This window comes from Neofelis nebulosa, chromosome 6 (genome assembly GCF_028018385.1).
Source record: "Neofelis nebulosa isolate mNeoNeb1 chromosome 6, mNeoNeb1.pri, whole genome shotgun sequence".
Taxonomy (NCBI): Eukaryota; Metazoa; Chordata; class Mammalia; order Carnivora; family Felidae; genus Neofelis; species Neofelis nebulosa.
Window position 1 is genome coordinate 18,448,038 of NC_080787.1, and position 113,686 is coordinate 18,561,723.

General features: G+C 42.7%; 1 protein-coding gene and 1 pseudogene across 3 annotated transcripts; one reads left to right on the forward strand and one right to left on the reverse strand.

Annotated features, from left to right (window-relative positions):
- Positions 1-19,455: 19,455 nt before the first annotated feature.
- RNF182 (ring finger protein 182) lies at positions 19,456-82,672 on the reverse strand. Of its 3 annotated transcripts, XM_058732947.1 has the most exons (3): positions 82,587-82,672; positions 55,205-55,356; positions 19,456-22,671 (listed from the first exon to the last, which is right to left on the reverse strand). In XM_058732947.1, exon 3 carries the CDS (start codon positions 22,457-22,459, stop codon positions 21,716-21,718), a length of 744 nt encoding a protein of 247 aa, XP_058588930.1. In that variant the 5' UTR covers positions 22,460-22,671; positions 55,205-55,356; positions 82,587-82,672; the 3' UTR covers positions 19,456-21,715. The 3 variants fall into 3 exon arrangements, with proteins under 3 accessions (XP_058588930.1, XP_058588931.1, XP_058588932.1); XM_058732948.1 differs by lacking the exon at positions 55,205-55,356 and having other exon boundaries at positions 82,587-82,649; XM_058732949.1 differs by lacking the exon at positions 82,587-82,672 and having other exon boundaries at positions 19,456-22,530.
- On the forward strand, positions 35,905-39,809 carry LOC131515248 (rRNA-processing protein FCF1 homolog; annotated as a pseudogene).
- Positions 82,673-113,686: the final 31,014 nt, after the last annotated feature.

The window sequence follows — 113,686 nt, forward strand, 5'->3', positions numbered from 1 at the left end:
CTAGACGTGTTGGAAGTAAAGCAGTGCATAACACATAGCCTGTATTCACAAGACACTTGTAAGATATTTTTGAATATAGGCTTAAAAAGATAACTCATAATACCAGACACTGTAGCAATTGAACAATTAACAATTTAAAGTTAACCACCTGGAAAGACGATACATGTGAGAATTCTGTGGAAAAAGATATGAAGCTGCATGGGTTAGTGAGGAGATCATTTGGGGCAGGGAAGAGTGCCTGATCTGGACATTGAAGGATGGATGGTCTGGCAGCCCAGAGGTTTGCCTCCAAAGTCATTCTCCCCTTCCTCATTGCCTCTAGATCCCTGATTCTGTTTGGACAGCAACGTGCCCATTCTGAAAGAGAAGTCATGTCTTACAGGAATCCTGCTGTCTTTGCAGCTGGTGGATCTAGGGATGGGTTGAGGGTACAGTTTTGCTCAAATTCTGGGAAATATTGTCTTGCTATTTGCCCCACTCCCTTTCTTGCTTGCTTGGATTGCTGTTCTATGAAGATATGATTCTGGAAGCTGAATCAGCCCTCTAAGGAACATTATGAGGAAAGTAGTAGAATACAGGGATGAACGAGTCTGAGTCACTGGTGATACTGCAGAGTCATTCTGTCAACTCTAGGACCCCTCACCTCCAAATTTTGTTATGTGAAGTAACTATGCCTTTACTATTGAAAATACTTTAGTTGGCCATTCCATTACCGACACAGGTGGCTCGGGCATTCCAACGGGAACAGCAAGAGCTATTAGCACGTTTGGGGGATGATGAACAGACAAATTTGACCAGGTAAACTAGAAGGCTTGATAAAAGCAATAACAACTGAAATCTAGCGAGAAAAAGCATGAGATTCAGAACCAGATAGACCTGGGATCCAATCCTGGCTTAGGCATTTATTATCTATGTGACCATAGCAATTTCTTCTACTTTTCTACAGCTAGAGTTCACATCTGTAAAACGGACATACATATATATACCTTGCAGTGAGTGTTTCTGTGTTAAACACTTATAAATAGCAGGTACTCTATACATAATAACATCATTATTATTAGAAGAAAAAGTGAAAAATTTAGGTTGAAGACAAAACATGGAAGCCTTTGCCTGCCAGGCTAAAGGAAGCCCTTTACTGATAATAGGAAATCTTTGCGGGTTGGCATTTTGCAGCTTTTATACAGAAATTTATAAACTCCATATTTATTTCAACTCTTAATGTTAGCCAAGTTAACATATCCTCACAGCAAAGGTCTATCTCCTTCAGCTCCTAGTACACAATACAAAATGTCCAGCTTTCAACAAAACTGCCAAAAGTTACATGCAGAGAAATAGATATTTGAATGACTATATATATTAAAGAAATCTAATCAATAATGAATAACCTTCCAAAAAAAAAGCAAGCACCAGGCTCATAGGGTTTTCTGGTTATTCTACCAAACATTTTAAAAAGAAATTATAGTGGGGCACCTGGATGGCTCAGTCAGTTTAAGTGTCCGACTCTTGATTTCAGCTCAGGTCATGATCTCACAGTTTGTGAGACTGAGCCTCACGTTGGGCTCTATTCTGGCAGTGTGGAGTCTGCTTGGGATTCCCTCTCTCTCTCTTCCTCTCTGCCCTTCCCCCAACTCATGCTCCCTCCCCCCCAAAAAATAAATAAATAAATAAATATTCAAAAAAGAAATTATACCAAATTTCCACAGTCCCTTCCAGAAAATAGAAGCAGAAAGCATACTTCTTCACTCATTCTATGAGGCCAGGATTGGTCTAATATTAAAACCAAATAAAAGATATGACAAAAAAGAAAAACTACACACCAATATCTCTCATGGCATAGATGCAAAAACACTCAAGAAAATATTAGTAAATCAAATCCAATGATGTATAAAAATTATATACCACAAGTAAATGGGATTTATTTTAAGCATGCAAGGTTGGTTCAACATTTGAAAAACCAATCAATGTAATCCACCATGACAATGAACTAAAAGAAAAAACGTACGATCATATCAATTGATTCTGAAAATGCATTTGACAAAATCCAACACTCATTCATGGTGAAAGCTCAGCAAAGTAAGGATAGAGGAAAATTACCTCAAGTTCAAGGAGAGCATCTACAAAACCCTAGATAGCAGCAGCATATCTAATGTTGAAAGACAGAATACCTTCTCCCAGAGATGAAGAACCACAAATATAGTCATCCCATCTTTGACAAAGGAGCAAAGGCATTTCAGTGGAGAACGTCTTCAATAAGTGGCTCTGGAGTAATTAAATGTCCACCTCAAAAACAAAAACAAAAACAAACAAACCTACCTAGAAACCTTAAATCTTTCACAAAAATTAACTTAAAAATGGATCATAGGCCTCAATGTAAACCACAAAAACTATAAAATTTCTTGAAGATGGGGCACCTGGGTGGCTCAGTCAGTTAAGCATCTGACTTCGGCTCAGGTCATGATCTCATTGTTCGTGAGTTTGAGCCCCACATCAGAGCCTGCTTCAGATTCTGTGTCTCCCTCTCCCTCTGCCCCTCTCCCACTCATGCTCTGTCTTTTTCTCAAAAATAAATATTTTTAAAGTTTTAATAAAAAATAAATAAAATAACATTTCTTGAAGAAAACAAAGAAGAAAATCTAGGTGGTCTTGGATTGGGTGGTAAATTTTTAGATCCAACACCAAAACCACAATCCATGGAAGAAACCACTGATAAATTTTAACTTTATTAAAATTAAAAACTTCTGCTCTGGAAAAGACATTGTCAAGGCAGTAAAGAGACAAGCCACAATCTGGAAGAAAATATTTGCAAAACACAGATCTGATAAAAGGCATGTGTCAAAAATATACAAGGCAGTTCAAGCCTGTGCAGCTCAAATCTATGTTGTTCAAGGGTCAACTGTGATATTATTGTATTATAAATATCTGAAACAGCCTCCCTGAAGAAAGTGGCAGGAAAGATGGTGGCATAAGTCACTTCGGAAACAGAGTCAGTAACAATAAAGTAAAAGGAACTGTGCAAACTCATGGTACATGGTAAACTGATAAAGTTGTACCCCATGGGGGTATGGCTAACAATTCTGATACTGAAACACGAATACTGGAACTGAACAATGATGTACAATGATGAACAATGACGGTGGGTGATGGCGGCCAGATTTCTAACCTTTGGGGTGGGATTTTACAGTTAAGCAAAGGGAGAAGGTTAGAATGACCCATACAGTAATGGGTTGGCATTGGAGAAAGTATTATGAATTTTTAACTTAATTTACAGATGGTTACACATAGATTATTTACAGATTTGTGTATGTACAAAGGTTAGTATACTCACATATATTTCCTTGCTGTGTCAGCTGAGGGGGCCTAGAAACTAATGACACCCCAGTCACAATAGCATAGTTAGTGCCTGTCGCTTGGTTGCTAGTATTGGTCTCCAGTAAAAAGAACCAGGGTTCTCTGGAGAATGGCTGATTTTAGAACTGGGACAGGAAATATACAAGATGAGCCCGGAACATCCTGTAGTGCCAGGAAGTAAGGAAGTGCTCAAAAGTCAAACTAGCCAACCAAAAATCAACATGAAGGGGCCAGGTCAAAGGGAAAGGAGCCAACTGAGAGAATGCCCAATGGCCCAAAATGGGGCATTTAGAAAAACTAAATAAAGTAGCACTCGATTATAACCCAAATTATAAAATACATAAATTTTAAAATTTAAAATACACTAAAATAAATAAGTGATTAAATAAATAAATGAAGGAGAAGAGACAAATCTCCCATCAAGAAAAATCTCAAATCATTGATGTTAGACACTCCACCCTCAAGGTGATAGAGCATAATTCCTGCTCCTTAAGTATGGGCTACCCAGAGTAACCTCCTTCCAAACAGGATAATATGGAAAAAAGGAAAAAGAGTGACTTCACAGCTGAGAAATCTGACACAGAAATCTCAGGCATGGAATCAATGTCAATATCATCCATGATAAGCCATGTTGACATCATGAAAATGGCACTTATCTCTTCCATCTAAATGCCCATAACCCCAAGTCTAATCATGAGGAAAATGTCAGACAAATCCCAGTTGAGGGACATTGTACAAAATAGCTAAAACTCTTAAAACGGTCAAGGTCTCCTTAACACTACCATTGACCCTTGAACAAAGCAGGGGGTTAGGAATATCAATCCCCTGCACCAACAAAAATCTGCATATAGCTTTATAGCTTTGACTCCCACAAAGACTTAACTACTAATAGCCCACTGTCGACCAGAAGCCCTACCAATAATATAAACAATTAATTACACATATTTTGTATGCTATATGTACTACATGCTATATTCTTACAATAAAATAACCTGGAGAAAAGAAAATGCTATTAAGAAAACCATAAGGAAGAGGGGCACCCAGCTGGAACAGGCAGGAGAGCATGAGACTCTTGATCTTGGGGTCATGAGTTCAAGCCCCATGTTGGTCTTGGAGCTTACTTAAAAAAAAAAAAGGAGGAAAGAAGGGAGGGAGGGAGGGAGGGAGACAGAGAGAGAGAGAGAGAGAGAGAGAGAGAGAGAGAAAGAAAGAAAGAAAAGAAAGAGAGAGAAAGAAAGAAAGAAGAGAGAAAGAAAAAAGAGAAAGAAAGAGAGGAGAAGGGAGGGAGGAAGAAAGAAAAGAAAACCATAAGGAAGAGAAAATACATGTAGAGGACTGTCCCATATTTCTCTAAAAAATAAAATCCATAGATAAGTGGATCTGCACAGTTCAAACCTGAATGACTTATTTGTTTAAGGGTCAACTACACTTGTCAATCTCCTTCAAATTGCCAAGGTCATCAAAAACAAAGAAATTCTGAGAGACTGCCATGGCCAACAGGCACCCACAGAAACATGACAACTGAATGTGCTAACTTGGATGGGATCCCAGAAGAGGAAAATGACATTGGGGCAAAAGTGAAAAAATCTGAACAAAGCATGGACTTTAGTTAATAATAATATATTTATATTGGCTCGTTAATTGTAACAAGTCTACCATATTAATATTAGATACTAAGAGGGGAAACTGAACATAGGGTATATGGGAATTCTCTCTACTGGAGAGAGATTCGGTGAAAGGGAGTGTGAGTTAAATACCTCCCCTCTCAGAGAAGGGAATCAAGTACCATGTAAGGGTGATACTTAAAAAAAATTGGTGTTTTTTTTTTATTTTTAATGGTTATTTATTACTTTGAAAGAAGGCAGAGACAGAGCACAAGTCAGGGAGGGGCAGAGAGAGAGGGAGACACAGAATCCGAAGCAGGCTCCCGGCTCCGAGCTGTCAGCACAGAGCCCGACGCGGGGCTCAAACCCACGAACCCCGAGATCATGACATCAGCCACAGTCGGACGCTTAACCGAATGAGCCACCCAGGTGCCGCTCCCCCCCCCCCGCCCAAATTTGTTTTCATAGTTAAAAGCGAATACTTGGGGCGCCTGGGTGGCGCAGTCGGTTAAGCGTCCGACTTCAGCCAGGTCACGATCTCGCGGTCTGTGAGTTCGAGCCCCGCGTCAGGCTCTGGGCTGATGGCTCGGAGCCTGGAGCCTGTTTCCGATTCTGTGTCTCCCTCTCTCTCTGCCCCTCCCCCGTTCATGCTCTGTCTCTCTCTGTCCCAAAAATGAATAAAAAAAAAAAAAAAAAAAAAAAAAAAAGCGAATACTTATAGAGAATAGAGCTGAGTTTGGGAAAAGAAAACGTTTGTTTTTCACATAGTAGCTGCCGCAGTTACCCGCCAGATGAGGATAACGGGGTTGCTGTGACAGCTGGCCGAAAGAACGCACTTAAGGCCATTCGCCCAGACTGTGGCAAGTAGTAAGTGCTCAGTAAATCCCACACGGGATCATTACAGGGCTTCCAGAAATGTATCCTACAGGAGGAGGGAACAGGGCCTCAGATTCCACAGGGGCCTCAATTCATAAGCACGAGGTAGCTGAAAAAGCGCAGGAAACAACTTTATTGCTGGACAGAGCACATCTCTGCACTTTAAGAGCTGCGTAATGTATAGCATGCTATCCGCCTCCAGCCCGATGTGAGGCAATGACTGGCTGATGTCAGTGTCAATGTCAGATGCTTTCACAGGCAACAGACTCCAGTCTCACATTTACCTGCATACTTGAAAAGCAAATGATGCCTGACAAATGCTTAATTATTTCTGAATTTTCTGTTAGGACGATGTCAGCGTCACGCAAAATAGAATTTGACGAATAACTTGGCCACGGTGAACCTTTTAAAAGAAAAATGCTGGCTTTGATGATCTGAGATTCTCAGATTAGGAGGTCGTTCATCACTGCAAGTGTTAGGTCTCATTTCTGCTAGGGTTGTTTTACTAGGCCCCTTAGGGCCGTAGTATGTTTATTAGGCTGAAGTTAAAAAAGAAAATGATTTCTGTCCATAGCTATTCAGATTTTATTAAAAACAATTTCTAAACCAGGAATCATTTTTCCTTCTCTCCATTAAACACAGGGAATTGGGTGGCTCAGTCAGTTGAGCGTCCGACTTCGGCTCAGGTCATGATGTCACGGTTTGTGAGTTTGAGCCCCGCATCAGGCTCTGTGCTGACAGCTCGGGGCCTGGAGCCTGTTTCAGATTCTGTGTCTCCCTCTCTCTCTGCTCCTCCCCTGCTCACACTCTGTCTCTCTCTCAAAAATAAATAAAGATTTAAGAAAATTAAAAAAAAAAACATAGGAAAGAGTAGGCTTTAAAAAAAAAAAAAAAGCAAACAGGGGCACCTGGGAGGCTCAGTTGGTTAAGTGTCAGATTTCAGCTCAGGTCACGATCTCACGGTTCGTGAGTTCGAGCCCCACATGGGCCTCTGTGTTAACAGCTCAGAGCCTGGAGCCTGCTTCAGATTTTCTCTCTCTCTCTCCCTCTCTCTCTCTCTCTCTCTCTCTCTCTCTCCCCCTCCCCCACTTGTGCGCGCGCGCTCTCTCTCTCTCTCTCTCCCTCTCTCTCTCTCTCAAAAGTAAATAAACATTAAAAAGAAATTAAAACAAACAGCCAGGCCGTCCTGCCCATTTCCCACATTCTAACACAGAGACAGTAACACCCACTGATAAAGAATCTTTCTCTTTGACGAGATGGCTGGTGACCATGTGTGTCTCTTGCCATTCTGAATCCCATACAAGCCCACCCATGCTTCGGGGGGGGGAATCGGCACAGGGCACTGCGTGCGTTTTTGAAATTGTTTAACCCTCACTGTGTTGCGTATACACTTCAACCGCACAATAGGAGAAAGTTCTAAAATTTCTAGAACCCATGAAACTCATCTGGAATCACCTCAGCTAATAGACAGAGCGAGCATACACTTACCGAGAGATGCCCTTAAGCCTGTAGCAGGACCAAGTGGCTAAAGTGGCAAGGAGAAGCAAGTTGATTCACTTAACAGAAGCTTGGGAAAGCTCGAGAATTGGAAGTACCAGCTGTTTCTGGAGATGGGGGTACAGAGTGGTGGAGAGTTGGCGCAGAGGGGATTAGTCTCGGGATTCTCTTGTCTCTCCCCCCGGCCCACCGAGGGCCAGAGGCTTACTTTCCAGAGGGGTTACGTCCACCAGAGAGGGCCTGTCCCCAGAGACAACCAGAGGATGTGAGGGCAGAGCTAGGGCACCTACCAGAAACAGAGGTATTAAATGACAGGTTCTATATTGGAAAGGGAGTCTGACATCCTCTCCCCATCGTTCAGCTTCCAAATCACTGGCAGCCACGATCGTCCTCTGGGAAGGGACTCATTAACATAAAAGACCCACAGAGAGTAAGAAGTGAACATTGGCCAGTAAAGCAGGAGGACCTTCCCCCGGGCCAGGTGACAAGCCCCAGCCACGCGTACAATTTCCAACTGGCCTGTCAAGCTCCTCACTAAACCAAAAAGGCAGATGGGGATCACATAGTTGAGGGGTGGTTCTCCATGAAAGACAGAGGCCAGAAAAAACCGACCAAATTAACTCGAAGGAAACAGACAATGCAGGGAGCAAAGGAATACACAGAAGCTCTAGAATGAAGATTCTCACTAAGAGAAGATCCTGTGTTCATGAAGGGAGAAGAGAATATCATTCGAAAAACTAAAAACAAAACACATTCAGAGAACAAGGAAGCACTCTAAGAAATTAAAAATGATGGCAGACACCATAACATAAAAGAGAAAGGTGATAGAGAAGATTGAGGACAATTCTGGGGAATTAGACCAAAAATGAAAGAGATGAGAAATAGGAGGGAAAGAATAAGAAAATCGGAAGATCAACCAAGAAGGTTCAACTGGAGTTTCAGAAGCCAGAAGAGAAACAAATGAAGGGGAAGATATTTCATTAAAAATTGGGGCACCTGGTGGCTCAGTCGGTTAAGCGTCCGACTGCGGCTCAGGTCATGATCTCACGGTTTGTGAGTTCGAGCCCCGCGTCGGGCTCTGTGCTGATGGCTCAGAGCCTGGAGCCTGCTTTGGATTCTGTGTCTCCCTCTCTCTCTGCCCCTTCTCTCCGCTCTCTCTCTCTCTCTCTCTCCCAAAAATAAACAGACATTAAAAAATAATCCAGGAGCATCTCTAGAACCAGAGGAATGAATTTCCACACTGAAATGGCCTACTGAACACCTAGCACAATAAATGGAAAGAAACCGCATAACAGTTTTTCACTGTGAAATTTCAGAACAAAATGGGCAAAAAAGACCCTAACAGTTTACACAATGGAAAAAATAAAGATCACAGGCAAAGACTCGAAGATCAGAATGCTATAGAACTTCTCCACAGCAAGCTGGGGGTTGCAAGCCAAAGAGGCAATGAGAAAGAATGATCTCTAAACCAGTGGGGAATCAAGCCTAAGGCTAGAAGTAAGATGTTTTCAAACACACAAGGTCTGAAGATTTTTACTTCTTATGCCTCTTTTTTTTTTTTTCCCTCCTGCAAGCTGCTGGAGAATGTGCTCCACTAAATAAATAAATAAATAAATAAATAAATAAATAAATAAATAAACAAACCAAGAAAAAGATGGCATGCAATTCAGAAAGAGAGGATTCCCAGGATGAAAGGAAGTCCCTATAGGACAGCTGGGCGGAAAACAACGCATACACATCTCATCAAGGCAATGAAGGGCTCCAGGAGGGCAAACTGGCAGATTATCTATCATGTTTGATGTAAAGGAAAGGTTTTTTCCCGAGTCAGAGACTCTCGGGATGATTCAGTTGTAAGTACAGAGAAATCAAAGTAAGTTCTTAGATGAGGTAATTAATTCTAGGGAAAATGAACACTGTATAAGAAAGAAAATGGGGGTGGTTGGCCGGGGCTGAGGGGGGAGGGAAATAGGGAGTTGGTATCAGCATGAAGTTCCCATTATGCAGGATGAATTAGCATTGGAGACCCGCTGTACAATATAGGGCCCATAGCTAACAGTTCGGTATTATTATGAGTAGATCTCACATTAAGTATGGAGGTGACAGATACGTTTATTACCTGGAGCACGGGGATGGTTTCACAGGTATACACATGTCGCCAAACTCATCAAATTGCATACATTAAGTAGGTCCAATTTTTTTGTAGATCAGTTATGCTTCAAGAAAAGCTGTTAAAAGAAGAAAATGTACTCACAATACACTATGACCGCAGCTACGAACAACACTCTATAGTCATTAACAGTCTAAGCACTCAATCTCTAACTTGCGCTAGAACTACATTGAGCTGTAAAGAGTGGAAGTGTGTGTGTGTGTGTGTGTGTGTGTGTGTGTGTTGGAAGGCAGACGGCAAGACACTAAATCCTCACGTTCCACAACAGAAAATAAATAATGACTAAAATTGGGGAAAAAATAAGGAATTCTTTAAGCACAGTTTTCAGAAATATGGAAGTAAAGAGTTAAAAGGATTTTAGCGTAGAAGGTGTTTGCCCTTCGGGGACCAGAAAGAATAGGTCAGGGCACCCGTGTTTTATTACATGACCTTATACATTTAGCATTCATACATTCAGCTTTTGACACCATGAACATGTTTAACTGTGATAAAAATAGAATTTACTTTTTTTTTAAGTTACCAGTCCTTTTGAGAAAACAGTCTCATTACAGTTGTCGTGGTAAAAGCCAAACCTGCGTAATTCAACGTGAGCAAGAGGATGTGGGGGGTGGGGAGGGGGAACAGAACATGGGAGTTGAGATCCAGGCACTGCAGGACCAGGGCATTAGAGGAGCATCTCCCTGGATGTGAGGATGATTCCAGCTGCCGAGGACGTCAGAGCGCAGGGTATCCCCATATGCCCTGCAGGAAACTTGCCTCAAAGACTATTGCAACTATGCAGGTAAGGGTGTAAATGAGGATGATGCATATTCACAAAGACTGTCTCTCCACGGCCCATCTTTAACCTCTGAGCCCTCTGCTCAAATCTGCCCCACTTGGGCTTTCCTCTCTGTCTTTGCAGAATCCATTTTGAACAAGAAAATTCACCTACCCTTGGTGTCTGACCAGCCTTCATATCTTATCACTCTGGCCTCCTCTTACTAATTTTCTATCTGCTGACCCCCCATCCTGCACTATGGATATAAATCCCCATTGTCCTTGCTGGAGCCAGAGTTGAATCCAGTGTCTCTCTCCAACTGTAAGACCCCATGAGAGCCTACCGATCCTGATGATTTGTCACGCATTTCCTGACCTCTTACCATAATACCCTCTTCCTTTGCCTAATGACTACAGCTGTCTGCTTGTGTGTGCTAAAGCTCTTAGTGTTTGTTTTCTGGATAAGTTGGTAGTACTCACTCAAATGTTTCATCTTATTTCTCCAGAACAAAGAAGGATGTTAAGTAATTCCAGTGACCATCTTGTGTCTTCATTACACATTTTTGCAGCTAGACACAACCTCGATGAAAAAAATAATCTCATCCAGCTGCATATTTCATTGTCCATAATTTGATAATCTGTGTGGGAAAAAATAAGTTGACCGATATGACTAAGCAGCAGGGAAGCGTGGGGTAAAAAGCAAACCTGGACCTCAAACACCTTGGTCGGAACTCGGCTCTGGCACTTGTCGTGTTGACTCCTTTGATCACTTCTCAGAGCATAGGTTTTACTTTCTGTACAATGAGGCCGTGGGACCGTGCTCTCTAAGATCTTTCCAGCCCCAACATTCAAGGATCAAACATTTAAATCTGGTACCTGTTTTTCAAAATTTGGAACACTGGATTCCGTCCTTTGCGAGTTAACTCTGCAAGTTTTGTAGGCTCAAAAAAAAAAAAAAATAGCCACCAGTTCATTATTCTGCCGGGGACCTCCTTCTGCCTATATTTAGATATTTCCCCACGTGTAACATAGTGACTGATGCCGACAGAGGGCTTAGAGCCATAGTTCCAGTGTCTCATTCCAATGAAAACCTCTGATCAGAATAGAAATCGCTTAACTTGGAAACAAGTGGTATTATCAACATTTTACTATCCCTGCTGCTGGAAAGCTGTTCCCTTCCTCCTGTGCATTTTGGCATTCTGCTTGCACCTACTGCCAAATTATGACTTTCTTCTCGACTGTCTTTTTAATTCACACCCTGGTTCCGTGATTTACATCTGCCGTCAGATTCCACACGACTGTTTCATCAATTCGGTAGTGAAAATGTCATCAAATGTGCCCCACAGAACACTAATTCCACTAAATATTCATAGATGTTTTGAGAAAAACTTTCATGGCTTCTTAAGTTTGAGAAAACACTGGATTAGACCACGAAACGGGTTTAACTGACTGTCTTCCCAGGCACTTTACCGTGTGGACACTCAGTGAGGATCTTTAAGGGGAAGATACAGCCTGCATAGCTACTTGACCACACGGCCACGAAGCCCTCTCTTCTTGAGCCATCTCTTTGGACACGTTCCACGTCACGTGGTTTGGAACAACTGCTTTAATGTGAGGCCCTTTTCAAACACTGTGATTGTCTTTCAATTCTTTCACCGCAGCAGGACATGCATGGATATCATGTCAAAGAGTCAAGGAATATTTGCCTAATACACGGCCAATGATATGGCCGAAATAATTAATCTAAATGTCTGATCCACAACCGGACAAGGTTTCCACTCGGGATATAAAGCTATAGGTAAGGAAGAAGACTACGTAATCTACAGTGTGGTCTTCCTCCTTGGCTCCGAGAACAAAAGTTCGTGTTCTTGGCCTTCTGGTACCACTCCACTCTGCCCTCCACTCCAACAGCAGAAAAATGCCACAAAATTACAGTACGTCTTGCTCTCTTTCGACTGGGGGTTGGAGTTGGTCAAATGATAGGCTGGAAATAGCTCTATAACTTTAAAAACTCTAACCAAAGATAAAACCTGTAATGACAACAAACTTAACCATAGAAATACATAGCTCCAGCTGGAATATCGTGAAAAAAATTACATCCAAAGGAAGCAAGGTCACAACCAGCCCATCACATAGCTTGGGATAATCTCTGTTGCTTAGTAATGGTGAATACTGTAAAAGAGTAAACGATGACCTCTGAAACAAGGAGCTGGAATCCATTATTCTATGAGCAGTCAGAAATGTAGTTGTTAGAGGTCACAAAACTATTCCGAAATAGATCTTAAGTGGATAATTTACCAACTGGCAAAAGACTAGTGTGGTTCTCCTTTACAAATCTGTTTCATACAATGTGAAGATGTGGAGTGTGTGTGCACGCGTGTGTGTGCGTAGGAGGCACGTGCAGGATGTGTGAAGGAGGAGGACAGTGAGGAGAAGTAGGTTCTTCCACGAATGACATTAAAGAAATCAAAGAAAGTAGGCAACAGAGAGAGAGGGAGACGCAGAATCCGAGGCAGGCTCCGGGCTCCGAGCTGTCAGCACAGAGCCCGACGCGGGGCTCGAACTCACAAACCATGAGATTGTGACCTGAGCCGAAATCGGAGGCTTAACCAACTGAGCCACCCAGGCACCTCCTAAAGTGTAATTTTAATCCAATTAAAACTCCATGTTAGGAGATAAGTTTTCTTACCTATAGCTATGGAACCATCGGAAACTTCATGTATTCTAAACTATCGGGGCAGGATTGGAGATGAAGCCAACTTTCAAAACTACCTCGCTGCAGTTCGGTACACATTTATTAGCCAGGGTAATTCATGACTCATTCAACCAGATCGGAGTTGTATCGGCAAGAATGAAGGGGAGATGTTAAGTTTGGAATTACACAGCATACATTTTGCGTAAGAATGTTTATTAAAAACTTTATATTGTCTGTCAAAAAAAAAAAAAAAACCTTTATGGGGTGCCCAGGTGGCTCAGTTCGTTGGGCAGCCGACTTCGATTCAGGTCATGATCTCGCAGTCCGTGAGTTCGGGCCCCGCGTCGGGCTCTGTGCTGACAGCTCAGAGCCTGGAACCTGCTTCGGATTCTGTGTCTCCCTCTCTCTCTGCCCCTCCCCTGCTCATACTCTGTCTCAAAAGTAAATAAATGTTAAAAAAAATTTTTTTTAACTTTAAAAATAGGGCGCCTGGGTGATTCCGTAGGTTGGGCGTCCAACTCTTGATTTTGGTTCGGGTCATGATCTCAGGGTCATGGGATCGAGCCCCGCATTGGCATACATGCTGAGTGTGGAGCCAGCTTGAAATTCTCCCTCTCTCTCTCAAATCAAAAAATAAATAAAAATAAAATAAAATTTAAAAAACCTTAAAACTGTATCTAAAGACTATAGAATTTATTATGTGAGCTGACAGGAGCTCTGCCTGAATTCCATTTGCCATTCAAGGGGCTGAAAAATCTAAAAACGGGAGGGCACATATAGAAAAGTTCCAGAATTACATCAAGACTGGAAACAGTGAAACTTCCTGAAGAATCCACTGCTTGGAAGGGACTTTAAGAAAGGAAAAAATGGGGGAGGGAGTCAAGATGGAGGAGAAGTCGGGGAACCGGAAATTCCCTGATCCCTCAAACGCTTGGAATTCCGGGAATCCAGGCGACAGGGTGACAGAAACATCTCCACGGGTGTACAGGGACAGCTTGGCAGGACAGAGGTGAGCGTTTTCCAACTGGGGGAGAGAAAACGGGCAGGGTAGGCAAGGAGGGGAGGGGTCCCCTTCTGTGGAGACACAAAGGGAAGGGAAAGAGAGGCTGTGCAAGTGTGGGATTGTATTTGGACAGGAGAGAAACCTCTCCGGGCCACGGACCGGGGAAGGAACAATACAGAGAGAGTCCGTTTCTACCTTGCTGACATCCTTAGGAGTGAAGATTGGAGTCTTCGGGGTCGCACAACTTTCTCCAGACCAGAGCTGCTGCCTATGCATGTGCCTGGGGGAAGGGGAACCAGTCCCCGGGCCTGGTAGCGAGACTGACACTTCTCTTAACCAGAGGGCCCCTCCTCCGGACCAGCACCGTCACCGGTCCCAGGCACCAACAGGGAACTGTCCAGGGGTTTTGCATTTTCTGACGTGGTTTTTGGTCAATTCTTATTATATATAGATTTTTGTCTTTTTTTTTCTTCTTCCTTCTCCGTTCTGGCTGTTTGTTGAATCACGCATGTTTATTCTTTTTAGACCTCTTCTGTATCTCCTTCTTTATTTTCCCCTCTCTCTCTCTGGGTTAAGCCTTATAGTTTCTTTGATTCTCTGCCTGGTCTTTTTTTTTTTTCCCCGCCCCTGTCATTTCTCTCTTCGTACGGGATAAGGCGTCTTCCACGCCACCCCCCTTTTCCATTTTTTTCCAGGGTGGCTTCAACGAACAAATCAAAGCACACCTTTGGAAGGTCCAAACCACCACTACGAGTAGGGAGATAAAGCAACCTGAGATGCAACAACAGAATGCACTCAACACACTTCAAAAACGCTTCCTGAAGGGCCAGGCCCTGGACAGTGTCTGACCCCTTTTTCATAGAGTCGTACTCGCAGGTGCAGGGCACATAACAAGCTACTAAAACACGTAAAAGACAGAAAACAGCCAAAATGATGAAATGAGAGAATTCTCCTCAAAAGAAGGGAGAAAACGGTCAGACAATAAACAAGAGGTTCGGAAGATAAACCGAGGAGTGCACTAGTTACTAGGAAAACAAGAAAATAGAGCTGTCTGAAGTGGAATGTTCAAGAAGATCTGACGAAGACTGAGGCAAAGGAAGGTGCAGTCTTAAGGGAAATGACAAGTAGCCCGAACATGGTTGAAGGATAACCAGGGAGTTGGTTAAGCTAAGCCAGAGGGTAATAATGTGTTCCGGATGGGTAGTTAAATATCCAGGTGGTATTTTGAAGGTTTGAGGCGAGTCAGGCACATTATTTACAAGCTGGAACAAATGTTACTTCACAGATTTGAGTTTCCTTCTTCTCTGAGATTACAGAAGGTACATCAGGAGACAAACGTGTGTTATCCTTTCCAGTCTATTCCTTCAATAATTGAACGACTGCGATGATACATTTGAACCTCAAGGTTCCCTGAAGCTTTAGACAGGCACGAGGCGTGGGAAATCCGTTCTCAGAGAATAACACATTCCAAATCTTGGGGAAATAAAATAACCGATTCAAGCCAGGTTCATCATTGGATACTAAGATCATCTGGAACAAGTTCTCAAGGAAGATGAAATTTCCTGGTGCCCGAGCATCCCCCGACAGATGACCCGCTAACTGCACAGGGGAAATGGAAAGACCTAGATGTCACCACCTTAACTGAGGGATCAGACAGCACTTCAAATGGGGGAGCCAACTTGCAATCATGCCTCCCGGTGTGATGCAATAACAAGAACACCGCATCCCCTAAGACGACTTCTTGCGCCAAATGTGAATGCAATCAAAATTCTATACCTAACTCTCAGTTTACCCGAAATACAAGCGACAGGAGGATTTCTGACGATTTCCTCACCACCACGAGGAAGCAGACATCCCGAAGGTGGGATAGTGTGCAAAATAACAGGCCTTCTTTCTTCAAGCAGTCAACGTCACGGGAAAACAGAGTGGGTCGACCGTTCCGGCATAAAAGAGAATAAAATACGTAGTAACCAAACGCAATGCGTGAATCTTGATTAGCTCCCGGCTTGTGTTTTGTGCTTTGAGCTATAAAAGATACTTTGGGAATAGAAAGATTTGATGAGACTGCATAAATGATTAGAGAAGTATTTTTAATTGTCTCAGAATGGTGATATTTTAGTCAAATTAGAGGAAGTCTCTTATTTTTAGGGGAGAGAGAAAAAACAAATACAGCAAAAGGTCAAGTGTGGACTCTAACTGGTAAGCGTACCAGTGACAATTAGGCAATTCTCTGAACTTTTTCATCAGGAGAAAAACTTGACAAGCCTTTTGTTAATAAAGTCATCTCCATTGGGGCACCTGGGTGGCTCAGTCGGTTAAGCATCTGACTTCAGCTCAGGTCATGATCTCAGAGTTTGTGAGTTCAAGCCCCTCGTCTGGCTCTGTGCTGACAGCTCGGAGCCTGGAGCCTGCTTCGGATTCTGTGTCTCCCTCGCTCTCTGCCCCTTGCCCCTCCTTCATGCGCTCTCTCTCTCTCTCTCTCTCTCTCTCAAAAATAAACAAACGTTAAAAAAAATTTTTAATCAAAATAAATCATCTTCATCTGCTTTCACGTGTGTTCATCTAATCATCCTAATTCCACCTCCTTTCTCTTGGCTCCTGTGACCGCACATCCCCCAGTGTCTGTACCTCTTTCCTCAGGCTCTGGCTGCACTAATGCAATTTCTTTGCACTTAGCAATTCCGCGACTGATCATTCAGTTAGAACTTCAGAGAGCTCAACCTTGACCCTCTGCTCTCTCCCGCTCTCCTTGTCTCTACTTTCTTAGCTTCAGTTGCCATCGAAATGCCAGAGACTCTCAAATGTGTGTCTTCGGGCCAGACCGCTGATCTGTGGTAAATGGATCTGAACTGCTGAAAAAAACTTAACTAAAGCACTGAACTTCATGGGAAACCTAAGATCCAAACTGACCTACTAAGTCAGAGCACGTTCTTTTCCCTTATAAAATTCCCACCATCTCAGCGTAAAGGGAAAATGTTAATAGGGTGCAAATCTAATAAACTCCTGGCTAATTAAAAATGGTTGTAGGGTAATTGTCCCAGGTAATGGAATGTTTTCATCAAATCAAGCTTCAGCCACTTTTAAAAATACATTACCACATATCCCTAGTTAGTATACACAATGCACAGGGCATAATTTTTTTTATATTCCTAAATTTAAAGCATCTTCATGTCAAAACCCATAAATATCCGTGTTTTTTTTGGGGGGGGGGGGGTAAAGTTTATTTAATTTGAGAGAGAGAGAGAATGAGTGAAGGAGGGGCAGGGAGAGAGAGAAAGAGAGAGAGAGAGAGAATGAATGAATCCCAAGCGGGCTCTGTGCTATCAGCTAGCTGGAAGCCTGACGCAGGGCTGAAACCCACCAACTGTGAGATCACGACCTGAGCCGAAGCCCAACGCTTAACCAGAAGAGCCACCCAGGTGCCCCTAAAAACCGTAAACATCTATATACTGAGTATACTTAGTTGAGATTTGAATTATACCACGAATTTACATGATATAAGCAACTGAGTCGAATCTGTATAGCCTCCAGGACTCACTTGGAATTTACACAAATTCCAACATCCAGCCGTGCACATTCTTCTTTAAAAAAAAAAAAAAACCAAAAAACTCTTTTACACAAAAATAAACCTGTCAGGGAAGACCCAACATGAAGCCTCGAGGTCCTCACAGAAGAGCAAAAATTCATAAAGCGTCTGAGGCCATGAGAAGTAACATCTAACAGATGGGCAGAGATGGGGAAAATACACTGCACTCAAGCTTCCCCAGCAAATGGTGAACATCTCTCAGAGATCTTACCTGTAACCACGCCTCCCACTGGTTTTGAGGAAAGCTCTGGAATAGTCTGTGGTGTTTCTGCGGGTGTTGCAAAAGAATTAAGGCAAATATTTGGGGCACCTGGGTGGCTCAGTCAGTTAAGCGTCCGACCTCGGCTCAGGCCATGATCTCGCGGTCTGGGAGTTCGAGCCCCGCGTCAGGCTCTGTGCTGACGGCTCAGAGCCTGAGCCTGCTTCGGATTCTGTGTCTCCCTCTCTCTGCTCCTCCCTTGCTCACACCCTCTCTCTCTCTCTCATAAATAAATAAAAATTAATAAAAAAGAATTAATGCTACTTGGCAATGAGAAAGAATGAAATCTGGCCTTTTGTAGCAACGTGGATGGAACTGGAGAGTGTTATGCTAAGTGAAATAAGTCATACAGAGAAAGATACCATATGTTTCCACTCTTATGTGGATCCTGAGAAACTTAACAGAAGACCATGGGGGAGGGGAAGAAAAAAAAGGGGGTTAGAGAGGGAGAGAGCCAAACCATAAGAGACTCATAAAAACTGAAAATAAAATGAGGGTTGATGGGGGGTGGGAGGGAGGAGTGGGTGGGTGATGGGCATTGAGGAGGGCACCTGTTGGGATGAGCACTGGGTGCTGTATGGAAATCAATTTGACAATAAATTTCTTATTAAAAAAAATAAAAATAAAAGTAAACAAATGCTAAAAAAAAAAAAAAAAGAATTAACGCAAGTGTTTTGTTTTGTTTTTTTTGCCAAAAAGAATGGGGAAAAAGAACAAGCCTCAAAAAAAAATGCAGAAACGGGGAGGATTATAGTTTGCCCCCATTACACTCAAGTTAACTCTTTCCCCCCATCTTCTGTGCTCCGGGACTCAAAGACATAGCATTGATGCTTCAGTGTTAGTTTATCTATCAATACAGGATTCCTTCGGCATCTGCGTCTACCTGGATGACATAGCAGAACACTTCTTCAAAGTCAGGGTGTCCGTTCAAAACCAGGCAAACGCTCGTCACTTGCGGGTCTCTCAGCGTTAAGCATGACTCATCTAAGTCATGACTAGCGCAGGCAATGCCTTTCCTTAACCAGATTCCTTGCTCATCTGTGCCAAAATTTCAGAAGGAAACCGTCACTCTTGGTGAACAGGTGGTGCCAACTCACTAATTATCGTAAACAGGGAATCATGACATATTCCCAAGTGATTTCTACTTTGCCTAACAACGGTCACATTTAAAGATCGGGTAATTTAAAAAATTTGCCCAGGGGCGCCTGGGTGGCGCAGTCGGTTAAGCGTCCGACTTCAGCCAGGTCACGATCTCGCGGTCCATGAGTTCGAGCCCTGCGTCAGGCTCTGGGCTGATGGCTCGGAGCCTGGAGCCTGTTTCCCATTCTGTGTCTCCCTCTCTCTCTGCCCCTGCCCCGTTCATGCTTTGTCTCTCTCTGTCCCAAAAATAAATAAAAAACGTTGAAAAAATTTGCCCAGAGCACAGAAGGCTAGTGATTCCCCGACTAAAACGGACACTGTTCTGCTGAGCGGCAAGGCACATTCCGGAAAACGAGTCAAGCAAATTAAAACCAAAAATGTTATTTATCAAGGTAAAGATAATGGTTTTGTTTCATCTTCGTCCGTGTTTCCGAAATATCAGGAATTTGCAATGATCTGACGTTAACAGAAGTCCAAAGTAATAACTGAATCTCAACCATGAGTCAAAGAAATCACACTTCTGGTGTGGAAACAATAACAATTTAATGGACAAACAAAATATTATCACAGTGGATAAAATATTGAAGCATTGTCGTGTTTTCATTCAACAGCATGAAGAGTTTTTTGCTGTCTTCCATTTAAAACTCTTTAGAACCAAATGAAGTTACCAGCAACTTTTTAAAAAGGAGACTATCACAATATTCAAAGAAACACGAATTTAGCACTGCAGACATTACACAAATAAGCAAAATGCACAGTACCCACAACCAGAGCTTTCTAAAAATCTCATATTACTCACCAATTTATTTGAGGTTACATTTCAGACAAAATGAACATTAAAAAAAAAAACTTATAAATATATAAATCCGAACCACAAAACACCTCCTAAACATTAGATTTACTCTAAGTACAAATGGGTTTTTGGAAACTGCATTCACAATGCTATCTAAACTAGATTTTATGAAATTATAAATGTATTGAGCTGTAACTTGGGGCTCCGATTCATTGGGCCACACCCCACGTATGCTTTCCCGTCATACACCCCTTGGGTGGACATATTCTCAGAGTCAATAGTTATACGATTAAAATCAAACTACGACTATTCTAAAAATAAGTGTCAACTCTTCCCGAAAATTCGGAGATTGGACTGACCCACTGTAACGGTGCCACGCAACGAATGTTTCATCGCCAACAAGTTCAAGTAGTCTTAGTTAACGCCCTTTTCTAAGAGAAATAAATATTTTAATGTTAATCATCAGTAACAGGTTTTAGGAACTGAAAACCGCTTTTTTTTTTTTTTTTTTGGCCTAGTTTCTGTGGACATTCTATTCCCTCAAACCTAAAACCTGCTAGACAATTTCTTCTCATAAATATATATATTCGACTACCCCTCCGTCACAGAATCATTAACACGAGTCACACGGCTTACGCTTTTATTTGAAATCAATTACGTAAGAACTTGAACCCGTTCTAAAACGGACTGCCAACGGGACCAGCGATATGTCAAGTTGTTCTCTGCCATTTCCTTTGTGTTTCCTGGGAGGGTCCTCTCGAGCAGCCCGCCGGCTCTGCTTCTGGCCCATCTCTTTGCCCGGCCTCCTGCAACACAGTTTTGCACACAGGCCTAAACCACTGTGTTTGGGTTACAATTCAGTACAGCACAGCAAAATACGTCGGTCCGCGGCACCTCAGACCGTGAGCTAGAACATCTCCACAATTGTTTCTGGGCTTCCACGGCCACAATTCATTCACCCCAAACCGTTATAGGAGTAAGTTCCAGAAGTTCACAGTGGAATTTGAAATACAGTGGGGGGGGAAAAAAGCCTCATGAGTGTCTAACAACTCATTCCAGGGGAACCTCATTCTGGGTAAGGGGTGGGGCTCGTTGAACAAGGTGGCTGACAAGACAAAACTCAACGAAAACGTTTTAGGGAGAGACTCCACGGAAGGTTTCCACGAACAATAACCGGGCTGTGAGAATTTCAGAGAAGACTGAGGCGAGAGGAAAATAAATACGGAGGGAAGGGTGTATCTCAAAGACAAGGGGCCATGTTCTGTCATGAAGGGTGCTGTGATGCAAAGTTCACGGTGGGTTTAATTTCTCTTCAGTGATGTGGCAAAACAGGTATTTAATTGAAACCGCACAAGGGCACGAGGCCAATTCGCTCTTGGCAAAGGGGCTTGTGCGCAGGGAACAAGCCCCTCGCTGGGGCAGCAGACCACAGACAGTGGCCTCAACTTCGAGAGAAAACACCTGAAGATTCCAGGGAACGTCAACAACCAGGTGTGGGAGGGGAGGCGGGGGGGGGGGGGGGGCGCAGGGGGAATCACACTTTTTAAGCAGCCGTGTCTCAGAACAGCTTTCCTCTCGTGTCTACCCTCCACCACAGATTCTCGAGGATTACGAGAGAAATCGTTCATCCCTAGCCATCTGCAAAGACCTTACTACAGCCTGACCCCTCGCCCCTGGGGCCTATCTAGCAGGGCTGGGGGAGATCCTGGCCATTTCTGGGGGAAGACTCCCCGGAAGAGCTCTAGGAAGGCTTAGCTCCTACATTTCTGCGTCTTTGCCAACCCCTAAGTAGAAATGAACGTCTTTATGTCCAGCATACAGGAAAACCGACGGAGTCCAGGTTTCGGTGGAAAAAGAGACCACAAACATTTGGCCAACGGCTTCGTTAAGGTCACGGACGCTCCTCGCAGAGAAATACAAAATAAACAAATGATGAGTGACCTAACTTCAAAGGTGGCAACGGGTGTCAAATTTCCTAGTTTGCGCATCGGTTAAGAAGAAGGGGCCACGCAGTCTAGAAACTCGTGACAAACGCACTGGCAGAAACCGTACACCATGAGGATGACAAGGCTCGAAGGGACGAGGCTGACAAAGACGACCCCGAGGGTGACCTTCTTAGACACGAGTAAGTAGATCCCTAGGGGTAAGGAGCTGAAGTACAGCAAACCCAGCAGCCAAACCAGCACCCGGATGGATGTCTGAAACAGCAGGGATGTACAGTTCCACACGGTCCAGTTGTGGGACACGGTGGTGACAGAGTCGAAACTTGCAGGCCGGTAGAACTCGACCACAGGAGTGGAGCTCAGAGACGGGGAGCTCTCTCTCTGCACCTCCATGATGGTTATGACCAGGCAGTTGGAGGAAGTGTGAGAAGGGCTGACGAGAGACGCCAGCCTCTTGGGGGTCAGCAGCAGCTCGGTAGGGTTTTCTGGCAGGCACTTCTTGCCTTTGCCTCCGCAAGTCAAGTTTACCAGGATGTTGTTGTCATCCGGCAGGCTGCTGACTTCATCATCCGGCAGGCAGGTCTCAAACCTGCAGAAAGGGCAGACGATGACGCCTTGCGGGGAGTCCCCGAAGTCTATGATCTTGTAGAGGCATTTGGCACAGACCCTGTGACAGCACTCCAGCACTTTGGGTTTCCTCTGCTTCAGGTTGTACCGATTGTAACAGATCTTACACTCGAGCTCGTCGGAGACCTGAGAGTCTGCCCCATCTTCCGGCGGCTGACTGGCCATCCTGAATGGTGTGGACACGGTCTTTGGCCAGAAGTGTCTCTCTGAAGGATGACTTCGATTAAGGTGTCCCTCTGAATATCACATCATCCGAATCAGGCAGTGGGGCCAAAGGGCAGGAAAAGGAGGGACAGAAATCAGAAATCGTCCAGGCATTTTGAGCTTCTACATTCACTCTGTCTCAAACACATATTTAAAAAGGCCACATGCAGGGTCTGCAAAGGAAAAAAAGAGATTCTAATATAGTGAAGAGTTCACTGAAAAGGGCTTTCTGGAATTTTCTGCGCTCCAGTGGCTGAGAAGCCATAGATTTAAAGGTTAGAGCCCCTTCACCTCCTCACATTTCTGCGCCAGGACAGGAAAGTGTTGTCTCCATGCTTAGCTTTCTCAGTCCACAGATACGGTAGGAAAGAAGGAATCCAGATTCCTACTGGTCTAAGTACATTCTAGAGCATCGTGATTTTGACTACATACAGAGATTCTCTCTCTGAAACTCGTAACATTTCTGGGCCCTTTGAAAACAGAACGGGACATGTATCAGAAACAGATACATTTGCAATCAAATTCCATTCAGTACAGACTGATTGATTCAGATCATCAATAGTGTAAATGCCAGTCTTCTAAATACCCTCAGCAGTGCTTAGGAATACACACAAAAGAAGGAAAGCCTTAAGGATAAATTCACTCCGGGAAGAATGGGGCAGATGACACGTGACACAAGCATTACAACCAGGCCAAGTCTAACTCTCAAAAAAGAGAAGTAAACACAGGGCAGCTGGGTGGCTCAGTGGGTACGCATCTGACTCTTGATTTCAGCCCAGGTCATGATCTCACGGTTCTTGAGTTTGAGACCCACGTCGGGCTCTGCGCTGACAGCACGGAGCCTGCTTGGGATTCTCTCTCTCCCTCTCTCTCTGCCCCTCCCCCAGTCACACTCCTGCTCTATTGCTAGAAAAATAAGCAAACATTTAAAAGAGAAGTAAACAATACACGCACAGTTGCATCTCTAAGCGAGAAGAATCGTGCATGCATGGCTATGGGGACGAAGTCCTCAAAGTTCCCCTACTTGCCCAGTTTATTTCATGTAAACTCTGTCTCTGCAGTGAACAGAAAGCATAATAGAGTCAACAGTGCCTAACGTCGGCCCTCGGGTGCTGTTACTGGCTTTGGACAGAAGGCTGAGGCTTGATTTCGTGCGCTCAGTCAGTCCTCGATTATTAGCAGTCACAAAGGGGGCTGAAGTCTGGGCCGTCTCCACATCACCAGTATTTGGCTTTGATGTGTATGACTGTTTTGGTAAGAGATTGATCTTATGTTTTGCTGGGGAAAATATCGAAATGTAGTTGAATTTCTGAGCACACTTCCAAGCCCAGTGGCGGAAGGCTGCCGGAGCAGCTCTAGAAAGCCCAGCACAACTCTTCGAGGATTAACTTCGCTGTGGGTCATCCCGCTTAACAGAGAAGAGGCAGCGGGTGCCTCGACTTGAAATATTTGGAATTATGAACAGCTGGCTTGTGAATATATATTATCTTCCTTTTTATGGCTTCAGCTAATTTGTTAATTGATATCATATAATACAAAAAGGCCTAATGGATGGCAGTTACGAGACATAATGTTGGGAAAAGGAAGTCACTCCATAAACAGAATCTCTAGTATGACCCAAAACACGGAGGTAGGGTTTTTTTTGTTTTTTTGGTTTTTTTTTTTAGTTTTTAGTTTTTACATTTATTTATCTTTGAGGGAAAGAGAGAGAGAGAGAGAGAGCGAGCGAGCGCACAAGTGGGGGAGGGGCAGAGAGAGACAGAGACCCAGAATCCGAAGCAGGATCCAGGCTCCGAGCTGTCGGCACAGAGCCCAATGTGGGGCTTGAACTCACGAACCATGAAAGCATGACCTGAGCCGAAGTTGGGGGCTTAACCCACTGAGCCACCCAGGTGCCCCGGGTTTTTTTTTAAATAGAGTTTATTGTATACGAATGCATGTATTTCAAAACTGCCATCATAAGCCAATTTCTGTGTATCTACTCTTACGCACAAAAAAAGGATATACAGACACACACATCCTCTCTTCTGTGCCCTTTCTTTCCATGTGCCCTCAATGTTTTCTTCATTCCTGGTCCTGAAGCATATGCCCATGTGATCACGAAATGGGACTGTATCTTGCCCACAATTCTACAAAGCTGGCTTCTTGGTCTCCTGTGGGATGGACATCTATCTCCAGGAGGGGAGCCAAGGGCCACGAAGATGTTCTATCCCTGTCACTACACCCAGTCCTCGCCACCTTCACAGAATGGGGCCCGGCACCGGGCAGTTCCGCTTCCTGGACAGTTCCCCCTTGTCAGGCGTCCCCTGTGGCCACGCACAGACCAAAGGCCCATCCCAAAGGAGTATGTTCTGTTCTCTGTGCAGCAGTCCTCCCACTCAGCCTTAATGCCTTCCAAAACCCAGGCGGGCTAAAACTAGTAATAGGGGTAGAATTCGCAGCAGCGACTGCCTCCATCACCATCGAAAGGACCGATGTGTGTGAAGGTGTGTGAAAAAGTAAAAGACAAAATGTAAACATATATGCCGAGACATCTGGAAAAGAGCAAGTGAAATATTCAGTGAGGATAAGTTAGCAAAATCAGAGAAAGCTAGACTGTGTATCTAGTAACATCAGCAAGAAGCTTACATGGATGTGAAAATTCAGCATTTGATGAGCAGCTCGTCCCATTAATACTCTCTCACGCTTTGAAACAAAGCTTTCCTTTTGTCACAGAAAACCACTCTATCGGACCTTCGAAGGTGGTGACACGGTGTTATGTGATAATGTTCCTCTTTATAAAACTTCACATCGGGGGCTTCTCGTAACATGCAAAGAAAATACCAGATGTTTGAATATCCAATCAAAGGGACATCTACTTCAGTCCTAAGGCCAACTGTAGCAAACCCGCTCTCACCAGCAGAAATACTTTAAGTCCTGCCTCTGAGAGAGGCCCCCCCCGGGCAGGGCTGGCTGACAGCCTTGAGTTGCATCCCTGGAAATGCGGCCAGGACAAGGGTTTCTTCCTGGGATGCCATAAAGCAGCATGGCGATCGTTCCTCTCGGGAAGGCAGGGTACCACCTGCTGGAGTTCTTAAGAGTAAATACTTCATCTGTCTCCTTGTGACTCGAGGGTCTCTCAAAGGACTCGACTAATAACCGAAAATCTGTAACTTCATTGGGCTGCCACGAGTCAGAGTTATTTGGTTCTCCAAAAGCTATGCGTTCACCCCTGACAAGAGCTGTGGGCAACAGTCACGATGCGGAGTGAAGGAAGTCAGACCCAAAAGAGCACATACCGCAGGGTTCCATTTTTAGAAAGCTCAAAACACACAGACACACACACACACACACACACACACACACACACACAGGCAAAACTAAGCTGTGCAGATGCAAGTTTAGATGGTAAAGCTAAGACAGAAAGCCAGGAATTGATTAACGTCCAAGTCAGGATCTCGGATGCCTTTGAAGGGGTGGAGAAGCGGGGTCGGAGGGCACCGGCTGATAGGCTGATGATCCTCTGGGTTCTCAGGAGTGCTCAGTTGGTGACATGCCATCGGGCAATACGTTGTTTCTGTACTGGTGTTATCTTTCACGGTAAAAAGTAAGAAGTAAGAAGGGGAGAGGGGGCAGGGAGGGGTAGGAAGGGGAAGGTAGGGGAGGGAAGGGAAAGGAAATACCTACATATTTTGGTATTTTTAATAGCCTGGATTTTTCTGTCAGTAGGTATTTCAGACCAACTTATCTTTCCCTCTATGATCTGTAATTCCATTTCTTTTCTTTTTTTTTTCTTCCACAAAATTGAAATGTCACTTATTTATCACCTAAACATCCAGGCACTACTGTTAAGTCAATATTGAAATGAACGGAATCTTTAAGACACGCCGGTCTGGCGCGTTCCTTGAGGAGAACTACTGCTGAAAGTCTGTCTCAGCAGGCACAGGGGAGAGAGTCTGGCATGCTAAAACTGCCTCAAAAATAAATACATATAATTATGCAAGATGACAGATGTGTTACACCAATGTTATCGTGGTAAACATTTTGCAATATGTGCACGTATCACATCACGGTTACACCTTAAATTTACACCATGGTGTATGTCAACTGCATTTCAATAAAGCTGGGAAAAGGTTTTCTTTATTTTTCCTGGAAAAATACATATTTAAATATATGAAGGTGATATTCCTTATCAACCACTTAATAGTCTTTAATCCTTTTATAAGTCATCTGGGGTAAGACCATCCACGTAAATAATTACCTACTGTGAATCTTGGTGCTATCAGACCAACGTTTAATTGCACTGCCCTAAATGTACGGTACTTATTGTGTGACTCAAACCCACTTCCTCCACTGCTCAATTCTTTTGATCTTAAAGATGCAAATTTTGCTTCTATTTGAGGCAAAGCCTCCAGCAGACATCTGTGGTTTCCGTCTACCTGGGATCTTCTGGTTTTCTCCTTTACACAGACCTGCACCCCCTTCTGCCACTGCCACCGCTTCTGCGGGGACGTGCTCCCCGCGCACTCAAACCATGTGACTTGTGTTTCTACCGTCCACTGCCCGCGCCGCCTCCCTTCTCTCCAGAGGTGTGGCTTTGTGACCCGGAAGGCCGAGGGAGGGCGCACAGACCAGAAAAAGATGTTTCAAGGAACTGTCCTGCCCTCCAGAGGGAGAAAAAGGGAGAAAAAGCCAAAGCCAAAACCAAAAGGAGACATACAAGACAGCAGAAGGTGGAGATACAGACAGAGGCAAAAGGCAGACACCTGACGACAGGTGAACCGGACCTGAGTGGAGGCTCCTGTGAGCCAATTAATTCCCTTCTTTGGTTCTGCTGGTGTTTTGATTGGATTTCTGCTACTTACAACTCCAAGAGCCCTGGACACAATTACCATGCTGTATTTGATTTGAGAATGTATTATGTTTTTAGATCTAGGTTCCTCCTTGCTAGGGCAGAAATTATAAATGATTTATAAAACTGGATACATGTACTTTTAAAATTTCACTTGTGTGAGCGAGCACACATGCACATATACATACAAATTTAAATTTACTAAACACGCAAAGGTCGTCATAAATATCATTATTAGTCGCGTGTGTGCGCGTGTCCGCACGCATGAGTGTGTGTGTTCTTGTGTATCTGGCTCATTTCTCCTCTTCACTCCCTCCATCCACATCAGCGTCAATGTGACCTTCTTCCCCGCCCGCCCCCCCCCCCCCGGTCACACATATTAACTAGCTGGTATGTTTCTTCCGTATATAGTTCCATGTACATGTATTTATCCAGTACATATCATTATAATGGCACACACAAGCACCGTGTTTTCCATTGTCTTGACTATTTAATACCCACTTGTCCGCATCTTGCTTTTCCCATTCAATAACGGTTCATGAAAAGCTCTCAATTCAACTGATGAAAACTTCCTTTTTTCATGCGTGCGTATTTCATGCATCATTTGGATACACCGTAATACAGCCAACCACCTCTCTCCTGGTAGACGTTCATCCATCTCCATTCTACCCCAACACATACATTTCGGCAGAACACAACCTCGTGATACGCATCCTTACGTCCAGGTGTTTTTTTTCTTTGAAAGAAAAGGAGTGGAGTTCCTGAGTCAAACAGATGTTACCCCTAACAGATGTGGCCAGCCTGCTCTCCAACAGGAGTGTAACACATACGTCAACCAGTGTTAATAAATGTACTTTGTCCCCCACCAGCAATAGATGCTATCGGACTTCAAATGCTTGCCCGTCTGAGGGGTGACAGATCATGATTTGGGTCTGAGTGCCTTCTCACCTGTTGGCTTTCTGTGTCTGCTCCTCTCTGAACTACACCTTCTCATTTTTTGCTTATTTTTCTATTGGATTGTTGGGCCTTTCTTGTCCATTTGTAAACATTCCTTGTCATGAGACACATGAAACTCTGTCCTCTGTATTGCAAACGCTTCCTCAAATTTTACTATGTATTGGCTTTGCCTCATATGTTTTGAAATGCAAAATATTTGACTCTTCGGACAGTCACATGTTCATCCTCTCTCTTGTAGCTTCTAGGTCTCCGATCTTAATGCTGCTCCTAATATTATACATGTGGCTATTTTCCTACAAAGTTTGTCTCGCTTTATTTTTAACTTGTTTTCAGTTTTATATACGGTATAAGATACAGTCCTAATTTTATTTTCTTCCAAATTTGGACATTTATATTTGGCAAGGAAATAACCTATCTCTTCTAGTTTTTCAAGTTCGTTGCCATAGCGTTGAATACCGTTCTCTTTGCTATCTTCTTTGATTCGTTCCTGCCTCTCTGATTACGTCTTTGCTCTCATTTCTGGTCTTGTACATTTTTTACTGTTTATTTCCTAATCAAACACATGAATCTTTGTATCTATTTTGCTGTTTCAAAGAACTATAAAATGCATTTGTCCTTTACGTTATTTTTTGTTTTATGAGCTTCAGCTTTCATCTTTATTATTCCCTCTTTCTAACTTGTTAGTTTGTTTTGTCATTCTTTTTTGTCACTTTATAATAAGGGTACAATTTGTCTTTATTCTCAAGTAATGAAAACATCTAAAGGCTATAAAATTCCCACTAGCTACAGCTTTCGCTCTATCCCAAGCCTTTTGGAATAAATTGTGCTCCTTTGACAGATATCTAGGTATCTTCTAAATTGACTTTTGTTTTCTCCTTTGATGCTAAGGTTTTAAAGAATGTTTTTAAATTTCCAAACAGTAAAGGGTCTTTTTACTACCTTCCATTATTTATTTCTAATATTAGTGTGTTATGATCAGAGAACAAGATCTATAAAAATCCCTTGCCTTTGAATTTGCTAAGGTCTTCTTTGTGGTCAAGTATATGATCAAGTTTTGCATCTGATTCAGAAACGAATATTCTGTGTTAAGGGATGCGAGGTGTCCCATGCCCATCAAATCCAACTTTTTTATTTGTTCAATTTCTCCATCTTAGGGTTCTATACAAGGTTAACACAGGTTGAGACAAGCAAGAGATGTTTATGCAATTTCTCACCATCACTATATTTGCATTTGTAATAATTTTGCTTTACAGATTTAGTGGCTATGTTATTCTATACATACAGGTTTATTTACCTCCCTCATCAACTGTGCCTTTTAAAAATTATTATGTAATGTCTTTGCTTATCTTATTTACGCCTTTCCCTTAAATACTACCTGTCTAAACCTCATATTGCTAGTTTCTGACTGTCCGTATTTGCATGGGATCTTCGTCCATCCTTTTATTTTTCACCTTCTCTCACTTTGTCTCAAGTGTTTTTTTTATAAACACCAGATTACTGCATTTTGCTTATTAACTCAGTCTAACAGTATCAAACATTTAATGGGGAAATTTTAGTTCATTTTCACTGAATGTCAAGACTGCTATCTTCCAATTTATTCTTTCCTTCCCACTTGAGTTAACTGATTAATGTAGAAAAATTTCCTCTGCTAGTATCTCTCCTCACCTTGAGGTGTTTCTGTTGAACTTCTCATGTGGATACTTTTTGTTTGATACTGTTTCTGGAGTATTTTTGTCAGAAAACGGGTGATGGCATCTCTGCGTTCCTACAGAGCAGCAAATTTTCTTTTACTCTGACAGGGAAATGGCAGCTTGGGTATGTATGTGGCTTTTAGGCTGCTGGCTTTTTGTCTCTGGAAGTTACTCCACTGTCTCTAGCACTCTCTGTCATACATGAGAAATCTGGGGCTAGTCTGATACTTCTTCATGGTAGTTCACTTGTTTTCTCTGTCTGGAAGCTTCTAAGATTTTGCTTTTCATTCTCAAGAGTTCAAGCACTTTCCCAATATATACAGAGATGTGTTTTTTCATAAATCTTGCCTGGAACTTGATGAGCCATTTGAATTTATAGACTCCAGGGGCACCTGGGTGACTCAGTCGGTTAAGCGTCCCACTTTGGCTCAGGCAGGTCATGGTCTCGCAGTTTGTGAGTTCAAACCTCGCATTGGGCTCTGTGCTGACAGCTCAGAGCCTGGAGCCAGCTTCAGATTCTGTGTCTCCCTCTCTCTCTCCCCCCCCCCATCACGCTGTCTCTCAAAAATAAACATTACAATTTTTTTTTAATTTATAGACTCCAGTCTTGATATTAAAGCTCAGAAAAATCGTTTCTTATATTTATGTCATTATGGCCTTTCCTCCATCCGTTCCTTTGCCTCCTTCTGCCTTTCCTGTTACTCACACATTGCATTTCCTGGCTCTATTTTCTCTTGTGATTTCCGTCCTTTATATTTCTGTTCTGTGCTCTCGGGTTCTTCTGCCTGCCTGGCCAGGGTGCTAATTCAAGCCTCAGGAATAATCGCCGCCTCCTTTAATTCATTTGCTGAAATGTTTGATTGGAAATTCACGCATTTCATCTCTAGGAAGCCTTTTCGTGCCGCATTTAAATCTCCTTATACGCTCTTAACTACGTTTTGTCAGGTTGTCATCCGTCTCCAGCCGCTGCTCTATCCATCGCATTAACCGTGTGTTCTATCTGTTCTCACGGACTGTCTTCTCGCTGGCTGTGGTGCCGTTATTTCTCTTTGTTGTATCGCTGGGGTTCAGGTCGGATTGTTGGAGGACCCATGTGGCTGCACTTGCACCAGCAGTGGGAGCACAGTGGCCTCTGTTCCTGTAGAGCGACTCCTGGAGCAGTGCGACAGCAGGCAGGCACCAGGGCCCTGCCGAGTCACCAAGGGGGAGGGCTTTATGTTCTAGAGTCTCCTCTCTCTCTCCCAGCCTCCGAAACAGGGAGGACTCAGCCCAAGGGTTCGTCTTCTCCTTGGTCTTTTGTGGGACACGTACCCACACAGTCACGCGCACAGTGGGGCGAGGGAGGTTTTCAATTTTCCTCCCAAGACTCCCTCAACCTTTGTAGATAAGGCTCTATATAGTATCCGATGCATTCTGATCCTCCCCCAGGACTTATCAGATGCCCATCTTTATTGCCAGCCCCATCCAGCCCAGGAAGTAAGCCCCCACCCGCTCCCTCTCACCCTCAACTTCCACAGAACTCAGGACTTCCCTGCACTGCGGGTTCTGTTGGCTGCAGGGGTTGGTCTGGGTCAGGAGAGGCAGAGAAGAATGGAGAATGGCAGGATAGTGAACCACTTTACCTTGCCATCTTCCCAGAATCCTCACCAACTATAATTCCTAGGTTTATTTTTCAAATGTGTATCCAGATCAAAAACATGGGAATTTGTGATAAAAGTTTAATATGGGGGGGGGGGGCCGGGGGGCCTGGGAGTCCTCATCATGTTCAGTGACTGTTATGTAAAGACACATGTCAAACTGATATACATCTCTAAGTTCATAAAGATTTTTGAAATTCATTTTTTAAAAAGGATTCTCCTTCCCGAATATTCTTTTGTGTTATTCCTTCTATAGCAAACTGTCTTACCCCAAGAATACATAAACTTGCCACCCACAAATATCAGAATCCTCTTACTTTTTCCTTGGCTGTCTTGCTACCTCTCAAGTCCTGGTTTCTATTTCAGAAGCTGTATTAACACATATCAGTTATATCAAAAAACCACTAGATCAGAATTCTTCAGGGGTGCCTCAGTGGCTCAGTCGGTTAAGCATCCGACCTCAGCTCAGGTCATGATGTCCCAGTTGGTGGGTTCGAGCCCCACATCGGGCTCTGTGCCGACCGCTCAGAGCCTGGAGCCTGCTTCCGATTCTGTGTCTCCCTCTCTCTCTCTGCCCCTCCCCCAATCACGCTCTGTCTCTCTCAAAAATAAGTAAACATCAAAAAAATTTAAAAAAAGAATTCTTTATATCATATTTTTATATTTCAAAAATATTCATGTATACTTTCAAAAACTTAGACTGTTCATGGTCTTTCCTGTTTGGATCTTAGGCTATCTTGGGGCTTCTCCCCCAGCTTTTCATGATATAATTCTTCTATTTCAATTTTAAATTTACTAGTAGACCATTTTACCTAACTATCCTTTGCCCTTCCCCCATGATGTGTAGTAGATTGTTTGCATGCAAATGGAGTTGTAATAATTCTCCACGGCCCTTTGCAATGTGACTTTCCATTGACCCGTCAACAGGTGGAGGAAGCTGCTTCCCCATCCCTGAAATCGAGGCTGACCTTGTGACTTACTTTGAATAGCAAAGTGAAGTGACTTCCTAAGAGTTCTGACCCTTGACCTCAGGGTGCTTTGCGACTTCTGTTGGCCTCTTAGGACCCTGGGACAGCCATGTGGAGAAGCCCAGGCTACTCTCCCTGAAGACGAGAAGCCCAGACAAAAGCCAGTATCAACATCCACACCAACACCAGTCATGCGAGTGAGACCATCATGGAGCAACCAGCCTCTGCTGAACCACCAGTGATTATATCCATTGAATGAGTGACCCTAAGAGAGACCAGCCAAAGAATCATCCCTACAGAACCCAGTAGAAAATGCTGAGCCACAGAATCATGGGCAAATAAAATGGCTGTTATTTTAAACCACCATGTGTTCAAGTGGTTTGCTTTACAACAATAGATAACCAGCCTACCATGCTAAACTATCCCTTTCTGACAAAATCCAAAGCTAATCTCTGTCCAAAGAAATTATCTTCCTCATTTATCAACGGCCACCGTTCCTACCTAGAAGATTTAGACATTCTTACGTACTCCGAAGCTGCCTGACCCTGTAGTTCTTGCAATTTTTGTGTGAGAAAATTCTTGGTCAAAATCCAGTTGTTGTATTTTTGCTATATATAAACCTTTATGATCTTTATCATAACTTTCTGTTAATTATAAGCCTCTAAGAAGCTCAAAACTTTTAGAAATACTGAATAATCTTCCTAACGGTGAAAGGCAATTATAATTCCCTTTTAACAGATGTGTAAATGCCCATTGAAGGTAAGCATTTTTTCCAAGATGCCGTAAGTTAGGACAAACGGAGCTCAGAAACAAACTGTCGCTGTGATCCTATTTTCTGCCTATCCGGGGCTCTGGCCTGTGTATTGCTCTGCCGTCCATGCAAGTTGATTTTCTATGCCTTGGGGTGACTTTAGGTTCTTCCAAGTGATCCTCACACAGGTTTCATTTGGCCTGAATCATGCTCCCAGAGTCCATCAACCATTTTAATTTGGCATCAACGGAACAGGTTCTATTTTTCCCCTTATTTCACAGTAACAGCTGCCAAGTTCCAACTCTCATTTCCTGGATCCTCCTCCCATCCTGGAAAATAAACATGACTAGCACCGCTTTCTACATGATGAGTCGAGAGATCTTGAAAGGGCTAACAACAACAACGACGACGACACAAAACTGATACAAACTAAGGGATTGTCATTTCCGTGATCTATGGTTTCTGTCTTGAGAGCCAGTGCTAACGATTTGCTTCTGTCTTTCAATTCCTTTTTTCTTTTTCTTTTTTTTTTTTTTTTGCAAAAGGAGCCTCACTCCTACATGGTCACTTCGTGGGCATCAGTTTTTATGACAGCCTAAATTCTCTGACTAATGATTTGGGAAACATTAGCAATATCTGAACTTTCATATTACAGCATGACCGCCTCAGAGTTCAGGTTTCTGCTATTATGCCTTTTCGTTAAAAGCAATCTTTCTTGCTATTATAAACGGCTGTCACTTAGAAACCCCTAAAACAATTGCCTTGACAGATGCCGAGCACTCATTCCTAACAGATCAGCAGCTGACTCTCAATGAATTTAATCTGCAACACCCATAATCCTTAATGGCTGCCTGACAGCACACACACCATTCCAGAAACTTCCCTCAAAGATTAAAACTCTTCCCTCCTCCAGGACCAAGCAATTTAATTTGATAGGGAACCATAATCTATTAGAATACAGCCAAGTTAATGATCTAGAATTCTAGGCTATTGACTTTGGACAAGAAGCCGCTATTTACACATGCGTAGGAGAGATTTATGATGCATTCTTTGCTAGGGTTTTAATCCAAATGAACGTCCAGCAACAAAGGAGAAAAACTAGGTACTCCTCACCCTATGCATAGTGACCCACATCGGCAACCTCACGGCCCTGGATGTACAGCCAGGAACATGACCGTCACTTCTGGCAGTCTGAGATGGAAACACATAGGGATCTGGAATCAGGAGACCTAGATTTGCAGGCTAGCTCTGATACTGACTGGTTACGGGATCTTGGGCTAAAAGATAATGAACCCTGCCTCATGAGGCAGTGATTCCATGAAATCACATAGGCATAAACATTTTTGCATAAATAAGCACCATATGGATGTACTGGAAATCTAGAAGTAACATAGCCATTGATATTTTTAAAGTACTCAGGGGCGCCTGGGTGGCTCAGTCGTGAAGCCTCTGACTTCTGCCCAGGTCGTGACTTCACAGTTGGTGAGTTCGAGTCCCACATTGGGTGAGCGTGAGCCCCACTTCGTGTAAAAACATGAGCCCCAGGTGAGCCCTCCTTCTCACTCTCCCTTCTCTCCCCGCCCCCCCCTCCACTCCGCCTCTTTACCCCTTGTGGGATATTCTCTCTCTCTCTCTCTCCCTCCCTCGCTCACTTGGGCCTTCTCTAAAAAAAAAATAAAGTCCTTCAGCATTCCAATCTGGTATTAACAGAAGACTCTGCATTGAATACAGTACTGAAAGGTACACAGGTTTTCTGTCTATAGATAGAACCCGCTGCAAGTAAACTATACGCTACTAATTCTGCAATATCATACTAAGCTCCACTACCTGATGAGTTGCAAGAGATCTTTTATTATTTTTTCCTTAATCTATCTACAGGGGGTATTAACAGATCATGTAGAAGTCTTACAAGTTTCGATTGGTTGATTTGTACCTTCCTCTTCACTTGGAAGAGGCAGAGATAAGATTGAAGAAAATCAAGGGTTAACAGGGATACAGGCTGCACATGACATTATTAAAAGTGACTGACTCTTTCCCCATTAAACAAATCTCTTTGCTATTAATTCCTTCCTCCATCATTTCCCTTGGCCAAGGCTTACTAAAACTCTCTGACCATATCAAGAAAGAATAAAATGTCTAAAGACACCAAGGTGCTTTGCACCATTTCTGCAATTTCAATTTCAAACTTCGGTGGAAGGAGCTGAACTATTTTGATGCCAGTTTCACTAAATGAAACGAACATTACACACGCACACATGCAAATATTCCCTCTTTTTCCAAACCAATGTAAGCACCTCTCTTTTGGAACAAAGATGGAATGTATCTACTTGTCCAAAAAGAATGCAGTCATGTTCCTGAAGTCACGCGGAAGATCAAAAACTTCTGATATGTTTTTATCAGTTTATTAGCAATTGATAGTAACGTCTCAATGGATTTAGAAACTCACTTAAAAGATCAACTGCTGAATTTAATTCTTGACTGACTCATTCATGATATAGCTCTCTTTTGAAACTCTCTTTCATTTAATCATTCGACAACTATTTTCCTCGTATCTATTATGTGTCCGGCTAGATGCTAGATGCCGGGGACGCAAAGACAAACAAGATAAGAGTTCTGAAAGCAGAAGCTGATTATAAAGGTACGTGGATCCTTTTCTGCCTTTATCTGGTTTTACCTCCCGACAGCTTTCTACCCAATGACGACCCCCTTCCTCCTGAAACCCTCTCTTCTCATTGCTTCCGCGATGGAACACTCTTCCAGTTCTCTTCCTGACTGCTCGTTCTCAACGTTCTCCGCCAGCTCTGCTTCCGTCAAATCTCTAAATGCTAGAGCATCCTCGCACTTGGCCTCGAGCCACATGCTCCTTCTCTATTTGCAATCTTTCCCTTGGATTGTCTCATTTACCCCAACAGCTTTAAATACCATCTGACAACTCCCCCAGTTTTGTGTCTACAGCTCGTGCCTTTCTTCTCAGCTCCATACCGCCTACTGGACACCACCACCTGTCTCTTACAAATATGGCAAATTAACCTAAGTCTGAGACCGGCCTTAACCCTCCTCTGCAACTCCCACCCAACCAGCGTCCCCATTAGAACAACCGGCACCACAGTTTCCTGTTTTTCGGGCCAAAACTAGGAGTCATCTTTGATTCTATGGTGTGTCTCATCCTCACGTCCAACCCACGGGCAAGTCAAGTCAACTCTGCTTCCAAAGTGAGCCTCCAATCTTTCCACCTTCATCAGATCTTCGACCTCGTCCACGACAAAACTGCCTCCTAACTGATCTGCCTGCTTCTAAGCTTGCCCCACTGCAAACTATTTTCTTTGCAGAAGCCAAAAGTGCGCTTCTAAAAATACAAATTAGATCATACCTATTGCTTGTTCAATAGTTTTCCATTGCATAGAGATTAAAATCCAAACTCCATACAGCAAAGCACAACAGTGTGGCCCCTGCCTTCCCTCCAGTCCCCCCCCCCCCAAACCGCTGTCCACACGGCCTTCCTATCACATAGGCCTTTGTTAAGTTGCATGGACAGTCCAGGCTCTTTCCTGCTTTAGGCGATGTCCTTGATGTGAGATGTCCTTACCAAGCTCATTCTCTCTTACGGATCTGAGCCTCCAGATAAAGTCTTCAGGGAGCACCTCCCTAATTACCTTCTTTTTAAAATTCTTTTACCATTTGTTTTCTGTTATAGCACCATTTTTTTTTCATCAAACTTCCATAATCCCAATTTAACTAATTAATTTGTCTGCTCTCAATCTCCACTACTAGAATGTAGTTTCTAAGAATACAAGTGCCATTGATACGTTGTTTCCCACTGTGGCACAAGCACCTATCGTAAGCCAGCACAGAGTAAATACTTGCCAAATAAATAAGTATATTGAATTATCTCCAAGATTCCTCCTCTCTCCATCAATCGGTGTTACCACATCACACGTTGCTAAGTGTGGTGAAGTCAGCACTTTGTCTTGATAAATATTCTTGAACACTGTACATTTTTAATCTGGGTTTTTAAATTATAAATCTAATGTCCTATAATTATTGTAAAGAAATATTGAATCTGATAAGATGAATTTCAAAAAAAAATCTTTAACTCTAAAGTAAATATGTAAAAATATTCATAAATCACAGCATCTAGGAAGCCCTTCATGTATGTTGAACAAATGAATGAATTCCTTCATCTTCATTACTGACAGTCCCCAATTTTCATACATATTTGTCCACCATTAGCTTCAGGTTTAGGCTCATCAAAGATATGCATTAATAAAATGGATACAATACAATTCCTTTAAGATTGTTTCTCTGTAAATGTCCAGACATCAACCTAAGAAGCTATATGTTGCTTTAAGACCTTTTTTCATTTTCTCTAAATGTACCCTGATATACTAAGCAAAACTGTCATCACCACTATATCTAGACACAGCTTTCTCAAAATTATTATAGACACAGGAAAAGCTAGAAAGGTGTTATGTTTATAATATTACTCTAAAATAAAAACAAAGTGACAAAAATATTCTTCGTCTCCCCAAAGTGTTTTGTTCACTTCCCAAATTCTAAAGTACATATCATCTCTTCTCCAGCACTAATAAAAACATTTGCAACACCTCCTGAAATGTAGTATATTTACAGCTACCAAAGTCCAACTGTGCTCTGACTCAGCAAAATGAGAACAATCGAATTCATGAAATGCTTTAATAAGGGGCAAAAATGCTTTAATAATGGGCCAAAAAATGGGCAAGGGGAAACGGAAATCAAGTCAGATTTCGTTGCATTTATTTGCCCTGAATGGCTTTTCTCAATAGGCTTTTCGGACTCAACCTTAATGAAGATGTCACTTTGCAACACAGCTACAAAATGTGGCGTTACTGACTGGCACCAACTCAACCACAAAGATCAGGATAAAGCAAAACGCTACAACATTATTTTTGAGGAGATATAAATGGTAGTTGTACGGGAAAAGCAGCGCACTGTGAAGAAAGATACTTTTGTATTTATTACATATTAAGGTTAAGCGACTGTGTTGTGTGACAGACCCATTAAACACTCAGACCCTCAAAAGGCAAACCTAGAAGAGTGCTGCTGTCTTTCTTATCAGCCCAGAAAATAACTGGCTCAGGGAAGCTTCTAAGGTATGAAAAAAATTTCTCCCAATTTTATGGTCGAGAGAAAAATAGAGCTCAGATGCTAGTATCCTCAAAGGTGGTCCGAATTAGTCTAGAAAATCTTTGTGGAGGGGCGCCTGAGTGCTCAGTCAGTTAAGTGAGTCTTGATTTCTACTCACGTCACAGTCTCGTGGTTCATGAGATCGAGCCCCGCATTGGGCTCTGTGTTGACAGCATGGAGTCTGCTTGGGATTCTCTCTCTCCCTGCTTCTCTCTCTCTCTCTGTCTCTCTCCCTGTTTCTCTCCCTCTCTCTCAAAATAAATAAACATTAAAAAAAAAAAAAAAGATGCTGCTTCCTCTTAAAAAAAGAAAAAAGAAAATCTTCATGGAAAGTAGGGAAACGTGTTGTGGGACAACATATATTAAATGGAGAAGCAATGTCATAGAGTCTAAAGCAAAGGATAGCCAGCCGAGATTGGGCCAATGCAGAGACAGGGTGTAGTGAAAAATTAAAATAAACAGTTATTGGGGCGCCTGAGTGACCCAGTCGGTTAAGCGTCTGACTTCGGCTCAGGTCACGATCTCATGGTTCGTGGGTTTGAGCCCCGCCTCTGGCTCTGTACTGACAGCTCAGAGCCTGGAGCCTGCTTCAGATTCTGTGTCTCCCTGTCTCTCTTCCTCTTCCCCCACTCACGCTCTATCTCTAGCTCTCAAAAATAAATAAACATCGAAAATAATTCTTTTAATAAATAAATAGCTATTCACAACAACAGGGCAGAGTGAAATGGGGAAGCAAAAGAAGCAAGAAATACATGACCGTCAAGTGAAGGCCTAGTCTCAGAGATCAGAGACTTGAAGGGAAGAACAGGTTAAAACCTAAAAAGAAAGAAAAGCAAGATCCCAGTGCGCTCAAGGCCACAGAAGTCCCCCAACATCCTTCCTGCTTATTCTTCCAATATAACACACAGCTGGGCCCACCTTACCACATCTTGGCTGATACTAACGTTATCAACTTTTCCATTAAGGCCAAAGTCGACGTAGGATAGTCAATAATGGGCTGTCTGTATGCCAAGTGTATCCCTTGTATAACGGACTTTTTAACGGCCGAAACTGAGAGACAGGGGCACAAGTATTAAGGGGCCCTAAGGACTGCCAAGGATCCAAGGCTGGAAGATGACCGTGCACACACCAAGGAACCTATGCGAATGACCGCTCAGTATAGATGGTAACTAAGCAGTGCCACGCCGTGGCCACAGCTGACCAGGACTTTTAGTGAAGGATGGAAAGATCCCTGGAGTTCCCAACATGCACGTTTCTACTACAGGTACAACACTGAACAGATGCCAGGTGATTATGGAGCCCCTTGGTTCTAATTCTTCAAAAAAGAGTTCCTCCGCCTGCCTTTACCAACTTGTTCTGTTGCCCGTTCCCGTAGCAATAGGCTGTAACACGAATTATTATTCCACTTACTCATTCACTCTGTTACGAGCTGAGTATGGCTAAATACACTCGACTTTGGGGGCGCCTGGGTGGCTCAGTTGGTAAGCGTCCGACTTCAACTCAGGTCATGATCTTAGTGGTTCGTGACTTTGAGCCCCACGTCAGGCTCTGTGCTGACAGCTCGGAGCCTGGAGCCTGCTTCAGATTCTGTGTGTGTGTGTGTCTCTCTCTCTCTACCCCTCCCCTGCTCGCACTCTCTCCTGCTCACACACACACACACTCTCTCTCTCTCTCTCTCTCTCTCTCTCTCTCTCTCAAAAAAAAAAAAAATATGGGGCACCTGGGTGGCTCAGTTGGTTAAGTGTCCAACTTCAGCTCAGGTCATGATCTCACGGTTCGTGAGTTCGAGCCCCGCGTCGGGCTCTGTGCTGACAGCTCAGAGCCTGGAGCCTGCTTCAGATTCTGTGTCTCCCTCTCTCTCTGACCCTCCCCAGTCATGCTCTGTCTCTCTGTCTTAAAAATAAATAAAACATTTAAAAAATAAAAAAATAAACATTAAAAAAATGCACTACTTTCTGATGGTTTTTGAAACTGATATTTTGTATCATTTTAAAATTTGTTGTATCTTTTTATAAATCCGATGATTACTCGCCAAGTAAAATAAAACAAAATAAAGTAAGACAGCTACTGGGAGACAACTTTTAGAAGGCTTTAAACCCATCTTCAAAATCTTTTCATTGATCAACCAGCAGCCAGGGGCCCCATCAGTGACAGGAATACATTTAAAAGGCGCCTCAAGAACACGGTGTACTCTTTCTCTTAGATTTTCTTTTTATTTGTTAGAAAAAAAGTCAAAGTTGAAACATCTTATACTCCACAATAAATATAGAGATAGAAACATCAGAGCTCAGAACGAGACACAGAGTTCTAAAAGTCATCCATCTATGGGGAGTAACCGAAATCGTGAGAAGTAAGACTGGCAAACCGTGAGCCTTCCTAGGAAGTCAAAGTAAGGCAGAGAGAGAGAAAATGAGAAATGCTGAGGATGCCCCAGCAAGACCTGGAAACATCGTTAACGAGCTGGGGAAAGAGAAGAGAGAAAAAGAATCATAAAGAAGACAGGAAGAAAGACAGGTGATCTGTAAATCCAAGGACAGAAACGAAGAGGGAAGGGTCAAAGCAGCACGCGGGCCAATGAGACAAACACCTAGAGAAGACAGCACGTAACCATAAGCATCTAAGGAAAAGGCGGACTGCACGGGGCTGGGGTGAAAGTTTGGCCGTAACAGAGAGAAAAGATAGACAATGACTTTGAAGAGCTGGAACAGAGGAAAGGAGCGAGAAAGAGCATTCTCACAGCCAACTGATCTCAGTGAAATACCGACCATCAATCAGGAGACAGCCTCTTGGGACATACTAAAATTTGAGCTCTTCGAGTATGTCCATTTTCACCCCACTTGGCACTAATGAAAAAAACATATGGGATTGGATCAAATTTCACATCGTAGGCTAACTAAATGATGTTGCATTATGAACTTTGAAACGTCAGTTTGGCTCATCAACAGTGACCTAGTCATGATAAAATAGACGAGCAATGGGGGCGCCTGGGTGGCTCAGTCGGTTGAGCGTCCGACTTCAGCTCAGGTCACGATCTCGCGGTCCGTGAGTTCGAGCCCCGCGTCGGGCTCTGGGCTGACGGCTCGGAGCCTGGAGCCTGTTTCCGATTCTGTGTCTCCCTCTCTCTCTGCCCCTCCCCCATTCATGCTCTGTCTCTCTCTGTCTCAAAAATAAATAAACTTTAAAAAAAAAAAAAAAAAAACTTTAAAAAAAAAAAAAGGACGAGCATGTTAACCTAGATAAAAATATGTCAAACTGCAAGAAAGGTCTAATTTTTGAATTTGAAAAACATCGTTTTCCTTACCCAATAGAACTGAAAAGCTGAAGCATCGTGGATTTTACCACCGCAGAAAGAGACCACAGCTGTATTTTCTAAGAACCACAACTGAGGTCCTCGCCTGCACGGACAAAGCTGCGGGCACACACAGGCAGGTGCAATCCGCACGGGAGACACCCCCTGAGCACCCTGCCCTGGTGGCCAAAAGGCTGGTGTTCCAGAGCTCCACAGGAATGTAACAAATAGATGGACAGCTCCCGGCAAGGCCACCACCTCCAGGGTGCTACTACGCAGACAACAGAAGGAAACACTACCCCAATCTTCCTGGCGGTGGGGGGAGGGGGAGGCCTATTTAGGTAGCCTGGAGCTTCAGCTTGAGGGACAGGCTTCAGGCCTCTCACACATCTAGAGGCTAAGGGAGGAAGGTCAGAGAACGTAAGCAGGCAGATACCGCCCTCACGCACCTCTCTGGCCCTGCTACGGGTATGGCTGCGGCCCCACAGGACAGTACATACTTGCATACTTTAAACGCTGCTGCCTGAGGGTCTGGCTTCCCACCAGCCTGAAACTAGGCGCTAAATAAGATTCCTCCCCTTGGATCACCCGACAGGTCTTGGCACACCCACATCAGTGAGGGCAATTAGGCAGTTTAGACAGTCACGAGGGTTTGAGAGACAAGCAGGAGCTAGGGCAGGCTTGAACAAGAAGGATCACACCTACAGAAAGCAACTGCTTCAAGACTAAGAGAGGCAGGGGCGCCTGGGTGGCTCAGTCGGTTAAGCTTCCGACTCCGGCTCAGGTCTGGATCTCACAGCTCGTGAGTTCGAGCCCCGCGTCGGGCTCTGTGCCGACAGCTCCGAGCCTGGAGCCTGTTTCGGATTCTGTGTCTCCCTCTTTCTCTGCCCCTCCCCCACTCACGCTCTCTTCCCCTCAAGAATGAATAAACAAACAAACAAACAAACAAACAAACAAAAAGACTGAGAGGGGTAGTTGTTTCACCTAATACGCAGAAACAAACACAGGGAGAGTCAAGCAAAATGAGCAAATAAGAGAAATATGTTCCAAACTAAAAAACAAGACAAAACCTCAGAAAAAGACCTTCATGCTACAGAGATAAGTAATCTACCTGATAATCCAAAATGATGGTCATAAAGATACTCACTGGACTTGGGAGAAGAATGGATGAACACAATGAGAACTTCAACAAAAAAACATGTGAAAGTATCAAACCGAAGTCACAGAGCTGGAGAATATGCTACCTAAACTGGAGAATACACCAGAGGGGTACAACGGCAGGCTGGGAAAGCAGAAGAGTGCATCCGTGAGCTGGAGGATGACAGTGGAACTCACCCAGACAGAGCTAAAGGAGCTCACCGCTACTAAACCAGCCTTACACGAAACATTAAAGGGACTTCATGCTGAGAAGAAAGGACACTGATCAGTAACGAGAAAACATACAAAGGTAAAAATCTCACTGGAAAAGGTACATATATAAGAAAGTGTGTATATATATATATGTATATATATATATACACATATATACATACATATATATGTACCTCAAAACACACTATTCTATACGTGGGAAGTTACATGTGAATTTTATGGTAAGCCACAAAACAAAAAAATAGTAAATACACAAAAGAAAAAGTGAGAGAGAAATCTAAACATAACACTAAAGGAAGTCATCAAACCACAAGGGAAGAAAGAGAAGAAAAAAGGAACAAAGAGGAACTACAAAAACAGTCAGAAAACGATTAACAAAATGGCAACAAGTACATACTTATCAATAGTTACTTTAAATGAAAATGGACTAAATACTCCAATCAAAAAACAAAGTGGCTAAACGAACAATAAAACTAGATCCATCTATATTCTGCTTGTAGGAGACTCGCTTCAGAAGTAAGGACACATGGAGACTAAAAGCAAAGGCATAAAAAAATATATCCCATGCAAATGGGAATGAAAAGAAACCTGGTATAGCTATACTCATATCAGACAAAATAAACTTTAAAACAAAGACTGGAATAAAAGACAAAGAAGGGCATTATATAATGATAAAAGGGTCAATCCACCAAGAAGATATAATATTTACAAATATACATGCACCTAATATAGAAGCACCAAAACATATAAAATATACAAAGTAAATATTAACAGGTAATATAGCAACAGTAGGAAATTCTAACACCGTACTTACATCAAAGGTTGGATCATCCAGACAGAAAGTCTATAAGGAAACTATGGCTTCAAATGACACATTAGACCAGATGGACTCAACAGATATATAAAGAAGATTCATCCAAAAGAAGAAGAATACACATTCTTCTCAAGTGCACATGGGATATTCTGCAGGATAGCTACACATTAGGACACATAACAAATCTCAATAAATTCAAGAAGATTGAAATCAGATCAAGCATCTTTTCCAATCACAATGGTATGAACCTAGAAATCAATTATAAGAAGAAAACTTGAAAACCTGGAAAAACTACAAATATGTGGACATTAAACAACATGTTATGAAACAACTACTGGGCCACAGAAGAAATCAAAGGGGAGATCAAAAAATAACTAGAGACAAATGCAAAAGAAATATGATGTACCAAAATTGATAGGATACAGCAAAAGTGGTTCTCAGGGGGAAATTCATAGCAATACAGGCTTACCTCAAGAAACAAAAGAAATCGTAAACAATTTACTTTTATACCTAAAATATACCTTAAAAAAGAAGAAAAAATAAAGCCCAGAGTTAGTAAAAGGGAGAAAATAAATAAATAAATAAATAAATAAATAAATATCTGAACAGAAATAGATTAGAAACTAAAAAAAACAATGGAAAAGGTCAATGAAGCTAAGAACCGGTTCTTTGAAAAGATTAACAAAATTAAGGAACCTTTAGCTACACTCACCAAGGGAAAAAGAGGGTTCAAATACAATCAGAAATGAAAAAGATGTTACAACTAATACCACAGAAATATAAAGGATCATAAGAGACCTGTGAACAATTATATGCGAGCAAATTGAACAGCCTTGACTAGATAAATTCCTAGAAATTTACAATTTCCCAAGACTAACTCATGAAGAAATAGAAAATCTGAATAGACTGATTGCTAATAAGGAGATTGAATCAGTAATCAACCCTAAAACAAAGAGCCAGGGCCAGATGGCTTCACTAGCGAATTCCACCACACATTCAGATTTAATACCTATCCTTTTCAAACTCTTCCAAAAACCTGATGAGGAGGGAAAGCTTCCAAACTCATTTTATGAGGTCAGCATACCAAAATCAGATAAGGACACCACACACACACACACACACACACACACACAAATTATAAACCAACATCCCTGATACTGCATACATCAAAAATTCTCAACAAAATACTAGCAAACTGAATTTAACAATACATTAATAGGATCATACACCATAATCAAGTGGGCTTTTTCCAGCAATGCAAGGATGGTTCAACATCTGCAAATCAATCAACATGATATGCCGCGTTAAGAAAGTTAAATATCGTTTGATCATCTCAGTAGATATGGAAAAAGCACTTGACAAAATTCAACACTGAATTACGATAAAAACTCTCAACAAAGTGGGTATAGAAGGAACATACGTAAGGCCATATATGACAAACCCACAACTAACATCACACTCAAACATGAAAAGCTGAAAGCTTTTCCTCTAAGGTTAAGAAAAGACAAGGATACCCACTATCCTCAGCCTTACTCACCATGGCGTTGGAAGTCCTAGCGACAAGTTAGACAAGAAAAGAAATAATAGGCATGCAAATTGTAAAGGAGGAAGTAAAAGTGTCATTATTTGTAGATGACATGATACTATATGTAGAAAAATTTACAGGCTCCACCAAAAAACTGTTAGAATAAATGAATTCAGTAAAATTGCAGGTTTCAAAATGAATATACGAAAATCAGGTGTATTTCTATACACTAATCGTGAACTATCAGAAAGAGAAATCAAGAAAATGTTCCCATTTACAATCACATGAAAAAGAATACAATACCTAGGAATAAACTTAACCTAGGAGGTGAAAGACTGAAAGACTTATACTGAAAACTGTAAGAAACTGAGGCAGAAATAAATAGAAATATAATCCATGCTCATGGATTGAAAGAAGTCATATTTTTTAACTTTTTAAAAATATTTATGTATTTATTTTGAGAGAGACTGAGACAGTGTGAGCAGGGGAGGGGCAGAGAGAAAGGGAGAATCCAAAGCAGGAATATGAGGCTTTAACTCATGAAACTGTGAGATCATGACAAGAGCCAGACGCTTAATTAACAGAGCCACCCAGGTGCCCCTGAATATTGAACAGAGCCACCCAGGTGCGGTAATATTGTTAAAATGTTCATACTGCCCAAAGCAATCTACAGATTCAAGGCAATCTGTACCCAAGTTCCAATGACATTTTTCATAGAACTAGAACAAAGAATCCTAAAACCTGTATGGAACCGTAAAGACTGCAAATAGCCAAAACAATCTCGAGAAAGAATAACAAAGCTGGAGATATCACAGTCCCTGATTTCAAACTATACCACAAAGCTATACTGTCTAAACAATATGGCATTGGCATGAAAACAGACACACCACTGGAACAAAACAGAGAGGCCATAAATAAACCCATGCTTATATGGACAATTAAGTTATGACAAAGGAGGCAAGAATATACAACATTTAAGGAACCATCTCTTTAATAAATGTCGGGAAAAACAGACAGCTACAGGCAAAAGAATAAAACCAGGCCACTATGTTATACCATATATAAAAATCAACTCAAAATGGATTAAAGACTTGAATGTGAAGCCAAAAACCATAAAATCCCTAGAAGAAAATCTAGACAGCAAGTTCCTTGACATTATTCCTATGATTGTTTTTAAAGATCTGACTCCAAAGGCAAGAAAAAGGCAAGCAAACATAAATGGGATTACATCAAACTAAAAATCTTCTGCGCAGGGAAGGAAACACACACATCAACACAATGAGGGGCGCCTGGCTGGCTTGGTCGGTTAAGCGTCCGACTTCGGCTCAGGTCACGATCTCACGGTCCGTGAGTTCGAGCCCCGCTGAGCTGTCAGCACAGAGCCCGGAGCCTGTTTCAGATTCTGTGTCTCCCTCTCTCTCTGCCCCTCCCCTGTTCATGCTCTGTCTCTCTCTGTCTCAAAAATAAATAAACGTTTAAAAAAAATTTATAAAAAAAAAAAAACACAATGAAAAGGCAGCCTACTGAATGGGAGAAGATATTTGCAAATTATGTATCTGATAAGGGGTTAATATCCAAAATATATTTTACAAACTCATATGACCCAATAATAAACACAAAACAAAACACAGTCCAAAGAATCCAATTTAAAAATGGGCAGAAAATCTAGATAGACATTTTTCCAAAGACATACAGATGGGTAACAGGCACAAGAAAAAGATGCTCAATATCACCAATCATGAAGGAAATGCAAACCAAAACCACAATCAGGTATCTCCTCACACCTGTCAGAATGGCTAGAATGAAAAAGACAAGAAATACCAAGTTGGTGGTGAGGATGGGGAGAAAATGGAATCCTTGTGCCCTGTTGGTGGAAATGTAAACAAGGGCAGCCACTCTGGAACACAGTATGGAGGATCTCTGAAAAATTAAAAATCCAGCTACCATATGATCCAGCAATTCCTCTCCTGAGTATCTATCTGAACAAAAATGAAAACACTGATTCGAAAAGATACATGCACCCCTATGTTCACTGTAGCATCATTTAGAACAGCTAAGATACGGCAACAACCTACGTGCCTATCCACGGATGAATGAATAAAGAAGGTGTGTGTGTGTGTGTGTGTGTGTGTGTGTGTTTGCACACATACAATGGAATACTACTCGGCCATAAAAAAGAATGAAATGGTACCATTCGTGACAATGCGACGGATCTTAAGGGAATTATGCTAAGTGAAATAAGACAAATGCCACGTGACTTCACTTATATTGAAATCTAAAAAAAATAAACAAACAAAACAAAACCCAGACTCATAGATACAAAGATAGGTGGCTGCCAGAGGGGAAAGGTGTTGGGGATGGGAGTGAAATGGGTGAAGGGGATTAAGTACAAACTTTCATTTATAAAGTAAATAAGTCCCGGGGATGTAATGGGCAGCATGGGGAATATAGTCGATAACCCTGTGTTAACTCTGTAAGGTGACAGATAGTGACAAGACTCATTGCAGTGACCATTTTTGCAACGTATAGAAATGTCAAATCACTATGTTGTACACCTGAAACTAATATTAGTTAGTAGTTAATTATTAATAGTTAATTAGTTAATGGCTAATATAATAACTAAATAATGCAATTTTTGCCAATTGTACCTCAATTTTAAAAAAAACTACAACTGAGACATTCCACCAGGGAGCTCTCAGGGCCTCAGAAGTACCACACGGCTGCACTGTGACTCCTAACAGACATCAGCCATAGGGTTCTCCTGTGTATCTACAGGGCCTCAGTCTAGGAAGACTGAAATATCAAATATGTTTAATATCCATAATTTCATGATGACACTTAAAAGAACGAACTGATCACCTTTGGAAGATGCTAAGAATCAATTGTTCTGAAAATAGATAATAAATAAAGGGAAAGACTCGTGCATTTATCTTCCCTTTCCTTTACAAACAGCTCCTTAATAATTGATGAGGCAAAATTCCTCTTTCTAGAAGCACTTCAATTAATAAACAGAGAATGATAGAATTATTATATTATTTTGCACACCCCTAATGAAATAACTGATGTAGGTCAGAAGAGTTGGCAAATAAGTTTGGCTAGCAGGCCAAATGGAATCTGGTAAATAAAGTTTTACAGGAACACAGCCACGTCCATCATTTACATATTGCCTACAGTCGCTGTCACACCAGAATGACAGTGACCATATGGTCTGCAAAGCTGAAAATACTCACTATTCAGCCCTTACGGAAAAAGTTTGATAACCCCTGATAATCTTGACGACAATGATCAATGGTTGCTAACACCACTCGGCAAAAAGCAGATGAGAAAGCTTATAATGACAACACCTGTGCTCACTGGTGAAGCTTTAAGTCACAAAGGCGGGGGACAAGGTATTATGTGCCCAGGAGGCCATGCATTAGAAAGTACATATACCCCACCTCTGAAGTCTTCTTGCCAAAAAATTAAAACTCTGATCAAACCTCTGGTTCTAATTAGCAGTTCACAGGAAAGACGGCAGATAGAAAAACAAATTAAACTACGCCATGGGGATACAATCAGTAAAAATCCACACTGTGGGAAATCCTACAGACAGAGGATCTGGCCTCTTCGATACATAAAATGCAAGGAAAAGGGAAAGGTGAATCTATAGATGAAAAAGTCCTAAGAGATTTGAACCCACAACCATATGGTCAATTAATCTTCGGCAAAGTAGGAAAGAATATCAACAAATAGTGCTGGGAAAACATGCAGAAGAACGAACCTGGACCCCTTTCTTATACCATAGACAAAAATAAATTCAAAATGGATGAAAGACCTAAATGTGAGACAAGGTTCTCCAGAGGAGAACACAGGCAGAAAGCTCTGACATCAGCCATAGCAACTTCTTTCTAGATGTGTCTCCTGAGGCAAGAGAAACAAAAGCAAAAATAAACTATTGGGACTTCATCAAAATAAAAAGTATTTGCACAGTGAAGGAAACAATCAACAAAACTCAAAGGTACCCTACAGAATGGGAGGAGGTATCTGTCAACGACATATCTGATAAAGGGTTAGCACCCAAAATCTATAAAGAACCTATAAAATTCGACACCCAAAAAACAAATAATCCAATTAAAATGGGGAGAAGACATGAATAGACATTTTTCCAAAGAAGACATACAGGTGGTCAACAGACCCATGAAAAGATGCTCAACATGACTGATCATCAGAGAAATACAAATCTACAATGAGATATCACCTCACATCTGTCAGAACAGCTAAAATCAACAACACAAGAAACAAGAGGTGTTGGCAAGGATATGGAGGAAGGGGAACCCTCTTGCACTGTTGGTGGGAATATATATATATTGGAATATTATTAAGCCATTAAAAAAGTGAAGTCTTGCCATTTACATCAACATGGACAGAGCTGGAGAGTATTAAGTGAAATCAGTCAGTCAGAGAAAGACAGATACCATATGATTTCACTCATATGTAGATTTTAAGAAACAAAACAAACAAGCAAAGGGGGAAAAAAGAGAGTGAGAGAGAGGGAAACCAAGAAACAGACTCTTTAACTCTAGAGAGCAAACCGATGGTTACCAGAGGCGAGGTGGGGGGAGGGGGGGGATCGGTTAAATAGATGATGGGGATTAAGGAGAGCACTTGTGATGAGCACCAATGATGTATGGAAGTGTCGAATCACTATACTATACACCTGAAACTAATATTACACTGTATGTTAACTAATGGGACGTTAAATAAAAAATGTACAAGAAGAAAGGTCCTAAGAGATCTGTCAACTGAACGCATGTATAGTCCTTATTTGGATTCTGATTCTAACATACCATCTGGACAAAAAATTTACAAGACAAATCAGGCAAATCTGAATACGAATCCAATATTTAACAGCAGTAAGGAATTACTGCACTGTGTCCTGGTGTATTAATAGTGCTGTGATTAGACTTTTTAAAAAGGCAAGTCTCTTGGCGCGCTTGGGTGGCTCAGTTGGTTGAGTGTCCAACTCTTGATTGTGGCTCAGGTCATTACCTTGCGGTGCACGAGATCGAGCCCCGCGTCAGACTCCATGCTGACAGTGTGGAGCCTGCTTGGGATTCTCTCTCTCCCTCTGTCTCTGCCCCTTCCCCATAATCTCGGCTTTGTGCAGAATAATCCAATGGGGAAGGGGCAGATAAATGAAGCAAGATTGGCCATCTGTTTTTTTTAAGACAGTTTTTAACGTTTTTATTTATTATTTTTGAGAGACAGAGACAGAGCATGAGCGGGGGAGGGGCAGAAAGAGAAGGAAACACAGAATGGGAAGCAGGCTCTGGGCTCTGAGCTGTCAGCACAAGGCCAACGCGGGGCTCAAACTCTTGAACAGTGAGGTCATGACCTGAGCCCAAGTCAGACATTTAACCAACTGAGCCACCCAGGCACCCCAAGATTGGCCATGTGTTGATCACTGTCAAAGGCTGACTAGTAAAAAGGGATTCATTCTGCCATTTTCTCTACTTTTGCCTATGTTTAAACCTTTTCATAATAAAAAGATAAAAATTCATACAATTAACAAAGCTTTTTGTCTCCACTTCCAACGTATGTGTTCGTGATTGTTTTGTTTCTCTTCTGTCCATCCACCACATGTATCTGTTCATAAACCATATATGTATTGAATGCTTACTATAACATGGCCCATGTGCTAGGTGCTGGCAATGATCTTACCTTCAGGTGATCTGTAATCTAGACGTGGAGTCCAGTAAGTAACTCAGCTATTACAGTACGGAGGGTAAACGCCACAGGACAAAGGCCCAAAGGATGCTCAGGGAACAGTGCAAAGAAGGGGGAGCTGCACATTTCTGTGTTCCTCATTCCTACCCCTTAATATCATTTGTGGTAGTGAGAGCATCCTGATTTTGCACTTTTCTCTCCTAGGTGAACTTGCTCAAGTGGCCCTGACTTCCACCATCTTTGGGGGTTTCCTATTGCCTATACCATGACTCCATGAAAGCAAAAGACTGGCATCTGCCTCCACCCCGGTCCCCACAGGCCCTTTACTTCTCTTGCGACTGACTCTCACAACCCCAAACTCCCATATCAGTTCAGTGCTCTCCTACTCACTCATGCTCACTGGTTATTAACAACCACACACACACTCACACCCAGTGCAGTGCTAACCCCTCTTTCCACATCTTCACTAGTAACTCACCTGTCCACAGTGTGACTAAATGGTATGAAGAGTCACCCAAGGTTTCCATACCCAGGGATCCACTGGTATCACCAGAATGAAAGGGACACCAAAAAAGGCAGAGGAAAAAGTGGGACTACACGCACTGGAAAGCTTCTGCACAGCAAAGGAAACAATGAACAGAGTGAAAGGCAACCTACAGAATTGGAGAAAATGGCAAATCAGGTTTCCGATAAGGAGTTAATATCCAAAATATATTAGGAAATCCTACAACTCAACGGCAAAAAACTAACAATCTGATTAAAAAATAGGCTAACAGGGGCACCTAGGTGGCTCAATTGGTTAAGCACCCGACTCTTGGTTACGTCGATGTCTGCACTGGGGGTAGAGCCTGCTTAAGATTCTCTCTCCCTCACCCTCTGGCCCTCCCCTGCCCAGGTGTGCGCTCTCTCTCCAAAAAAAAAAAAAAAAAAAAAGCTGAGGACTTGAATGGACACATTCCCAAAGAAGACATGCAAACAGCCAACAAGTATATGAGAAAATATTCAATGCTACTAATCAAAGAAAAGCAAATCAAAACCCCAATGAGATATCACTTCATACCTGTCAGCATGGCTCGTATCAAAAAAATCAGAAAATATCAACTGTTAAAAAAAGAAAAAAACCAACAAAATATCAAGCGTTGACAAGGATGTAAAGACATTGGAACCCCTTGCACACTGTTGGGAGGAATGCAAAATGGCGTGGCCACCATGAAAAACATCATGGAGGTCCCTCAGAGAATTAAAAATAGAACTACCACATGATCAAGCAATCCCACTTCCGGGAATTCATCCAGAAGAACTGAAATCAAGATCTTGAAGAGATATGAGCACCCTATGTTCACCACAGTACTATTCACAACAGCCAAGATGTGGAAACAACCTAACTATTGATGGATGAATGGATAAAGAAGTGGTATATATACATATACATGTACATACACGTATACATATACATACACAATGGAATACTATTCAGCCACAAAAAGAAGGAAATTCTACCATTTTCAGCAACATGGATTAAAGTGAAATAAACCAATCACAGAAAGGCAAATTCTGCATGATTTCACTTATAGGAAGTATCTACAGCAGTCAAATTCATAGAATCAGAGTGGAATAGTAGGGAGAGGGAAATCAGGAGTTACTGATCAACAGTCGCAAGTTAGTTAAGCAAGATGAGTAAGTTCTAGAAAACAACACTGAACCTAGAGTCAACAAATGTGGTGCTACACACTTAAAAAGTCGTAAAAAGGGTGATCTCATGTTAAGCATTCTTAGTACAGTTTTTTTAATGGTTATTTTAGCGTGCACACACACACACACACGCACAAGCTAAGGAAAACTGTCGAGATGAAATTCAGGCATGGCAATGATGGAAAAGAATAAGGGGAAAAAACCGGATTTACTATTTCACACCCAAAACAGCATCAATTAATGTTTCGACAGAAGAGACGTGGTATTATTTCAATCTTTAAAATTTTTAAAACACTGTAATGGACATATTTAGGCAAAAAGAAAAAAAATCAAGGTCTGCTTTTTTAGCTCTGTGTTGGTTGTTTTGTTATCATTATCCTATTACTGTTACTTTATTTTTGCCTAAACTATAGTGTTGCCGGGCGGGGGTGGGGGGGGGGGGTGTGTCACTCAAAAGAGATTTAACAGATTCAGGCAGAAGTGTCTGACACAGAGATCTGCTAAGTCACCTGCTGGGGCTCTGCAGGACACGGCTGAGTCACTGTCACCTCCACCTACAGGCAATTTCACCTCTTAAGGTTATTTTCCAGAAGAATGCAGGGGCAACACTGTGGCAGTTTGCCACTGGATAAATACATTCAGTGATAATGACCTCTTAGGGTAAATCCCCAAATCGGGCCACGATAATTTCTGGTTAAACCAATTCCAGTTTTCTTTTTTTTTTTTTTCAATATATGAAATTTATTGTCAAATTGGTTTCCATACAACACCCAGTGCTCATCCCAAAAGGTGCCCTCCTCAATACCCATCCCCCACCCTCCCCTCCCTCCCACCCCCCAACCAATTCCAGTTCTCTGAAGCAAGCTCTGGGATCCTGAGTAAATCACTTGGGGGAAATCACTTAACCTTTCTGGCTCATGGCTTTTTCATCTAAGAAGTTAAGAGTCTGGGCTTGATGGCCAGAGACCTTCCTGTTTCAAGCACCACTGGGAGTTGTGATCCGGAGCAGCTTTTCCATATGTATTGGGGTGTTGACAGTAGTTCCCGAGACAACTGAGAGCATTTATATCCCGAGAAAGCACTATTAACACTCCTACTTTCTCGCTGAATGTTTATTAAGCCTTGCTAAATTTTCTTCTTAGGGTTTGGCACACAGTAAACAGCTTATCGATGCTGTTATTAATGTAAATTATTTCTAAGAAAAGCATGTTGCTACATAATAAGATTAAAATACATGTTGAAAAGCACGTATTACGATGTATTGGCACTTTGAAGTCAAATGAATCTGGGTCTGAACTCCCAACTCCTGCAGTCACTAACTAGATGACCTTGATCACGTTACCTAAAATGTCTGAGCCTCATGATTTAACATGGAGACAGTACGGACCTCACAGGGTTATTAGAAGGATTAAGTAAAAATGACAGATGTCATGTGCCTGGTTAAACACACATTAGTTCCTTCTCCCCTGGCTAGAACTGGATATTAAACTCTAGGTATCCCTGATTTCTACCCCATTTTTGCTTTCACCTTCGATTTCCATTCATAAAGTATGCTGGTTGCCCTGTGTGTGATGGGACTCTCTCTTTGACCAAGCTTTGTTCAGGCTCCTCTGAGCCCTCTCCTCAATCAGGCCTCAACCTTGGCCTATGAGAACCGCAACTTTCAGCACAAATGATTTCATCCCCCGCCCTAAGAGACTTAATCACGAGAATAGTTTCTATTAGCTCCAGGCCTTGTACCTAGAATGAGGACCCCAAGTCCCTAAACCATCTGCCTGAGAAAGCTCACGTCGCCAGAAGAATGGACTGTGTGCTCCAGCCAAAGCCTGGCAATGGGCTACGGATCTCCCTTCTCTTAGAGCACTTACTTTAAAAGGCTTACAATCTCGTCAGTCCTTGTGCTGCCCCCTATGAGAGGTTCATCTGCTACCACCTACAAATGTCTCCTTAAGGACCTGGAAGCCAGCTCTTTGAAATGCAAATATCCGGGGAGGTAGCTCTCCTGACCCCCAGCTTCTGTGGGAGGGCAACAGCCTAACTGGGGTGGGCACCTCTCTCCCATCTGCAAAACTACCTCTTGTCCTAAAGATATGAGAAGGTGATTTCTCCTCCAGAGGATTGCCAGGCGATCCAGATAGCCTAACCATACAGACGGACTCCTCTTAAAGACTTTTGAAACCTTTCCTTTGGCACATCCCAGGCTGGAAAAGGCCTCCTGCCTTTTGTTACAGTGCTGTTTGTTGGCTTCGGTTTACATTGAAGTCTTTCTCCTCTACTGCAGTAGTACTGACTAAAATCTGCTTTGGGGTACCTGGGTGGCTCAGTCAGTTAGGAGTCCAACTTCGGCTCAGCTCCTGATCTCGCGGTCTGTGAGTTCGAGCCCCACGTCGGGCCCCGTGCTGACAGCTCACAGCTTGGAGCCTGCTTCGGATTCTGTGTCTCCCTCTGTCTCTGCCCCTGCCCCTGCCCAACAACAAAAACAACAAAATTTATTTTAAAATGTTTTAGCCTCAACTTTTGAGCCTCTGTTCGTTCAACATCAATGCCTATCAAAAACATGTACTTAAGATCATTACAGCTCATGGCAATATTGGTTGTTTCCTACAGGGGTTCATGGGAAAATGGCACCTAACGTATTTAGGTTGTTAATTTACACTTAATAATTCAAACGTTTATCCAGCACTGTATCTGGTATATCAGAGTAGGTGAATGTAATTTCTGGGAATCCAGTAATTTTCCTGAAAAGTTTACTTTTTGTAATATTTATTTATTTTGGGGAGAGCACAAGCAGGGGAGCGGTAGAGGCGGGACAGAGGATGTGAAGCTGGCTCTGTGTCGACAGGCTGACAGCAGCGAGCCTGATGCGGGGCTTGACTCACAGACCATGAGATCATGACCTGAGCCGAAGTCAGACGCTCAACCGACTGAGCCATCCAGGCGCCCCAAAACCTATTTTTTTAGGGCAGTTTAAGGTTCATCGTGAAATTGAGACGAAGGTACAGAGATTTCCCATCTACTCCCCGCCCCCACACAAGCACAGCCCCCACATCATCAACATCCCCCCACCAGAGTGGTATATTTGATACAATTAATCGCACCTAATAACTTTAGAAGCTATTATCAAGATTGATTTTCATTTTTATAATACAAAGTATTAAATCCTAAAGATACCAGCATTAAAAATTAAGCATTCCGTGTCATTTCACTAAAAACTAGAAAAAAAAAATAATAATAATTTGACATTAATGAGTCAGGATAAATACGTGTGTTTTTCTAACAATAAATTCAAATAAAATTGATCTTAATATTCCACAAATTGCAAATAAAGATCTACCCCAAAGTCATTATCAAATTTTTGTAAAGCTGATTTATATATCTCATTGATTTTACTGCAAGAAGTAATAAAGAATTAATTGGTTCAAGAGAAAGTATTCAAAAGACCAGTATTATAACAACATCGCAGGTCAGTTTGTCCTTTTATGCAAAACCGTGTAGTCTCTTAGCTATTGATTAAGATTGACTAGAAGTGGGGCGCCTGGGTGGCGCAGTCGGTTGAGCGTCCGACTTCAGCCAGGTCACGATCTCGCGGTCCGTGAGTTCGAGCCCCGCGTCAGGCTCTGGGCTGATGGCTCGGAGCCTGGAGCCTGTTTCCGATTCTGTGTCTCCCTCTCTCTCTCTGCCCCTCCCCCGTTCATGCTCTGTCTCTCTCTGTCCCAAAAATAAATAAAAAACGTTGAAAAAAAAAAAAAAAAAAAAAAAAAAAAGATTGACTAGAAGTTCCCTGGTTCAAATTTTGCAAAATAAGTTTTTAACTTTCCCACCTAGTCTTTATCTTGGAGAGACACTCTGACGATTCTAAGAAAAGACTCTGACCTAGAGAGAAAAATTACAACTCAACTTAGGTCAAGTAAAGCGATGATGCTGAAGAATGCTTTTGGAGATCCGCTTCCATAAAGAGGGAAATAGTTCATATCAGGTCAACCCTCCAGGAAGAAAAGCTGAATAAAACTTACAAAAGCAAAAAACTGTTCAAATTTTCAGAGAGCAACCAAAGCAACCAGGACTCGAAAGAGGGAGACCCCGGAGAGAAGAGAAATTCTGAAGTGAGTCTGACACTCCCTGCCGCTGTGGATGATCAAGGCATTTGCCAATTTCTTTGCACACTCAGGGGCCAGGAAGCCAAAGAGACAGCAGTGACTCAAAAATTCTAGCTTACTGAGCTATGCTCAAAAATTAGAGTTCAAGTTTACCAAAGCAGATGGGACTGGAAGAGCCAAGATCCACCAAAAAAGAAAAGTACAGAGAAGCAAGATCAACAGTCTACACAACGTCTCCCTTCAAGTTTCCAAAGCTGTGTGATATGAGAAGCCAGAAAAGCAAAGAGAAAGTGGCATGTGTGAAGCTAAAATACCAAGCAGAGTTTCTGGGAGATTTGTAGGGTCCAGGAAAAAGAAAGTAGAGCCCAGGGTTAGCAAAGAAGAAGGTCCCAGTAAACACCTCGGGTTTGCACTTGGAATCTAAAGGGCTATGTCCTAGGAATAGAGGAAAGCCAAGAGCCAAATATCCTTCAAAGAGAATAAAACTGAGAATCAGATTCTTTCTTCAAGTCCTGACTAAATAAAAATAGGTTACCCCTACCCTGTCTTCCAAAGGAAAAACAACATCAAACAGGGCTTCCACAATTTCTTCAAATACACTGTCCTGACATTCTATCACAAAGATCACGCATGCTAGGGGATGAGACCAAATGCCGAAAACCCGGGGAGAGAGGGGACAAGAGAAAATGACCCACTGGTGATTCAAATACTGAAGTTATCAGATATGGACACTAGAAGCACAATGATTAATATGTTCAAGAAAATAGAGGACAATTGAAGAGTTTCACCAGAGAACTGCAAATCTGTGTCCAAAAGGAAAAAAAGCGGGGTGCCTGGGTGCTTCACTCGGTTACGTGTCTGACTCTTAATTTCAGCTCAGGTCATGATCTCATGACCACGGGCCTGAATCCCACGTCAGACTCTACACTCAGCGTGGGATTCTCTGTCTCCTCTCTCTCTCTCTGTCTCCTCTCTCTCTCTCTCTCTCTCTCTCTCTGCCCCTACCCCCCTCACACACACATGTGCCATCACTCTCAAATAAATAAAAGCTTTAAAAAGGAAAAAGAAAGAATCAAGTAAATCTCACGTGCATGCATCTCTAAATAAATAAATAAATAAATAAATAAATAAAAAGTTTAAAAAGAAAAAAGAAAGAATCAAGTAAATCTCACGTGCGTGCATCTCTAAATAAATAAATAAATAAAAACATTAAAAAGGAAAAAGAATCAAGTAAATCTCACGTGCGTGCATCTCTAAATAAATAAATAAATAAATAAACAAAAACTTTAAAAAGGAAAAAGAAAGAATCAAGTAAATCTCACGTGCGTGCATCTCTAAATAAATAAATAAAAACTTTAAAAAGGAAAAAGAAAGAATCAAATCTCACGTGCGTGCATCTCTAAATAAATAAATAAATAAATTAAAACTTTAAAAAGGAAAAAGAAAGTAAAGATCAAATAGAGATTGTGAATCTCAAAGATACAGTAACCAGAACAGAATCACGTGGGCATGATGGAGTGAGGAGGCTGGTAAACCCTCTCCCCACCAAGCCACCATAAAGCGGCTCAAAACTGTCAAAAACAATCATTCCAGCGCTCTGGAAATCTCCGCGTACAACCAAGTGAGAAGCGTTTATCCATGAAAACGAGCGACCTAAGGTGAAATTACCATACATGCTGTAGTGCTCTTGTCTGGGGCTGCTCCCTTCAACCTGTACCCCCCTCAGCATGTCAAAGGCCTACCCAGCTAAGAGAAACAGTGGCTTCACCGCTCCTGTCAAGGAGGCTCACGTGATATGAAACTGCTGTTGAAAAGTGGTCATTTCGGTCACAAGCCAAGAGGGAGCAGCTTCACTACCCTAAAGTAACAATTCAGCTTAGGGCAAGCCATACTCCGGCAGACTAGCCAGATACGGTGTTCAAGAGGCCAAAGGGAGGCGTGAACAGCACTCCACGTGGCCTCGGTTGACCAGAGGCTGAGTACATCCATAGTAGAGACTAGAGTTTAACACGCTAAAACGTTCATGGTCAAGAGGGCCTAGATACACACATACAGAAGACCTCAGAGCGCCCAGTGGGAGTAGCAGCGAGGGAAAACTTGAAAGCAGTCTGAACTGTGAACGGAGCCCCCCAGTCCCCCTGCAGATTCACCTGGGCAGAGTGGCAGCCTTCCAGACTGGAGATATTTGAGCACAACCTCTGACTAATCTTTGGCGGTAGCCCCAGCGAGGCAGACTCCGGAAAGGTCCCCAGGGAGCCAGGCTTTCAAAAACAGAAGATGAGAAAACGAACTGAATGGAGACATCAGCCACAGATCACGGAGAGACAGATTTCACAGATTTAGGCCAGTTAAGTTACTAATCACAAACAAAATAAAACCACCACCACCACCCTCAGGGAGAAATAAGTCACAATCCATAGTTGCTACGGTATGTTATTCAAAATGTCTAGTGTTCAAACAAAAGTGTTTAAGATATGCAAAAAAAAAAAAAAAAAAAGACAAGAAAGTGTGACCTATAGTCAGGAGGGGAAAAAAAGGGAATCAATAAAAACTGTCTCTGAGTGAGCCCAAGTATTAGATTTAGCAAAGACCTCATGCTGCTATTAGAAACACACATATAGGACTTTTTCTTAAAAGTTCAAAGAATCAAAGAAAACTATGACAACAGCGGCTAAACAAATGGAGAATCTCAACAAAGAGATATTACTTTAAAAGAGCCAAACAGAAACTCAGGAGTTGACAATTATAATAACTGAAAGGAAAAATTCAGCTGAGGAGATCAAGGGATACATTTGAGATAGCCACAAAACAAACAAAAAATCAGTAATACTAAGATAAAGAAATATTACCCAATATCAGACAACATCAAGTATGCCAATATACATGTAATGGGGGAGTCAAACGGTAAGCAGAGAAAGGAACAAAAGAATATATTTGAAGATATACTGGCCCCCAAATTTTCCAAATCTGATGTAAAAAAAATTAACTTACAAATCTAAAAGCTCAATGAATCCCAACTAAGATAAACACAGAGATCCACACAAGGGCACGTCTCAGTCAAATTGTTGAAAGACAAAATGATAAAATCTTGAAAACGGCAAGGAAAAAAAACATCCATCATGTACAAAGGAACAAAGAGATTAACAATTGACTTCCCAAGGCGCCTGGGTGGCTCATTCGGGTAAGCAGTTGACTCTTGATTTCTGCTCAGGTCATGACCTCATGGTTATGAGACTTGAGTCCCAGGTCTGGCTCTGCACTAGGCAGGGAGCATGAAAGGGCATCTGGGTGGTTCAGTCGGAGGAGCATGCGACTCCTGATCTTGGAGTCGTGAGTTTAAGCCCCACAGTGAGTGTAGAGATTACTTAATAAATAAATAAAAACTTTTAATATAAAAAAAAAAAAGATGAAAAATTTCTCAGAAAAAAGTCTGAATTTGTTCCTAGCAGAGACCTGTCTTACAAGAAATACTGAAGGAAATCCTTCAAGCTGGAAGAGAATGACATCAGACATCGACTTGAACTGGCAAGAAAAAATGAGAAGTGTTCCAAATGCTAAGTATGTAGGTAATACAAAATGTATAAAAACTATTTTTCCCATTTTTTCTCTTATTTTCTTTAAAATACATAAAATGGTATAAAGCAATAATTATAACATTGTTGAGTTTGAAATATTTAGAAATATAATTGTTTAGACCTTAATATATGTAGACATAATATATATGACAATAAGAACCCCAAGGAAGGAGAGGAAAAAGAGAACTATTGGAACAAGACTTCTATATTTTAATGGAATTAAGTTACCATTAATCTGAAGTACACATAAATTAGGACACATATTGCAATCCCACTAAGATCGTAATAACAGGAAAAAAAACAAGCATAATTTAAAAATCAACAGACAAACAGCCAACTAAAAAGCAAATAATGCAAAAGGAAGTCAGGGGGAAGAGAGATATGAAACAGGAGATATATGGAACATAAGTAGAATGGCAGACATTAAACCGTAGCAATAATTACATTAAATATAAATGGACTAGACATTTCACTCAAAAAGCAGAGACTGACTAAATGGAAAAGCACAACTGAACTAGATGCTAGCTACAAGGGATACACCTCAGGTTCTAATGTACAAATAGATTGGAAATCAAAGCACAGAAAGATATACCATGTTAAAACCAAACACAAGTGAGCTGAAATGGCTATATTAATATAAAATAAAACCAACAGTAATGTAAGAAATATTACTAGAGACAAAGAGGGGCACTTTAAAATAATAAACCTGCTAGTACATCAGGGAGACATAACAATTATAAATATACATACAAAGACATAATAATGATAAATGTATATACAACTAATAATAAAACCCCAAAACTCAGCACAATCTGACAGTCATGAGAGGAAAAATAGACAATTCAACCATAACAGTTGGAGATTTCAAAACCACAGTCTCACTAATTGATAGAACAGCCGAACCAAAAATCAGCAATGTTAGTCAACATATAAATAAAACTATCAACCAACTTAACCTAACTGATATTAGTAGAAAACTCTACTTTGTGAATACAGAATACACATTCTTTTCAAACACACATGGAACATTCTCCAGGATAAAACACAGGCTGGCCACAAAACAAGTCTCAAGAAATAAAAAATTAAAATCATCAAAGTATATGCCCTGATCACAACGGAACTATATTTGAGATCTACAAAAAAAAAAAAAAAAAAAAGGGAAAATCCCAAAATCTGAAAATTAAACAAGACACTTGGATCAAAGAAATCAAAAGAGAACTTTAAAAATATTTTGAGCTAAATGAAAATGAAAGCACAACATATGAAACTGGGTGGGACCTACTGAAAGGAACACTTAGACTTATAGCTATAAATGTCTGTATCAGAGAAGAAGAAAGGTCGTAAAAACCTAAGCTTCTACCTTAAGAAACTAGATAAAAATAAACAACCCAAAGCAACTGGAAAGAAGGAAATAATAAAGATTAAAAATAAAATCAATGAACCAGAAAACAGAAAATAATAGTGAAAACCACTGAAACTAAATGTTGGTTTGTAACAAATAAAATTGGCAAGCCAACTAAGTTAATTAAACTTAAACTACTCCTAGTAAAACAGAAGATATAAATTATCAAATTATCAAAATAAATACAGATCACTACTATATATAATTAAAAGACTTGTAAGGAATATTATAAACAACTATATGTTCATAGACTTATACATATGTTCATATACTTATGAACATATACTTATATGTATAAGTTCATATACTTATACATATGTTCATAGACATATAAACAACTATATGTTCATAGACTTATACAAGGAAAAAAAATTGAATGGGTAAATAAAAATCCTCCCACAAAGGAAAGTCCAAGTCCAGATGGCTTCACTGGTGAATGATGTCAAAAATTTAAAGAAACAAAATCCACTCTTCACAAACTCATTCAAAAAATAAAGGAGAGAACACTTTCCAACTCATTCCATGAGGCCAGTAGTGCCTTGATCCCAAGGCCAGATAAGGATATCACAAGAAAGCTATAGCCATAACACTCGTTATTAATACAGGCACAAAAATCCTCTTAAAAAGTACTAGCAGGCTGAATTGAGCAATACCAGAAAAGACAGCTGAGACAAGGGAAATTTAACCATGGAAGCAAAGTTCATTTAAAATTCAAAAACCAACTGGTGTAATAAACTAGATTTGTAAATATAATATTAGTAAGAGGAAAATCAATAAATATTAATGAAGGGGAAAAACACACGATCATCTCAATACATGTAGCAAAATATTTAATAAAATCAAATACTCATTTATAATTTTTTAAAACTCTCAAACTAAGTATAGAAAGGGTCTTCCTCTGGGGCCCCTGGGTGGCTCAGTTGGTTAAGCGCCTGACTCTTGACGTCGGCTCCAGTCTTGATCTCGTGGTTCATGACATGGAGCCCTGCGTGAGACCAAGCCCTGCGTCAGGCTCTGCACTGACAGCTTGGAGCCTACGTGGGATATTCTCTTTCCTCTCTCTCTGCCCCTCCCCCGACTCATGCACGCTCTCTCTCTCTCTCTCTCTCTCTCTCTCTCTCAAAACAAGAAAGAAAGGGTCTTCTCCAACCTAACAAAAGGGTGTCTGTGAAAAACCTACAGCTAACATCATATATACTATCGAAAGAGTGATTGCTTTTACCCCTAAGTTTAAGAACAAAGTAAGGATGTCTGCTTTTACCACTAAATAAGGCAAGGTTGTCTGTTTTTGCCATTTGTATTCAACACTGTAGTGGAAGTTCTGGTTCCTACAATAAGAAAGGAAGTAGAGAAGGAAGGAAGGAAGGAAGGAAGGAAGGAAGGAAGGAAGGAAGGAAGGAAGGAAGGAAACAAACAGGGACAAGGAGGAACTAGGGAGTAAGAGGATGAGGAAAGAAAGGCATTCTGATTTGAAAAGAAAAAAAACAGAACTTTTTTATTTGCAGATTATGTGGTCCTATATGTAGAATGTGGAATCCACAAACAATTCCTAGAATAAATGAATTTGGCAAGATTGCAATACGAAGGAACAAACACAAGAATCAATTACATTTCTTCCTATCAGCTATAAACCAGCTAATATGCTACATCCTAGCAATAAACAATCTGAAAATGAAATCAACAAAACAATTTCATTCATAATAGCATCAAAAGGAATAAAATACTTAGGAATAATTTTAACAAAAGACATGCAAGACTAACCCACTGACAACCACATAAACATTACTGAAGGAAATTAGACATCTGAGTACATGGAGACATTCCATATTCATGAATTGAAAGACTCATTGCTGTTAAGATGGAAATCCTTCCCCAAAGTGAGCTATAGAGGCAACACAATCTCTAACAAAATTCCAGTAGGCTTTGTGTGTGTGTGTGTGTGTGTGTGTGTGTGTGTGTGTGTGGTAGAAAATGACAACCGTATCTTAAAATGTGTATAATAGGAATGCACAGGACTTCAAATAACCAAAACAATATTGCAAAAAAAAAAAGTGCAAAGTTGGAAGATGACTATTTGATTTCAAAGTTCAATATACGTCTACAGTGTAATACGGGATAAGCATAGAAGACAAATAGATGATAGATATAAATGGATCAGAATTAACAGTCCAGAAACAGGGGTGCCTGGGTGGCTCAGTCGGTTAAGCGTCTGACTTCGGTTCAGGTCATGATCTCACGGTTTGTGAGTTCGAGCCCCGCTTTCTGAGCTCCTTCTCTCTCTGCCCCTCCTCACTTGTGCTCTCGCTGTCTCTCAAAAATAAATAAATGAAAAAAAAATTTTTTTAAGTCCAGAAATAAACCTTTACATTTACTATCAGTTGACTTTTGACAAAGATGCAAATTCAGTGAGGAAATTATAGTCTTTTCAACAAATGGTGCTGGTAAAAGATTGGACACCTACATGCAAACAAATCAATAAACAGATAAAGTGACCTTTACCTCACACAAAATACAAAAAAAAAAAAATTCAAAATGGATCATAAACCTAAATGTAATAGAATCATAAATCTTCTGGGAAAAAAATATAGAAAAATCACTATCTCATAAAAATCTAGAGAATCTCAGATTAGCCAAAAAGTTCTTAGGTACAACAAAAGCGTGCCATAGAGGACAATATTAATAAACTGGACTTCATCAAAATTCAAATCTTTTTGCGCTTCAAAAGTAGGCACTTTGGGGGGAAAATATTTGCAGATCATATATCTGATAATGGGCCTGTACCTAGAATATATAAAATACTCTTGGGACGCCTGGGTGGCTCAGTCGGTTGGGCGGCCGACTTCGGCTCAGGTCATGATCTCGCGGTCCGTGAGTTCGAGCCCCGCGTCAGGCTCCGTGCTGACAGCTCAGAGCCTGGAGCCTGTTTCAGATTCTGTGTCTCCCTCTCTCTGACCCTCCCCCGTTCAAGGTCTGTCTCTCTCTGTCTCAAAAATAAATAAATGTTAAAAAAAAAATTAAAAAAAAAAACTCTTATAAATCGATAAAACAACTCAATGTAAAAAATGGGCAAGATAACTAAATAGACACTTCACCGAACAATACTTACAAGTGGCTAAGAAGCCCATAAAAAGTGTTCAATATCATTAATCCTTAGGAAAATGCAAATTAAATCACAAATTAAATTCAACACGCATACTCTAATGGCTATAATCAATAACCATTGGACAATGATGTGAAGAAACTGAAACCATCATACACTACTGGTGGGAATATAAAATGTTACAGTTACTTTGGAAAACAGCTCAGGAGTTTCCTAAAAAGTGAAACATACATGCACCATATGACCCAGAAATTCTACTCCACTTCTCTTCCTCAAGAGAAATGAAAACATAGTCTACGCAAAGACTTATATGAATTTTCATGGCACCATTCCCCAAAATTTGGGAAACAACCCAAATTTTCATTAACTGATGAATGGATAAACAAACCAAAGTGTATCCCTTCAACATAATACCATTCAGCAATAAAAAAGAATAAAATACCAATCAATGCATGTTACGATATGGACAAGACTTGTAAGTTTCTTCAAAAACATTATGCTAAGTGAAAGAAGCCAGATACAAAGACTACATTTGTATGATTCGGTTTATATTAAATTAGTAGAAGAGGGAAATTTATAGAATTTGCCTGGGGTTAGGGCTGGGAGCAGAGATTGCAAATGGGCTCAAGAGAATTTGGGGGGGTGGCTGCAGAACCCTATAAAACTCAATTTTGGTAATGTTTGCAGAACCCTATAAATTTAACTATCATCACTGAACTGTACACTTACAAAGAGTGAATTTTATGGCATGTAAATTATACCTCAATAAAGCTGTAACAAAAACTCAATACACGGGTTTTTTTTTTTTTAAGAGCAGACTGAACATTAAGAAGAAAGCATTAGTGTATTGGAAGATAGATCATTAGAAAATCTCCAAATTAAGGCAAAGAAGGAAAAATATACAATGGAAAATACAGAAAAGAGTTTGAATCAAACAGGACGTAGTGAAAAAGTCTACTATATGTAAAACTGTACTTTCAGGAATAGAGGAGAGAGATTGGACCAGAAGAAGTTAATATATAATGAGATAATTGTCAAAAATATTTCAAAACTGATTTAAGAGACTCTATGATCTCCAAGTAGGATAAACAGTAAGAAAAAACTGCCTGGGCAGATTATAGTAAACCCCTCAATATCAAAGAAATAGAAAACAAAATTTAAAACGGAGGAAAAAGCACATCATCTTCAAAAGACCAACAATGAGACTGACGGCTCGGTTCTTAAACAAAAATAATAGAAGACAGAAGATGATTAAATTATGTATTTAAAGCACTGAAAAACAGTTGACAACCCAGAATTCTACATGCAACGGGAAATTAGACAGATTTTTTGAAGTTTCAAATAAAAATACAAAGAAATACTAAAAAGAGGTCTTCAAGCAGAAAAGAAATAATCCCAGAGGGAAACAGACTTACATGAAGGAATGAAGAGAAATAGTAAATACAAACAGACATTAACAGCACAAAACATCAATAACAATGTATTGTGTGGTTCTATTCATACGTGAAATTAAAATAAATGACAGCAACAGTACAAAAGGGAGCAGGGGCTTTTACAGAGGTAAAGTATTCTTAGAATTGTGCATGATGAGGAAAGTGGTTAAGCGCTGAGAGTAAATTCAAGTGAAGGACGGGTGATTGTACAGATAAACTATTAAGACTAGGAAGCCAATGTAGCAAAATCCTTGGAATCTAGGTCAGTACACCAAAATCTGCTGTAGTCTATATTCACAGGCAACCTAAAGTTAGAAGGTGAAACTTTAAAGATGTCATCTGCAACAGCAACAGAAAGAATCAACCCATGAAAGATGTACAAGAATGCCACAGAGAGAACTTGAAAACATTACTTTGAGAAATTAAAGACAACCTAATTAGATACAGAGCTATACTGTGTTCACTGACTCAATTATTATAAAGAGTCAACTCTCCCAAATTGATCTGCAGATTCAAGGCAATTCCAATCAAAAGCTCAGCCAGTGTTTTTGTGAAAATTGACAGGGTGATTCTGGCATTTATATGTAAATGACAAACACCAAGAAAAGGCCAAAAGGAAATCAAGAAGAAAAACAAAATTGAAAGACTTACACTACCTGGTACCAGGTCTACAATAATTTAAGGTATTTTATTAAACAAACAGCCCAATAGGACAGAATACAGAGGGTCCAGAAAGAGGTTTACAGACACAATTTCTTGATTTAGGATAAATGTGCTATTGTAATTCAGTAGAGAGAGGATGATCTTTATCACAAGTAATGCTGGGTTAACAGGTTAATAACACAGATAAAAATCATCGTGACCCCTACCTCACACCACACACAAAATTCAATTCCAAGAGGGTAATAAATCTAAATGTGAAAGGTAAAACAGTAAGACTTCTTAAGAGTACAAGTAAATATCTTTATGACCTTGAGGCAAGCAAAGGTTTCTTAAACAAGACACTAAAAGCACTAACATAAAGGAAAGATTTATAAGTCAGAATTCATTCCAATTAGAACCTTTGGTTCATCAAAGACACAACATTACGAGATTAAAAAGCAAGCCCATAGTGGGGCTCCTGGGCGGCTCAGTCAGTAAAGCGTCTGACTCTTGGTTTCGGCTCAGGTCATGATCTCACAGTTTCACGAGTTCGAGCCCCGCGTCGGGCTCTGCACTGACAGTGTGGAGCCTGCTTGGGATTCTCTCTCTCCTCTCTCTGCCCCTCCCCCACTCATGCTGTCTCTGTCTCTCTCAGTAATAAATAAATAAACTTTGGGGGAAAAAATCATTAAATAAAAAAAAAAAGCAAGCACATAGTATCGGAGAACATCACTTATTGGCAAAGTACAAATAAAAACCACAATGAGATATTACTTTTTGCCCTCTACTATGATTTACAATACCAAGTGTGAGCAAAAATGAGAAACAGCTGGAACTTTGAGACATTCGTGCTGGGAATGTCAACTGGTACAACCTCTTCAGGCAAATGTTTGGCCATATCAGTGGTAACTCATACATGTAACCTATGATCCATTCCAATCCTACATATATACTCAACAGAGATGCCCACGTATACATACATGTATGAGACTCTTCATGACAGCACCATTTGTAACAGAGAAAAATTAGAAATGATCCAAATATCTATGAACGACAAATGGATAGGAAAAAAATGTGGAATCTACAATAACAAAATACCAAAGTGTGGGAGAAGACGAACCAAATACGATTACATCCAGCAGCTTGGGTGAATGTCACAAATATAACAAAGAAATGCTTAATGACCAAAAAAAAAAAAAGGACACATTGCATGATTTCGCTTGTAGAACATTTTAAAATAGTTTGCAAAACTGGGGGCGCCTGGGTGGCGCAGTCGGTTAAGCGTCCGACTTCAGCCAGGTCACGATCTCGCGGTCCGCGAGTTTGAGCCCCGCGTCGGGCTCTGGGCTGATGGCTCGGAGCCTGGAGCCTGTTTCCGATTCTGTGTCTCCCTCTCTCTCTGCCCCTCCCCCGTTCACGCTCTGTCTCTCTCTGTCCCAAAAATAAATAAAAAAAAAAAAATAATAAAAATAAAATAAAATAAAATAGTTTGCAAAACTGATCCGTAGTAATAGCACTCAGACCAATGGTCACTTTTTGGGTGCAGGTAAGGTCTGAAAGAAAGCGGTGAATGGATTCTAGGTTAACGATAATATTTTATGTTATGTTTTGATGTAAGTTGGGGTTTCGAAAGTGGCTTACTTTTGGAAAATACAAACCGCTATAACCCTCTGACTTGTGCACTTTTCTGCATGCATGTTAACCTTCAATGACAATGCTTACTTAAAAATAAAAATGACGTTTCCTTATATCTTTACATGATACATAGAACACAAAACAGGTAAAAGGATGCTATGATTTTGAAAAGTCTGCACGCGGTCCCAGAAAGACTTTCTAGAACTCAAATTTCATCATTTACTTCCCTGCTGAAAAGAATTTAAGGTCCTCCCAATCTGGCCTTGCTGGGGCCACCCGTCATTCAGCATAGGTACTAATTATTCCCAAATCTTACTTGGATGCCTCTCCCACCCCCTTCCACAAGCATCATATGCCTTTCGCATCACACTCTAGTGTAACGACCAAGCACGACACTGTCAGTGCTTTTGGGTCATCAGTGCCCAGCCCAGCGCCTTACACACAGTGGATATTCAATACGTACTTACTGGAAAAATTAAGTAGTAAAGTCAGCAAAAAGTCCTCCTTTCTACCATGAGAGAGTTTAACATGGGCTGTCTAAATTTTCTCTTTTTTTTAAGCTGACTTTCTCTGGCAGAAAAGTCTATCATTTTATAGACCAATCGACCATGACCCAGAGGTTAATAATCAAATCATTTAAATTTACTGCAGACCAAAGAATAATTGAATTTCAGCCCAGATATAAAATTGAACTCTAAAATGCTTTAAGCTCTTCCTAATTATGTGCCCCACTGTTTGAATAAAATTGTTTAAAGGTTTCAAACTCTTCCATCATTGTCTGTAAAGGCAGGAGAAGGGAAAACATTAAATCTGCTATGTTGCTAGTTCCATACCCAAACTACGTGAATCAGCATCCCGGTCCATTTCAAATGCCCCATTGTAGTAAGTGAGGTCTGTCTTAAAGGAATCCTACTGATAGGTCTTATTGTTTTCATTAAAAGTTTTGAAGCAACTTATGTATACACTCAGTGTAAGATGCACATTGTAACTTTTCTACCCGTAAATTACCATGACTAAGTGACGAGGACAACCTCAATAGTTTCAGCAACATCGTGTGGTTATAACCAACGTGGCTGTCATTTTTGACTACCTTCCGCTTGTGAAAATACCTTCCACTCTCTAATACGTGCCTTGTGGCATTTCTACCATCAGAGTAAGAGTGAAGGACAGGCGACTCTAATCTGAAGATTTGAATAAAGACCTTGATATCAACGACTCTACGAATCTTTTTCCTGCTGGCTATAATAATTCCTTTGGCCATGATGCATACGACCATTTTCTATGTGTAATATCAGAAATACACTCGCTTGATAGTTAAATCAACATACATGGACGAAATCTTATTCATGGTATCTCACAATCGTTATCTAGTCACTTGAGTACTAGGTCACCAAGAACCCACACGCTGCCAGGCTCTGGACTGCGCACCGGGGATACAGCTTTAAAGAGAAAAAATCGCCTCTTCCCTCGTGGGGCTTACAGTCCAGTGAGGGCAATATCAAATAAGCACAAAAAATAATATAAAGTTACAGTTGTAATAGGCACACCACATCTCACCTGGACTACTGCAAGAGGCTCCCGATAACCCGGCCTGCTACCACTCTTGCTTGCCCAAGAACCAACCTCTACGTGGAAGAACATTTCCAAAATGTAAACCAAAGTATTCCCATTTTCCCAACCACTACTTCTGCAGCAAGCCCTCCAACGGTTTTCCCACTGCACACAGAACAAAACCCAAGTCCCCGCCACGGACAAAACCTTGAGGAACGTGGCCATTCCTTCCTTCTCTGACATCATCTCTTGGCATTCTCCTGCCTTCTCTCTGCCTCAGGGCCTTTGCACTTGTTCCTTCAGTCTGAAATTGCTTTGCTCCTGATAAAGGCTCCCCTTGTCACTGAGATCTCAGCTTAAACGTGATCTTGCTTCCTAATCTAAGGTAGCATCTACTCACTTGCCATAGTTTAATTATCTGTGTGGGGTTTTTTTTTTCCTTCAAATCGGTCGGTGTGAGTCACACAACTTTATTCTTTTCCACATTTGTTTTGGCTCTTCTGGGGTTTTTTGCATATTATCTGTGTTTCATTTGTCCCTGCTAGTTTTCTTTTTTATTTGGATTTCTGTGTGTGTGTGTGTGTGTGTGTGTGTGTCCACACATGTGCACATGTGTGCTTATCTCCTCACCCAAATGCAAGCACCACCGCAAAGGAACCTTGTCTGTTGATATTCCCAGAGTTGAGAGTCTTCCGGCACTCAGTCACATTTGCTGAATGTCTGACCCCATCAAGAATGTCAGGGAAAATTGCCCTAAGGAAGTAACAAATGAACAAATGAACTGAAATCTGTAAAATGAGCAGGAGTTACTAAGTGAAGAGAGAAGGGAAGAACATCTTCACAGAGGAATGACCAGTGCAAAGGCCCAGGGGCAGGAGAAAGCACCGCACAAGGGAGGGATTCACAGAAGCCCCACGAGGTGAGTTCAGAGTACACAAAGAAAGATAAGAACGATGTCAGAACTGTTAGCTAATATAAAGAATACAAAGACAAGTATTGCACAGTGAAATTAATATGCTTGTCAGCTTGAGCAAAACAAGAGCCAAATGTAAAAAAGAGAAAAATCACTGAGGAATTATTTCATCATAATAAAACCAAATAAGATCTATAAAACAAGATAATAATGTATTAAATTAGTCATAATTTTAGAAAAGGAGCTACTACAACATATGTAACTAAATTTCACAACCTGATCATTATCTGTTCTTATTTCTGTCCTAATTGTATCTAAAAACAAAAAAAGCTGCTGCATGAAAAATGCTTTATAATGCTCATCAACCAATGAAAATTTATTTGTAGATTTCGTTTAAAAAGAAATCCTCGGGGCGCCTGGGTGGCTCAGTCGGTTAAGCGGCCGACCTCGGCTCAGGTCATGATCTCGCGGTCCGTGAGTTCGAACCCCGCGTCGGGCTCTGTGCTGACAGCTCAGAGCCTGGAGCCTGTTTCGGATTCTGTGACTCCCTTTCTCTGACCCTCCCCCGTTCATGCTCTGTCTCTCTCTGTCTCAAAAATAAATAAACGTTAAAAAAAATAAATAAATAAATAAAAAGAAATCCTCATTCTACTCATTCAGACATCATTGCTGCTGTATTGAGTGTGGTCTTACCCTTTCATAGGTTACACTACTAAATATCTTAAGTAGATTCGCAACGTCGTTTTAAAATTATAGAGGACTCTCTGTTGGAACACAGGTGTGCAGAACTTTGTGGTCACAAACTAAACAGAGACCCTTGAGAAAAGACAAAGGTAAAATGCCAGAATTATTTTTTTTTTTTTAAGAAATGATTTCAAGTGATCTTCAGGCATTAGGGTTCATCTCGTAAGGGGAAGAGGCTGAGAGGAGAGGGCATGTGATGGAGGGAAAAGATGCCAAAGAGCTTTGGGCTGCCTTCATTAAGCGCTTTTCATCGGTCGGATGCGTGGTACACACCTTACGTGCGTCCAGCCAGCCATCACGTGTCCTCACAACAGCCCTCCGCGGTGACGTGCCGCACCCAGGTCACAGCTCAGCGCCCCCCAGCTCCTGGCGTCTTCTTGTACCTGTGTCACTTATCTGACTTGTGCAAACGGGACGGGGCAAATGAACACGTTCTCTCACAAAAACCGAAAGCTCACGGGCTGAGTACAAGATTGACAGCTTCAGAATTACGCGTACAGAAGTTTTAACAGAAAAAGTTATTCACCCTGCTCTGTAAATTTCATTTCCTACCATCACCATCTGTCAGTAGGAAGAACTTCTTCCTGCCTTATCCCAGCAAATTTATTTGTTGCCCACACCCGCCAAGTTATTCAATCACAGCCCTCTCTTTCAGAGGGAGAGTTAAATCTCATTACTTCCCACCCACAGACCAAAAGCAGTTGCAAGACCCTTAGTGCAAAGCCAGGATTCCGGCCCAGATCTGACTACCAGGAAGCCCGGATTCTTCGTATGAGCCAGCAAGTGACATCACACGCCAATGAATGCCTCTTGATTTCACTCCCATCTTTTAGAACCTGAGAGCTGACTTAATAATCTTCAATGAGTCTGTTCGCTTTCTGAGACACCGAGAGAAGCTCTGAAAAGAAAACGTTCGTAAGTGACAAAGACACATTGCATCCAATAAGTAGCAGAATTTTCTAAACCCCAGGGAATGGGGCTGTGTTTCGTTGTCTCTATAGTCCTGCTCCTATGGCACTGATGAAGAGATAACGAAAAGCTTTGCTTAGGCACAACTTTCCAACCTCCCCCCCTCCCAAGGGTAACACAGATTTTTTAAAAAATAGATAAATCAGCAAACTCTTAGGCTGATGGATTTTACAGCCTCTAGCTCTTGGGATGCAATGCTTTTTAAAATGCTTTTTATTAATTCTTGAACATCTAACAAGCAAATAGCTAATCCAAGCTCAGAGAGAAGTGGCTGTATTGTTCTTTTATGTCTTAGCCCCACAATTGTACAATTGAAGAAATTCTAGTTCGTATTAATATTAGCAAGAGTTCAAAAATTATCTCTGAATGGTTTATATCCAGTTTTAAAAAAGCCTTGAGAAGAGAAGGGAACTACATAGTACTTTTTTTTTTTTTTAAGACTTGGACAGAACAGTTAGAATACAAAGGTATTATCAATCAAAAGCTCTCCACGCATTTGAAAAAGTCTCTGCATGGATTCACATCTCAGTGATTACAGATGTCTCAAGTTTCACCAAATCACTAGTTCTGACCTGTTTACCAGAACAGAGGATGGCATTTTTCTATACTCTTCTCTGGGACCACTTAATAAGCTGTAGGGACGGGGTGCCTAGGTGGCTCAGTTGGGTGAGCATCCGACTTCGGCTCAGGTCATGATCTCATAGCTCGTGAGTTCAAGCCCCACGTCTGGCTCTGTGCTGAGAGCTCAGAGCCTGGAGCCTGCTTCGGCTTCTGTGTCTCCTTCTCTCTCTGCCCCTCCCCCACTCACGCTCTGTCTCTCTCAAAAACAAACATTGAAAAAATAATAATTAAAAAAAAAAAAGCTACGGGGACAGCCATCTGAGAACACCAAAGCAGACAGAGACTTGACTACGGAAATCTAAAACGCTCCTATATTCCAGTGGTTTCCTAAGACTGGTCCCCTCTGCGGGAAATGGACATCATAAAAAATTTTTTTATTCATTCAAGAAGTATTTATTGAGCACTTACTAGGCATTGTCCTAGAAGCCGAGAACACAGTAGCAAAAAGAAAAAACAAAACAGATCCACTGTCTTTATGGAATTGTACACAATAGCCGAGTAAGACAATTATATGTTTTTCGTTTGTTTACTTGATGTACCATGTGGTAACAGCACTGTGGAAAAGAACAGATGTGGAAGAGAGTACGGGAGACAGAAAGATCACAATTTTTAATTTTTTTTAACGTTTTAGTTTTTGAGAGACAGAGTGCAAGCAAGGGAGGAGAAGAGAGAAAGAGGGAGGCACAGAATCCAAAGTGGGATCCAGTCTCTGGGCTGTCAGCCCAGAGCCAGACACGGGGCTTGAACCCACAGACTGTGAGATTGTTACCTGAGCCGAAGTTGGACACTCAACTGACTGAGCCACCCGGCACTCCAAAAGATCACGATTTTGTACAGAGAGCTTAGGAAGGCCACTCTGATAATATCAGAGTACAGACCTGAAAGAAACAAGGGGGTAAAGTCACACAAATGTTTAGAGAGAAAGCAGCCCCAGCAAAGTGGACGGAAGTGCTAAGGTCTAAAAACCGTAGGAGGCTTGGCATGTTCAAAGAACAAGGCTTCTCAACTTCATCCAGACCTCCAGCATCCTAGACAAGGACCTCCCCCCACGTAACAAAGAACACGCTGCTCTGACCCTCTGAGAACCCTACCCAGAGGTATATGACACGACACATGCTGAGTTTTCATTTCTTTTCATCTAGATCATCTCACGTGGCCCTTTTCTGTGTTACATTCCCAATCCAGGGCACAGTGTAAAATAAAACGAAATAAATTCAGGAGACAGAAGACAGCGCGATTAATTTTGGTCTTACTTCTAAAAATAGATCGAGAGCAAACATTCTCCCCTCCTTCTACCCCAAAACCCCCAATGGTGTCTGCAGTGGTGAGCATAAACAAGGATGTATTTTTCTTGGTTTCCTCAACGGCCTCTCTTCCCAAAGTACTCACCAACAAAAGCATCTTCGATGCTGTAGGAAGCACCCTTTGCCAGGAATTAGCAGAGCAACCCTAGGCAGCTTCACATGGTGACTTACCCACACAAATCATGGTTTTACATTTACCAACTCTGCGCAACCCTGGATAAGCTATTTATTAGTATTTTATTGAAGGGGAAACAAGGGTTACTATGAAGATCAAAAGAGACTGCTTGTGTAGCCTACTAATAAATTACCCGGCACCAAAGAAGTACTGAATAAATGGCAGCTATTAGAATATTTGTTAACAGAACCCACAGAACTCTGCCTCGTGACTTGCTTTCATGGACACTTGTCCCTTACTTCATCTTATTTTTCACGTAGCTTAAATAAGAAAGGATCACTGAAGTTAATATGCTTAATCACTCTTAATCACTTTACATGGGGTGGAGGAGGGGCGATCGGAGGTAAAATACTGAAAGTATTGTAAAAACAAATGTAAATGATTTTCAAAGATTCTTTTTTTTTTTTGCTCTTTGACTAGAATAATCAAAAGCTTGTTCATAATTGCTAGTATAAAATTATGCTAGCTACTTTTTTAATGTTTATTCATTTTTGAGAGAGAGAGAGAAAACGCGGGAGCGTGCAAACGGGGGAGGGGCAAAGAGAGGGGGAGACACAGAATCCAAAGCAGGCTCCAGGCTCTGAGCTGTCAGTACAGAGCCCCACGTGGGGGCTCCAACCCTGAACCGCGAGATCACGACCTGAGCCGAAGTCAGACGCTTAACCGACTGAACCACCCAGGTGCCCCTGCTAGCTATTTTTTTAAGGTTGCATTTAAATTCCAGTTAACAGGGGCGCCTGGGTGGCGCAGTCGGTTAAGCATCCGACTTCAGCCAGGTCACGATCTCGCGGTCCGTGAGTTCGAGCCCCGCGTCAGGCTCTGGGCTGATGGCTCGGAGCCTGGAGCCTGTTTCCCATTCTGTGTCTCCCTCTCTCTCCGCCCCTCCCCTGTTCATGCTATGTCTCTCTCTGTCCCAAAAACAAATAAAAAACGTTGAAAAAAAAAATTTTTTAATTCCAGTTAACATACAGTGCAAGATCAATTTCAGGTGTACAATTTAGTGATCCAACACTCACATACAACACCCAGTGCTCATCACAACAAGCTAGCTACTATTTTTTTAAGCTTTTTATATATAACCTTTTAAGGCATGAATATCAGAAATCCAAGTAAGTTGAAACAGAATTGTGATGTGATTTCTAATGTTCTATTTCAAGTAACTAAAAGCTCAAATTAATTTTATAGTGCCCAAATGATACATTAAACTTGAGTCAGTTTCCTAAGGCCCTAAAATTGATTTTTTTTTAAGCTCTCACTACTGACTTCGGAACTAGAGTAAAACATAATAATTTTATGTCACAGAAAAAAATCGTTTAAGTATTCAATTAAGCAAAGCATACTTGTACCTACCTGATCTTTGGAAATGAGTTAAGACATAGTTGTTGTTCTTAAGAAGCTTACAGTCTAGCACAAAAAAAAAACAAAAAAAAAACTAAGAAACAAACAAACAAAAAAAACCAGACCTATGTATCTTTCAACACAATGTGCCAATTTTTTTTTAAGGTATACACAGAATTATCTTGGAAGAGAGTAAAAAAGGAGTATCACTTAGTCCTTGGGGCAGGAAGTCAGCTAAGGACAAAACAGGTGAGCCCAGATTGAGGACAGCGCACAAAAGGCAACGCAAAATAGACCAACACTCAAAAGATATATTTACAGGTATATTCCATGCCAACACCATAGAAAATATGTATTCTTTTAGTACAGAATACAAACCATAATGAAGGGACAACTACCTTCAGAAAGTATCTTTTCTGCAAATCAATCTCTGCCAGTTTCTATACACAGAAAAGAATCCTGATACATGTCACAATAAGCTACGAACAAAAGCTTCTTGTGACTTTAGGCTTTGTTTCTTTTCATTGAAAAGAAAGAAAAAAAGCCGGAGTGCCACAACGATTAGTGCCATCATTTCTACACTTTACACACACACACACACACACACACACACACACACACACACACCAGTGAACTGGAAAAAAAAGGCAAAGCTGCCTGCACTCCTTCCCATCAAAACACTGGGATTGGGGCACCTGGGTGGCTCAGTCGGTTAAGCCTCCAACTTTGACTCAGGTCATGATCTCACGGTCTGTGAGTTCGAGCCCCGCGTCGGGCTCTGTGATGACATCTCAGACCCTGGAGCCTGTTTCAGATTCTGTGTCTGCCTCTCTCTCTGCCCCTCCCCTGTTCATGCTCTCTCTCTGTCTCAAAAATAAATAAGCGTTAAAAAAATAATAATAAAAATTTTTTTTTAAAAATGCCGGGATTCTGGTGTATTTTGTGTACCTTTAGGTGAATATATCAGAGAGCGGTCACATCAGTTTTCTCCATCCTAAACTGGGGACCACAAAAGTACCTACCGCATAGGGCTCCTGTGAGCATTAAAAATAAGCTAAGAGTTGTGCAGTGCTTCGCACAGGATCTGCCCCATCAGAAGCCCTAGTGAGGATGTGACTGATGGACAGAAAAAAGATGAAACGTCAATCATACTGAACGTGGTCTGAGAAAAACCGGATGCGACAGGATGAAATGCCAGACGAGACCACACAGAAACCTTTTATTGCAGATTTACAATTCAAGAGTTTGAGTAAGCATCTATTCGTCAATATAACCATGCCTGACATGTCACAGCATGACAGAATTGTGTAAAATGCCATGTCTTCATTGAAGGACTACGGTTATAAGAAAGGGAAGAAGGTTCCTAATGGACTGATACTCAGAAACACAGTTTCCCACTTAAATACATCAAATGTGTTAGACAAACACATAGTTTCATACTTCCAGTACTGTCTTGATTAATCTAACTGGTCTACTGGAACAATCAGATTACATAATACTCTCTCTCTCTCACACACACACACACACACACACACACACACACACAAACCCTCTACTCTTGTACCTTTATTGGAGGCTTATAATATTCAAAGTGCACTTAGTCACAATTCACGGGAGTCGCTTTTTGGTTAGTCAGGGGAAAAGGTGGGGATCGGTGACCAGGACCCACATCTCTGGTGTAGAAGTGGCCAGCCTCTGAAAACCATGGAAACAGCCCTTCGGTAACTGCTTCAGGAGTTTGGACCATAAGGTGATAAAGAGATTATTAATGCCATCAAAGTCTTTTTTTCTTCCCATCCCCTTGACCATCATGCCCTGCAGGCTTTCAGTGTGTATTACACTCCCTTTAAACATCTTTTAACTCATTGAAGACTCTACCTCATGGCCCTTTGGCTTTTACTTCTACTCATCATAAGGTAAAAATCTAATGTGAGACACTTAGGGAAATGCACAACACATCACCCTACAGGATGCCAAATTTTCCTATTCACCACACAGCTCTGTAAACGTCCGATATGTCAGATTATAATATGGGTTGGGCTTTTTTTTTTTTTAATGTTTATTTATTTTTGAGACAGAGAGAGACAGAGCATGAACAGGGGAGGGGCAGAGAGAGAGGGAGACACAGAACCGGAAGCAGGCTCCAGGCTCTGAGCCATCAGCCCAGAGCCCGACGCAGGGCTCGAACTCACGGACTGCGAGATGTGACCTGAGCTGAAGTCGGACGCTTAACCGACTGAGCCACCCAGGCACCCCTGGGCTTTTTTTTTTTTTAATGCGCACTACTATAAACTAAGCCTCTAAATATTCTTCTGGTTGAATAACAAATTAGCCAAATCATGTTTTTAAAGCTCTGGGGATATAAAATTATTTAAAAATCATCAAGGCATTAACTGGTGACTTTTCCCCATAAGACAAAGAAGGCTCAGGATGCCTGGGTGGGTCAGTCAGTCAAGTGTCTGGCTCTTGATTTCTGCTCGGGTTATCATCTCGCAGTTGTGGGATCAAGCCCCGCAGCAGGTTCTGCACTGAGCATGGAGCTTGCTTAGGAGCCTCTCTCTCCCTCTCCCTCTGCTCCTCGTGCTTGTGCACGCACGCTCTCTCTCTCAAAATAAATAAATATGCATTTTTTTAATTTAAAATAAAAAGGAGGCTGAAAACTAGGCCAAAGGAGACCATTTGGTTATTGCACATAATGAACTCGGAAATGAAAGAAATAATCATAATAGTTGGAAACAAGTAATTCCTCATCCATAAGGGTTCAGATGCCTTTGATCAAGCAACACAGAATATATAGAAGGAAACACCTGATAACCATTTGTTGACTGATGTCCAAAACTGTACTGTGTAATTGCTACCAATAACTGGCAGGTAAGGAAATCAATCATTGACCTAGAGCTGTATTTGTAACACTCCAAGTGGCAGACAGTAGAAACGTATATATTATCCCCAAGCTCTGTGGTTTACAAAGTGGTTTAACGAAGACGTGGGATCTTCATTTTAACGGGGAACACGAAAAGAGAGACCTACGCCCAACAAACATTTCTCAATCTCCATCAATCACTAGTGATAATCCATGCTACACTTCCACGGATTCCAGAACACTTCCATAACCCAGAACGCCACTTCCTGTCGCCACCACCATGCGTCTCCCATGCCACTTCTCAGCACCACAGTTCCGATCACAGTTCCGATCAATACCCACCATGCACAGCAGGTCAGTGAACCTTATATTTATAGCACTCTTCCTCGAGCTAGTCTCAGGGACCACATTACTCACCCCCAGGCACAGATCTGAGCCTGAGTGTTTTGGTAACGAAGACACCATTCAAAACCTATTGGCCTTCACAAATGCGCTTTTATAAATGCTACAACACTTTGTACTAGATGCCAAATTACGAACCAGTCAGCACACTGCTACTAGAAACTGCAAGAGAACGCTGACCCAGAAACAGGCAATAAAGGCTTCCGTGGCCTTCTGCTGCCCATGCAGGCTCACGTGGTTACAAAACAAACGGACTTTCAATGTCACGAGTATGTTCATCCTAACTTCAACGAGAACATTCCGCGGTTTGTCTCATAGCTGTGGACACGCTTGGTAAGTTAAGGTACAGAATCCCTCTTGTAGGACAAGGGCTGTGATTACAGTGATCAGACCCTATTTTACAACTTATACCAAAAATTAGGACCAGCCGTACTCCCTAAAATACAGAGTCTTCGGGCTAGAAATGCGCAAGAGTCACACCCCTATGAATAAGCGGGAGGGACAAGTAGGGTTTTTTGCACCTGAGGACGCGCTGGGCTGTTTTCTACGTCCACCAGGTGGCTAAGCTAAACCAAGGACATAAAGCACACTTTCCACGTGCATTTATTTCCTAAGGAGATCCTCAGGATCTCACAACTACTTTTTTCTTTCATCATATGGGGACACACGTACCTCGGAATGCCAGCAACATACATGAGCACGCCAAGTTCTCTTTCCCCGCCCCGACAACGGCTCCATCTCATGCTTCAGACACTGGTGGAGACAAACCAGTACAAAGCGGTACGTGCAGTCCGTGACTGTTTATTCCTGATGTTTACGGACCTCACTTTTTGGCAGAAAGACAGACAGCTTTAGAAATGCCAGACTCCGTTGAATCTTGTGCCTTGTGTGAGTTAGCAGCAAAGGCAAAACAGGAGTCCTCGTGGTGCTGAGCCAACAGTGGGCTGTATCTCCGTTCTTGAGAATACAAGCTAAGGGCCACCACGTTAACTATTGAGGCTAGAACCCACCGTGAGGGCTCCATCTGGCTGAAAAGCAGGTCCAGGGGCCTTGCACTAGAATGCTGGATTTGCTAGCAAGTATCCGGATAAAGCTATAATCTTGGTACCTCCGAACACGCAAGAGAAATCATGATTTTTACTACAAAGCAAGAAACTCCCTCCCGTGTCTATATCGTGTGTCTAGGCTTCAATGTTCTGTTTGCCTTTCACGCCTCAATGAGAAAATACTGATTTTCTCTCCTGCTTACCTTCTCAAAACAGACCTCACATCTCACTACCGACTCGTTGCCACCATCAGTGAGCGTTAAGCACGGCAGCTGTGAATCACTCTACAGATAAACTCAGTTTCAAAAACCACCCCCGGTTGTGAAAGAACCTGCAAATTGTTGTGGCAACTTCGTCTTTCAGTCTTCAATACAATCTTCTAATGAAGTAACATCACTTACGATTGCTGGCAAACACAAACCGACTTGGAAACCTGGTAATCAGCAGGCTAACAGGTGTTGAAATCCCACGAGGAGGAAGAGGGGATATTATTAATCACTTCACGCCTCAAAGCTCAAGTAGCTTTAATAGCCATAATTCTAATCAACTTAACTGCAATGCAAAATGATCCGTGCCACCCGTTTCTTTTCACCAACTACCTTTTAAAAGAGCAAAGACACAATTTCCTGCACTCCGCAGAATGTTCTCTAACTCATCTACTCCAACTTGTGTATTATTTTACTAAGTTGGGAGCAACAACTTAAGTTGAAACATTTCCCAGTTCCCAGTCGACGTCGCTCCCCAATGAAGATAAACAATGTCAATATATTATTGCCTTCCGGATGGATCGGCGAGGTTTCTTTCCCAGTATCACACGTGTTGCCTAAGTAGCCCCAACGCCGTCTTTACAATCGTATCTTTAATTCTTTCCCTGTGTCTGCCACAAACTAAGTATCACGAAATGATGGCAAGGCTTGGGGCCCTTGAGAAAGGACGCATGCACCCATCACCTGAGCAATTCCCCCGAGCGGTACCCTCACGCCCTTGGCAACCGCATCTTCACTCTCTCCCCGCCCTTAACGCCCGGGTACAAACACCGGCCGCTACACCTGCCTCGGGAGCTGCTCCGAGCTGCTCCCTCACGCAGAGAAACGCGAGGCATTTTGCAGTCCCTTAAAGCGCGAACACAATACCTTCCAGAAACAGTAACAATGCCCCCCGCCCCCCTGGGGGCCAAGGATCTACCCCGCAAAGTACTGGTCCCGCCAGGAACTTGGGTACCGCCGGATGGGAAACCCGGGCTGCCCTTCCCGTTCGGTTGCAGGTTTAGCGACTACACCTTGCAAAGATAAAGGTCGTTATGTTCAAAACCCAAAGGAACTTCGGAAGCACCAAACCGGGCAGGGGCACCTAAGCACGGGCTCGCTTTCCAGAGACTGTTCAACAACAACAACAACAACAACACCGCCTGGCTTGCTCGCCCCTGCGAGCCTCCCATCCCGTCCTCGGAGAGGATCGGTTAGCAAGCCCACCGGGCGAGTCCAAAGGGAAACGGCGTCCCATCTTTTTTCCCCCAAAGCCTCGCGAACACGCCACACCGGCAAAACCGGGGGGCGCCCGCCCCCGCCCCGTCGCTCGGGAAGCCCCGCGCCGCGCACCCCGTCGGAGCCCCGGCGGCGCGCCCACCCGCGGAGGCTCTGCCCGCCTTGCCGGCCGCCGTCCGGGGCCGCGGGCGGCCGGGCTGGAGGCGCCGGCGCGGGGCGCGGGAGGCCGCGGCGTCGGGGGCGCAGCCGGCCGGAGCCCGGCGGGGGACGCGCCCCTCGGGGACCCGGGCGCGGTCGGGCCCGAGCCCGCTCCCCTCGGCGGGCGCCCCCCCCCCACCCGCGGGCGCCCCGCCCCAGCCTCCCCTCCCCCACCGGCCGCGGGCGCGCTCGCTCGCTTACCTGGCCCGCGGCGACGGCGGCGGCGGCGGGGCCGGGAGCCGCTCCGGCGGCGGCGGCGGCGGGGCCAGAGGCGGGGGGCGAGGGGGGGGAGGGAGGTGCCCGCGGAGGAGGAGCTCGGGCGAGGAGCGGGCGGGCCGCTTTGTTTCCACTGCGCCGAGCCGCCGACCCTGCGTCACCATGGCAACCGCCAGGGGGCCCCCGGGCCCGGTGGGGACCCCAGGGCAGCCGGGGTCCCAGGCGCGCGGGGCCGCCGCCTGGACCCCCGCCCTCCTCTTCCTCCTCCTCCTCCGCAGTCTGGGTGCTCCGAGGGGGCAAGGACCCCCCCCCCTCCCGCCTGGAACCGCCGCCACCCCAAACACGCCCCTCTCTCGTCTCCCTAGCCAAATCGTGTGTCTCGCCCGGGCCACAGGGGAAGGGGACCGAGGGGAGCGAGCCCACAGCCAATTCTTGTTTCCGTCCTAGCAGGCGGGCACCCCCCCCCCAACCTTGATTTCCCGCACTGGACATCCCGAGCCACCCCCACCCCCCCCCCCACCGCCACCACCACACCTTTCCTCTATGGAGCTGTACCCTCAAAATGGAAAATCACTGAAGAGAGAAGGAGCAGTGCAAACTGATAAAGTGTTGAGCAACTGGTACCCGAGCTCCTGTTGCCACTGCCGCAGCCTGCGTGGAGCTGCCAAGGGACACCCAACGTCCTCCTCCTCCTCCTCCTCCTCCTCCTCCTCCTCCTCCTCCTCCTCCTCCTCCCCCTCTTTCCCCGACATCGCCCCACCTGGGACTGCTTTCACTCCCTCCAAACCGCGCCTCAGTCCTGTGGAGGGCTCCAGTAGGAGAGGCGGGACGGGGGCCTTGTGTTTCATTATAAACACAGGATACACTTGTAACCTCAAGAGCCAAACTCAACTTTCAGGCTGCATCGTGAATCCCCGGCTGCTGCCACTGCTGGGCTACTGGCTGTGACTGCTGAGCATCTACCATGAGCGCCGGTTTACTCTGCGCCAACCACCGGCCATGCACTACGGACCGTGGCATGGTGCTCCGGGGAAGGGAACCGCGGCGAGGCTGACCTTGGCACCTGCTGGGCGTCCTTTCTTAAGGAAATTCTTGAAGAGGGAGGAAAAGTACTAGCAGACCCACAGGAAGGCTTCCTCTAAAGGACAGAGCTAGAGGACAGCTACGGTGGGGTGAGTCATCGCCCCATACAATGTTTTCTTAAAAGATCATTTACTGAATCCAAAACCCACAGTATCTTCATTTAGGCCCCAGGGAGCATGGCATTTATTTTCTGGCATTTGTGAATCACCAAAGGAATGTCAATAACTTAAAAAAAAAAAAATCCAGGGTGGCTGATGTTTTCTGGGTTTGCTACCTGTCTGAGAAGCTGTAAAGCAGAACAATGTTATTACCAACTGAAACCACACATATTAATTAATGGAAATATAAGATCCATTTTATGGTGGAGAGTAGAAACAGCTTGTTCCTCGGGAAGGCTGGCCACTTTCCTGTAACAGGAACATTGGTATTTCCAGATGAAGTCAGGAGACAAGGGCTTGTCATAGGCTGTCAGGCAGTTTCGCAGTATTCATCAAAATTTAAGCTACCTGTAAATTTAATTTAAATTTAAGATACCTTTCACCCTGCTATCTCAATTCTTGGAAATCTGTCGTGCACAGATATACAAGCGTGCAATTGTACAGGTACAAGGATGTGCCATGAAGCAGTTTTGTAATAGCAGAAATTTGAAGTAACTTGTACATCCACCGACAGTCATGTGGCTAAAGAAATTTGGCACATTCATAGCATATAATACTATGCAGTCATTGCAAATAATAAAATATATAAGATACACAGAAAGATATTGATTTCTTATTTTAAAATCGGGGCACCTGGATGGCTCAGTCGGTTAAGCAGCCGACTCTTGGTTTCAGCTCAGGTCATGATCTCACAGTTCATGAGATTGAGCCCTGTGTCCGCCTCTGTGCTGACAGCACAGAACCTGCTTAGGACTCTCTCTCTCTCTTCCTCTCTCTCTCTCTCTCTCTCTCTCTCTCTCTCTCTCTCTCTGCGCCTCCCCTGCTCACGAGAGCTTTCATGTGCTCTCTCAAAATAAATAAACATAAAAAAAAAAGAGGGACTACAGAACATGTGTGTGGGGTGATCCCATTTCTGCGCAAAAGAATTTCTAGATAGATAGGTGATAGATAATAGACAGACAGACACATAGACACAGTCTCATAGATAAAGGTCTGGAAGAATACATACCAGTAGTTGTCTTTGAAACTATGGTAAGAACTGAAAGAACTCTCAGTCGTTACCACATACAACTCAGTATCGTTTGGTCTGTTTGATTTTTTTTTTTTTATCTCGTTTTCAATGAAGAATTTTTCAAAAAGTCCCTTACTAATGTATGTTGACATATACATTACTGCCTGGTTGAGAACTGAATACAGTGAAGGGCCAATTAGTTGGCCAGCCCCGCTCTCAGATGCTAAAAGCCTGGAAAAGTCCACTTTTGGGTCCACAGTCAGTGAATTCCTTAGTGACCTGGTCCTGCCTTATTCTGTGAGGTATTCTTACAGACATTCCCTTTCCCCAAGGAGATTTCGTTTTACCTTCAGGTCAGCTCCATTCTAGCTTTTAGACCAAATGACAAACTTGCAAGGAAACGGTCCTTCTAGAATATTCCACCGTACCTGCCAGGGGATGCCATTTGAACAGGTTAAGTGGTGGCCATTAATCCAATTAGTTAAGTTGGAAATGAAGGTGCTGAAGCTGAGAAATTTTTGTGTGGATGCATGACTAAGCCTTTCTTATCGTCACCGTTTTTGAGATACCTAAAATAGTGAATTTGCTTTCCTAAAAAGATTTTCCTGAGCTGCACTGTCCAATTTAGTAGCCACGACCAGCCACGTGAGACTGGTGAACCCTTGAAATGGGGCCAGTCCAAATTGGCATGTTCAGGAAGTGCAAAATACACACGAGATTTCAAAGACTGGGAACAATAACCCCCAAATACCTCATTAAGAATATTGATGTGTCGGAATGTTTTTAATATGTTCCGTTAAACAAAACATTAAAATTATTACATGGGTTTCTTTTCACTATAACGTGGCTACGAGAATGTTAAAAAGTACATATGCGGCGTATTGGATAGCCTTGTTTTAGAAGGAGTGTCTTCTTAAAGTATCATCAAGAAATCCAAAGTTATCTATTCTTCTTAATTTTTAGTTAAAATATAATTAATGCTTGGGGCGCCTGAGTGGCTCAGTCGGTTAAGCGTCCGACTTCAGCTCAGGTCATGATCTCACGGTTCGTGAGTTCAAGCCCCGTATTAGGCTCTGGGCTGACAGCTCGGAGCCTGGAGCCGGCTTCAGATTCTGTGTCTTCCTCTCTCTCTGCTTCTCCCCGGCTCATACTCTGTCTCTCTCTTTCTCTCAAAATAAATAAACATTAAATATATATATATATATATATATAATTAATGCCTCCCAATTCATAGATGTGCCATCATATAGCAACTTATGTTAAATAATGTCAACCGATTAGAAAAGATGTTATATACAAACATTAGCTCATTTGCTTATATTTTAGAAAGAATTTACCACAGACGCTGAAGCGGGAGAGGGGCAGAGAGAGGGAGATGCAGAATCCAAAGCAGGCTGCAGGCTCTCAGACCCAGGCCTGAATCCCAGCTTTCCTGTTTATTAGTTCCACGACATGGACAAACAGTTTAATGCAACTGGTCCTCAGTTTCCACATCTGTAAAATGGATGTAATAATGGTGCTTGCCTCGCTGAGTTTTAAGAATGAGACAAACAAATGAGTGAAAAACTCTGTAATACCTTGTCATATAAATGCTGAGTAAATTGTAGGCTTTTTTTCCCCTTATACTTTGTCAGCTCTGTCACTTAGTCTATTAACCTTCAGTTCAGGTGAGTCTATGTTTATAAGAAATCTTTCACCTTCCTTTAAATCAGCTGATTGCAACTGTGGCTGAGCCATCAAAACTTAATTCTCCTCAACTCTGAACTGGTTATAAAATTACTATCAAAATCAAAGAGATATTTTGGTCTATTTTAAGTTAGCAAAATAAATAAGAAGTTTCAAATTACCAGATCAGCGTTCATGATAATTTCGATAAATATTAAAATTTCCAGGTTTAACACAATGCAACAAGTATCCTTAAGTGGTTTATATTCTGCTTATTATTATCAGATCTCTACTATACAAAATAAATAAGATATTGCTCCAAAAGCCTTTGTATAAAAATGTTTCTGTTCTAATAGTTTGGAATATATCTCCCCAAATCCTTATTCTTTTCTCAATTATAAACTATAATAATAATTTATTATAATATTAATTATTGTATTATTATATTAATATTATATAATATATATAATATTATATATTATATAATATATATATTAATATAATAATTAGCTATAATAATAGCTAATATTCGTTTCATATTGGGTACAAGGTCATGTAGGTATTTATTAGCAGAATTACTAGACTCTTAACCACACACTAAGAAATATCTTTAAATCATTTGAGAGCTTGAACTCACATATGTTTCATTCCATTAAGCCACGAGTTTTGGAATAGGCAGAGAAAAAAAGCAAACATCAGTGTTTCCTCACTACAGGCTCATTAAGCAATAACTCCTCAAACCCTGCCTTCTGGTCATGTTCTGACATTGTTTAATAAGGTGATATGAACACATTCAAAACAAATGAAAAACATACTTACTTCTGTTGTCTATGTCTTAAAATCTGTTTTCTTCCTGGGTGTCTATCTATCTATCTATCTATCTATGTATTTATTTATTGAGAGAGAGAGAGAGAGCATGAGCAGGGGGTGGGGGGGAGAGAATCTTAAGCAGGCTCCACGCTTAGTGTGGAGCCTGATACGGGGCTCAATCCCATGACCTCGGGATCATGACCTCAGCTGAAATCAAGAGTCAGATGCTCAATCCACTGAGCCACCCAGGCGCCCCTTTCTTGGATAGTTTCGAAACTTGATTAGGAACACTCAGCTCCAGCCATTCAGAAGGCTTGAAAAAGTGAAACAAACACGCTGCTGAATCGATAGAAGCTGAAAACTCAGAACTCACAAATTCCTCTCCTCCAATAGCCCCAGGAGGGCACCAGGCAAATCTGCTCTAAAAAGGCAAATATTGACAATCATATCCCCACAAGGAGAGAAAAATCACTCCTGTATACACGACTTCTAAGCAATATGGACATCCTTGCTCAAAGAAGGTGTGTGTGTGTGTGTGTGTGTGTGTGTGTGTGTGTGTACTGGTGCCTTGAACTAAAAAACCTGTGGCCATAGAGGAGTGTCTAAGTCATATTTATTTCAAAGGCTCCAAGACATGCCCAATTAACATCTTCAATTCCTTCATCACATTGACTCTCTTAGGGAAACAAAAGATCCAACGAAATCACAAGAATTTCACCTAACTGGAAATGAGGTCTCTGTACGATGTGTTGGTTGAGAAAAGGCTACAGATTACCCTAATGGCTTTAGCAAGAAACAAAAAGACATCCAGCTTTCTTATCAATGCCAAACAGTTCCATAACTGCTTATATAACTGGAGGAGAGACATTCTCACTGCAGTACATTCCATAAAGATAAGACAAATTTTGAAATTACATTGCTACTTAACCAGGTATTGTGAAAAATGTCAATATCGGTAGTGGCGATATATTTAACCACTGAGCTGATGGCTTCTCGGCCTTTTGGCTAAGATCGAGGGTAGTATTTAACCACTGAGCTATCTGACGTATCAACATCAGCATGAGAAAAATTGCTGCTAATTAGAGAAATGTATCCTTTAAGAATCTGGAAGAACACAGCCAAAAGTAGATGGGATTGAGAAGCATTTAGACATAATTTGTGATCCCCTTGGGTTTATTGTGCAGCCCACTCAAAAAAAAAAAAAAAATATATATATATATATATATATTATCTGCCAATGGGGAAAATGGCAGGTAAACAGAGAATTAGAGACACAAATACATCACAGTTCTTTGCCAAGAGCTCCCTATGGAAACACCCAGCATAATATCTCAGCCAAAAGTATAACTTGATATTGATCAAATCCTATCACAGTAAACTTTTGATGTGCTTTAATCTGCTTTAAATAAATTTTGTCGGAAATAAATTAACTTTCGGCTTTGTTCAAAAACGTATTCAATGTAAAGATGCTGCTTCCTCTCCTTGGGTCCTTAGATAGAGGTTCACATCTCTCTTCAGGGGTCTCTGGCATCAGACCTTCTCCACACTCACAGCTTACCTCATTTCTTTTTTTTTTTTTTTTTTTTTTTTTTTTTTTTTTTAATTTTTTTTTCAACGTTTTTTATTTATTTTTGGGACAGAGAGAGACAGAGCATGAACGGGGGAGGGGCAGAGAGAGAGGGAGACACAGAATCGGAAACAGGCTCCAGACTCTGAGCCATCAGCCCAGAGCCTGACGCGGGGCTCGAACTCACAGACCGCGAGATCATGACCTGGCTGAAGTCGGACGCTTAACCGACTGCGCCACCCAGGCGCCCCACAGCTTACCTCATTTCGGTGGCACAAATGTGTCAGCATAAAAACCAAATTCAATATTATCTGTTTTAAATTCATAGTTCATTTACTTATTGATCCATGACACAGCTGCAAAGCAGCTCTTAGCAGAGTGGAAATGATTTGTTTCTAGTTTCCTCACCTATAAAACGTGGGTATTGAAGCCTGCCCTTATCCCCAGTAATGGATTTCATAAGTCTGAATTAGATCGTTTAGTAAAGCTCATTGATCAAAGGTTCTGTGTGATGCTCATGCCATAATACTATTGGAACGAGAGCCTAGAAGAGGTATCAAAGGGAAAATGCGTGCTACACACATCATTCTAATAGTAAAATTATTTTAAAGGCCCTCTTTGTGACTGGACCTTTTGAGCATTATAAATGAAGAATCTGACCCCATCAAAGGCAAGCCAAGGGTGTTACAACCAGACAGGCTCTTCGTGGATGAGGTATGTCAAAGGAAGGATACGTGACACCATTTCCACTGACGCCTCACCACCGCTTTGAGAGCGTGCCTTGGCTAGATGGGCAGAGATCACGGAAAATGACCAGATGCAGGCTTGTTAACTGCAGCCAGATGTGGCAGACGAGGCAGCAAAAGAGAGATCTGGAACGAGCTCTGCTCAGCGGGGTGGGGAGGACTGTTGGCAAAGGGCAGGTTAGAGTTGCCAGATAAAATACACACGTGCAGTGTTTGGGACGTGCAGATACTAAAACACGTATTCGTTGTGTTTTTCTGAAAGTCAGAGTGGACTGGACATCCTCTGGTTTGGGGTTGTTTGTTTTCTGGGTTTTGTTTGTTTTTTCTTATTTTTGTTTGTTTGCTCTTGCCTTTGTTTTTGTGAAATCAGGCCACCCTATAGGCAAAGAGCACCGGGAGGGTTTCAGCAGGGGCAGATACAGCTCCTGGGAAGAACCTATTCTCGTGGGAGAACTTTCCAAACCACCTAGCACTCAAGTGCTGTGTGCTGAGTGCTGAACTAGCACTCAGTTTCTCATGATCACATTGCCCTCTGCTATTGTCTTCCAAATACCATCTTCTGAAATGGTCCCTGGTTAACATGTATACTGGCCACCACCTCACCCTCTAGAACGCCAGCTCCCAGATCTCAGGGACTTGCTGTCCCTTTCATGCTGACTCCCCAGCTTCTAGAATAGCACCTGGCGTGGTAGGAACTCGGCAAACACTTAGTGAAAGGTCCCTCAGCCCATGGCCTCCCAGTGCCGGGTTCTAGTTCACAGGCAGATGGCCGTAGTCTGTTGTCTACTCTTGGATGTTGCAAAACAGCCTTGTCCTTACAATAACCCTTTCTTTTCCTCACCAACAAAAGGGCTGTACCAGGGCACACGCAGAAGTCTAAATCAGGAGAGAGGCTGGAGGAAGGTTAGGGGATGAGCCAAATATGCCAACCTCTAATAAGGAGAAAAGCTACAGATTTTTTTTTAATTTTTTTTTTTAACGTTTATTTATTTTTGAGACAGAGAGAGACAGAGCATGAACAGGGGAGGAGCAGAGAGAGAGGGAGACACAGAATCCGAAACAGGCTCCAGGCTCCGAGCTGGCAGCACAGAGCCCGACACGGGGCTCGAACTCACGGACCGTGAGATCATGACCTGAGCTGAAGTCAGACGCTCAACCGACCAAGCCACCCAGGCGCCCCCAGATTTTTAAAGATTAGAACAGATAAGACAAGAGAAGAATAACCCACTAAAATATTAACCTACTACCTGTGGAGGAACAGTAGCTAACTCCAAGACTTTATTCTCCTGTGTTGTCTCCCTTCCATATGCAATCTCTGGGCAAGGCCAGAGATCTAGAGGTAAAGAAGGGGGCAGCCTAGCCAAGAGGGAAAGCAGGTACAGGGCAGATAAGTGTGACAGTCAGTGGCAGCACAGGTGGCGAGCCCTCCGTGACAATCTACAGATCAGGCTTTGGGCCACCAAGGAGGTAATTTTCCCACTGGCTCTCGAGGCAACAAAGGAAGGGAGGTCATTCCAGGTGGAGGAAACCACAGACGCAAGGCTCCGAGATGCTAGCCAGCATATCGAGTTCCAAGACCTCGATTCGGGGTGGCCAGAACTCAGGGTGTTTGTGGGCTCGTGGCAGGAAATGATATTGGGACAGTAGCAAAGAGCAGAGTGTATGGAGCTGTGTAAGGAAAAGTCATTTTCTTTAGTAACACGAAAACCCAGGCTGGTGAAACCTAGCTCTGGAAAAATCCTTTCCTGGTGAACAGGACCTCCCAGAGCCTAACTCTGCATCCTTCTGGATTTTCCTGCCCCCTCCACAATTTTTAACTCTCAATATTAACAGTCCTGGGGGACCTTTCTCCTTCCAGCTGAGGAGCTGGGACTTTATCCCCTAGGTGACCACCCACCCACCCCCCACCACACACACACACACACACACACACACACACACCCTTAAATGCTTTCTGATGTTCTCTATGAGACTGCCTTCCAAAGACCTTAGCAAATATTACAGCTGAATGCGATTAATAATGAAGTGTATTAGAAGTTAAGAGGCCTGCTGGTCCCAGGCCAGGTTCCCATGGATGGATATCTAGTGTCCCAAAGACCCGGCGCCATTGTTAGCCTCATCAATGACAGCTTGCCGGAGAAAGGCAGGGAGCCAGGAATCCTCTGAGGCGGCCTGCTGTGTGGGCTGTTGGAGACTGTGGAATCACAGGGGGCTTCAGTTAACTCATCTAACGGGAAAGACATTCATTAGAACAGTTTGATTTTAATAAAAACAAAACCCGTAGGCCGGGAGGGGTACTCGGTCCTTTCAGAAACTCACACTATAGAGGAAAGCCTGGGTGGACTTTTTTCTCTCCCGTTTGTTCTGGCCACTTGCCACGTTCCATCAACTCAATCTTTAAAATATTTACGTTTCAACTCCCCGCCCCCCCCCCCCACCCGGTCCTGCTCACTTTCCTTTCTATAACCCTAGTAAGGACTTTACTATATTGTATCTGAAATATCCCGATAGCGTCTTAACTGGTCACGTGACCTCAGCCTCCCCCACCTTTCGTCGTCTCCCCCAGTGTCGCTGGCCTGAGCTTCCCAACGCACTGCCGTGCTTTGCTCCTGAACATTCTGTAACTCCCGATTGCCTGTAGAATGACAGCCTTTCCCAACGCTTTTGCTCCCTATAAGCTGGCACTAACTTATTTTTCCCATGGTGATGACTAACTAAATTGTTTTCATGCCACGGCTAAACTAAAATACAGTGTCTTTCTGCAGTGACAAGTTTATTCTGCTCGGCGTGCCCTTTTGTCCCAAACTCCCCAGGGTCAAGTATTACCCACCCTTGAAAGCCCACTTCAAATGCCCCCATCCCCATGAGGCAATCTCCCATCCTTTTGGTGGGATAGACTCTCCCGCCCGGGACCCCTCATAGCATGTGACCTTGTATCTCTCTTGTAGAACTTACTACCTAGCCTTTTGTGCTAGAGCGGTGTCTGCATTATGTCAGGAATAAAAACTCCCAAACCACCCTCCCTCCTGACATGGTGTCATGCCCGCCATTGACAGTTTGTTGAATTCGCCAAGTACGTCACCAGGGGTCCAATCTCCTGGTCCAGGTGGAACATCCACTGGGGTCATTGCTGAGGCATCACACTTAGCTGCCAAGTGACAGTGCACGGGAAGGGTGTGTCTACCCATTCTGCTTTATATGGGAGGTGGTGGTTGCTTGTTTGGGGGCTGGGGGTACAGGCAAACTGCAAAGCTGGCAATATGTGAACTGTGGCCTGGAAATTAACTCATCCCGTTGCTCTGACGGGGCCCTCGTTGGCACAAAAGCCCAGCTCTGGAGTTGCGATCTGAACCTCCTTTCCTGTGTCCCTAATTACTCACGCGGGCTTCTTTTGTTGGAGATTTTTTTTTCCTCTCTTGGACTTTTGCCCTGTTTAACGGCCCTGAGCACCCTTGCGCTAGAAACACGTTTGTTTCAGCAGCTTTTACGCCAAAAGGGTTTTATAGGATCACTTTGTTGAAGCATGCTTCTAATTTGGTTTTGTTTTCTCTTCAGGGACTTTATTTGTAACACCGGGATGCGTGGGCACAAAATCGGATGATTAAAATGATGACAGTCCCGGGGCGCCTGGGTGGCTCAGTCAGTTAAGCATCCGACTTCGGCTCTGGTCACGATCTCACGGTCCGTGAGTTTGAGCCCCGCGTCGGGCTCGGTGCTGACAGCTCAGAGCCTGGAGCCTGTTTCAGATTCTGTGTTTCCCTCTTTCTCTGCCCCTCCCCTGTTCCTGCTCTGTCTCTCTCTGTCTCAAAAATAAACATTAAAAAAAAAAATTAAAAAAAAAAATGATGGCAGTCCCGGGGAGCAGAAAGCTGGCTCTCCCTCGGGGGACACTGGGACACATTCACTGCATGTACCCCGGATGGTTGTCTTGACTGTTCTCACACGGGTGGCAGCAAAACGTTACATTATTCAAGCACCTTCAGCCATTTGGACAGCTATGACGGAAGGACCATAGACTGGATGGCATAAACAATAAATGTTCACTCCTCACTTCCTCACTCCCCTGGGAAGTCCAAGGTAGAGGTGGTAATGACTGCATCTTGGGGAGGGCCCGCTTCCTAGTGCATAGACGGCCGTCCTTTTGCTGTAACCTCAGATGGCAGAAGGGGAGATCTCTGCAGGGTCTCTTTTATAAGAGCACTAAATCCCATTCGGGCACCTGGGTGGCTCAGTCGGTTAAACATCTGACTTCAGCTCAGGCCATCCTCTGACGGTTCGTGGGTTCAAGCCCCTTCAGGGGAGCCCTGCTTCTCTCTCTCTCAGCCCCTCATGGGATTCTCCTTCTCTCTCTCAAAAAAAAAAAAAAAAAAAAGAGAGAGAGAGAGAGAGCACTAAATGCCATTCATCAAGGTTCCACTGTCATGACCTCACCACCTCCCAAAGGCCCCACCTCCCAATACCATCATACTGGGGATTAGGCTCCAATATATGAATTTTAGCGGGACACAAACGTTCAGACCAAAATACCTTATATCAGGTAGGCCACTTTCCACTGCGAGGAAAGAAATAACTAAGCGTAGTCCAAATAACAGGTGTTTGTTTCATAAGAGACATCTGCAGGAGGGCAGTTCTCCTAATATCAACAAGGGACGGGCTCTTGTCGTCTTTCTGCTCTCCCCTCCCAGTAAGCCGGCAATAGCCCCTCTAAGAGCCACAGAAGCCACAGAAAGGCTGCCGTGGCTGCAAACTTCGTATCTTCACACAACTGCCTGCAAACAGGAAGAAGGGAGATGGGACAAAAGGCCTTTCTCATCATCTTTCCCAGAATTCCTTAGCAGCTCAAGTCTTCGTGCGCTGAACTCCGTCCCATGCTCATCCCTGGGCCAATCACGGTTAGAGGGAAATTCTAAAGCCATCATTGATGTAGGCCAATGACCTCACGCCCTGCAGCCAGGCACATTGACAGGTGTACAAAGAAAGGGGGCTCTGGGAGGAAAAAAAGGGAGAGGTGGTGGTTAGGCTGACAAGCCACGGTCCTCGCCACAAGCTGCGGAATGCTCTCCGTCTGGCTCCATGCCCCTAAGATGCTTTATAGACGGAAATCAGTACCGATAGACGTGCATGAAGGCCTTTCCGCATAGATTAATCCAAACGCAATCAAATAATAGTAATAACCTGCTGTTACTGCTATTTTCACCATCATCATCGTCACCGTCGTCCTCAAAGGGACGAGGAAGGATAGCTGAATTGAAAAGAGCCAGACGGTCTCCCTGATTTAAGCTGTGGCTCGCTTTATTATCCTGGATGCTCTCATTACGCAGTTACTGAAAACATTTATCTTGTGTTGACTTCAATTAAGCTGAAAGGCTCTCACTGTGCATTCTTTTCGCGTGGTTCGCTAAGTCCATAGTGGCTTATGTATAATGACCTAGAGGCTTATCCTGAGTTGCGGGGAAATGCCTCTCCATCTGTCCATCACGGCGCGAGCTTTCATTCAAACGGAGTCACTCAACCTCTGTCACTTCCTGCTAGCCCGACGACAGCCGCCCTATGTCTTTTATCACCGCTTCCTAGGACGCTTCCTTGCATCCTTAACTTTTTTTGTTGTTCTTTCTCACCCCAAAGTCACCTCATCTACTTTTCCATGGATTGCTCTTCCCCTCATGTCTGGCATTCACACGTTCGCTGCCGTGTTCCTTTGCACATGCTGTGCTCTACCCCTGCCCATGGATAATATAAGTTCCCCCGGGAGGCGGGACGGTGGGTGACCTTCAGGGTCACAAATCGAATGTAGGGCTACAAATATCAGAGTGCTCTTTGAAACCGTGCTCCATTTTGGCCCATTCAAGAGACAGCAGTGGGGATGAACGGAGCACCTGAGCACTGGAGTGCCGGGGAACAGACAAGACAGCTCAGGCTCAAAGTAAACTCAGAAGAGCATGGGCCAAACTGGCCACCAACACGGTAAAGAGGCAGGAGGGGCACAAAAGCTGTTGTAGGTCTGTTACAGGCGGCGGACTTAGGGAAGTAAGAGGGTGATGCCTGCAAGATAGCTACGAAGGGGAACCACGGTGGGGAATTGGATCATCCGCGAGTACAGAAAGCGTTCTTTCATATGCTAGGACTTTCAGTCACTTTAACAGAATGTCGGAGTCCGTCCCTGGTCCCCGTTGCCGGCCGCTAACGGCCCACTGCCTCCCTAGATTTAACAGAGAGGCGGAAGTGGAATCTGGAATACCTAATAGTTTCTCATATAAGAATCACTCTGGCTTCGGGCAAGATCTTTCTGTAGATGTAGTCCCCCTGAAATCTTGTAATACATAATGAAAAACGAAACAGGCACTATTTCGCGGGCACGCTGGCATATTATTTCGCTTTGCTTCTCATAAATTCCCAAATCCCCAACCAATTTCATTGCCTGTGCCTTCATTTTCTTCTTTCTAACACCCCTCCCCCGCCGTCTATGTGTTCTGACCTACCTTTCCTTCCAGATCCCAAAACAATAAAGTTCGGGGAAAACTATCCTCCTGTGTTAGGGCCATGGCTCGGATACAGTCCTTGCTAACCCTTTTGCACCTGGATGAGGCCATGGAAAGTCCCAGACAGGGAGCAGTAGGCGAAGCTTCCAGGCCGGGTCCACTCTACGTGTGCCCTTTCTCCCCCAAAATATAATATGGGGCAGGGTTTAACGAGGTGATCACACAAAAAGAGTTCCTCTCTCAAAGGCAGAATTCTCATAATTAAGAGCAGATTTGGGTCCCTCTTAGTTCTACCCTAGAGATTCTAGTGCAGCCTCCCAACAGCTAAGCAACCTTGGCCAAGACCCTTGATCCCCGGTATCTACAGTTAGGTGTCCCTAACTCTAAAATAGGGCAGATTAAAGTACCTACTTCATGAGGGTGTTGTGAGAATTAAAAGAATTAACACGTGCACAGTGCTTAGGAAAGTACCTGGCAAATACATTCTGCGACATGAGAAGTAGCAGACTATGGGTTCTCTCTCTCTCTCTCTCTCTTTTTTTTTTAATAGCTGTATTGAGATAGAATTTGTATACATACAATTCACCCATTTCAACTATATAATTCCATACAGTATTTACAGAGTTGTGCAACCTTCGCCACAATCAACCGTAGAACATTTTTATCACTCCATCCTCTTTAGCTATGACCTTTCTACCTCCCACGTTCCACCCCAGCCCTAGGCAACCCCTAATCTACTTTCTGTGTCTATAGATTTGCCGTTTCTGTGCAGCTCACATACATGCAATCATACAACATGGCGGGGGGGGGGGGGTTTGTGACTAGCTTCTTTCACTTGGCATAGTGTCCCCAAGATTTATCTACGTTGTAACATGTATCAGTACTTCATTCCTTATAATTGCTGAATAATATTCCATGGTATGAATAGATCTACTCATCAGTTGGTGGACATTTGGGTTGTTCCCACACCAGGGCTATTATGAACACCGCTGCTCTAAACACCCATGTACAACTTGTTGTGTGAACAAACATTGTCATTTCCCGTGGACGTAAATCTAGGACCCATCATCACTCTGTGGCTAATTACTCAAGGAACCACCAGACTGTTTTCCAAAGCAGCTGCACATTTTTCCTTCCCACCGGTGGTGTGAACGCAGCACAACCTCACCAACGTGTGTTGTTTTCTGCCTTTTTGATTCTAGCCATCCTTCCGGGTGTGAAGCGTCATCTCGGTGTGCTTTATGATCCGTATCTCCCTAAGAGCTAATGATGTTGAGCATCGTTGCCATTGATTCTTAACAAAATATCTCGTGCCGGTGTTTCAGGAGACCTCACGCCACCAGAGATGTTCTGAGAGCAGATCTGTATCGTAGGTTCCCGTGAGAGTTTGAGAAGGTCCAGGTCATCCAACTTGGCCCTTGCAAGATGATGGCACTGTCATGCTGTTAATGTTTTACGAATCAAGGGAAACTAGGAAAATAGGACAGTACATCTTGAGCTCACCAGGTTCCTATTTAGGTCCCGTTTTCGACCCAGCTCTCTTATATGTCTTCTTTTTTTCTTTCTTTTTTTTAATGTTTATTTCCTTATTTTGAGAGAAAGACAGAGGTGGGGGGAGGGACAGAGAGAGAGAGAGAGAGAGAGAGAGAATCCCAAGCAGGCTCCACGTGGAGCTCAACTCGGGGCTCGATCGCACAACCGTAGCATCGTGACCTGAGCCAAAATCAAGAGGCGGCAGCTTAACCGACTAAACCACCCAGGCGCCCCAGGCCTCTTTTATTGCTATGAAAACTTTTATTCCAGTGTCTTCCAAAGGCCCCAGTTACCATAATTTGGGCTGTCTCTAATCCTGCTACCTTGGTGTCTTTTTCCTGTGTCTAAGCCTTCCCATTTTATAAAGTCTTCAAGGATATGGAACAATTATATCTTTCATAATGCACGTGGAAGTAACCTATACATACTGAGCAAGGTCAAAGTCTTACCACTTCTCAAGAAGGAGTCTTCTTAGGGGCACCGCTGTGGCTCACTCGGTTGAGCATCCGACTCTTAGTTTCTGCTCAAGTCATAATCTCACAGTTCATGGGTTCAAGCCCTCCAGTGGACTCTGGGCTGGCAGCCAGCACAGGGCCTGCTTAGGATTCTCTCTCTCCGTCTGCCCCTCCCCCACGCTCTCTCACTCTCAAAATAAATAAATAAAACATTAAAAAAAAAAAAAAAAGGAGCCTTCTTAAACTAGCCAAAGCGGTGTAAACCGGATTTGTAAACTTGAACAAGTTAATTCACTTCCATTTCCTCATTGATCAGATGAGATTCATAATCTCCATTTTTTTTTTTTTTGAGAGAGAGACAGAGACAGAGACAGAGAGAGCACAAAAGCACAAGCAGGTAAGGAGAAGGTGGGGGGGAGTGGAGAGAGAATCCCAAGCAAGCTCCATGCTGTCAGCACGGAGCCCAATGCAGGGCTTGAACTCAGGAATGGTGAGACCATGACCTGAGCCAAAACCAAGAGTCAGACGCCCCTCATAATCTCTAATTTATGGAGTGCTTGTGAATATTATATGAGATATTGTAGGTAAAGTATTTGTGCTAGACAGATAAATAAACACAGAATAGAAGAAAAAAATATATATATACATACCTATCAATCAGTTTATGCCTATTTTAAGTTATTCTGTCTAAAATCATCTGCAGGTAGGGGCACCTGGGTGGCTCAGTCGATTGGGCGACTGACTTCACTCAGGTCATGATCTCACAGATTGTGAGTTCAAGCCCCATGTCAGGCTCTGGGCTGACAGCTCAGAGCCTGGAGTCTGCTTCGGATTCTTCGTCTCCCTCTCTCTGCCCCTCTCCCGCTCACGTTCTGTCTCTCTCCTTCCAAAATAAACGTTAAAAAAAAAATTCTTTTTTTAATCATTTGCAAGCTGACTCTCCAACCTCGCGGGGCCCCTGGCGTATATCAGAACTTGCGGGCTGCCCCGGAATACAATTTGCAGGGAGGTTGGGAAAGAAAAGAGAGAGAGAGAGAGAGAGAGAGAGAGAGAGAGAGAGATGCCAGACCCATAGAGACCAAATGAACAAGACTGAATTGCCAGAGGAACTTCCGTTTCACAACACTTGAGTTGAACGAGCTGAGTTGAAGGAGAAGGCAGGATCAGGGAAACCCCGACTACTGCCCTCCCCGCGTGGCCTTGACAGTTCCTTCGGGGCTACTGGGATTCTTCCCTGAAGCCTCAGAAGAAGAATCAAAGCGGAACAAAGTTCTCTAGGTCTGAAGGGATGGGCCGCATCTCAGACAAGTAAATGAAGCGTCCTCCAGAGATGTGATCTGGAATGGGCTTCCACATTTCTCCCTTCACTGTGGTTTGACAACACGTGGGCCTACCAGGGACTGGCTAGGGCTGGCGCGTTAGCAAAGTGATCACTTGCTGCCATCTATGGGTAGGACATTAAAAGTGACCGACGGGGGGGGGTGCCTGGGTGACTCAGTTAAGCGTCCGACTTCAGCTCAGCTCATGATCTCCTAGTTTCTGGGTTTGAGCCCCACATCGGGCTCTGTGCTGACAGCTCAGAGCCTGCAGCCCGCTTCAGATTCTGTGTCTCCCTCTCTCTCTGCCCCTCCCCCACTCATTCTCTCTCTCTCTCTCTCTCTCTCTCAAAAATAAACATTAAAAAAAAAAGAGTATGCATTCAAATGTCGTTCTACAGAAAGTAGCAAAGAAGGGTTTTTTTGCTTATTCACTGATTTTCCTAAATGCAGAAATATAAGAGAAAAAAAAAGATGTAGGATTTCTAACAACCCTACCACAAATATCTGCAAATCTGCCTAAGAACAGTGGTTCACAGATGATGCTATTGGTTTGAAAAATGAATTGATTCTGATTTGTATGGCCCACCCCAGCCTTTAACTGGGAGCAAATTAAAAAAAAACAGAGATCAAGTTAGGTTAAGGGATTTTTTTTTAATAGCAAAAACTGTCTCTGTTCTAACTAAAAAGAAGCCCATCAAAACCTATCATAGCAAAGGTCTATTTGTCATGGCAACCATGCAATTAGGCTTTTGGCAACCATTTTAAAATAGTACTTTCTCTCTAGAGCTAGAAACTTCTGCATACAGAGACAAGAAAACAGGTTTTAATGAGAAAAACTCAACTGTGTCCTGAAATATTTATACCAGCTTTGCCATTAGGTATAAAACATTTACCAGTTCTGCTTCCAAACACATCCTTGAAAAAGATAGACACTGTCATCTCTGATTCACCCAAAAACAGAAACAAAAAAAATAAGTTGTTTGGACTTACTTACCTGGTCTGCTAATTTTAGGCAAATTAAAACCCCAGGGTAGGTAAACAGAACAGGAGAATAAGAAATGGCAACTTTAGTTGAAGAGATTGAGGCAGACACACTGAGCACACCGTTCTTTTTTTTTTTTTTTTTTTTAACATTTATTTATTTTTGAAAGACAGAGCACGAGTTGAGGAAGGGCAGGGAGAGAGAGGGAGACACAGAATCCGAAGCAGGCTCCAGGCTCTGAACTGTCAGCATAAAGCACGACACGGGGCTTGAACTCATGAGCTGTGAGATCATGACCTGAGCCAAAGTTGGAGGCTTAACCCACTGAGCCACCCAGGTGCCCCGCTGTGCACACGATTCTTAAAGCATAGTCATATTTCTGGTTGATATTCCTATCTCCTAACTAGATGTGAGATCTTTCGAAGCAGAAATAGTATTTTATTTGTCCTTGCATATTCCAAAGCTATTCCTAGTGCCTGGAGTTAAGACAAAAAATATTTATGGATATCTAGTCAACAAAAATTCATTTTGCAACTACCATGTACCAATCACTGTTCTAGATACTTATTAGATACTGGGTGTCTGGGTGGCTCAGTCAGTGAAGCGTCTGACTTCGGCTCAGTTCATGATCTTCCGGTTCGTGAGTTCGAGCCCCACCTCGAGCTCTGTGCTGACAGCTCAGAGCCTGGAGCCTGCTTTGGATTCTGTGTCTCCCTCTCTCTACCCCTCCCCTGCTCGCACTCTGTCTCTATCTCTCTCAAGAATAAATAAACATTAAAAAATATTTTTAAAAAAAAGAGAGAGAGAGGAATAGATACTCATTAGATACTTTCTCGAGGCACTATCACAGGTAAAAGGAAACAAGGATGGATGGATTGTAGTGTGTGTTAAAAACTGGATGTTAACTTTAGCAATGCAAACAGTAGCTAAGGCAGGAGAAATAGTATCTTGCTGAATGAGTAAGTTCAGACAAGATCGTTTAATTTGTTAATATGTTTACCATAGCGTAGCATGCATTACTAAGATGTAACGCATAAAGGCTAAATTTTGGTAGGGTGTATCGACTACGTTTGAGTAGATCAAGTGATTGCTTCCAGCTGAGGAAGGTAACATCACCTTCGGAGGAATGGGAATCAATTCTCATCTATTTTGTTTACAGCTGTATCTCTAGCACTTGGAACATTTCTCAGCACAGAAGTCTCAATAAATATCTATGAATGAATATTATTATCGTACCCTTCTACTAGAGGCATTGTGTGGCATACTTGTGAAAACGAGAGATGGAATGATCCTCCCGAGGTTATTTAACAGGAAACTATTTGAATTCCAACTGGGATCCAAATGCTTGATTTGGATCCCAAGATCTGTCTTTAGACCAGACTGTGTTATGTGCACAGATCTCGGATTCCAGCCTTCTTGACACTAACAAATAAATACACACAAAGAAGCAAATATAGTGAACCCTCAGCCTCTTCACCTCTGAGACCATCTGAAGGGTTCCGTGATAATCGCTGAATTGCATAACCATCCAAACGAGATTGCTCTTCCATCTGCGAAGGGCCATCAGAGCCCCCCGTGCAATGAATTTCAATTTAAGAAGCTTTATGTCCCGTCTGCAGCAAGAGGATTCACTCCTATATAAGAGAAAAAGATCACTATGATTTTAACCTGGTTTTAATGGGAATGACTCAATCCAAATTTTAAAATTTAAATGATGGTTAAATACTGCAAGTCTCAGCACACTGAGAGAGAAGGATCTTGGCAACAATTATTTTCCAAGTCACATTTTCCCAGCAGTCAATGCTCATTAAAAAGAAACCATGTATACGAGAGCTCTCACTGCAGCATTGTTTGCAAGTGGAGACAACTTGAAACTAACCCAAATGTCTATCAAAGGAGATGACATAAAGAGATTGTGCTGTGTTCAGACCACGCAGCTATTAGAAAGAATGAAGGAAATGTGCATGTGTCAATGGCACGATATTAAACATCTATGAATAAATGAAGAAAAGCAAGTTGCAAAATGTCATGCATGTTTCCAATACTAATGGTAACAGCACCGGCTCAGCACAGAGTCCGACTCGGGGCTCGATCTCCCAGCTGGGAGATCAGGACCTGAGCCGGAATCAGGAGTTGGATGCTTAACCCACTGAGCCACCCTGGCACCTTGGTATTGTTATTTGTGGCCCAAACTATTCCTAACAGTTTTGTGCCCCCCCCCCCCAAAAGGGACCCATTATTATCAAAAGGAGTAATTCTGAATCTCTGTAAATTGATAAAAAAAAAAAAAAAAGAGTCCAATGGTCCTGAAGTGTGCCTAAATCCTTTTGCCTTCAAAATATAAACGGATTAGTGATTTTGGTATACGCATACCCAAAAAATCTGGAAGTATATGGAACAAAACATAGACAGTAATTATCCTAGGAAATAACATGATAAGATAATTTCATGTTCAACCTGATTTATCTCTGCATAGTGTAAAGTGTTTACAATCATCACATATTACTTCTCCAATTTACAAGGACTTCTGTGTCGTTTTAAATATGAGCTGGTATAATAAATAAATTGCACTTTAATAACCTGAAAGTTTCAAATGAAAGTTTGTGTGTCAGCTGAATGTGGTCCTTTAAGACAGTTCCTGTGTGCTATAAGCATTGTGTCATTTATATTCTTTAATCCACTAATAGTTAATATAGAAAGTCTTTATTCGTAAAGAGAATTCTATTGTAATAGCAGAAAAGTGAAAACACCCAAGTGGTTAACAGGAATAGTTAAATAAACCACCACTCTCAATAAAAATATTACGCAGCCATTCAATAAGAAGCATTAAGACCACGAAATAACATGAAATGCTCACGGTAATGATAATGGTGCTAATATTAAGGGTAAGTGGCAAGACACAGAAGTATATATTCAAATGTGTGCAACAGAGCTCTGAATGAATGGAAAATAAAACAGAAATTTACCATCGCTAAGAATAACGTCGTTTCGATCGTGGCAGTCTCATTTATGTTTCTTCCTTATACCTTTTCGTATTTTCCAATTTTCTAATTAACCACTTACATTTTTTAAAATTTTTTTTTAAGCTTATTTATTTATTTTGAGAGAGAGCAGACGAGCACAAGTAGGGGAGGGGCAGAGAGAGGGGGAGAGAATCCCAAGCAGGCCCTGAACCGTCAGCACAGAGCCCAGTGCGGGGCTCTAACCCATGAACCGTGAGATCATGACCTGAGCCAAGATCAACAATCAGAGGCTTAACTGACTGAGCCACCCAGCCCACCACCCCCCCACAACCACTTACATTTATAATGGAAAATCATGCAATCTCTCCTGTCGATGGAATGTAGTAGAGAGCAACATTCTCATTACCGACCTGGTGTAGAAATTTATTCACATTTTTCTTTCACTCCACCCTCGGGTTCATTTTAAGGAAAAGAGGGTTCTAATCCTGCAGCTGCCCCTAACTTTCCCTGTGCTGTGGTGCGAACCACCAACCTCTTCACTCAACAGCTGTAAAATTAGTCTACCTCACTAGGCTAAATGAGAAATCAAACAATTGATGAAAAATGAAATACCCACAAAAGGAGGTCCATTCTTCTCATGGTTAAGCTTGGCATCACACGTGATCACCAGGGATTGATAACAGGGATCCACAGGTCCACATCAGAAGAGTTGAGTTCGTCACGATTCAGACGCTTACGCAGTGAATATTCTTTCTGCCAGTGACTTCATTTCTCCATTTTGCAGCGTTCTCACTTGTCAAACTAGTGTGTTGAACTAGAGTCTAGATTTCAGTCTCACGATTTTCCTAAAATAAAGGGAATAGAAAGTACCTACTGTGCGCCAGGAACGTATTAGATAGTTACTATTATCTTTATCGGACATGTAAAGAAACAACGTACAAAGGGGGTGAGAAAGTTGACCAAGGTGGTGACTGGGCTAAGGTTCGGTCCAGGTTGTTTGAATCCTTCTCTCGAAGGTTTCGTAGGGCAGGGAAAAGCGAGGCTCCAGAGGGCTGAATGATTTGCCCAAGGTACTCGGCAGTTTAGCAAGGCAGACCCAGATCTCTTGACGCCGATTAAGAAATTTGCTCTGCCAATCTACCTTGTAGCCAAGGTAGCTTGACAAACCAATTCTGGCCACAGCTTTGTAAGAGACATCTCTCTGGGGGAGTAGGGATTATAAACCCAATGGTGGGCGATCCGTAAGAATGCCCTTCCCCCGCTTCCCCTTGCTTCCTGCCTTCAGGTAGTCACAACATCTGGAGCTGTTGTATTATCTGGCAAGCAGCAAGAAAAAGTAACAGGCTAGGGAGAGCAGAGCAGAATGATAGTACCAAGTGTCCTTGAAGACACTCTTGAGCCGTTTCACCAAACTTGGAAATGCTTGCCCCACAAACTTCTTGTTAAGTAAGATAATTACATGTATCACAGCTTGAGCAACTATTTGTTAGTATTATATATATATATATATGTGTGTGTGTGTGTGTGTGTGTGTGTGTGTGTGTGTATATATATTTGAGAGTGGGAGAGAGAGAGAGAGAGAGCATGAACTGAGGAGGGGCAGAGGGAGAGAGAGAATCTTAAGCAGGTTCCAGGCTCAGAGCAGAGCCCCAGTCAGGGCTCGATCTCGCAACTGGGAGATCAGGACCTGAGCCGGAATCAGGAGTTGGACTCTTGACCCACTGAGCCACCCAGGCACCTCAGCCTTATGTTATTTGTGGCCCAAACTATCCCTAACAGTTTTGTGCCCCCCAAAAGGGACCCGTTATTATCAAAAGGAGCACTTCTGAATCTCTGTAAACTGATCAAAAGGAGTCCAACGGTCCTGAACTGTACCTAAGTCCTTTCGCCTTGAAAACATAAAGGGATTAATGATTTGGACTTTTCCAGGGTCAACAAGCCAGGTACTGTGCTAGACCCTTCATGTGGATTACCTCCCTACAGTTCCCTTTCGTTGCTCACACAGCAACACTGAAGAGCCTCTCATGCAGAGAGCGACAAAAGCCTAGTGAGAAGAAATTTGCTCTGCGAAGCAATATATTTTAATGGTGCCTCTAGTGAAATACAATGTGAAGAGAGAACAGCCAAGAGTCTATGTAGTATAGTGACTAAGAATGCAACGGGCAATTCAAGTCTTTTCCTATTGATCCTGCATTGACAATCAGCACCCAAAATAGGACAAAGAGCTGTCAGCACAGAGCCCGAAGTGGGGCCCGAACCCACGAACCACGAGATCGTGACCTGAGCTGCAGTGGGACGCTCAACTGACTGAGCCAGGACTTCCACTTTCTAAAGACACCTGCCGACAATTATGTGTCTCTCTGACCTACTGAGGACACAGAACTGGTCCCTGCCACTTTCCACCACCCAGTGTCCCTCCCAAGAGGACAGGGAATCTCTGAGTAGTCAGAAAGCAGTTTCATGGGGAGGAAGCTTTCTTCTTCACCATCATCCTGAAGCAAAGGGAGAGGATCCTCAAAAGACTCACTGGGATTGAGGGTACCTGCGAGAAAGGGTAGTAAAGAGCATCCCACTTTGGGGTCCAACATCTACATAGAGAAAGAATTTGTTGGTTAAAAATAATTGGGGAGGGGAGGGCACCTGGGTGGCCCAGTCAGTTAAGTGTCCCACTCTTGATTTCAGCTCGGGTCACGATCTCGCCATTCGCGAGATCGAGCCCCAAGTCTGGCTCTGTGCTGACAGCATGTAGCCTGCTTGGGATTCTCTCTCTCCTTCTCCCTCTGCCCTTCCCCCACTCATGCTCGCTCTCGTGCTCTCTCTCTCTCTCAAAATAAACAAAACTTTAAACATAAACTTTATTTTTTTAAAACAAATAAATAAAACAAAAATAAACTTAAAAAAATCATTGGAATCCATAGGGGCAACAGAAAGGATATTTTAATATCAAACCTTCTTAAGACAGTTATTAAATGATGCGCACTATGAGATGAGAACCATATGCAATCTACTCTACGGTTAATTTAACCGTTGTTATATATCACAAGTGGGAGTAACAGAGCAGTGCCTGACTGTAAGCACAGATCCCTCCCTTTAGCAATTGGTAAAATGCACAGGAAGGCATTTCTTTGTTTATCCTCAACCCCTTTTTATTGGCACACTGGTTCTTACACTGTCCCCAGTGGTCTTAGATCATGGCCCTTATTACAAGTGGCAGAAAATTATCAAACTCCTGATAAAATTGGTAACTATTCAGACAGGATTGAAAATTTTCCCTCGCTTATAAAAGCACATATATTTATTACGGATAATTGGAGGAAATAAAAACAAACCAAAAAAAAAAAAAACCTATAATACAGAATATGACAGGGAGCTTGGGTGGCTCAGTCCGTTAAGCATCTGACTTCAGCTCAGGTCATGACCTCATGGTTCGTGAGCTGGAGTGCCCCATCGGGTGACATGAGCCCCACTTCAGGTGAGCCCCACTTCTCTCTCTCTCTCCCTCTCTCTCTCTCTCTCTCTGCCCCTTGATCACTTGTGCCCTCTCTCTCTCTCAAAAAAAAAAAGAAAATATGAGGTCACGTATAATCCTGCCACCCAGGTGAGACCATTATTAACATTGTCTTATATTTCCTGCAGGATTGCTTAGTGTGAGTGTTAGTGTGTGTCTGTGTGTGTGTGTGTGTGTGTGTGCGTGCATGCACACGTGTGTGTCTTAAGTAAAATTGGGATTTACTGTAAACAATTAACTATTTTTTCTGTTATTGTTATATTATGAACATTTTCTCATGCAATGAACTATTCCTTAAAAATGTGACTCTTAACGACTATAAAGGATTTCACTGTAAAATTGGATTACATTTCTTTTAACCTTTTCCCTATCATTGAGACTTGATCCATTTCCAATCCTTGATATTCTAAATAAAGCTCCAACTGCATAGTGCTAAATTAAGATAATTGCAATAATGAGAGTGAGAAGGTAACGTGGAGAAAGACAGAAGCAGTGGGCCAGCCTGCCTCCCACCATTTGGCACAGCAAGGACACAGGAGTGCCCTTCCCCAGAAAGAAGTCAGCCATGAGCCATTTTCTTATCGGGATCCACTAAACAAAAGAATCCAAACAGCAAAAAGCCTGGCCGTTCAGGCGGTGGCAGGAGCTAAGCAGAGGTGCAAACAATCCGACCGGGGCCAACTCTCCAATGTCAGAGAATTGTTCAGTGGAAAGCCCCCCGCCCCCCCTCCACCAGCTCTCAAAAACAAACAAATCGTTTTTAAAATCCTTGAAACCCAAGACAGCCAGCATTTGGATACAGCCATTCAGCTGGCCTCAAAGGCCAGTCCAGGGGAGTCAGAAAAGCAGGGACCACGTTCTTTTGGTGCAATCTTTAGGATTTTTCTATATACAAGATCATGTCATTTTCAAACAGAGACACTTTTACTTCTTCCTTTCTGATCTGAACGACTTTTACCTCTATTTCTTGCCTGATTGCCCTGGCTAGGACTTCCAGAACCACATTGAATAGGAGCAGTGAGAGTGGACATCCTTGTCTTGTTTTTTATCTTAGAGTAAGAGTTCCGAACCTTTCGCCATTAAATGCCATGTTGGCTATGAGCTTTTCATATACAGCCTTTATTATGTTGAGGTATATTTCTTCTAGATCCAATTTGTTGAGCTTTTTTTTTATTCGTGAAAGAATATGGAATAGTGTCAAAGGTTTTTTCTGTATCTGTTGAGATAACTATATGATTTTTATTGTTCGTTCTCTTAAGTTGATGAATCATAATTATTGATTTGCATATGTTAAATCATCCTTGAACTGTAGGGATGAATCCCACTTGATAATGACGCATGATCCTTTTCATATGCTATTGGATTTAGTTTGCTAGTATTTTGTTGAGAATCCTTGCATCTGTTTTCTTCAGGGATATGGCCTGCAGTTTTCTTTTCTTGTAGTGTCCTTATCTGGCTTTGTTATCATCATAATGCTGGCCCCATAAGAAGAGTTTGAGAGTATTCCCTCCTTTTCAATATTTTGGAAGAGTTTGAGAAGGATTGCTGTTCATTTTTCTTTAAATGTTTGGTAGAATTCACCAATGAAACAAGCTGGCCTGAGATCTTTTCCACTGGGAGGAGGATAGCTCTATCATTTAGATGCTAGGTAATTAAGTGATTCAGGGTACTTTAGCTCGAACAATTGCTAAGCTTCACAATTTTTACTTCAATGAGTACACTTTGGCTAAAGTCTTATTTAGCACAGTTTGTCAATCCAAAGTTGAATTCAGAATTTAAATGTCTACAGGGCTACACAAATTCCTGGCACAGAGCGTACAGGAGCAGCTGTGACTGGCTAACAATTCATCACAAAATAGCTAACAGCCCTCCAAAATCCAAATATTCACCTGCAAGGCAAGCAGGAGGGCAGGTGCTAGAGATGCTAGAAGCTTCCGTGACGACCCAAACAAACACTGGATCCAGAGTCCTCCTGGGCACGTAGTAAGAATTGTAATGTTTTCAAAGTTATGGATCGCTACGTTCTTCCAGGAACACTTGTCAGGAAAGTCCTCAAAGAGGGGCATCAATGTCGGTTTTGAATTCACAACGCCGCTTCCGAAGCACTCTGAGCTTTTCTGCCATCTACAATGCAAGTGCTAGTCAGAGACGATCCCTCTTGTCATGAAAGAGTTGCCAAATTACCTGGGATTTCACACTCTGAGACCTAAAGGCACACCAGCAGAAACATACATGTGCTGGGGCATCTGGGTGGCTCAGCTAGTGAACTGTCCGACTCGATTTTGGCTCAGGTCCGTGATCTCATGGTTTGTGAGCGCAGCGCAGAGCCTGCTTGGGATGCTCTCTCTCCCTCTCTGCCCTTCCCTGCTTGTATTTTCTCTCAAAAATAAATAAACTTTATTTAAAAAAAAGAAATATACACATGCAATGGTAAGTACAGCAAAACCTTGGTTTGCGAGCATAATTCATTCTGGAAACATGCTCGTAATCCAAAGCGCTCATATATCAAAATGAATTTCAAGAACCATTGGCTTAGTTGTGACCATGTGACATTCAGCATCATGTGCAACTTGTATGGCAAGACATGGCTCGTTTATCAAGTTAACATTTATTAGAAATGTTTGTTCATGGGGCGCCTGGGTGGCTTAGTTGGTTAAGCGTCCAACTTCAGCTCAGGTCACCATCTCGCGGTCAGTGAGTTCGAGCCCCGCATCGGGCTCTGGGCTGATGGCTCAGAGCCTGGAGCCTGCTTCCAATTCTGTGTCTCCCTCTCTCTCTGCCCCTCCCCCGTTCATGCTCTGTCTCTCTCTGTCTCAAAAATAAATAAAACGTTAAAAAAAAAATTAAAAAAAAAAAAAAGAAATGTTTGTTCGTCTTGTGGAACACTTGCAGAACAAGTTCCTCAAAGTCTAAGGTTTTCCTGTATTTGTATTTTCATTGGGTAAACAGGTCGGTAGTTAAGGAGTCAGTAAAATAGGTGGTCTGTTGGAAAGGAAGCTCAAAAGTTAAAATGGGTCCCACATATTGTGAGCAACGTTATAACTCAAAAATGAACCTAAAGAAATAGAAAGTGCGTTTGTAAAATAGGTCAGAGCGGTTGAAGCATCATCTTATATTCTTTGTTCTACAGTTTTTCTAAGGATTACACAAGTATTATTCTTCAGACTGGTAATACTATCACATCTTTTTTTTTTTTTTTAATTTTTTTTTCAACGTTTTTTATTTATTTTTGGGACAGAGAGAGACAGAGCATGAACGGGGGAGGGGCAGAGAGAGAGGGAGACACAGAATCGGAAGCAGGCTCCCGGTTCGGAGCCGTCAGCCCAGAGCCCGACACGGGGCTCGAACTCATGGACCGCGAGATCATGACCTGAGCCGAAGTCGGACGCTTAACCTGTAACTTGAGGGTCACAGAAATTAGTATGTTGAAGTCCTAACTGCCAGTACCTTAGAATGTGACTGTGATTGGAGATGGGGCTTTAAAGAGGTGTTTCGCGTTAAATGAGGTCAGATATGAATGGGTTCTAATCCAAAAGGCCTGGTGTCCTTATCAGAAGAGGCAGATACCAGAAATACACACACACACACACACACAGAAGAAAGGCCGGGTGAGGACACAGCTCTGAGAAGGCAGTCATCAACAAGCCAAGAAAAGATACTTGGGAGAAACCGAACCTTCTAACACCTTGATCTTGGACTTTGAGCTTAAAGAACTGCGAGCAAATACATTTCTGCTGTTTAAGATACCCGGTCTGTAGTATTTTCTTAGGGCAGCCCAAGCTAGCCAATACAGAAAGCCAGACTTCTTTCTGCCAAACAGCATCTCCATTCTGCCTGCAATTCCGTCATCATAAATTCCTTTATACGAGCGGCAACTTATTTCATTTATTCACCAATCGTCATCACCATCATCACCATCATCATCATCACCATCGTCACCATCATCGTCATCACCATCACCTTGTCTCTGTCAGGCACAATGCTATGCACTAACAATACGATGGGCAGCACGTGAGACACGGCTCCTGCCCTCTTGAAGGATAATAGACAAAAGGGTGATTATAATAACGTGGTAAGTACAACGATATAGGATGAACACGATCACGGAAGTGCAGATGTGGGGCACTTCGTTAGACTGGGGTGGTCCGGGAGGGCTTCTAGAGGAGTAGGAGACATCAGGCTGAGTGGGGGAAGGAATAATCCAGGAATAAAGGTCAGGAAATGAGAACTGATGGTGTATCATTGCACAGCGAGAGGGTGGGAGGGGACACAGTGGTAAGAGAGGAAGCTGAGGGGTGGGGGTAGAGAGTGATTGGGTCATCCAAGGAGTTTTCTGTGTGTGGGTTTTAAAATGCTTATTTATTTATTTTTTTTTTAATTTTTTTTTTTTAACGTTTTTTATTTTATTTTTGGGACAGAGAGACAGAGCATGAACGGGGGAGGGGCAGAGAGAGAGGGAGACACAGAATCAGAAGCAGGCTCCAGGCTCTGAGCCATCAGCCCAGAGCCCGACGCGGGGCTCGAACTCACGGACCGCGAGATCGTGACCTGGCTGAAGTCGGACGCTTAACCGACTGCGCCACCCAGGCGCCCCTAAAATGCTTATTTATTTATTTTGAGAGAGAGAGCAGGGGAGGGGCAGAGCAAGGGGAAGAGAGAGAATCCGAAGCAGGCTCTGAGCTGTCAGCGCGGAGCCCATCACCCGGCTCGATCTCACGAATCCTGAGATCATCTCAGATCAGATCGTATCAATCCTCAGCCAAAATCAGATCTCATGAATCGTGGGATTGTGACCTGAGCCAACATCAAGAGTCAGATGCTTACCCGACTGAGCCACCCAGGCGCTCCATCCAAGGAGTTTTGACCTTCTGCAAAGAGCAATGGGGAGCCATTGCAGGATCTAAAGCAAATGCATAAAAAAAAAAAAAAAAAAAAAAAAAAAAAAATTTGTTTGCACAGAACTATCTGGCTGTACAGTAGATTCGATGGAAGACAGGTTGCAGATGGAGAATCAGTTAGAGATGATGTGGTGACGTGAGGAGACCAAACCCAGGGCGCTTTCGGGAAATAGGGTGCAGAAGCGCGGTGGCCTCTCAGAGGGAAACCATTGTGAGGACATAGAGGACCTTCCCAGCGTGAGCCACAGTTGACGGGCGGAAAGCAAGAAGACTTTGCCATCAGTGGTGAAGCAAATGGAAGAGTCATTTGGGAGACTGGGTGGAGGGTGTTCCCCTTCCCAGAGAAAGGAGTAAAGCCCCGAACGGCTGGATTCAGAACAAGGTAAGCACTTGCTCAGTGATGAAGCCAGCTAGCATAGCTCCAAGCTAGGGAAAGAAATACGGCTGTGTTTTTGGCACCTTTTAGTTGGAGATAAATGTTAACATTTTGGAGAAGATTCAGAGAGCCATTAAGAAGAGAACTAGCAAAATTATAAAGCCAGTAAGTATTGTTTCCAGAAGCTGAAACAATACTCTGCTCCATAATGACAGGGAGGAAAAACAAAGTGTCCAAGGGGAGATTTACAAAGGCCAAAAGAAATGCTCCAGAGAGGAGAAAGGCATTTCTTTCGGTCACCAAGTATAAGCGGCTTGTTTTAATCAGCTAAAGTCTGAAGTTACGAGAGAGGGAAATATTGATATCAGTCATGAAAATATAATCTGTAAAGTGGAAACGTAACTATTGTGTTTAAGGAGACTACTGGTACATTATTCTGTGGAATAGGTGTGTCTTTGGAAAGATGTTGTGCCAAACTCCAAAACAGAGAGGAAGAGACCGGAAGTGAGGGCACAGAACACCTTTCTAAAGAGGCAGAAACTGAAGGAAACAACAGAGGGAAGAGAAGGAGGAGGAGAAGGGGGGGGGGGAGAAAGTAGGAGGGGGAGGGGGAGGAGGGCAGGAGGGAGGGGAGGAGGGGGATCCGCACACTCACACACATACGCAGACTCCTACACAAACTCCCCATAGGTGCACACAGACGCCTCACATGCACACACAGCCGCTGTCACACACACATCCTCCCTGCTCACAAACAGACATGCTCATACACACACACGCACACACACACACATGCTCGGACGGCCACACGAGTATCCTCACATGCACACTCAGCCAGAAGGAGGAATTTCAAGGGCTTGCTAGCCAGAAGTAGCTGGACCGCTCAGAGCCTCAAAATCAGTTTGTTACTGTTTTCCGTAACTACTATGAATTCAAGTGGGAAGCCAAGGAAACACCTGTTACTATATAAACTATACTTGGAGAGAAAAAAAATTAGTGACCCAATCAGAATTAGTGACCATCTCAATTTTTTTGAAAGAGAGAGAGAGAGAGAGAGAGAGAGAGAGAGAGAGAGAGAGAGAGAGAGAGCGCACAAGTGGGGAAGGGTCAGAGAGAGAGAATCTCAAGCAGGCTTCACAATGAGCACAGAGCCTGACACGGGGCTGGATCCTGTGACCCTGGGATCATGACGTGAGCTGAAATCAGGAGTCGGACACACAATGGACTGAGCCACCCAGGCGCCCTGCATCATCTTAATTTTAATTTCCAACTAGCAAGCGTCCTGAACCTTTCTCTTTAAAAGTCTCTCCCACGACTAGCCAAACCACCGGCTCTCCCTAGCGGAGAACACATGATAATGCCATTTGTGCCGGGGTGAGGGGGGTGGGGTGGATCCTTCTGGGGCTCTGCTTAAAGAAGCAGTGAGCCAGAGCAATGAGCCAGCATTGCCCAGGAATCAGACCCAGTCTGCTCACTAGGGAGCTGATCCTGTAATACCTTTGGATAACAGGAAAAGTTTTTGAAAACAACA

Bases quoted from the DNA above. Each gene is read 5' to 3' on its own strand.
- RNF182 (XM_058732947.1), bottom strand. From the start codon at position 22,459: ATGGCCAGTCAGCCGCCGGAAGATGGGGCAGACTCTCAGGTCTCCGAC.